A 136,504-nucleotide genomic window follows, 5' to 3' on the forward strand; every position below is an offset into this window, starting at 1 on the left:
CTCTCATCAGCTCTCCAAAGTGTTGATAGTGAGTGACGGGGCGTGCGAACCCGAGGCCGTCCCGTCCAGACGGGGGGGATTGCGATCCGCGATGAGGCGCTTTGCTCTCGAGTGCGGACGCTGTTTCCCGCTGGGGGGGGTGAGCGGGGACACGCAGGGTGCATTTCAACGACTTCAGTGTGAAACTCCTGACACTCGAACCCTTTCAACTTTATCATTTGTCACTTTCCAGAATCCAATGTGTCATTTTAAAGCGAAGCTAGGAAGCGATGGGATTTGACTTTTTCTTTAACGCGGTACAGTACGCTGCTGTCGCCGTGTGCCGCCGGTCTCCGCTGCCGTGTCTCCGTGTGGGAAGGCCCATCCCTTCTGGAAATGTGTCCCGTCACATTCTGACCTGCTCCGCGTGCGTCTGCGAGCTTGTCGCACCGGCGACGTGTGGCGCGCACCGCGTGTTTTACCGCGGTCGGATACTTCCGGGCGCAGGACCGCGGCTGTAGACGCCCGCACTCAGGAGATCTGGCGAAATAAGCCGAAGGATGGCGACGTACACGTGACCCGAGCGCTCATCCGTTCTTGACACGAGGGCCTTCCGGTAGAGAAGAGCGGCGACTCGCCATGCTGCCGTACTGCCACGCCGTCCACTGTGCTCGACGTCTGCCTGACGAAAGCAAAAATCAGAAGCCTGTATCTCGTACATTCCGTGCGCGGGGGTCCTTCGCGTGCAGTTCCGCGTCTCAAACCCGCAGCCGAGGGCCACCGACCCCAGTCTGTAGTACATTCCTCGATCTCAACGTTTGCACTAGTCCCCGGTCGCTCCTCGACCGAAACGCAAGGATGGGTCCCGTCACGTGGCACCACATGCGCGTTTTCACACCGTCGCTGCAGTCCTGGTGACGTTCGAGCCGTTAGAGTTTGAACGTGATAAAGTTGAAAGGAACCGAGTTTGTGAAAAAGGACAAAAACACAGCATGTCTCGTTTCTATTATTATTTTATTTTATTTTTAAGAGGGAGAGGAAAATGCACAGTGAAGATTCTGATTTTTTTCCCCTTTTACTGCATGTCATATACTGTATGTGGAACCAAATCACTGTAGAACTGTCACATCTATGGAGCGAAACTGTACTTTTTGGATATTAAAAGCATAATGAGTTAATAAAGTGGTTTCATACAAAGAGACTCGTCGATGTCCTTGTTGTAACGTGTTTGTAAGGACGCGCAAAATGTACGGTCGTTCTGCGTCGCTCATAAATCCCTACACTGCTACAAAATACTGGTGTAATTTCACTTGAATCTATATAGAAAGTCAAACCACAATAATCACAGAATAATTCATGTTACACTTGCAGAAATGGACAAATATAGTAAATATCCGCCCCTTCTGTTCAGTTGTGTCGTTGGGCCGCGTCCATGTGCTCCAACCTGCTGCGGTCTCAGAGCCTCCGGTCTGTTCTACGGCACACGGAAATTCATGAAAAGCTGTTTATCGAAATGTAAATGTGTTTAACTGACTTCGGTAAAACGGCGCAGAACGATTCCGAAAAACCCCTCCAGCCACGGCGCCGGTTCACGTTGTCAGATTCCACCGTCGTGTCTTTGCGGAGGGCACGAAACACTTTCACCTGCTCTGACTTTCTCTTTACACGTGAGCCGGTCCGCGTGCGGCACGGCGCGAGGGGCCCGGAGGAGACGCGGCGACGCGTTCGAAACGGTCGCCGCTTCCGTCGAACCCCTCTCTCGAACCCCCCTGCGCCGCAGGTGTCGCGGCAAACCCGGCGCCGTGTCCGTCGGCCCAGTCGGGCGCGTTCCACGGCCGCGTGCGCGAGAGCTCTCGCGAAACACACGAAGGGAGAGTTTTCTTCTTCTCCTCGCTCAAATGGGAGATACTTATCTGCCTTTGTCGGCCACAATTGGGCTAATTATTTTCCTTTCGGGGGGTCCGTGGGAACGAGGGCCGGGCCCGGCGCCGCCACCGCCGCCACCGCCGCGTTCGCTCCGGCTCTCTAACCACACGCTCCCCCACCCCCCACGGTGACTGTCTCTCTCTCTCCCGCTGGGGGTCCTGCTCCCCAGCTTCTCCTGTCCGCATGAATCCACCACCCGAAAAGTACGTGTGACGCGTCAAATCTATTACCACGTAAATGTTTCATTCACAGCCATTCCTCTCATGACGGGGTTAATTCGTCCGGCTCCGAAGCGTCGCAGCTACCAAACCCTCGTCGGGAGGGGAATGAATTATCGTTAATTCTTCAAGGAAAAAACTGTTGGTTTCGCAGACAAAGAATGTCACCGAAAATGAGTGAAAACACCAAAATACAAGGTATTTTTATGCATGACGGTGGTAACACTTTCTATAATATATTTTACCGTAATACATATTTTCATTTCAGACACACACATTTTCAGAACTGCTTGTCCCATATGGGGTCGCGGGGTGCAGTGGTGCAGTGGGTTGGCCCACAGTCCTGCTCTCCGGTGGGTCTGGGGTTCGAGTCCCGCGTGGGGTGCCTTGCGATGGACTGGCGTCCCGTCCTGGGTGTGTCCCCTCCCCCTCCGGCCTTATGCCCTGTGTTACTGGGTGGGCTCCGTGACCCCGTAATACATATTTTATTTAACAAAGTTGGAAATAAATTTAAGATTTAATCCATATTTTAAATATGTATCGTAATACATATTTTGCATGAATGAAACAGGAAAGGGGTGTTTTTCGAAGTCTGTTATTATTTCTTTTTTTTATTTTATTACAGTCATTGTCTCAGAGAGCTGGTGTTTTACCCTGTTCCTGGACACATCGTCGTCTCAACTGCATTATAAACACATTGGCGCCAAAAGGCTCCTTTTCTCTCAGGGGTGTGGAGCGCAGCATGTTTTACCTGGATTTTACAGGCTCCCCTTTACCCCTTTTAAACAGAGATTGTCAATTCAGGATCGGGGGGGCTGCTGTGACAGCGGTGGTCACAGGTTTCGGGGCTTCTTCTGTACATTGGGGGAGACGCATGCTCGGCCCCCCGAGCAGGACTCGGGCCCCACACCCACCACGCAGCAAGGTCGCGGTCAAAGCCACCGCACCGCCACACCACCATCCCCCCCAGCCGCTGAAATAACAGAGAGCAGATGCGACTGGAGCTCCGATATCAACCCTTTCTCCACGAGTTCCGCAAGAGCAATGACCTGTTAACAGGAAAAAGCAGCCTTGCGCTGAACACCTGCATAATGTTCTGTAGTATTTCCGTCAGCTCTCGTGGAGAGCTCTGTTTTTGAACCCTGTGCGTTTCGGAAACGTTCCCCGAGCATCGAGCAATTCGCTGAAATGCCGCGAACATCTGGCGGCAAAGAAGAAGCTCCCGACGTCTGTTAGGGAGAGCAGTTAATATCCAGTAATAGTGTGAAACGTAATGAATTCGGAACGTGAGGGAGGAGGCAGAACTCGTCTCGATGTCGTGCTCATGAAGGAGCGCCGTTGCGGTGCGCTCAGAAAGACGCCGCGCACACCTGGAGGCGACAGGAGCGGTGCACGCAGCTGGAGCCTTTGAGTTCATTTGCGTTCCTGCGCCGTTACCTGCCGCCGCAATCAGTCGCTTTGCGCAGCCGCGTGAGCCGGAGGCTCAGCTTCGTACCTCCGTCAGCCACCAAAGGCGGCCCGTGTGGAACGGTTAAGAAACGGCTTCCGAGCGCCTCCCGCTGTCGTCTCAGCAGCAGCGCGGCGGTAGATCCGGCCTCCTGCGGCGCTCCCGCCGCCGCCTTCCCTTCTCGGAGATAGGGACCCGCCGTCTCAGGGACCGCCGAGACTCCCTCGCACGGGATGGGGGGGAGGGGTCCCCAGAACTCCTCCTCCATCACGCGTCGGTCTTCGCGCCGGCAGCCGTCAGAGGAGACGGGCTCCGCAGGCTGACCGCTGACGGCTCCCCGGAGCTCCCGCTTCCGTCGTTTCCGTCTCATCGGACTCCCGTCATCCGCGCCGCGCTCACGAAGGCCGTGCGTGTGCCGCGCGGCGCCGCTTCTCCTCCCCAGGTCCGCGCGTTTCGGGCCTTCGCCGAGCGCGTGCTGCACGGCGCTGCCCGCGTCAGGCTTTCGCATCAGCGCGGCCACGGTTACCGCGGTGGAAAACGTCGGGGATGGTGGCAGCAGGGCCCAGGAGCCGCCCACCGAAACAACACAGATGGTCGCATTACTGAGCGGCGTTTCGGAAAAATACGTGTTTGAAAATCAGGGCAGCTTTGCCAAACATTTCCGCCGTGCCCTGGTTACTGTTATTCGTTTTTATGACCCTTTTCTCCGAAGCAACTTTCAGCGTTAATGTGTTTACGCTCATTTATCCATCTATACAGCAGGGTCATTTTTACTGCATGAGTTCATGGTAAGTACCTTGATCAGGGGTACTGCGAGTTCGAAGGTTTTGACCCTCACGACTGCATCACCCGCAACGACATCACGTGCTGCCCCTGTCTCTGAAGGGCTGCGACCAGCAATGTTCTGGTAACGTCTGAGTAACACAACAAGTACTTGTGCGGCCTGGGAAACTGGCAAAGTGTGGTTTTTGGGCAGGAGACGCCGCGTTTGCACTCCTCAGTCGGATCGCCCTCAGCACTGGCGAGAACAAGAGTGTCCGGCTGACACGTGCGCGCGCACCTGCCACCCTGCACCCTCCGTTACAGCCGTGCGCTGGATGAAAAGCTACAAATTGCTGGACAACGTACACGCCGACCGTCACTTCGGTGACTCCCCGTCGGCCAAAGGCCACTGAGGACCCGGGAGGGATGAGCAGCCACAGGCGTTCGGAGCCACAAAGAGCTATTTTCCTACAGATTTTTAGTTTGTGACCCAGGGGCATTTTGTTTTCCTCTCCTCGGTTGCCCAGTGGATCATTTCGGCGTAATTCATTCACGGGGGCTGTCGCGGTTGATTTTTTCGGCCTCTTTGCCACTTCTTGACTTTCGTGCGGTCGTTTTGCAACCCTGTAAGACCGTTTTCAATTCAATCTATTTTTACAGAGCGCTCCGGTCGCAACGGGACGCGGAGCGCTGAAACGCGGAGCGTCTTGTCCACTGTCAACCGCTCTCTGTAAAATGCCACAGAAAAAGACGTCGGCCACATAAACAATAATAAAATAATAAAATAATAATTAGAACAACAGCATGAACAAACCAGAGATGGAGAGGCATTTTGAAACCGTGTTACTAGTTGCGCGTGCGGTTTGAGCTCCAGGGATATTTGGTTCCATGTAGGTGTGGAGCAGATGGTCACGTCAAACTGCCTCCACTCTATGTAACTCTAATATCTCGGGCATCGAGGCCGCTCCCCTTCACCCCGTTCGTCTTCTCACGTTCCACCACGACGAGCTCCTGCGCTCCAGCCGGTCTCCGATGAGCTCGTGGTTTGAAGGGCTTTCAAGAAGAATGACCCCGTGAACGAGAACGGATGTAAACCGAGCCCTCGCCCCCGAGATCGAGGTCAGCGATCACTTGCGCCTTGGGCGTTCCTCGCAGCCACCCATCGGCGCGCCTGTCCCGTCGATGGCGTTTTCACGGCCCGGGCGTCGAGCAGCCGCTCACGTCACCGCGACCCATTTGTGGAGGTGAGCCGCTGGCGATGAGGAAATTGCTGAAAATTTATGTTATTACTTCATTAAACTGCAGATAGGTGCTTGAGAGTCGATGGTATTTGATGCACAGTCGTCAAAACAGAAGCGACGTCAGAGTGTCACCAGACTGCAGAGGAAATAAAACACAAGAATCATGTTATGGCTGAAAAGTGATGGGAATATAAATTTGGCTGCAGTCACTCCTGCGAATGAAAATAATTCACCTGTAATAACCATGTTGGATTAATGTACGTTTTTCAGTATATTATTTCTGTTTAGACTGAAGAAGCATTATCTATCCCGGGGGGCAGCAGGTGGCCTGGGGGTTGCGGGAAGTCATCACCCTGCAAGCAAAGGATCCGGTTCAAATCCCACTCCTGCTGTAGTACCGCTGATCGAGGTACTTACCATGAACTGATACAGTAGCACCGGGGGCGCGGGGGCGCAGTGGCGCAGTGGGTTGGCCCATGGTCCTGCTCTCCACTGGGTCTGGGGTTTGAGTCCCGCTTGGGGTGCCTTACGATGGACTGGCATCCTGTCCCGGGTGTGTCCCCTCCCCCTCTGGCCTTACGCCCTGTGTTACCGGGTAGGCTCCGGTTCCCCGTGACCCCGTATGGGACAAGCGGTTCTGAAAGTGTGTGTGTGATACAGTACCCTGCTATATAATGGGGTAAATCACCACATTTACTAACCGACCTCACATATTAAATCACCTGGAAGAGTGACGAATGAACATGAGTAGCTTGTCTTATTGCATGGGGGTCACAAATAAGAACCCGCCGGTGACACGTGGCAATACACACAGGCTAAAGCAGACAGACGCACACAGGGACACACACCGCTCTAAACACGCACGCAAGCTGTGACTCGGCACGATGGGCCTCGGTGCCGAGCGATTCGCGTTGCCAGTTCAAGGCCCGCTTCTAAGAATCTGAACGCGTTTGAAAGGGGTGCGTTCGTTGTCCTGATTTGCGGCTGCGATCGGGAATAACGGTCACGTTCATCTTCTCCCTCGTCAATTGATCTGTTCTAACGGGAGCGTCACGTTCGCTCGGGCGAACCACGGAACCGTACCGCCGCGACACAACCGCACGCGCCATTTCCAGCCGCTCGGTCCCGGTCTGTGGGCTGACTGCCGAGCGAAGGAAGACGGGTTTTACTTTATTTTTGTTTGCTCTTTCATCTCAAGTGACTCACATGCTGCAGGTTAAAATGTTCTGCCATCGCACAGCGGGATACTTTCATTTCTTTCGACGTAGTTAAACGCACCGCTCAAGGGTTCAACAGCAGGACCCCAGAGCTGGAAAGAAAACTTGGGCTGATTACTTTTCAGCACGTCAAGGAGGAATTTGCCAGATTAGCGGTGAATTTCGGCAATCAAAGAATATTGGGTAAATGGTACCCTCTTTTTCTTTTACAAGGCGAAATTCGGCATTCCTTTGGCATCCGCAATTAGCGAGAAGTTCCCGGTAAGATAGAAATAAAAACTTAATTAGACTTCTCACTGAATACATCAAATGAGGCAGAACTCAAGAGTGTACTGGAGATAATTCCTGGAGGCGTTATTCAGCCAAGAACAACAGAAAGGGGAAAGGGGACGAGGGCGGCATTTTGCTCCTACTGGGGCTGTTTACACTTTCACTCGGGGGGGGGGGGGCGGTTGCCTTGCGCTACACTTCTCTCCAGACTAACTTACAGTGTTAAGGTACCTATAATCATTTCTTACTAAAGAAATTCTGCATAAGTACCTTCTCAGGGGCACCACAGCTAGAAGGGGGATTTGAACCCATCACCCTCAGGTGCAAAGACGGCAGCGCTAACCACTACGCTATATAACAGGCTCATATAACCTCTGCAAAGCTGTGCATTGAACACCGCAAGGAGGTGGCCTGCTGTGGCAGGAAATATATGTGGTGAGGACTTGTGCTTACCGGGGGGGGGGGAAGGTTCGCATCCCATGCACAGGAGTACTGTGAAAGCCTTGAGAAAGCTACACTCTCATTCTCATCAGTAAGGTGCCCAGTTCTGCGTAGAGGCACCACCTTTTCCCATTTCCATGGCTTCCTTCATCCTTGGTGTTTCCCAGCCAGAGTGGATACCGACATGGACTTTGGATCAGTGCAACATGATCCTAGATTGCCAGCCTGTGAAAACGGAGAGGTGCCCTGCGCCACTTTGCCTCTGCCGTATCATGGATCAGGGTATGCGGTCCAGCAAGTGACGCCCACCACCGCTATTTCTATTGCCCTCGTGGAAAGGAGAACCGGCCTCAAAAGGGCAAAATTAAAGAGAGATCAGCTGCGCCTGACACATACCTGCTCACAATTTGTGGAAAGGTGGTGTGTCACAAAGCAGCACTTGTGAGGCAAGATAAATAAATGTGATCGAAGGTAAACTATGGTGAGAATAAGCTTGTTTTCCAAACCTGTCTCCCTGCAGTCTGCTGTCTCTTTTGTTTTCTCATACAAATTAAACCGCTTATTCCACATACGTACGTGTGCGGTGCCCCGAGGGTCCGTCTGGCTTCTGTTCAGCTTCCGCTCGTCTCCGATGGGACGCATGTAGGTGTTTCTGCTCGTCTGAGCTCCCCCGTCTTCTCCAGCGTCGACATCAGCTCTACTTTTGCTCCGATTCGGCAAATCACTTTAGTGCACAAAAAGTGATGAACACCAGTGTTGACGGAACAATGTCAAGGTGACTCAACATGTCGATGTAGCAGAAGAACAATTTCCAGCCACCGGTTTAGGTTCCTTCAGAAGAGCAGTTTGTGTAACGAAGAGGACGGCTAAGAAGGATGGAGAGCACATCAGAGCTCACCGCTCAAATTAACCCATCGAGAGTCACAATTCTCTCAACGAGCTCTCGTATAAATGCTGGATATTTTCCCTTGTGCAGCGGACAAGACAAGACCTCCAAGTGTCCTCCACACTAGCCTCACCGTTCCCAGGAGACAGGGAGGAGGGTCCTCCTTGGGTTGTCCCAGGATGCTTGCTGTGGTGTATTGCTCCGGTGTCACAAATGAACCCAAAGGGAAGGCATTCGAACTGAAAGTTCCCACTGTGGCGAAAAGGAGGGAATTCCCAGAAAAGTGTCCAAGGACTCGAGCCAAATGGACCAGTGCGCTCAGTGTCACCAAAATGAAACGGTCCACATCGGCTGACCGGGCAAGGGACGCTTTTTCGCTAAAGCGATTCCCCAGTCATCCATAACGCACAAATCACATGATGCTGCACTGCAGATCTCCTGCTTTCCAGTAGCAATGGAGCTGCGCGCACAGACGTGGCTTTAATTGCAGGAACCGACGGCTCCGCAGCCCACCTCCCACGCCTCCCCCAAGGTGATTCATGCTGGCGGTCCGAGGGACGTCGCTGCGGTGGGCCTTCGGGACCGCGCCTGAACTTCCCTACCATTTTCTCTCAGGCTTTAACCGATAAATTAAACCTTTCACGTGTGCGACTAGGACACAATTATAATAATCCACTCGGCACAGCGGGGTATTTCATTATTTAGCAGGAGCTTGTAATTACGGAAGCATGAAACAAAGAATGAATCGGTGCGGGACATTTCGCTTGGCCTGGAATAAAGGTGCAATAAAGTGCATATGACACAAAATACTTTGTGCTCTTTCCATGACCACAGAAGACTGTGGGCAGGAGGTCCAGGGGGACAAGGTAACTAATGGTGACCTCCCACCAACCTCTGTAACGATGACCACGCATAGAATTGGGATCGTCTACATCTGGAACAAATAAATGAATGTTTGAATTTTCAGTGAACATTTGGGTTTCCAAAGGCGCCACAAAGCAAATACATAGCATGCAGCGGTTTGGTCGGGACTCCGCCTCGCTTCTTCTGCAAAGTCCATTTGCTCCTCGCTGCTCTCATAAGTTTTTACCGTAATTTTGATGGGACGGGATGCGTTTCAGTGTCTAAGGCGCCGCATTTTACTTACATGATGTCACTGGTCGGTAAAGGCTGGAGCGCTTGACTGCCGTCTTGACAGCTTTGGGTTTTTATCAGCGCTTCTGAAATTAGGGGAGCAAAATGTTTAATTAGCGAAAAGCTCGTGCGATTAAGAGACTGCGGTGATTTGGCTCTCGGACATGAGGGGGTTGGAATGGGGGCTTTGGAGCATCTCAAGGTTCTAGCAGGAGGCATCGTCTCGGCTGCATCTGAGCTCCGGCCGAATTAATACTCACGGGAAGAGTTTCTTTCCCCACTGCGAATACTGACAGGCACATCAAGGCAGAGCCACGGTATTCAAATCGTGACAAGAGAACATAAATGCTTGCTAATTATCTCACATATCTATTTTGAAGGTTTTGAATCGTTTGTATTACACATTGTCAAAATCATTTCATTTTATGACCAAAAACTTACCCTGAACTTCTTACATTTTCATTTAAATGTATGCAGGTAGAAGACGCCTTTCCTCCAGTGCGACGTACAATTCAGAATCATCAAAACTACATCAACAACAGACAAAGAGACAAACTCAGGACTACGGACACGCATCTTGTGTGTGTGACACCACCATGTTGCCGGTTCATATCCCTCCAGCAGCTCCTATAGAAGTGACATTCCAACAGTAAATACACAGATGATCATAGCAGATGGTGTTGATGGGAGGGATTCAGCAGCTCTGAGGGGCACAGGGAGCTCATTGAACTCTACCTTTGGAACTTAGATTAAAATAGCAAATATGCAGGTAATCCTAGCAGATGGTGTTGGACTCATTTATGGAGCTGTCATGAGATCAGGAGAGAGGACCGATCAGGAATCACAGTGTCGTCTCCAAGTTTGCTCTGCTTCTCGTCTCTGTGTGACACAAAGGTAATGAGGGTCTCCAAGAGGTGAAAACAACTTAAAGCTTCACATGCCTCCACGAAACATCTGCCTCTTAAAGGACGGCCTTCTCTTCCATAATTAAAGCACCCGGAGACTGCACCGCTGTGCGGTCCACCAGAATCGGTTCCCTTGAGACGAGCGAAGGCAGGTTTCCCCAGGACCACCGAGGCCACGTTCAAAGCCCCACAAGGCACGGGAGCCTCTGTGCTCCACTTGAAAGTTTCCGACAGACAAAGACGCTGCGCAAACAGCATTTCGAGGTGGCAGCTGTCTCCAGCGGCGTTGATTAATAATTCATAACAAGCATTTTTTAAAAAAAAACTACAGCATTTAAGTGTTGCTGGAAGCACTGAATAACTGAGGTGACATCTGGAAAAGTTCAGACTAAGAAAGCTCGAAGCTTAGAAAAGACGTTTTCAAAAATCTACGGGTTCTTCATCTCCACAGTTATAGCGGAAAGAAGGAAATTTCGGTGCTGAGGACACGACAGGATTCTCTGTCTCAACTATTCCAACTGACGGTCGTCTTTAAATATTAACCGTTCACATTATGTTCACATTCCTGTGTCAAATTCATGTAATAACTGGAAATTCAGAGTACGGTACAAAGACTGTAAAAGTCGCCATGAGACGGACCGGGACGAATAGCTGGAGGCAGATATTGGTACGTGGAGGTTGGTACTAAGATCGGATTCTAAAGATGTGAAGGAAGTTGCAATACGATGAGTCCAGGGACAAGTGATGAGTGTCATTGTCACCCCTTATTAATGTCATCACGTCAACGTTGGCTTGGTGAACCCAGTCCTAAAATTTGGTACAACTGGCTGACTGGCTATGCGGCCCTTGGCGATGACGAAGACTGGATGCGTTGGACACGTTACCTGTTTTCCTGCATTTGTCCTGCAGTTTTCCACAGAACCGTTGCGTTCTGCGTATGTTTTGCGTTTCAGGCACCGCCGGATGACCGCTGGCCTCCATCGCAGAAGTTCTGCTTTAATTTGCCGGAGCTGAGCAGAACGAGCAAAGCCACCGCGAGACCGCGGCGCGTCCCACGTATCAGAGCGACCGAGCCAAGCCCGGGTACGGCGCCTTCAGGAGATCGCCGTCCACGGCACTTTATTACAAGGTGGAAAACCTCACCTCGTGGTGCCGAGCACGCGAAGGCCGGCCTTGTTGTCTCATTTCCAAACGCGCCTTTGGAGCGACAGACGCGTTCGCGTCGCGTTCCGCCGGAGGCTCGGACCGCAGCCTCGCGCATCGGCGGTGGCGCTGAGGAAAGGTGAAACCCGGCGCAGCCTAAGGAGTTTTCACCCGGCTCAGTCGAGGCACCCCGATCGGTCGAACAATCTCGGCAAACGCGGCACCGCTGTCGGAGCAGACCCAAGCGCGCCACTCCGACACGCCAGGCACGGCCGCTTCTTTCCGGGCATAATGAGTCGCCGAAAAAGGAGGGAAATGTTTAAATATTGAAATGCTCAACAGCATGGCAAAGTTGCAAGACCTGAGCGCGGAGAACAGAGCCGGTGTGGGCCGAGATCGAGGAAGTACCATTAATGTTCGCACGGGCTGAAGATGACAAAGGCACGCTCGGCCATAACAGGATAAACGTATACATGATACACCGTCACCGGGTTTAACGCGGCTCTGCGCGGCGGCCTGCTGGGACTATTGCAACTGTTTCATCAGTCTTAGCGCTCGCCTGGCCTACATTAGGAGCAAAGGCCCCATATTTAGCTGTGATTGATCTGTCACCGCTCATTGATTTATCCCGCCGGTTTCCTGCGGAAAAGCCGCTTTGGACCAGAACGTTCAGCGTAACGTTTCGAAGGAGCTAACAGGGAGCCTGGCGGATTTAAGCTTATCTGTGCAATATGGGGTGGGAATTAATCCGATCCGAGCGGTATGGGGCTAGAAAAGTTTTTTTATTCCCCGAACTGGGTGAAGGTATCAGTGACCTCAGCTAATATGTACCTGGGGATGAAGCGATGGGTCTTTTCTACGATCAGCTTCCCAGCAGCTTCCCGCCACTTCCTGTCCTACGCCCGAACTTCCTGTTGGCCCACATAATTTCATTTTTGACAGCAGTAAGTTTTGCGACATTTCGACTTTCATCTTCTTTATGATGTCTCAGCGGGACTGTGAGTTGAGGCTCACGTCATGCACCATCCCCCTTGACCATAACATCACCATGTTTTCTTAATTACATAATTGCTGCATGTGTTTACATTCATTTTTAGCTTCCCACAAAGTGACTCACATTTACATTTATCCGTTTTGCAGACACTTTGCTCAGAGTAAAGTGCATTTTTACCACTAACGTAGCTATAGGATACAGACACGCGACAGTAGAACCGCACTCAAATTGCCCAACACCACCGTTTTCACCGGTGCACAGGTACCTAAGTATAGAGCTGGTGGGACATCCGGAGTTGATCATGAGAGACAATGTGATGTAAGTTTGTGGAGCTGTTAGCAGATCAGGTGAGAAAGAGTCTGGAAGAGATGCATTCTGAAACCCATGTTGAATTTTGATAGGGATTCAGCAGCTCTGAGGGACTTACAACAATTTACCCATTTATACATCTGGGTAACTTTAACTGGAGCCATTCGGGGGAAGTTCCTTGATCAAGGGTACTACAGCATGAGGTGGACTTCATGCCTGGGTCCTTTGAGTTGAAGATGCTACCTCCTGCTGCTGCACCGCAGTTATTCATTTTCATATCTTACTGATGTGTGCGAATATCAGGGGGCAGCACCTTGCCTCCAGGGGTGCCAAAAAGACAGTTTTGGAAGGAGGAGTCCGTGGGGGGGGGAGGGGCTTGCAGCGGGACCTCGGCAAATGTGTCCGAAATCTGAAATGAACGGAAGAGGGATGTCTTTGGGGACGGAAGGTTATAATGGAACGATGCATTATTCAGGCAGAGGGGCCCTGTGACACACGACCGCGAGAGACGAATGGCTCGGATTTAATTATCTCGCCGGGCCAGAGCGTTTTACGCCCCATCCAGTGACGAATGGAAAACGGCGAGGCGTTCATAAATCTGCCCGAAGGCAGAATAAAACAACGGCGGCGGCAGCGGCAAAAAACAGCAACCAGACAGCAGAGGAATGCGTTCCCTGCGCCGTCCGGCGGGCCGTTATCCTAACCGCTTACTGCTTTGTTCCTGCGCGGCGAATCTGGGTTCGGCGCCCAGCGTCCAGAGCTGCCAAAAGCGTCCTGCCATTCAGAGTCATGGCTCTTTTGAAAGGAGACTCAGTCCCGCTCTGCAGCCCGGAACTAAAACAGTGTAATGCGGCACCCGCTGGCCGCCGAGAGCAAATACGGCTTCTTCCAAGACAGTAGCGTGAAAAAAGAAACGCGGAAAAACATTGCAGCTGGACATAGACCGGCGGCGGGTGGGTGACATCGCCAGTCCAACAGCAGTTAGGAGGAGGACGTGGCAGAGCTGCGGAAGAACTCGGGATTCCTGCAGTCACATCAAGAGCTGCGGCAAAGGGAATCGGACGCTGGATGCTGGACGCCGTCTCCTGAGGTCGCGTTCCGGAAGCTCGCCACGTGGACCAACTGCGGACAGAATGAGTCATTTCTAACAGCGTTTTCGTCAATCACGTACTTCTCAGAGTAGATGAGTGATGAAAATGCTATTAGAGATGCACTTCCCCACAGAGCTGATAGATGGCAGTAAAGAGCACTGGATAGAAGGGCGGCGCGGAAGCACCTCACCTTCGGCTTTTTTCACAGCTCCAGGGTCAGCGGCCAACGACAACGGAAGGGACGTTGTACGCATTTTTGGGAGGAATCTGACAGCAACTGGCAGCGAACAGGATTTTTTAGAGATGAACATTTTTATTTTCGGTCATTTCAAAGTACAATTAATTTTAACGTGGCTCGCAGTTAAGGAGCGTATTCATATGGAAGGTCTCACAAAGAATTAGTCACTTCTTATAATTAGGTCTGTGATTTGTACAGAACCGAAGCGGTGAATAAATCACCTTTTACGGCGGCTTCATGGTAAAAGGGGCTGGAGGTGTTCCCGGTCGCGGCGGTGCTGAAAAGGGGCGGAGCTAATGTACACCGCGTTTGTACATTTCGAAGCAAAGCATCCAGACATCTGCACGGCTCCTCCACGCTCTCCCCCCCGCAGGGCTCACACGTGTTCTCTCACATGTAGTCGGCGGAACACGTGTCACTGAGGGTGGGGCAGAGCTCATTAACGGGAACCGGCGGCGTTCCACTGGAAGGCCCACCGCTCACACCCTGGGGGGGCTTGGAATCGGGTCTCGTCCGCTCGTCCCCGAGGGACCTGAACGGGTCTTTTCAGCCTGTAGTAGCTATGAGCCGTGTCTCACAGCCCTCTTTTCGACATTATCATCATTTTCGGTGACAATATTACCACATGCAATATTGTGCTCGACCGGAGGGGGACGAGACCTGTGGCGCTCCTGTTTCCGGTTCCATACAGCTAGATGAGGCGCCGAACTCAGGCACGTTAAATATGTACGAGGAGCTGAATTTGCTTTTTCTCCTGCCGCTTATTTCGCAGTTTGCTGAATTATTCTTTTCTTCCCATGAAACTGACCTTGGCGTGACATTGGCCTGTTATAGGCGGTGCCAAATGTCACGCAGCCAGGGTGCCGCGCTCCCCCCATCGCCGAGAGCAATGCCGCAGTGCACGATTTCCTGGTCCACCGTGTGTGTGTGCAGATACATGAATGCACGTACGTGTGTGTGCGTGCGTGCGTGAGGACGGCCAGACAAAGGGGCCTGGTCCCCGAGGACGGCGGCCGGGGGTTGGCGGAATTGCAGCGCTCTGCGGAGCGGCTGCTGCCGGTCTCCCGCTGGGGAACGCGTTTTCGTCCCGAAAAAGCGCGTGAATTATTAACAGCGCCACGCTTGCACGCCACCGCTCGACAGCAATTGCATTTCTGCGAAGCACAAACATATATTTTTAATGCGGTCGCAAAGCGTATTTGTTCAGAGGCACAGAGTGGGCACCTCGACGCGCCACAAATCAAACAAGCGGTTCTCATCGGTCAGAGTCGTTCGGGACCCAATTAAATATGAGATTTCACAGTCCTGCTGCCACCCCCTAAATTCTCAGTGCCCCGATCCACCCCTCGTGGTGGGGGGAGGGGGGTGTCGCAGAGTCCCGGCTGTTCCTCCTCGAGTGCGGTTACGGTCAGCGCTGCAGCGAAAGGCGTTTCGGCACTGCCACGACCATCCGCTGCCATGACCATCCGCCCCACCTGGCCTGCTGACCCTCCCCCTGTCTGGTGCAGGTTGTGTTCCCATGAATCTCCACTCCTCGTCTCTCTCCGCTTGCGCCCTGTACTGCACCTGTCAAGTTCAACGGTCTGGCTACGGTCTGCGAGATGGTCAAAGAACCAAAAAAGAACCAAAGTAGAGTATCTACAGGCCCTGATCACCCCCTATAGCCCAGCAAGAGCACTGAGCTCCACCACCTGAGGCTGCGGGTGGTCCAGCTAACAAAGGTCCGAAATCAAAAGCCTGCTGGTTCTCAGTTTCATCCCCGATGTGGTAGAATGAGCTTCCTGTGCCCCTCAGAGCTGTTGAATCCCTCCTGCATTGAAGAAGGGTCTCAAACCCATCGCTTTGAGAGCCACGTCCCTCCTAATCTCATGACAGCTCCATCAGTGAATCCAACACCATCTGCTATGATCATCTGTGTATTTGCTGTTTGAATCTAACGTCCCTAGGTAGAGTCGAATGAACTCCCTCTGCTCCTCGGAGTTGCTGAATCCCTCCCAGCAAAACCTCTGCTATGATCATCTATGTATTTGCTGTTTGAATGTCACTTCTACAGAGCTGCTGGAGGGATGGGAGCCACCAACATGGTGGCGTCACACACACAATCTGTGTGTCTACAGTCCCATGTCTCCGTCTAAAGTTCATCGTCTGTTGATGCAGTTTTGTTTACCCTGACTTGTACTTTGTCACGTGGAAGGAAATGATGTGATTAGTAGATAAATACACATGCAAATATGTTTCACGTTCCTGTTGTTTACATTCTGTCAGATGACACCGGACTGCGAGGTGCTCTGTCCCGCCCTCTATTCCGACATGCAGGCGACAGCAGTGTGGACGATGCCGTCCTTGCGCGCACCCTCACTGGACCCCCCGTGATGCGGTTCTGTCTCCTCACGTCTCCGTCACGTGGAGAGTGCCGTGTCTCCAGTTTGCGCGAGCGGCTCCATCGCCCTTGTTCATCGCCGTCTCCGATAGCCTCGCTGGAATCCGCACCATTTATCCTACTTAGACTTCAGTGTGAGACGCGGGAGGTGGACAGACCCCCCCCGGCATGAAGCGGGACTCTTCCGCACGAGTATCCAGAGCGCAGCGACCTCTACGGTGACGTCGAAAGGGAAATTAATCTGCTCTCCGGCAGTTGAGCCTCACTAAGTCGAGGCGGCGGGGTCGTCCCGCACCGGAACCCGTGTCTCCGCCCCTTTGCTCTGTCCCAAACCCACGGCGGGACCAGAGCAGCGTTCGCGCCCCCTTGGGTGGATGTTTGGTCTAAGCTCCTGCAGGGCGGAGCGACTCGTCACAGCGACAGGCCGCATAGCAGAGCGCTGATTTATCTCGCAGCTCAACTCGGGAGCGGGGGCTTAAATTAAAAAAAAAAAGTCCCTGCGCTCAAAGCTTGTCAAAAAAGGCTTTAATAGAAGCTGCTAGAATAGAACAGAGGCGTAATTATGCTATGCTAATGTAAAGCGAGCCCCGGGGGGGGGCTTTCGTCACGGAGCTCCTTAGCTTAGCGCCGCTACGCGAGTCAATAGCCGCTAATTAAACCTGAACCTCGGCACCAAAATTCTGCTGTTTGGAGCAACCCCCCCCCCCCAACCCCCACGTACTGCTTTATTATTTCAGACGGAGGAGATGGAAGGAAACTCCCCTTTTATGCAATTAAAAGGAGACGCGCTCCGAATCTGGAAGCCACGCTAATCCTGAACAAGAGAGACGCGCAGAGATAAGTGGGTCTGCGGTGACGCTCAGCATGATGGGCACATGAAAGGGCCCCAATGATTTTCTGTCACCTAATGAAAGATTACCGCGGTAAATTTGCATACTGATTGTTCTGGGTCTAGAGTCCCCTAATACTGACAGGAAGCACTTTTTAAAGTTTCCGAGACCCGAACAGATGTTGGTGCCAAATGTGCATCAGGCCTTCCGATGAACTGCGAAAGACTAACGCGACCATTCCGGAAAATTCTGTCCATTTCCCCACAAGTGGAAAGCTATAAGGATGCAGCTCAAAGCTCGAGACAGTGACCCCAGCTGAGCGTCTCACGCACCATCGAATGGGGCGACTCTCAAACAAACAGGAAAACGGTCTTTCTGATCACGGTCTCTCTGGAATGAACTCGGTTTCTTCAAAAATAACACCGACTCCCCCAATAGAACGTGGTCTCTCTCAAGTAAGGAATGGTCTCTCCCGAAGGAACACAGTCTCTCTGAAGTAAGGAATGGTATCTTCAGAGGAACCACAGTCTCTCAGAAATAAGGAATGGAATGGTCTCTCCTGAGGGACCACAGTCTCTCAGAAGTAAGGAATGGTCTCTCCCAAGGGACCGTGGTCTCTCCAAAGTAAGAAATGGTCTCTCCCGAGGGACCACAGTCTCCTTAGAAATAAAGAATGGTCTCTCCCGAGGGACCATGGTCTCTCAGGAGTAAGGAATGGTCTCTCCCAAGGGACCACAGTCTCCTTAGAAATAAGGAACGGTCTCTCCCGAGGGACCATGGTCTCTTCCAAGGGAATATGGTCTCACCGAAGTAAGGAATGGTCTCTTCCAAGGGACCACGGTCTCTCCAAAGTAAGAAATGGTCTCTCCCGAGGGACCACAGTCTCCTTAGAAATAAAGAATGGTCTCTCCCGAGGGACCATGGTCTCTCAGGAGTAAGGAATGGTCTCTCCCAAGGGACCACAGTCTCCTTAGAAATAAGGAACGGTCTCTCCCGAGGGACCATGGTCTCTTCCAAGGGAATATGGTCTCGCCGAAGTAAGGAATGGTCTCTTCCAAGGGACCACGGTCTCTCCAAAGTAAGAAATGGTCTCTCCCGAGAGACCACAGTCTCCTTAGAAATAAGGAATGGTCTCTCCCGAGGGACCATGGTCTCTCAGGAGTGAGGAATGGTCTCTCCCGAGGGAACACGGTGTCTCCAAATTAAGGAATGGTCTCCACAGGGGACCACACCGCTACTGAAAAACACAGTATGGAAGTTAGACTTCTTTTCATCACCTGCTCTGCAAACACTTGATCGAAGACAAGCTCAGGATGGTATCACCTGAGGAAAGTGCGAGAAGGTTTCCCCACGGCACCATCCACTGTTAGTGTAGAATCTTCTTCATACTTCTGCTCTTAAGTTCGATGAACCAAAAGGCTCCTGTGAACTTAGACACACAGTGTCTTGTTTCCGTAGCAACGGAGCGTGAATCCAGGCTGAGCACGTTGGGTGGATCCAGCGTCCACTTGAGAGGAAGTTTTTGAATAACTTCAGACAACAGGCAGATGACGGCTGTGCAGGAAAGTGTGGGACCACAGTGGGGACATTTGTCCTCACGTCTCTCATTAATATCCTGCACTGCAGAGTCCAGCAGCAAGGGAACATGGGGTAAAACACCCCATGCAGCTGGTAGAGTAGTGGTTAGCACTATGGCCTTTGGAGACAAAGGTTGCTAGTTTGAATCCCCCCTGGAGCTGTAGTACCATTGTGCAAGGTTACTTACCCTGAATTGCTCCACTAAATATTATCCAACTGTATAAATAAACAAATAGTTAGAATTACCTTAACATGGTAAGTTGCCTTGGGAGAAAAGTGTCAGATAAATGTAAAGAGACTAGAGTAAAATACACAGGACTAGAGTAAAACAGACAGGGAGAGAATAAAATACACAGGATAGGAGTAAATTACTGTATTCATGTGATTCTTCAGCTATTTACTGATAGAAAAGTGAGTAAAAAGGATCTCAATTCTTGATGAGGTGAGTTTTGTCTTAACCTTGAGGAGCAGAAGATGAATAGATGTCTTTCCATGACCCATAGTCTGTGCTTCTCTTGCTCCCTCTCTCACACACACATTCACACACGCACACACTCCTGCCATCCCACACCTTTGGGCTCTGCTTTCTCCCATCATCCCTCAGCGTCTGTGTGCGGTGGGAAGTGAGAACGGAGACAATGTCCATCCATCAGATAGCAGCAGAAACAGGACGTGCAGAGAGGTGGTTCACACACACACTGATACACACACGCATGCGAGCGCACTGACCGCTCCGGAGGAGCCTGTCCTACGGCAGCGCGGCCTCTCATTTCCGCCGCTGGACCGTTACTTTGATAAGAACACGCCAGCTGGGCGGCTCCTGGTGATGAAAAGGCCGGAGCAGACAGCTCCCCTCACCCCCCCCACCCGGCCGGAGAGCGCGGAACCTCACACACACCCCTTTATCTGGCCTGTTTAGTGCACCGTGTGAGCAGCGTTTTGATTTCCTGTTCCTACCGCTATTGCACACAGGCAGTGTGTACCTTCATCTGGAGCAGCAGGGGGCGCAGTGGTTGAAGCTGCCACCATTGGACTTAGAGGTCACAGGTTCGAATCCCATGCCCTGCTGTAGCCACCTTGATGCACACACACACACACACACACACACACACACAGTGCACGGATTAGCATGTTAATTTAATTCACCGCAGTAGTGGGGGGGGGGGGGCAGCGGTCGGTCACATGTACTTATTTATAAACGTTCTGTGGGCCAATCAAAGTCAAGAGGCTCTTGATATGGAGATGTGGAGACGAGGGGTTTCTGTGATCAGCGAGTTTTTCATCCAGCCCCCCCTCCCCACACACACACACACACACACACACACACACACACACACACACACACTAGCCCAGAGGACAGTGGTGCCCCCCCAGCTGTCACCCAAACACCTCCACCCCCATCACCACCTCTATGCCAGGACTGCTGACTTCAAACAGAGCTGAACACAGCAAAGAGTGAAGAGCACCGCGGGGGCGGATTCGAGGCTGGGGGTGGCAGGGGGAGGTCCGCACACAAAGAGAGAGTGCCTGGGTTGGGTTCGGACCACAATCCTCTCTGCCGGAGGCTTGCGCTTTGATGGCCAACGTTCGCAGGAGGCAGGAACAATAGGTGGTCAATAAAGGGCTTTGTTTCGGGAAGCAGAGCAGCGAAGGGCTCCGGGGCCCACCGGGGGCCGTGGGGGACGTAGGGGGCCCTTGAAAACAGAGGCGCTTTTTTCAGCGAAATCCACAAAGGAACTGACACCTCCCACACAGAGCGTGTTCGTGTTCGCGTCCCTGAGGAAATGGGACAGCAGGTGCAGCCAGGCAAGAAAGATGCCACTGTGGAAGGCGTCGAACCAACGATCACCCAACAGGCTTCCGTGCAAAAAAGCAGACACAAGCAGGTATCCCTGTTGGTCACCTTGCTAATAAAGGATCTGGGTTCAAACCCCCCCTTTCCTGCTGTAGCCCTTACCCTGAACTGATACAGTAAAATGACCCTGCTGTATAAAGGGGTAAATTAGTGTACAAATGTCACACTGTAAGTGACCCTGGAGTAAAGTGTGAGGTAAAGAACTAAACAAATGTGAACACACTCTTCTCAAGTGTATGAGGCCCCATCCCCCAAGGGCCACATCATTTCTCGATCCCGCGCTGCCGCGCACTCCCGTCCTTCTCTCACTTTCCAAACTCATCTCTTGTGTCAGCCGCTCCGGGCTGGAAAACGGCTGATGAGGCAGACCCCCCCACACCCCCACACCCCATTGGCCGGCAGTCACGGAAACAGAGAGGGCGGGGTGGCTGAGCTCGAACCGGCAGCCTGATGGCGTTAGGGCGGACAGCAGGAGGAAGCAGCGGGACACATTGGTGCCATTCCATCACAGGTCACCAACCGCTCCGGCATGACATCACAGCCCGGGGACCGGTGGGGCGTCGGCGTCGCTCCCTGACGCTGTCCTCACCACGGCGTGTGTGAGCTGAGCTGAACAGAAATTTTGATAAATTGTTCATACTGTCAGCAGAAATAAAGTAAAAATTCTCCACTGGCTTCCTGTAGCTGTGTATGAAGTCCAGCAAAACAGTCCACAAGATCTGGAACCTGATACCTATCGGACCTGATCACCCCCAGCATCCTAGCGAGAGTGTTGAGCTCCTCCCCCTCTGGCCACTTGGTGCTCCTACTTACAGGGGTCTAAAATCAGAAGTCTGTATGTTCTCAGCTTTGATCCCAATGGGGTGGAATGAGCTCCCTGTGTCCCTCAGAGCTGCTGAATCCCTCCCACGCTGAAGAAGGGTCTGAAACCCATTTCTTTGAGAGTCACTTCTCTCCTGATTTCCTGACAGCGCCATCACTGAGTCCAACACCATCTGTTGCAATTATCTATGCATTTGCTGTTTGAACGTCATTCGTATAGGAAGTACTGGAGGGATGTGAACCAGCAACATGGTGACGTCAGACACACAAGCTGTGTGTTCATAATCCTGTGTCTGTGTCTAGAGTTCGTCGCCTGCTGTCGACGCAGTTTTGTTCACTCTGAGATGTACTTCACGTTCGAGGAAATTGCATGACTAACATGTAAAGGTAACTGAAAGCCCACGTGAAACACTAACCAGGAAAGTCACACTGACAGATACACTAACACTAAAGAAATGTTTTGTACATGAGGGAGTTCAAAGGGGGTCTGAACATACAGCAACAGCCGCATCCAGACCTGAAGAGAACAGTAAGGCGACAAGTTGGGCACACATGCAGATTTCGTCCCCCAGTCGCACCATCGGCACCTCCTGTCCAGAGGACGAGCTCCACAGGGACCAGAGAGCAGCAATGTTCTGCTGTCTAGTTAAGGAACCCGATTCCTTGTAACATCTCACTGGGCAGTAATGAGTCACAGGGGGGCCACTTTCCACCCCTCCCCTGGGCTCGGAGCCTCAGCCGCACCATGGAAACGGAGCTGACAGCAGGAGCATCATATCGCTGCTTGCGTCTCCAAAGACCCCGCACTCCGACAGCTCACACCTGGAGGAAGCTCCCTGTGCCGGGGATAGGGCTTCGAGTCAACACCCTGCCCTTCCAGTCATCTATGGCGATGGGCTCAGGGAACACAAGGGGTCCATCTTTTTGTCCCGGGTCTCCTTCCTTTCACTCCCTGGATAAGTGACCGCACCCATTTACAGAGCATGGTCATTTCTACTCTATCACTTCATGGTAGAGATTCAAACCCGGGGCCCTTGCTTTCAGCCAATGAGCTGTAACCACTACGCCACCTGCTGCCACAAACCCAAAAAAACAGTTTGCTCATGTTCCCCCCCCCAGGGAGTGTCATGGTTTTATGACGCCCATCTTCCAAAAGTGCGGTTCATTCAAAGGTAAGACGGCGTCTCGGTGTTATTCACAGAGCCCCGTGTACGGAAGAGGCGGAGCTTCTGGCCCCGGAGCCGAGGCCACCGTGTGCCGCTGCTCTTCACCTTCGGCTCTGATGACATTTAAAACAATTCGGAAAGGAGGCGAAGACGAGGAGGCGCCGACCAAGACCTTTTCAGTCTCGCAGGTGTTCTTGAGTCGCGCTCATTAGCTTCTGCCGCGGAGCCACCCGCATCCGGGGTGATTAACAGCAAACGCGGAGCCGAGTCGCACGCCCCCCTTGGTGCTGGGCCTCCGTCGGTGGGGGGGTGGGCCATCCAAGCCGCGCTCAGCTAGGCTTCGAGCAGAACCGCCACTGCTCTTAAGTGCCTGGTGCATGTGCTTTTGTTCCGACGAACGCGGTTCAAAATAGACCTTACGGCTGCACCAACGCAGGGGGTGGGCGGGGGGGGGCTCGAGCTTTCTGTTAAGGATCTTGTCTGAAACACTAAAAATCAGCAAAACACAGATTTTAGGCAAAGCGATGTAGACATGAATTGTGGAAAAATCTTTGAAGCGAAGTCCATTCGTCCATTGCAGCGCTGAGCTCTCCTGGCAGTGGACACTACGAGGACTTGTCCACTTTACCGTCACACACCAGTAACCAGGCCACTTCTTACATGTAAACTCCAAAGGTAATCATCCTTTAGTACTACTGAGTGCGCTCCTGTTGAACACATATACAGAGTCCTTCCAGAAAGTTCTGTCCCCCACTCGCGTCCTCAGTGCAGAAAGCCCTGTGTCCACTGTCACTGTGGTTGAGCCCATCCATCTGGCTGCCGCTCGTCCTCTTCCCCTCTTTCCTCCAACTTCTCTCATCATCACTATCTGCAATTACAAGAGAGGTACCTCAAGACCAGCAGGGATGGACTTCTGACTGGAGAAAGTAATTGATTGATTATCGGTTATTGATTACTAATTACAAGACAGTGGCCCCACGCATCGGAGTCAAAATGTAAATGGCTGCAATGACATTTCTTTGTTTATGACTTAATGAGCGTCAACAGTGATACGAAGCCTCCTCGTGTTGTCCAATTAAGAATTTTTAAAAATAAACATTTTGCTTTTTTTTTTTTTTAACTCTTAGTTGCATTTTCTTTGCATCTATTTTCTATTCAAAGCAGAGCAAACATGACCTGTGGGACCACCTTAATTCACCTCGCTTCCACAGGTTTACAGTTCGTGTCTAAAGTTGGTGAGCATCTGTGATAAAAGAAAAATATATAAAATAAGATCAAATAGAAATACGAGGAACACATTTTACATGTTTAAGGGATGACTGTCAACAGTCCGCTCTGAATAGGAATGCACAGAGGCGACACAGATTTAGTCATTTTAATTCTGTGGTTTTAATTTCAATGTAGATGCAAGGGAGTAAAAATAAAGTTTTACAAATGATTTTTGCTTATTACAGTTACATCCGAGATGTTTACAGAAGGTAACGGGTGAATAAAGTGAGGGACCCCAGTATTATTAACCTTTCACTCCCTGTCGCTTGGCAGTTATGAAAAAATTGAAGTAAGAACAGATTTCCAGTCCCAGTTTTGTTCATATATTGAGAATTTAGAGTGAAGTACTAGTACATAACGCACACACACAGGGCCGGAACCGTGGGACAGAGCTAGTCGGTGAAAGGCAAACCAATAACCGGCGTGTGACAGGCGTCTCCTGGAAGTGCGAGATGCCACAATCGGAGGAGCATCTCCTCAGATATATGGAAGACGGGAAGGTCACTAGACGAGACGAATAATAAATTACATGTCCAAAGCGGTTTGTGTCCAGTCGGGCCCGGCGAATGGGAGCGATACGCAAAGACAAACAGGGCTAACGGCAGACGGCAGCGTTTTGGACGGATCCCGGCGGAACGCTCCAAACCCCCGAGGACGCGGCGGCCTTAACCCTTTTGGCGAAGCCCATCGCGGACACCCTGGTGGGGGGGGGGGGCCCTCGTAATAAGATGGAAATGAAAAATCGACCATCAAAGCATCGTGCCAACCGTGCGCTGGTGTGGGGGGCGTCTTCGGCGCTCCATTACAAAACCAATTACCTTTTCATTTACCTCAATTTCGCTTTCAATCAAACACTGAGACGCTAGTAAACAGTGTATTAAGAGAAGATCCCCATCACGCCGAGGCTCCTGGGTATTTGTCTGGATGAAAAACAGCTCTTTTTCTGAGACAATCATGCAGAGATGGACAAAAATTTATTTTAGAAACAACTTTTTCAACAGCAGAGATTCCTTTCGTCGGACGTGTGGTGCGAGGGGCCTCTTGGGGTCTCTGTGAGCCTCTCTTTGTGACCAAAACAGCACTGTCCTTGAGCTAGCTTTGAGCTAACCATCAGCCTTCGAGCTAGCCTTGAGCTAACCTTCAGTTAGCTTTGAATTACCCTTCAGCTAACCTTTAGCTAGCCTTCGAGCTAGCCTTGAGTTAGCCACGCATTAGCCTTCAGTTAGCCTTGAGCTAACCTTCAGTTAGCTTTGAATTACCCTTCAGCTAACCTTTAGTTAGCCTTCGAGCTAGCCTTGAGTTAGCCACGCATTAGCCTTGAGTTAGCCACGTGTTAACCTTCAGTAAGCCTTGAGTTAGCCTTGAGCTAACCAACAGTTACCTTTTTGAGTTAGCCATGAGTCTCACACACACAGCGACGCGCATGCACTGCCCAGAGTTAGGAGGCCATCGCAGACACGAAGGTGCGACTGGGTTCCGACACCCCCGCTGCGGTCCAACGAAGGGCCCCAAAGCGCCTGGGCTCCGCCCTCGTAACGGAAGACGAGCGAAAATAGGACGGTAAATGAGGAGGAAGCGTGTCGTCCGGAACAGGGGCACCGGGGGGCACAGTGGCACCGCGAGGTGCACACACGGGTTTGAAAAACCACACGCGCACAGCCGGCACCACGTGTCGTCCATCTGGGGCCCAGTAGACTCCGCCCACTCGGGACCACCGGGGCAGAAAGGTCATCGGGCACCAGCATCGCAGGTCGGCCAACGGGAGCAGAGCGCGGGTTCGAGCTCTGAAGGGTCGGGGGTCAGGGGTAAGGGTCCGAAACCCCGAGTCCAACGTGATGCTTAGAGTCGACACCTTGCGACAGGAAGGTCCAGGGTTTGAATGCCCCTCCTGCTGAAGTAACCTTGATCACGGTACATACCCTGAACTGTACAGTAAAAATTACATGCTGTATTACTGGATAAACTGCTGTAAGCAGATTAGTGGACAAACCTGACAATAATATTTACCGTCCCCGTTCGTTTCTAGCACGAGTTCCTTGGGATGTGGAGGCAGTTGCTCAGACCCCCCAGGATGACTCTACTGCCGGCTCCCTGCCGTTGCTTTAATTCGGCTGTGCCGTCATGCGTCACATGCAGCACTTCTCATGTCAATTTGCATGGTAATGGATCCTGTTATTTTACTCTGTTTTACTCAACTTCCTGCACTTTTATCCTCTAAAAAATCTTTCGGTGTTTTGGACAAAAGTGATTGCTGGATGAATGAGTAGAGAATGGGGAGGAGCCGCGAGCTCCAGCTGTCCAAAGGAAAGTTCTAGAAAGCCATAGGAAGGATCTGCGTACCTCAACGCACACGTTACTTCTCTCGCCCGGGACCGACCGCGGTTCAGAAGGCGGCGTCCCCTCGGCCGTTATCTCAAGCACCACGTTGGCCGCCGATCGTCCCGTTGCTCATTTCCATATTCCCGAGCGAGACACACGAAAATTTGCCCGAATGCAAACGCTGCAGGTTAATGGAGGCTTTATGGGAATTATGATTTATGAACGCTTGTGTTATGAAGTCAGGAGAAAGGTGACGGGGTGGCGGACGAGCTGCGGGGATTAAGGTGGGATTTTGGATGGAGTCGTCAGTCAGATGCGTATGGGGGGGGGCAATTATCCTTATCATAATTTCCCATATAATTGACTCGCTTTTCCTGCGTCGCTTTACTGTATCTGTTAGTCCCTCTGTTGCGCAGACCTGCTATGAACGGCTCTGACTAAAAGAAAAAAGGAATATAGTTTGCTCTCATGTGTCGGGGCCCTGCGATCGAGGGATTCAAACGCCATCGTTATTCCGTCACACGGCACCGACACACCAACATCAGCCAAAGGACATCACAGGGGACAGAGATGCTGCATCGGCTTCCGTGTCCTCCCCCCGACTCGGTCGCGTCTCTCCATGAAGTTCCGCTCCTGAGCTGTGCTCTTCGAAGCTGTGCTGTAACAGTACCTCCTGCACAGGTCCCCCCCCCACACACCTCACTTTAATCCCTTCTTATTCAGCCTGTATTTCTGATGTCACCTTTGTCACCTTTTACAGAGTAAAAAAGTCAGTTATATAACTGAAGAATCGTGTCACAAAGTTCACTGACACAGGGAGCAGCACAGCGTGGATTTAAAGCCTTAGTGATGAAACAGAAGAAACTCAGAAGAGAACAGAGAACTAATTTTAAAAATAAAATTTAAAAAAAAAAAACACTTCTGTCCTTCTGGAGCTGGATTCCAGCACAGAACTCAACAGAGCCACCAACACAGGTAAAACACAGTCTATACACACTAAACACAGGTGAGAACGGTGTAAACACAGGTTGAAGTCTAAGCACGGTCTCCATCAGTCTCCAGCACAGCGGCGCCCCCCTCAGGCAGTACGCTGTCTCTGCATCACACCGACAGGCTCCATGTGCTGACCGACACAGCGTCCACTCTTGGGCCGCAGGTGTCTCTGTGTCCTTTGTTTTCATCACCTGCGCGGCTTCTCTTTATTTACAGCTGAAGGTTCCTCTTCCGCTCACCGGATTCAACACGGTGATTTTACCGTAGTATCAGTGCCAGTCCCATTACCTCTGCTCTGCTCTTTGTGCTCACAGACATGTCCCTCTTCACATGTCACATAGTCCACATTTCACACGTGTCCCCTGCTCACCGGGAAGTGCATTCAAAGAGGCGGAGCTTCTCGGCCCATTACAGTATTGATTCGGTCTCATCGGAGAGTCAGGCAATCGATCGGTTCAGCAGGGGTCGGGGGTGCAGCCGTTGACACAGGTACGAGGGTCCAGGCGCAGTCCTGTGACCTCACAGGACCCAAATGTGCTCCTATAACACGCATCGTTTTCGGATCATCCGCAAACAGCGGCTCGTCCCGGCGTGCAGCTGCAGTGGGATTACCGCGGTACATAGAGGCCTTCAATAGGGGGAAGGGGTGCAGCCAGAGAATACGGGGCTCATTCCCAGTGGTCCCCAACAGTGCAGGACGGCGGAAGGTCGACGCACCACTTGACCGAGCACGCCCCCACACGCAGTTCCTTGACCTCAGAACACGGCGATGTCCACAGGAGCGTCGAACACGCCTTCAGAGCTTCCCACCGGGGCGCAGAAGTTTGAGCTCAAGCACCCTCGATCAAGGTACTTTACCCTGAGCACGGTAAAAAGAACCCTCCCTTCGGATAGAAAACACACTTGTACTTATTGTGCTACAGTGTCCACCGAGCGTCGCGCTGCAGTCTTAATAACAGAAAACAGAGCGAAGCGCAGAACCAGGGTGAACACGTCAATCTGTACAGAAATACACCCTGTTGCATAAGTGCGTTTAATTAATATGCACTGACAACCCCCCCCACACACAGACACACGCCCCCAGGCCCATATGTTAGCCGCGGGCTGCTAGCTGCCGTCTTCGAACGGACACGTGGGCGAGACGCAAAGCAAACTTTCTAAAGAAAACCCGAGTGGGCCGTGTCGCAGCGGGGGGGTGGGCCGAGTTAGCCGGACGGGACGGTCCTCGGCACCATGGTGCGTGCGTCTCGGGGCTCCCAGAGGAGACGCTCCACAGGGAGAAGTCACAGGCAAATGTCACCCTGCCTGCACGGTGCTCCCTTCCTTCTCGGACAGAGCGCCAAACACACTACACCACTCCCACCATCAGGACGGGACACACCCCTTCTTCCGAGACTCAGCCCTGCGGCCAGCCGGTCTCTCCTGTAAAAACGGTGTAGCACTTAGTCATTTACACCATTTATTGTGCTCCTGTGACCCAAGCATGCAGTTTTGTCCACTGTAGAGGACACTTGCTGCACACGCCACACAGCACTGTGTCCCAGTGTACTTTACCGAGGACACCGTGTCCTCCTCAAGGATTCCACGTTTGGGCGAAGAGCTCGTAACATAACTCTTTGTACAAATCCTACAAATACATCCACAGTCGTTCCTGTTGGGGTGGGGTGGGGGTCCTTCAAAGCCTGTCAGGGAATCAAAAGTAAATGAGTATTTCTGTAACGTTGTCACTCTTCGATGTGCTGGGCAGGAGCCCCTCCGAAACCGCTGGGCGCTGAAGGACTTTCCTTAGTATCGAGGGGAGAAAAAGTAAATGTTACATAGAGGACTGCAGTCATACAGGCTATAGCTGAGAAGCAGAAGAGTAACTAGATGCATCTTTTGACGCGTCTCAACGGCAAATGAATGCTGCTTCTTAAGGAGCCCCCGGGTTCACGGTTCTGCGCCTTGCGAGGTGCCCGCCGCTTCGAAGCCAAGACACAGAGCTCATCGTTCGGAGAACCAGAACTCGGAACGTGGCGCGACCTCTGTGACCTCACTACGGCAGAGGCTCGATAGGCTCCCTTTCACAATGACTGAGCTCAGCCTCTACCTCATATGGTAAAGCTCAACTTCCTAAAGAAAACCTGCGTTTACCTGGCGAGCCAACAGATGGCTACTAAAGAGCACGCAAAGAGAAGAGTGGGGACCGCCGCACTTCAACTGGGTCCCCACAGTGTCTACAGCTCCCGCCTGCTGTTCCTGAGCGTCAGCATTCAGTCACAAAGTGAGGGACGCTGCAAATGCAGTTCATGGAGATTCTGTTTTGATGATAAAGATCACTTCAGAAGTTTTAAAAAAGGGGTAGGTTATCAGGATTCATCTATCCTGCGTTTTATGCACCAAGTCGAGCAATGAACTCGTGCATCAAGTGGAAAATAGGTTTACTTAAGAGTCACATCTGCAGCCATGTCTTTCTCCTAATGTAATATACACATTGTATTTTTGCTGAGAAGTATGTGGCTTTGGACAAAAGCATCTGCTAAATGAATAAATGTAAAAGTAGCTGAAACATAGACCAAAGTGAATCAAAAAAGTTTTACACGGGATTTATTACAGTTACATCTGAGACTTTTATAAAAGCAAACCCGTGAGTTAATGGAGGGACCCCTTCCTGATCGCCACTTAAACTCCAAAATCCTTTTGAACAAAACGAATTGTGAAGACACGTCCAGTCATCTTGTATCTCGAGCAGCTGGTGTGTTTTATTCAAACACACTACATTTGCCCCTATTTAAAGAATCACACACCCTGCCTTGTGTTCCTGTCACTGTGTCATTACCTCATTCTCCCACACACACACACACACACACACACACGGCTGGGGACAGGAGATCATGTGACACAACAGTCATTTCCCCCAAGGGCTTTGGACCCAGAACCTAAAAGAGGATTTACCAAATTAATTTAAACACGGCTGTGATCGGGACCCCCATGCTGGGCGGAGGAAGCCGCGCGGTGAGGTGTCCCGGGTCCCAGAGCGGCACAGCTGCCACAGGCCAGGCGGACGGCCAGAGTCTCGGGACATACTGCCGCTCCTGCTGGGAGGGTCTGGCGCTGCGGACAAAGGAGCTCGTCCTGCTTCACTTGGACACGGCTTCCGAAGCACCTCCTTCCCCCGCTCGGGACGCTTCTGGCATGACCCCGCCCAAGGTCATGGGCATGTTCAACAGGAAGGACTGGGTGAAACGGCACGTCATCTTGCAAATAGCACACCTACACAGTGGCAGGGGTGGCAGCAGTGCTGTCACTCACACACAGACAGTGGATGGAGGACACAACAAAGACCTGCAAAACGGTGCTCGTTCACCTGTCAGGAGGGTGTGTGACAGGGCTGCGGAGAGGATCCCAGCGACCTCTCTCTCATACACACAACTCCAAAGGGACACAGTGTACATAGACACACTTCTACACAGTCACTGTGTCTCAGAGCTGATTCGACACTGTTAAGGTCAAGCGAAGGTCAGAGCCCTAGGCGGGACACCCAGTGAAACCTCACACCCCCGGGGGCTGCGGTCAGGCTCTCCCGCTCATACCGATGAGGTCGCACAACAAACAGAACTCAGATTCAGTCACGCTGCTGTACTGTGAAATACGTACTGCAAACAAACAGCCGGACGAGGTGTGAGGTTCAGACCGTGGTAACACCTTTTCTGTGCAGCACATGGACTGACCCCCTCCCCCCCCCCGGCGAGGGACCTCTTCACACAGCCCTCCTTCAGAAACAGCAGGGGGAGTAGGATGTAGAGCTGTCACTTTGAAAACCTCCCCTCCTGCTGCAGTACCATAGTACACTTGATCAGGGTACTTACCGTGATTGGTCAAGTCCCCTCCACTGGCATCTGCAGGGTCCAGGCATCAGCCCCCCAGGACGATCTTCTCACTCAGACCCATCAATTTGTATATGGAGCTCCAGCTTTGAACTGTATTTCGATGTTGATTAAGGCCCAATTCATTTATGACACCGAGAAATCGATGAAGATGAGCAACATAAAACACCAGAGAAGGTGCTGGATTTGGGCTCTATATTTTGTTCCGCAGGTACTACTGGTATAACGCATTGTTGGCCTCGAGTTCGCTCTCCCTCTCGTAAACACACAGACAAATGGAAATAACGACACCTGTAGACAAGAAACCATGTGCAGAGACCTCTCCATCCCCTTTCAACCTTTTACTAGTATTACAAAATTCCGTTTCTGAATGATGTAATGAACAAAATACACATTACTGTGCACAAGGGAAACCTGGCACGCCCCCTGGTGGCATAAAGGAGAAAAGCAACCTCTGTGCACCAGTGCCCTCACACGCTGCGATGCAGTTGCCATTTCTCAGTGTCACACAACTTGCTGGGGAGGGATCAACTCTTCGCCGACCGGGAAATGCTGTGATTTTTCTATGATAAACACACTTTAATTGCAGCGGGTCGCTGAACTCAGGAGCAGCGAAAGGGAATCACTGTTCATCCATGTCCAACTACTCAGGAAAGTCGTACACCATGAGGCAGAAAAGTGGCAATAGACTGATCACAATTTCACCATCCCAAACAAAAACAACACACACCACACTGAAGAAGCCTGGTCCATGGGGAAGTGCAGTAAAACCCTGGGTAGAACGCGAGATATCAGAGTTTGGGTCCTACTGAGAGTCCAGAGCTGTCCACAGGCCGTACTCGGCCATGAAAGGAGAGCACCATGTGTCCTGAAGCCACGCCCCCTCATGAGTCATTGGGCAAGCCAAAGAGCTTCACAGTACCCGCCTCTCGGTTGCTGTCGTATTTCCCATCCTTGTCATCGCACGCGTACGCCAGCAGGGGGCGCTTGGGGTGCCATGCCACTGTAAATGTCGGCGACTCGCACTGTACCTCCCATAGTTTTTCTCCTGAAAATTCAAGCAAAACAAAAGCAGTGAAACTCCTTGTGTTCCCATGTAAACTGTCCTTCCATGTTCTAAATGCCACATACTAGTTTTTGAAGATACATTTTCCATTTTATTTCATTTCACTTTCATTGCTGATCTGTTTTCTACAATTTCACTTGTAGCAGAGCAAAACATTAATTGCTTACACCTGCCAACAGATGGAAATGAAGGGCACTTAAATGAAGGTGGTCCCACACTCCTTGTTCAACTCATTTGCACTGTTTACAACTAACTGGTGTCTCTGAGTGTCAGTGATCAATCGATGCATAAAACAAAATGATCAGAAAGTTCTACTTAACAGAATTATTTGCTGCAGATGTGTTTTAATTTTATTTAAAATTAGCTTTAAAGTAGCTCACAGTTGTTAAAGTGGTTTAAAGCATTTTTATTTACCATACCTGTATCAGATTTTTACTGGACTTCGGCAGAGAATAAATTAAGGGCGGTTTGTATTACTCAGCTTATATTACAGAGAGTTGGGGGGCACGGTGGCGCAGCAGGTTTGGCCGGGTCCTGCTCTCTGGTGGGCATGGGGTTCAAGTCCTGCTTGGGGTGCCTTGTGGCAGACTGGAGTCCCATCCCGTCCCGGGTGTGTCCCCTCCCCTTCCAGCCTTACACCCTGTGTTGCGGGTTAGGCTCCGGTTCACCACGACCCCGCTTGGGACGAGTAGTTTCAGACAGTGTGTGTGAATTACAGACAGACCTCCAGTCCCAGCTGTGTTCCTAAGTCGAGAAGCCAGTGTAATGAAGTGCTGCCTGATAAGTCGCATCATTCGAATGAATAGATGATATAAGATTCACTCTTCATACACAGTGTGTGTGACGTGTACCCTAACGAAGGACAAAAAAAAAATGAAGAAATTGGAAACTGGCAGCTCACCGGTCTCCACCTCGGCAATGTCGATGAAGTGGTCCTCAGAAGCTGAAGCCAGCATTTTGCCGTCGTGACTGAAGCTCAGGGTCCGGACCGGCCAGTCCAACCTAGCAGAGACCAAAACATATGATCCACTTGTCAGAAAAGTCTCTTGCTTCAAACTAATTAGCACCAGTGCAAATGAGAGCCAAACAGGAAACAATTCTATAAAACCTGACAAAAGAACCACACAGAAGAGATGCACTGAGAAGCAGACAAGACATAAAACAAGGTGCTTTTCATACAGGACTGCAGAAGTTCTAGAAGCGCTAGAAAGTTCCGCACCTCTACAAGTAACAGAACGTTGCCGCAAGATGCGCTGCAAGGGAAGGATACTTTCTCCTTCATTCGACGCCGCATCAACGGTGAAAACAGAGCAACGGTACGCTCACCTGGAGAAGCAGCGCACACACACCAGTTCCTCCACGTCCCACAGGCTGACGAGGGCATCGGCGCTGCCCGTGGCGAAGTATTTCCCCGTGGGGTCAAACTTGATACAAATGCAGTTGGACGGGTGGGCGTTGATGGACTGGATGGGTTTCAGCTCCGGGTAGCTGGAAAAGTCAATACCAAAGTTATTCCATCCATCCAGCCCTGAAAAAAGATGCTTTTTTTCATGCCACTCACGGTCATCACTGATGGTTACGGTAACCTTTATATACTATATAAAAATTAAACTGGTTGAAATCAAATAGAGAAACATCTGGCTCCAGCATAATATGTACAAATTATTTTCCTGAGCAGAAAATTTCACCCTAATATTGAGGTAAAAACAGGACTTACCCACAACACTACGTTTGGGAACATCAGCAGGTGCCACATGAAAGCAGTAACCATTTAGTTTTTTTAATTATTATTTTAGCAGATGCTTTTCTCCAAAGCAACTTACAACATTACAAAGTTATTGATCCATTTATACAGCAGAGTCTTTTTTCCTTTATCAGTTCAGGGTAAGGATGGGGGATCAAACCCATGCCCTTTGCATCCAAGGTAGCAGTCGCTACACTACCTGCTGCCACCAGAAAGCTTCACATTTTAAAGTAATACACCATTTATCATAATCATTGTAATATCCATAACTCTAACAGAATCAGTAACAAATTGTAGCATACCTGCACATTACAGTGGATTGTGGGAAATGAAGTTTTGTGATTAAACGTCAGTCAGCGGTGTCGAAAAGCTCCTGCTCTCACCTCAATACATTTATGCAGCCGTTGCCGTTGGTCAGGAAGAACATGTCATTGTCGTTGTTCCAGGAGATCTCGTTCACCTCGAACTTGAACTGCTCTTCGGCTCGCGAACGGTGCGTTTTGGCATCAATGAATGTCACTACGTCGTCTTTGTTCCCCACCGCAATCGTCTGTCCGTCTGGACTCCAGCATATGTTTATATTCTCCCCTGCAACCAGAGAAAATTATCAGGCATGCTGGGAAGGGAGCTTAAAAGCACCCAATTCTGCTAAGTAACTAAGAATGTTCACATTCTGTGCTCCTCCCTCCAGTGCTGGGAGGGGCAGTAAACACAGATAAAACCAACTCTGCTTACAAATACCAGATCCGGACAACCGAGAATGAGTTTATTTTTAACTGTAGAGTGACTTTTAGCATTATGCCGCAATCAGTACGTTAACCATACAGACTTATTATTCATCGGTCAAGTTCTCTAAAAATTTTGGGTATAGTGATAATAAACACATTTGCGTCCCGCCCTGGGTGTGTCCCCTCCCCCTCCGACCTTATGCCCTGTGTTGCCGGGTAGGCTCCGGTTCCCCGCGACCCTGTATGGGACAAGCGGTTCAGAAAATGTGTGTGTGTGAGAGTTTATTTTAATATTAAAGACTTTCGCCTTATTAATACAAAGTAAATTATAATGGCTAGAAAAAAAGTCTCAAATTCTTATTCTATGCCAACTTACAACAGATTCATTCCACAAACATTTAAAACGTTCCTCGTGTTATCAATTGCTGACACTCACAAATACCACACATGAGCTGTAAACACTGTGAAAATTACTTTAATTAAGGCAGTCCCACACTGCTGCCTGTTGTGTTTTCGTGCCATTTAAAACCCTGTGAACGCTGCCAGCGTTAGCTCTCCAACAATAGAATGGCCAAGAATACACGGTTGAGAACAAAACTGAATGTAAAAAAATTTGAAAACTCATAACTCAAGTGTTAACAACACATGGATTGTGTGCACACTATCGAGTGAACTAACCCCAACCATATTTACCTTTCGTGTTGACCGTGGCGATGCACTTTGTGGTTCGGACATCCCAGATGCGGATGGTCTTGTCCCCCGATGCTGTGACGAACAGGTCCGGGTTGCTGGGATGCCAGCACAGCTGGTCCACGCTGTCTCCATGGCCACGGTAGTTGTTCTCTTTCACCTGAGTTTAAGATGCATGCATTCAGTGGCCCTGGCCAGATTGGAAATTAACACAGGCTCAGCAGAGCAGCTTTAACAAACTTCTTCCTTTGTTGCTCATTGAGGTGGCAGGTTTGGAAGGTCATGGGTTCGAATCTCTAGCCCTGCTGCAGTGCTCTTGATCAACGTACCTGCCCTGCATTATTACAATAAATGTCACCCAACTCAACACTGCCAGTCATTCTGGAAAATAAAACAACAATGATGGTGATGATGAAGAAGAAACAGAATCCGAGAGCCGCTTTGTCAACACGTCTCCCGAAAAGTACATTTATTCATTTAGCTGATGCTGATGACTTAACAGATTATACAGCTATTCAGACTAACTAACTAAGTACTTTCCTCAAGAAGCCTGCTTACTACTGCTGGAGAAGGGATTCGAACCTGCAACCTTCTTTGTATATGCGAAGCGAGGACAGAGCTATAGCAGAAGAGGCCCTGAGAACACAATGCCCCCTCGGCCGGGGAATTAAGCCCGATTATATGACACACTACTTCAATAAGGACCAACAATACATAGGGCTACAAAACAATAGCCGAATCAACTGAATCTAACAGAAATATTTTTACTACGTCGTTTAACCAACAACCACAAATTGTACTTTATTGTATGTTTTGGCTGAGATGTACGTCGCTTGACAAAAGCGTCCGCTAAACCAACTCGGCGGGTGGGCCTATCTCATGTGTTCGCCCCGAATTACTCAGTAACACCAATCTATCGCGTTGTAATTCTAACTGAAATATTATGGATTTATTCTAGTTTCCATTGACTGAGAAGGAACAGAACCGGCGACGACGACGTTCAATTTCAAAAACGCCGCCGGCGCGCCGCCCGGCGTCTCTCTCCGCTCACCAGGCGGTCTTTCTCCAAGACGAACACGCTGGCTGTCTTGTCGAAGGAGCCCGACGCGAGCCTCCTGCCATCGCAGCTCCACGCCACCGAGTGCACCTTGGCGCTGTGCGCCGGGAACTCGCGGCTTTTGCTGTTGTTCCTAAAGCTCTCCTGCATGTCCAGGTAGTATTGCGACGCCATGTTGGATACTTCCGGTAGACGTACCCCGTTGACCGGAAGCGGAAACGAAGTTTCAAGTCCGTAAATCATAACGTCTGCTTCGAGCGAATATTAACAAATGTTTGTCCGTGTTACTTTACTTATTACTGTTGTTTATAAACAGCTTTGAAGGGGTTCGTTGATATAATCGTTTAAAGGAAAAAGCAAAACTTTAATGTAAATGGTTCACAGAGCCACACACACCGTCCGAAATCGCTTGTCCCATATACGGGGTCGCGAGGAGCTACAGCCTAACCCGGCAACACAGGGCGAGAGGCTGGAAGGGGAGGGGAGGGGAGGGGACACACCCAGGACGGGACCTGAGTCCATCGAAAGGCACCCCAAGCGGGACTCGAACCCCAAACCCACCGGAGAGCAGGACTTGGTCCAACCTACTGCGCCAACGCCCCCCTCGTGAAATGGTTCGGTTCACTCAAAATGAATGAAACTTTATTGACAAACGGCGATGTAACAAGCGACAGTGACGTCACGGCTCTGCGCTTCATTGTCCGTTTCATTGCTCTTCGTCTTTGCTGTGTGTTTAATGAAGTGCGAGGAGACCCATCCTACCCATTGTAATATGCTCATAACACTTTTCTTATAATAGTTTGAGCACAATTTCCAGCATTAAATTGCAAGTTTTAAATCCATCTGAATCTACATTAAAGAGACACACACCTGAAATGGATAATAAAGCACCACTGTAATAATTAAGAATAATAAGGCAAGGAACCAATAATGAAGAAAGAGTAAGTCCATTTTTCCAAATGTAAAAAGTGTCCAACCCGCAGTCCTGTGCATTTGAATATATTTACTGCCCAAGTACATTACTAGTACAGTTTATTCGGTTTATCCTCGTTCAGGCCGTGTTCTGTACTCACTTGGGTGACGCGTGCAAATTGAACTTAGATTTGATTTTTAAAAAGCAAAATAAAATTCTCTATCTCTCTCTGTATATACATATAATTATTTTTTACACTGCACTCTTAGTCTCCGATAATGAAAATGTATTTATACGAACGCCGCGAACCCGAGGCAGGTACCAGCAGAGCGCGGCGCGTTGTTGGACTGGCCAAACCTTTATTTGCACCAATGAAAAAAAACAATACCTGGTGAATATGGGAGGTGTGAAAAGCTTCATCAGCTTAAGTGAAGGACAGTCGTGTTTTTTTCCATATTATGCACACACTTTATTAAAGGAACAAGAACGCTCACACAGACAGATCCGTACAATAGTGTCAACGGCGAACAGATGGGTGGCGACGAAAAAGGTGCGTTCGGCAAAGGTCGCGCGTTTCGGTCATCGCGAGTCAAGAGTCAGGTGGCATCCTGACGCACACACGGAGCGTTTCCACGAGGGACGACGGGCCGGGAGCCGTTCCCCGCGCCTTTACCCGGAAGCGCGGCCCTCCCCCGCAGAACGACTCTGCCGGACCGAGGGTGCGGATGAGACTCGTAGCCCAAAGTCCGCCGGCTCGTGTGAGCACGAGCCACGAAGAGGCCGTGGCGTCGGACTCAGTCGCACGCTCCTCGGTTCGCTTGCATTGGGGTCAGAGGTGTATGCAGCTATAGTACATGGTGTCACGGTTAGGCAAAGACTACTCGCTTTTATTGCAAAGAGAATACGAGATCTCGCTGCACTTGTCAGTCCCCGCACTCCAAGGCAATAAGATGGACGACAATCACCCAGCAGCACCGCAGGTTCAAGTGCAGAGGCGGCGCGGTGCCGCCCCGTCAACTCCGCAGCGCGACGCAGCGTGACGCAGCATATTGCATCGGCTCCCCGGGAGACGCGGCCCTGTTTTACGCATCGCGTGGCCGGGAGCAGGAGGTCGGATAGAGCGCCTTTGTCTCCGCGGCGCAGGTGAGAATATCGCAGCGGACGCTCAGCACCTGAAATTGTCACGCGACCACCGAAGTGCAAGTCCCCGTGGAGGGAAAGGAGGAAGACGTGTTTTCTAGCTCTTGTGACCATTCCTGCGAGGTGTTTCCCTTGGACAGGTGACAGGTGACCTACAGTTCTCGATAACTACGAGGTGACAGTGTCTGTTTGGAGGTAGGCTCAATTTAATTAGCACTTTTTTCCCCGGGTGTACTGAAACAGCCACTATGGTTTTTTCCCGCATTGTTTCGCTTCGCTACATCGGTCGACACCGGATGGCGCAAACGCAGACGGGAACACGTGAGCACCGTGCGCACCGGACACAGCGCCTTCGCGTGCCCCCCCGAACCCTGTCGGCCAGTGTGCATTTACATTTGGAAACGGCCTCCCGTTGTCATTGGTGGCAGAAATGGGATTGTGGATTCCGGGAGGAAATAGTGAAAAGAAATCCTTTTACAGACGATCAGAGTGTTCAAGAAGGCATTAATACGTTGCAGTGATATAATTACAACTCAAGGCCATATGTCAATAACAGCAATAATAATAATAATAAGAATAATAATAATAATAATAATCTGATGAAAAGCCAGAATTTAGAAACCCTCAAATATAATCAGTGGATAAATTCTTAAATGTGAATGGGTCAGTGCTGAAATTTTCTATTTGTCCTAACAAGAGAGAATAGGGACAAATAAACCTATAGTGTTGCATACTAAACGAGACAATAGTGCATCATTCCTTGCTGGGACACAGAGCCACGCGAGCGCAGGGACACTAAAGCTCTTCAAACTGTGTGTCTAAAGGTACAAAACGACTCCGAATTCTGTGCAAAAAAAGTGCAGCCTTCCTTTCGCCCTGCCCACCAGCGCCCCCCCGGTGACCACCCCTCCCCCCCGGGTCTGACGCTAACACTCGGCGTCAGCGGCCCCGTTCAGCGAGCCGGGGCCGTCCGGTGAGCCTTCGCCGAGGCTGCCCTCCTTGTCCGGGCCCAGGATGGTGCGCGCCGCTCCACCGGATTCCCATTTCCTCTGCTCCTCCTCCGTGCTGCGGGAGAGACAAGCAGGAGGTGAAAAGTGGGCGTCGAACAGCAGGCGGCACAGTGGTTAAGGAACAGCAAGCGATCGATTCAGGAGGCCCCCGGCCTGAGTTCCTCTTTTTTCAAATATCGCTCCATAACTCCTGCTGGAATTGATCTCTTTCAGATGATTTCCGTTTCCATGGAGACTCGGTGATGAGGTACAAGCGAGCTTTAAGATGTTATATTTGTGCAAAGTTTCTTTCCAGATGTCACCCACGGGGCAGCTGCTCTCTTACTTCCGTCTTTCCCAGAGAGTGCAACTCATAGGCAGGCGAGGTCTTCCACACCAATGGACCAGTGCAAGTGACCAAGATACCTTGTTCTGACTTTTCTAGAACATTCTAGCATGGCACAGTTTCACAGAGAACAGCAATGCGTCCAGCAAAAGGAAAGGAAGTATGTAATAGAATGAATAGTAGAACATGCACAGTTGGGTAAAGGTGAAGAAGATGAAGAAGGTTAAGAAGGTTAAGAAGGTTAAGAAGGTGAATACACTCCATCGCCGGTAATACCAGGTGATCCGCACTACCTGTCGCAGCAGCCGTTGACGAGCACCTCAGGGGCATCTCGGTCGGACAAGGAGTTCCGAGCGCTGCTCCCCGGCCGAGACCCCCGCGCCCCCTTCCCGCAGTCGGAGCTTCGCCGGAGAACGGCGGATTCGGTCCCGGTGGAGTCGGCGCTCCGTCGCGCGTGGAGACTCTCGGAGGAGGACACCTTGCTGATTGGCTCCTCCTTCTCGTCTGCAGGAGCATCGAGGAGCAGTGGGACACACAGGCGGGCAAGCGATACGTACACCTCCTACCTATGATGCACCACTCTGAACACCCTGTTTCCTGGAAGGACTTAGTGGAATGAGCAGTGTTCCTTCTGGAACTTCTGCTCTGATTTTATCCATTGCGGTAAAACTGCATTTCCCCAACTTATCTTGTTAAAAAAATAGTTTTATAAAAATAAAATAAAATAATAGTTAAAAAAATGATTGTGTCAATCTGAGAAAGGGCGTGTGAGTGGGCGGAGCTCCAGACAGAGAGACAGACAGATGACAGAGGACAGTGCAGTAGCACCGGAGGGACTGGACTTCGTGGGAGGGGCACGTGGGGTGAGCGGCCGATACCTCCGGATGCAGGGTCACAGGCCTGCTTGCGCCTCCTCCTCAGAATCACCTCCAGCTCGCTGTCCTTCTTCCCCGGCACGGGCTCCGGGAACCCGCGGCTCGGACTCCTCTTCACCGTTTCCTGCGGGGACACACGTGGTGAACGAGACGAGGGTCGGCGGCGCTGCGGCAACGAACGAGCTTTGCGACGATGAAGAAGAATGTTCGGACGGTACCAGGATGCCCTTGAGCTCCTCCATTGCGCTCTCCTGCTGCTTGTCATCGCTGGCGGGGGGCGGCTGGAAGGGAGACAGAGACGGGACTCAGCGGGAAAGGGGCCCGGAGCATCACTCAGAAACGAGCGCAAACGCGGTAGCTACCCGGGACCCCGTGTCCCACCCCAAGACCTCGGTAAAGTGCGTTCTGATCCGTGTTCGATGGAGGGTGCTGCTGAAAAACTGAGCGAGACAACCGTGCTGTGATTGACCGCCGGTTCCGCCCTCTGTCACGTGACCCGGCCAGGTAACGCGTACCCTAAGCCTAACCCTAACCTAATGTGCGAGTATCCCTGACCCTGACTTGACCCTGACGGCAAATAACAGCAGTAAAAATGACCGACACACACCTGTGACCTCATCCCACTCCGAGTTGTACGACGCCTTGAAGAGAAGCAGCTGCTAACTGCGTAAACGTGAATGTAAATCAGACGTACGAGCCGACGAAAACGTTTTCGGTCGCAGGTAAAGCGCTTACCTTAATGCCAAACCTCTGCAGGTGGAAACGCCAAGCGGCGGGAAATCACACGGGAAGAGGGAAAACAAGTCAGAAATCCAGATAAGTTACGAGACACGTTGGCTCCTCGTGTTCTGAAAGCAGTTTATGACTTTTCAGAGACAGAAACATTCTCCGCTTTATTTTAATTTCATTTTCCTCTCTTCTACGATGTGTCTGTGGCAGAGAGAACACCTGCTGTGTTTACCCTCCAGGCCAGTAGGGGGCAGAAAAGAGCGCCTAAATGGAACCACATTCTGGGACCAGCACAATTCTACTCACTTCCACAGTGTTTACAGCTCCTGTCTGGTGGCCCTGAGTGTCGGTGATCGGATACAAAGTGAGGAACACAATAGCAGCTTGTGGAGACAATGTATTTGAACGTAATTACATTTTAATTTAAAATTTTGCGCCTTGATGTAGCTGACATTTCGTAAAAATACTTAAATAACACATGGTACATTATACAGCCTAGACTCTTAAAGCACCGAACCAGTAACCACATGGAGGAACGTTTCTACTGACCTTTCGAGTTACAAACAAAACAAGATAAGAAGAGACTGCAGGTCCTACTTATGTTCATTAGCATAAACAAACATAAATATATACACACACACACACACACACACACACACACACACACACACACACACACATTTTCAGAACCGCTTGTCCCATACAGGGTCGCGGGGAACCGGAGCCTACCCGGCAACACAGGGCGTAGGGCCGGAGGGGGAGGGGACACACCCAGGACGGGACGCCAGTCCACCGCAAGGCACCCCAGGTGGGACTCGAACCCCAGACCCACCGGAGAGTAGGACCTGGTCCAACCCACTGCGCCACCGTGCCCCCTCTCAAACATAAATAATAACAAGTAATGTATGTGTGCTCTTCAAAACGCGCTACTCTGCAGACATTTAAGCTATGAGTCCGCCAGGCCAACGAGGGGGGGGCTCACCTTGGTGTCCTGCCCCTTGACGGGCCTCAGCACGACCCCATGCTTGATCCTCTCCATCATCTCGTTGACAGCCTTCACCTTCACGTCGTCCACACCGGCGTTCACTTCGGGACGAGTAAGGGGGGGAGGGGCAGGGTGAGTGACAGGGCAGCGGTCGAGGGGCGGGGTGGGGGGGGGGATGCACGGCTGGGGTCACGGGGGGTCACGCTCACCTGGGGTCTGTTCGAGCTTCGCGGCACCCTTAGTGCTTTTGGAGGACTTTCTCATTATGGCAATCAAGGAACTGTTGACAAGGAACACACACACAGAGACACACACACAAATAGCTCTGTAACACTCAATATTAAAAATAATAATCATGTTCATAATGAGTACCAAAAGACCCCCAGCTCCCACAAAGGACAGGATCCCACGGCACGCCTCTCCGTGTCCTGCAGAGCGGTTGCTTACCTGAGGGGGTTGCAGCGCGAGGGCGGAGGGGGCGGGGGAGGAGGCGGAGGCGGAGGGGGCGGGGGAGGTGGCTGTGGCGGCGGGGCGGGGGGAGGGGCCGTGCCGGGTGCCGGGCCAAGTGCGGCACTGCTCTTCTTCTGGGCCTCCAGCAGTTCTTGCACTGTGAGAAGGAAGGACATGGACACCTGCAGTCACCTGTGTTGACACCTTAAAGTGTGATGTGGGTGTGGGACAGGTGTGGGACAGGAAATGGGGGGAGACACACACACACACGCACGCACACACCTCTGGTCTCCAAGGTGCCGTTGTGCTTCTCCACATCCTGCAGGCGACCCTCCACCTCCCGCTTCTCCTCCTCCAGCAGCTCCATCTGCTTCTGCAGTTCCTCCAGCTGCCTGTGGAGGGCGCTCTCCTGCAGGGCCGTCTCCAGGGCCTTCACCTGCGCAGGTGAGACCGCACCCCATTGGAGCAGCGTGTTCGCACGCGCAAGGAGTTGGACGCGTTGGACACTCATTCAGACACGTCAGTAGAACGGAAGAGAAGCGAAGGTGACAAAGGACCAAAGATCGATGGCTATATAGTAAATTGATTGATTGATTGATTGATTGATTGATTGACTGACTGATACTGAAGAAACATTTACAATATTTACAGATCTATCTGAGCGTATAAATGGAAGCAGGACTAAGTATACACCAGCCTGTGTAGCCTGTGACACTCGAATAAGTATTACTAAATAAATTTCATTATTTAATCCTCTGTCCCTTTAGGAATAACCATCAAACGTTACTGTCCTTCCCACAGTTCATATGGATCATAATGTATCTATAATGTGCATTTGAACTTTAATATTCATAAGAATTACAATGTGGATGTGAATTATAATATGCATATGAATTGTGTAATGCATATTAATTATAATGTTGCTATGAATTATTATATACATATTATTTTTGATATGCATAAGAACTATAATAATTGCTTTGGAGGCGAACGACTCGTCTTTCTCCACACGTCAGTGTCACGCAGCAGCTCCGAGCGTTTGTTCGTTATTCATTTCTGAAAAGAAAACGTTGTTATGAACGACTATATTTCACCATGTATTTTTTGTAAGTTAAATGTGTGTTTTGCTCCCTGACAGAGAGAGAGAAGCTCTTTTCCTGCCTACCGATCCCCTCCTGAGCTCAGAGCCGTTGCTGCAGCGACACACACGTCTGCGCAGCGAGCGCCGAGAGCCTTGCGGGAGCGTGTGGGGTCGCGGGGTCATAACCGCTGTGGAACCGGTCCATTTGCCACCCCGACCCCATCGCGCTCCCCTGCGACGGATCCGACCGAGAGGGTCGCCGACATTCGCAGCACTTCTGGACACAGAGCTCCTGAGTTGGACCTTCAGCTGAAAGGGCCAGTAGGGGGCAGTAGTGTCCGAGTGAGTGAGTGTGTGAGTGTGTGTGCGTGGACATCAGAGGGAGCCTACAGGGTTCACGGGAGCTACTCCAACACTTTGTTCTCCAATGTATGAAACGGTGCCGAGCTCCTTGCACTGATTTACTCCTCTACACAGCAGGGTAACATTTGCTGACGGCAACTAACTCTAACCGCTGCGCCCCCTGCTGGCCGTCAGCTCCGTCTCAGCGCTTACAGTGGCTCGTACGAGAAGCGGACGCAAAGGAACGGAGAAAATAAACCGAACGGATGCTTCTTTGCCCGGGGGGGGGGGGGTCCCCGTCGTACCTCCCGCTGGTGCTGCAGACGCTCCTGCTCCAGCGTCTTGGTGACGTGCGCCAGGTCCTCGAGGGCTTTCAGCAGCTGCAGGCTCGGCTCCGACTGCTGCAGCAGCACCGTGCTCTGCCGGTTCGCCTCCTTCTGCTTCACCATCATCTGCGGGTGGGGGGTGGGGGGGGGGGCGTGAGGGGAGGGGCCAGGACACCCCCGAACTGCCCTTCGGCACGCGCACACACACACACACGCACGCACGCACGCACGCACGCACGCGCGGTTTTAAAATGTTATTTATTACTGCAGCAAATCAACAGCAATCAGTTTGTTTTCCTTAAATATTCATTCATCCGTCTGTTCGTTTATTCCGTGTTTTTCATTCGCTCGTTCTTCTATCGTCGTAGAAACATTTTTTTATTTTTATGTTTGTGGCCTTTTGGTGTTTCGTTGTATACAGCAGTTTTTCGTGCACTGGAAGCCAACTGCAAAGGATTATTTTTTTAATTAAAATAAAGGCCCGTCGGAGCCGTGTCCCCAGAGCACCCCATTTACAGCAGGACATACACAGTAATAAATGGAGTAAAATGATGGTAAATAAAGAGGTGAAAAGTTTGTCTGTGGCGGAGCGAACGCCAGTGTGTTTACTCACCAAGCCAGTAGGTGGCAGTAGAGAGGGTGAGGGACCACCTTAGTTCAACTCGCTTCCACGGTGTTTACAGCTCGGCTCTGCTGCTGCCGAGTGGCAGCGATCAATAACAAGATGAGGGACGCTTATGGGACATTTATTGGACATTTATTGGACGTTCATGGGACGTTTATTCGATGTTCACGGGATGTTTATGGGACGCTTATTGGAAGTTCACGAGATGCTTATGAGACAGTAACTGGACATTTGTTGGACGTTCGTGAGATAAATCGGTCAACAAAAAGCACCGAATAACAGGATTTCCATCATTTTAAATGAGTTTAAATTATGTAGTGAAGCTGAAAGATACCTTTGTAAGTCTCGGAAAGCTTTTTTCAAAAAAACCGTTACAGCTAAGTGTGACCTGTAGATAAAAGGAGGGACGTCCCCGTTATATGGTCGCTTTGGAGTTGCGAACAAAACGAGTTGCGAACAGTCCTGGTGCCGGTTCTGTTCGTACGCCAAGGTGGAACCGCGCTCGAACCGCGCTCGAGGACGGTCACGTCACGTGGTCATTAAAGATGACGATACCGGGGCAGTTTTGAATCATGCGTATATTTTAATACTGTGCACCGCGTTCTCTTCTCTCTCTCTCACACACACACACACACACACACACACGCGCGGCGAGCCTGGGGGTCCAGCGCGCGCGGCGCCTTCTCATCTCACGCGGCGGATCGATTCTCTGTGCAGCGCTTCGTCGTTCGTCGTTTCTGTCCTGAGCGCAGCGTCTCCTGCTCACGCGCCGCTCAGCGCCTCGTGCACCAGCACCAGCAGGATGAGCAGCAGCACCGCGAAGAGCAGCGCCGGCACGAGCCGGCGGTAGTGGGCGGGGCTTCCGCGCGAGGGGGCGACGCTGTGTGCGCAGCCGCCGCAGCCGCCGCAGCCGCCGCAGCCGCCGCAGCCGCCGCAGCCGCCGCAGCCGCCGCAGCCCCGCCTCTCCCCCCGTACCTCATGGGCGAAACACTCGGCTTTCTGCCGCAGGTTCTGCTCCAGCTCCAGCTGCTCCTTGAGGCCCTCGTACTCCTGCGCGGCCATCACTGACACTGCGGGGCGGGGGCACACACACACACACACACCGCAGTTACATCGCGCAGTCACACACTTACATTAATTTACTTATCTGACACAAACAATGTAACTTACACTCATTTACCCAGTCAGCACCGCACACACACGGCGTCCTTCTGAGACCTCTGACCTCTGACTCCCACGGGGCTGAGTGTGTGTGTGTACGGTCATTACACCCCAGGTGTAATTATTTCAAGTCAGCGGAGTGTGATCATGCACAAGGCCTCTTCCTGTGTCCTAGCGGCGCCGCCTCACCTCGATTGAACTTCTTGATGGTCTGGTTCTGCTGCTCAATGGTCCTGTAGAGCTCCTTGATCTCGCTGTGGTCCTTCTCACTCTGCAACAATATTGACGTGGTCAAACAGCATACACGCACACACACACACGCACACACACACACGGGCTGCTGCCAGTGACTCACGCGTCCATTGAGCTCCTCGACCTGCCTCTGCTGCTCCTTCAGCTGACAGACCAGCTGCTTCTTCTCATCCAGCAGTGCGTTAACCGTCTCCTGGAGGTCTGTGCAGGGAGCACGGCAAACACACTGTAAGCACGTGCACCACACAAAGATACGCCGCACCTGTACACCTTCGCCAGGAGTAACTCATATAGACACAGGTCCACACACGCGCGCACACACCACCGGAACCTCCTGCAGGTGACCAACAGCACCCACTCAAACATCCCGACTCCTCGTGTTACAAACAAACGACTGACAAACTGTCGAAGATACAAACACTTCCCAGTTAAATTCATTTTCCGGTATTTCCTTCACTTATAAATATGTGTAGCGGGGAAAACTGCGGCTACGGAGCCTCCGAGCTGATAGGTGGCAGTAAAGAGCACCCAAATGGAGCGGGATTTCGCGACCGCTTTAATTCAACTCGCTTCCACGGCGTTTACAGCCGTGTCGGCGATCCGATCCCAATGCCGTTTCACAAGGCAGCGCTGCGGAGAGGTTGGCGCTTGGGACAAGACCCCGCTACCTTCCGGCAACGTCCGGCTGCCCACCTTTGACCTGCTGCTGGTACTGGGCGTACGGGTCCGGACTCGTGTCCTGGGGCTCCGCCTCCTCCTCCAGGGCGATGCAGTCGGAGATACTGGGCAGCAGCTCGTCCAGACAGGGCCGTGACGTCAAGCTCAAATATTTCAGCTTCTTGTTCTCGCAGTTCAGCTGAAGATACACACACACACACGTTCATAGTGCGAGGGAACTCCACAGACTCACACCGACCAGCAAACGGCAGTTCCAGGACCACGTCACGGCAAAGAGGTACCCCATGTTGCCGTGGCAACACGCCCGCCTCACCTTGGTGGCCAGAGCTTCCGCGTTCTCCCTGCACGACTTCTCAATCTCCAGCTGGGTCTGCAGAGCGCTGACCTCCTCGATCACCATCTGGGACACTGTCGAGTCCACAAATGAAACACAGCACAAACGCATCTGTACGAGCAGCCGTGGACGTCGCCACCGGGGGGCGCCACGCTGTCCGGCAAGTCGAAGGTCAGCAGGCTGGGAGACGGCCAAAGGCTAACTGCTCCGTCTGTGCCAAAAAGGTGCCCTTAGCCATGCTGAGCGGCCGTGCGATGAGAACGCGACATAATAACCATGAATAAAACATGGGAGCCAAGCGGAAAAAAATGAGCAACTGAACACACTGCTTACGCCGCATTGCTTTTCTCTGAGTGTGGTGAGACCGTCGGTTCCGACACACCGGTGAGGTGGTGACATTCAGTTCCGACACAGTGGCAAAGTTGTAATACGGTCAGCTCCAAAACATTAGTGAGGTGGCGTGAAGGTCATTTCCGATAAACCGGTGAAGTCATAATACGGTGAATTCCGAAACATTAAGGACGTCATAATACAGTCAGTTCTGACGCACCGGTGAGGTGGTGAGATGGGTCATTTCCAATATACCGGTGAAGTCGTGATGCGGTCAGTTCCGACACATCGGTGAAGTCATAAAATGGTCAGCTCCAAATACGGACAGTTCTGACACATCGATGAAGTTGCAATACAGTCAATTCCAACACATCTATGAAGTCATAATATGGTCAGTTCCAACAAATCGATGAAGTCGTAACATGGTCACTTCCAACAAATCGATGAAGTCGTAATATGGTCAGTTCCGACACATCAGTGAAGTCGTAAGATGGTCAGTTCTAAATACAGACAGTTCTGACACATCGATGAAGCTGCAATACAGTCAATTCCAACACATCTATAAAGTCATAATATGGTCAGTTCCGACACATCAGTGAAGTCGTAAGATGGTCAGTTCCAAATACGGTCAGTTCCGACACATCGATGAGGTGGCAAGACGGTCAGTTCCGACACATCAGTGAAGTCGTAAGATGGTCAGTTCCAAATACGGTCAGTTCCAACAAAGCGATGAAGTCGTAACGTGGTCAGTTCCGACACATCGATAAGGTGGCAAGACGGTCAGTTCCGACACATCAGTGAAGTCGTAAGATGGTCAGTTCCAAATACGGTCAGTTCCAACAAAGCGATGAAGTCGTAACGTGGTCAGTTCCGACACATCGATAAGGTGGCAAGACGGTCAGTTCCGACACATCAGTGAAGTCGTAAGATGGTCAGTTCCAAATACGGTCAGTTCCAACAAAGCGATGAAGTCGTAACGTGGTCAGTTCCGACACATCGATGAGGTGGCAAGACGGTCAGTTCCGACACATCAGTGAAGTCGTAAGATGGTCAGTTCCAAATACGGTCAGTTCCAACAAAGCGATGAAGTCGTAACGTGGTCAGTTCCGACACATCGATGAGGTGGCAAGACGGTCAGTTCCGACACATCAGTGAAGTCGTAAGATGGTCAGTTCCAAATACGGTCAGTTCCAACAAAGCGATGAAGTCGTAACGTGGTCAGTTCCGACACATCGATGAGGTGGCAAGACGGTCAGTTCCGACACATCAGTGAAGTCGTAAGATGGTCAGTTCCAAATACGGTCAGTTCCAACAAAGCGATGAAGTCGTAACGTGGTCAGTTCCGACACATCGATGAGGTGGCAAGACGGTCAGTTCCGACACATCAGTGAAGTCGTAAGATGGTCAGTTCCAAATACGGTCAGTTCCAACAAAGCGATGAAGTCGTAACGTGGTCAGTTCCGACACATCGATTAGGTGGCAAGACGGTCAGTTCCGACACACGCGTCATCAGTGCTCAGTGCCCTGTGCCTGCAGATGTAGGTCACAGAAGACCGCGTGCAGCGTCCCGGAGAAGAGCGGCGCTCCTCGTACCCAGAGCTCTTTGCGGTGCTTCCCAGAGCTCAAAGAAGAACAATATGAATTATATAAGAACTGCGCGTTGGAACTGTGAAGGATTTCTCCCTAGTGAAGCATAGCGGATAACAGTGTAAATAAGGTAAATGTAAATGCACTGTACGATAAACACTGTTTGATTAGAGCAAACCGAAGGAACTACAGTGATACAAACTGTTAAATATGTAAATATTCGGAGAAAAGAGAAACAATCATTTATTCGCCAAAGGGGAATTTCTCGTCACGAAAGAAAAAGGCCACGACTCCCGTGATCCATCCCAGAATTAGCCCCGCCCCCCTGACCTTTGACCTCAGCGTTTAAACCAAAGTGCGTGAACGTGGACCGAGAGCGGAACGGGTGAGAAAGCCCATAAGGCCGTGGGGCAGCGAGGAAAGCTCTTATGGAAACCCGACGCTATTCTTCCCGCCGCTCTTGTGGCCACAGGGTTTAGAGGCGGCCGCGTCACACTGCACGAGACACTCGGGACAAAGCGCTCGTAGTCTTTCTTCAGCATCCGGACCGCGTAATGAACCGTGTCCGGTGCGAGTGTACCGTGCGGTCACCCAGCGGCGCCCCGCACGCAGGCTCCTCTCTCTCTGCCGTTTTTCCAATTTCCTGTCGCCCACGGGAAAGATTCCGATTAATTCCCTGCTGCTGCAGGATGATCTTGGGCTTCTGGTCGGTGCGGTCACGTGTGGTCGCAATAACACCAGTTACCACTCAGGAACGTAAAGCTGCTTTAGTGACCGAGTGGCGATACGGGAGCCACGGTAATGTGACCCGTGTTCGCGACGGAGTATAATAAAGCCGTGTCGGTCATTCAGCCCTTTGGTAAAAGAGACGCTCAAGCGGTCAGGGAGACCGTCCCCACGCCGGTTCGGTCCAGGGCTCTGAGGTCACCCTTAGCTAAGGACAGCCATGGTGCAGTACCAAGAAGAGACCCCTCCGACCGAGGATTCCTACACAACCGATGTCAACGTGGTCGCACCTTCACGCCCTGTAGACCGCACACAGACACAGAGTTGTCCTCATTGGACGGGACCACCTGTGCTCCAAGGGAACAGGAGCCTCTCGTCTCAGGGACTCTGTCCTCCCCGCTGACCGCAGCAACTGTCGCCCCCAGGGATCCGCAGGCCAAGATGCACGTTAATGGAACAATGGAGCAGCGGAATTATTAACGGAGTAAAGCACCACAATGGACCACATTTGCTCACAGTCCACTCAGACAGCTATTAGGTCCTGGGTTTCAATGCGGTTAAGGTATCTGTGAGACATCTCCAGGGACACTGCTGGCCTTGTGTCAGTGCAGCAATTTTCCAGTGAGGCCCATCAGTCAGTTACTTACATTGAGGTGTGTGTACTGCTCCCCTGCTATGAACTTAAAATGTGTTAAGGTCCCTGTAATTATTTACCCATTTATACAGCTGGGTAATTTAGGGTAAGTACCTTGATCAAAGGTACTATGGCTGGAGGTGAGATTCAAACCTGTGACCTTCGGCTCCAGCGGCAACGACTCTAATGACTACGCTACCAGCTGAATAACGTAAGAAATGATCTTCTGTTTTCGAGATTCTTACAGAACCGAACCGGTACAGTAAATCACGGCACCCCTGTATTATTAAGCTCCTGCTCACTGTGACTGAGTGGAAAAGTGACTTCTGACTTACAAACAAATCGAGTTACGAACAGAGTCGTGTTCATAATCAGAGGGGTCAAATACGCAAAGAAAGGAAGTGAGCTGTCAATGTGCTGAAGGGCTCCTCCACCTGCCCATGACCACACGGAGCCTTCATAACAAAACCACACCCCCTCCGTCTGGCGTCCCGGGGGACGACTGGACACAGGCTCTGCGCTACTTATCATATATTCACATTTTCACCGCTGTTAATCTGTCACAACGAGGCCTGATTGAGCTCGCTGTGGTCACAGACTGCTTTAAACGCTGGTCTGACCTTACGACCACAGAGCTCAGAGGTTCGAGGGCCCTTCACGAACACCATCGGCGGCCGTACTGTGACCGCTCAGGGCGTCCTAAGTTCTACCCAGCGACCGCAGAAACTGGTGGGAAAACGCAACCGTTCAGAACCTACGGTCGAGTTCACCCTCCTGCTGCAGGATCTGCGCAGTCCCGGCTCAGCCGACATTAAACCACCATTCAAATTTAACTGAAGTGGGAGGGGCTACAGCTTTGGAGGCGGGGCCTCGACGTGTCTCAGGACTCTGGGTGCAGGGGGTCGGTTTCTGCATACAGGGTGGAGACACCCCTTCCCATACACACACACACACACACACAGAGTCAGCCTAGTCATTAAGCCAAAAAATTAAAGCCATGTCTCTCTGCAAAGAGAGTTCCGGAAGACAGAGAATTGAGGCGCTGCTGTCCATTCACCTCTCTGGCCCATTAATGCGGTCCCGAGTGGGGGGGGGTTCCACCGCCCCGTTAACGAGATGACTTCCTGGAACAATGTGCTCAAAGTGCTGGAGATGGAGACGGCCACCTGGGGGGGGTGGGGGGGAGGACCAGTGTGAGTGGTACTCACGGCGCCTGCCGCGGAGGACCAGCCGCACCTTTGCACAACCGCATGGGGTCCGGTCCCCAGAGCGGTGGGGGAGGGGTGCTGGACTACTGGACTGCCCCTGAGGACCAGCCCTGAGTCACGGGTGTGGGGTCAGTCACGGCGACGGTCGAACCGACCGCACAGGACACAAACACAGCAGGAGCTCAAAGCGAGAGGATGTGTTTAGCTGGACTCCAGGAGGGAAATCGCATGTACTCCTGGGAGAGAATAACACACTTGTGTGTGTGTGTGTTCGTTCCTCTTTTTGTCTGCAAAAACTCAGCCGCAGAGCAGCGCTGCCGAGCGGGACAATGACATCATTTCAACACAGACGGCCCAATTCACTCCGACACGTGTGTTGCCATGGCAACACCTCTGCGCATGGAGCCGGGGGAATCCTGGGCTGCGCAAAGGGCTGGGCGTGGCTCGCAGTGGGCGTCGGCACCCGGACCCCCCATCGCAGACGCTCGAAGGTGCGCCGACCAATCGCGGCTGAGTTTTCCGACCAATCGTTTGTCATCTTCTCGTTAGCCTGACACAGGAATCCACATCCTGGGACGATCTACTGCGGTAATTTGCCGTACTAGGCCCAGCACAAAGGAAGCTACTGTAAGAACCAGTTCCGTTTTACGCAAATCTGTGAGGTACCAGGAGAAAGGACAGCTGACGACCGGTACCACGGCGGTTCGGACTGTTAGAATCGCCACCTTCGGACCTGAAGGCCGCGGGTTCGAATCCCTCCAGGAGAGACCATTTCTGTCCGGTGTGAAACACACAACCTTCCTGAACCACAGTTGGCATGTCCTAACGGGCCAGCAGGTGGCGTAGTGCTTTGAGGTGTCCCTCGCTATTTGAAGGAACTGGGTTTGAATCCCTGCTGTGTTTATCCCTTGATCACAGTACATGCTATGAAGTGGTAAGGTAAAAAGTACACTGTGGTATACATGGGTAAATCAGTGTAAGTACATATACGGCTCTGAACGACACCTTGTCACCTGCTGGAAATAAAAAGCTGCGGCGGGCAGAGCGGTTTTGCCGCAGGCTGGATGGGACCCAGCGAGGGGACCAAGGCGAACGTCTCGCAGACGGTTTCCCCCTCGTTCTCCGCTTTGGGCGCCACGGGCCCTTCGACTAAAATGAGCTACGTCTCCCGCTAACGGGACTATAAGGGGACCATAAAAAATGGAGGAGTGTGTAACCGGCACCGGGACGCCCACAATGCAGCCCTGTAACACACGACCGGGCCTTCATTTTCGAACCATGAATAATTGATCGTTAGGCATTTTAATAATTCAATGAAATAACATCACAGGGATGAGTGTGGGTCACGCTCTTGTCTACATGCCCTCCCCGGCGGGGGGCAGCGGGACAATTGCGTGTTGAAACGACGGCCTTTGTTCCCCCCGCCGCTGCGGGAGTGTGGGGGGTGCGTACCTGGGGGGAGGCGGCTAACGCACCTCGAACGCGGCCCGACCGCGAGCGAGCGGCATTTCGGATCACGGATTCGTCACTAAGATGAGCGAGCGCCGAAGGCTACGAGTGGAACGCGCCAGCGACACACATGTGCTCATTGTTGAAGTGCTGGGTGAACCAAACAAAGATAAAAAATAGAATTTGTCATTTTTTATTAACCCGGCGCGTTATTCAAATATCTATCTCTTTACATATATAAAACAATGTATATTAACACATGTAAAATAAAATAAAATATATCAGGTGTTTCGGTGCAACAGATGGTGTAGTGGCACCAGGAGGTCCTGGGTTCGAATCCCACTCTTGCTCCAATACCCCAATACCCTCCAGCGAGAATGAGTAAATGAGTGTAAAAGGATTAGCGTACCATCTTCCACGTCACATGAGGGGAGGTACGCGCACTGCTGCTGGTGCGGGGGTCACGGCCAGAGACAGAAGTGACGTAACACAGTGCAGTAGAAACACGGTGAATTCACAGTGCTATTACATGCTAAGGTAGGACCCTCCAGGTGTCCCAGCGCCATTCGGCTGCTCAGAGCGATGTGAACATGAACATGTGACGATATCACCTCCGCGGCTCAACGGAGAAGAGGAAGATGGAGCAAAAGGAGGAATAAATGAAGACTAAAGAGGCAGACGGAGGCGAATGGACGATACGGCGCCACTTCCCGTTACGGTAAACACGCGTGTCTCTCACCGCGGGGGGCCTCCCCTCCCCTCGGCTCCGGCGCTCCGACACGCTCCTCAGCCCCTCGGCCTCGTCGGGCGTCTCTACGCGGGACTGGGCCGGGCTGTCTGAGATTGGCTTGGGGTTGTCATGGAAACGGGGACCCCTTCCTCGCTGCTGGGGCAGGGGCTCGTCGTAGGTCCCCCTGGAGCCACACGGGTGCAATCGTAGGAGACGAGGGCCACGGAGGTGCAGGGGCTTGGAGAAGCGTAGACCTCCCCGCTTCACCGCGCTTCCCAGAGCACCGTAGGTGGCTGATCCTCAGCCTCTTCCTGCTGAACGCATGCCCGTCTACATTCACGTACCTTAACCATTGCTGTGGTCACAGCAGGTCCCTACTGGTCACCAGGGGTCAGCGTCTCGCTGCTGGAGACTGCTACTCCCCACCCGTAAGACCAGAGATTTAAGCTCTCCAGGGTGTCCCAGGTGTGCCACGGGGGCTCCTCCCAGCGGGACGTACCTGGCGGACCCGCCCCCTCACACACAGGATTCGCCGAGGGGTGTTTCAAACAGGATGCCTGGACCACCTTAACTTGGTGTTGGGACTGAACGTTTGAACTGAATCCTTTATGCTGTATGTAACGTGAAACACGTGGAAGAAGCGACCGTGATTCAGCCTCCTTCAATCAGACACTCTTCGATAACGTCACGGTGCGTCTCGAGCGCTTCTCTCAAGGCGGAGGCCCCGCCCACTGCACGCACCGCAGGCCACGTGAGCAACACAGGGGCGCTGATGCATCTTCAGAAACCGCAGTGAACGAGCGCGAAGGACGCTGCGCTATTAATAGTGCCGAGCAGGTACTCACCGCGCTTGATGTGCTTCAGCTGCCTCTCGGCTTCGTCCCGCTCCTCGGTCAGCCTCTTGTACTGAGGGGAAGAAGGAGCTCATCAGAACCCGGCTCCGTGAAGGACCGATCGTCGAGGGGTGCCCTCGTTTACAGCAAACCGCCCGCTTTCCACGTCTTCTCGCTAACATCTGTCAGTTGGTGCTCTCCTTGGTTGAGAATCAGAAGCCAGCATCCAGCTCCTTATTCAACCTACTTAGCACTAAACACTTAATGTTATTCAAACTTACTCAATATTATTCATTTATTGAATATTACTCAACCCTACTCGATATTATTCACACACGCACATACACATTTTCTGAACCGCTTGTCCCATACGGGGTCGCGGGGAACCGGAGCCTAACCCGGCAACTCAGGGCGTAAGGCCAAAGGGGACACACCCAGGACAGGACACCAGTCCGTCGCAAGGCACCCCAGTGGGACTCAAACCCCAGACCCACCGGAGAGCAGGACCCGGTCCAACCCACTGCGCCACCGCACCCCCACTTCAATATTATTCACTTACCCAATATTACTCAGCCCTACTCAGTATTACTCAACCCTACTCAATATAATTCACTTACCCAATATTACTCAACCCTACTCGATATTATTCACACACACACACACATACATACACATTTTCTGAACCGCTTGTCCCATACGGGGTCGCAGGGAACCGGAGCCTAACCCGGCAACTCAGGGCGTAAGGCCAAAGGGGACACACCCAGGACAGGACACCAGTCCGTTTCAAGGCACCCCAAGTGGGACTCAAACCCCAGACCCACCGGAGAGCAGGACCCGGTCCAACCCACTGCGCCACCGTGCCCCCCCTTCAATATTATTCACTTACCCAATATTACTCACATTATTCACACACACACATACACATACACATTTTCTGAACCGCTTGTCCCATACGGGGTCGCGGGGAACCGGAGCCTAACCCGGCAACTCAGGGCGTAAGGCTGGAGGGGGAGGGGACACATCCTGGACAGGAAGCCAGTCTGTCGCAAGGCACTCCAGTGGGACTCAAACCCCAGACCCACCGGAGAGCAGGACCCGGTCCAACCCACTGCGCCACCGCACCCCCCCTTCAATATTATTCACTTACCCAATATTACTCAGCCCTACTCAGTATTACTCAACCCTACTCAATATAATTCACTTACCCAATATTACTCAGCCCTACTCAATATTATTCACCTACTCAATATTGCTCAACCCTACTAGATATTATTCACTTACCCAATATTACTCAACCCTACTCAATATTACTCAACCCTACTCGATATTATTCACCTACTCAATATTGCTCAACCCTACTAGATATTATTCACTTACCCAATATTACTCAACCCTACTCAATATTACTCAACCCTACTCGATATTATTCACCTACTCAATATTACTCAACCCTACTCAATATTATTCACTTACTCAATATAACCCTTGCTCTGCCCTAACCATGCTTTCTATACACTACTCAACCCTAATTAGCTATACTCAGCCCTTTCCAAAATATTAAGCTTGGGCTGTTTTTGCTATCAAATATTATCCACTCATCAATACTACGGTCCAATACCATAGTGTACGAGTGCTATTTTTGTCACTTGGCAATGGCTCTGTACTCCTGTGATGGGATCCCAGCCTTTATGTGAGGAAGGTGATTCCCATTCACTCCCCGGGACTGTGCACTACCAACGAGTGACTCTGCACTTTCCCCCTGTACGGTGTGTGCTGAGGAATGAGGCTGAATTCAGCAAACAGCAGCATGATTTGCGCCCGAAGTCCAGCAGGATTAACTGAAAATCCACCTGAGTTGGACTTAACCTACTTTTGCCTTATATGCACATGGAGTCTTTAATATTACAGCATTCCACGTATCTGGAAAATGTGATCACCTTTTCTTATCCTCACACACAGAGCCCTGAGCAGCAGTCAGTTTACCAGAATAATACCAGGGTAACTGCAGCTACGCTGCATGTACGCAGGGGAGCGGGTGGTGCAGTGCATGAAGGACCCAGGTGTAAATCCCACCTCTCGATACAGTTCCCCGATCAAGGAACTTACTCTGCGTGGACACAGTGGAAGATGCCCTGCTATAAACACGGGCGAGTAATTGTGAAGTTTATTATCGGACACTGCAGGTGTCCTTGGAATAAAGTATCGGCTAAATAAAGGTTTGTAATTATTACCACTTGAGTCGTTTAACACCATCATTTACTGCGGTGCTTTGAAATGCAGTGTTTAATTTGCTTCCAATCAGTTCAAATCATTAAAGTCTCCCAAAGGTGCAGCGAAAATGTCAAAATTAATGGGGTTTTTTTCTCCTTGGTTCAGCTCGCCGGGTAGTTAACAGTCACGGAGCATCTGAGAGACGACGGCTCCGAGGCGCTTCTCCACACACACATTCACACACGTTCCCAGAATCCTCGGGTCAGAGAGCGCTCGCCTCCGCTTAATTTTGTTTTTTTGCTCCGTCTTTCTTCCGTCCAATTACGTCCACCGCTCAGGCTCCTCTGATGTTATTCATGGAAAATGCTCTCTGTCCAATTATACGAGCCTGTCGCCCCTCCTCGTCTCCACATGGGCGCCATGCACCACGGTACAGGTTACTACATTTCTCTCCGGTGAGATCGCGTTTTCCGAAGAAGACGTGAATTTTGAGAAAGTCCACCGTCTCCAGCACACCAGTTGCGAGAAGCATGATGTCCAGCAGGAGAAACATGTCACAGTTCTCCAAAGGCCTCGTTAAACACACATACACACACACACACGCGCACACAGTCGAACCCTAGTAGAGGAATGGGGTGTCCACATGTGGCCCACAGTGACTGCTGGGATTCGTTACATCGAGAAATCCTGACGGATGCAAATGCGACAACGAGCGTGACACAAATGGGGGGGGGGGGGAGCTACCGAAGAGCCCGAGGACAGGAAAATTTCCGTGGCATCAAGTCGTCACAAAGTCCTTTATGCCACAGAAATAACGGCAACAAAGGTGCCACAAAAGCCTTTTGTATCACGGCTTCCTGCTCAGGCCCCAGGCGCCATGCGTATCGGCAGACAGCGCACGCGTGTCTTCTGCAGAAATTCAGAAGTGTGCGTGTGTCTGTGTGTGTGTGTGTGTGTGTGTGTGTGTGTGTGTGTGTGTGTGTGTGTGTGTGTGTGTGTGTGTGTCTCTCTTCTGCCAAATTCGCCAGATGTTTCCCTGCGTTTCGGACAGCCGGAGGTGGGTCACTCGGACGCGCTGGTGATCGCTCAGCGCGAAATGACCGCACGCCTCCTTTTCCGGAACACTCCGAGTCTTGCAGGACAAACTAGGCCAGCGTGAGGATCACAAAGGCCCAGAGAGAGAAGCTCCGGAGAGAAGCGGCGGGGGCTCATCCGCGCGCTTTTCTGCGGGCCTAAAAGGCCCGGGTGGCACCATGGAGGCACAGCGCAGCTCAGACTTCATCATTTCCATTCACTTCACTGGAGCGACCGCCGCTGCGCCATCCTATTGGTCGTTTCATTACGGTGCACGAACACTTGACCCTCGCAAACGTCCACTGACGTCGTCCATTCTAGAGGAGCGGCCAGGCGGCCCTTTGGCGGTCCTTAAGCGGTAGCTCGTGTTTATGGGCCGCGCTCCTTTGGACAGGCGCCTGCGCTGCGGTCCGCGGGAGGCCATCGTGACCCACTTTTGGACGAGTTGCGCACAGTTCGGACCGCGATGGGGACCGAACACACGCCCGGCAGCAAGATGCATGAATGAATGAGGGCCGGGTGTGTGCGGCCAGAGGATGCGGACCGCGGGAGGTGGGGAGGTGGGGGTGCGACGTGGTCCCTGGGCCACAGCAGAGGAGGATGTTTGCTCATCATCCCACATCATTTCATCCAGGTGCAAACACACGCTGGCAGAAAGACACACGTCCCCCCCCCCCCCAGGCAGGAGGGCATTGTGAGCGCGCGCTTCTCCCACGGCACCAGTGAAAATGTATGAAAATATGAAGGAGCTCTGAAAATGACAGGAGTCGGTTACTGCTGTAAAATTGTCCCTTTCTGTGGAGCACATGCTCTCTCTCTGCTTTCTCCGCGCGCAACATTTCGCTCATTTTTACAGGGCGGCGGCGACTCCACTTCAATCAATGTTGCAATTAACGCAAAACAGTAAAGCGCGCGACTGCGGGAGAAAAGGGCAGAACAAAGGTGATGCCCTCGGATACATATGATGACGATGCTGAGCTCACAATGAATGAGCAGGGGGGGGTGAAGGAGGCGGAATGAGCGCAAATCCCCCCGGCGGCACAGATATGACAGCGATCATACGGTGGGAAAATGTGAAAAGGCTGCACGCGACGAACAATGGGGCGCGCGCACATCATGTCATATTTCACGGTCACCCGGGGGAAAAGGCTCTTCCTCACCTCGGTGCTCACTCTTCGGGCTTCATCATCCTCCTCCTCCCCCCCTTGGCCGTGGGTCACCGCCGTGGGCGAAGAGGGACACGGAGACGGCAGCATCTCCCCCCCGACGTGGATGACGGATGACTGGATGATGACTGATCTGATGGCAAGTTGATGGCCGAACTGCTCCTCTTTGACCCCCCGGACGCGGTTTCTAGTGATGCACTAAATCGGGATGAGCGACCATGTTCCCCGCCGCCGCGCCGCGATAGAAAGGAGACACGGCCGCTGCTCCGCCGTCCCCGAGTCGCTCGCCGGGTGCAGAACCCACCCCGCTGCGCTGACAGCCAAACTCGGAGCTCCGCCCATTTTCGATTGGACCCGTAGACAGAGCCAATGGGCTCACAGTGATTGTCAGCGCTCCACCCACTCCGCACGGGATCCACACAAGGAATGGATGCGCCGACAGCGGTACCGGGAGCTCCGCCCCCTCAAAACGAGAACCGAACAAGGAGCCAATGAGCTCACAGAGCGGTTAAGGACTCGGCCCACAGTCAATGAGAAGCGCTAACAGTGACGCATGAATCTCCGCCCACTGCCGACGCTGATTCGCAGGCCTTCTGTACCGAGAGCCAATGAGCGTGCACGTGACTCGTGGCCACGCCCCTCAACGGTCCCGGTGCAGCCGGTGCCGTTCGCGGGGCGAAAAGCAGTTGACAGGTGTGTCTCACTCACCTCTCTTCAGGACTCTGCTAATGTCGACTTAGTTTTTGCTGATACTTCTCATCCTTTTTTCCGCTAACTATTATTATTTTTATATATTTCTGTACAATTGTCAATTATAAACCGGTCAGTGGTGTCAGTGCACAACAAATGTAAACCGGAATCTTTTGATGAACTTAGAAAAATTCCCAAATTTATTAGAAATACACTTTCCGTAAAAAAAAAAATGCATTGCAAAAGCGTACAGGGCCGTGTGCTTCAAATAGATCCGGTATCAGAACTGATCACAAGTTGATCATAACAGCTGCCCTCCGCAGCCACTCGGTTCATCCTGGAGTGTTTCAGCCTCACGGCGGGTAGAAGGAGCAGCTCCATCAGGACGTGGGGTGGGGTGGCGCGTGACACTCCGTCTCTGCCGGAAATGAGCAGGACACCAGGCGGGCCTTTGGGGAACTCCATCGCACTCGTCCTGCACTCCTACCCCCTGCAAGACACACACGCACAGGGCGGTGAACAGGAACTTGAACCTGGGAGAGGCGTGGCGCCCCCTGTTGAGGAGGAGAGGCCCTGCTCACCTGGAGAAGGCGATGAGGCCGGTGAGGCACAGCAGCAGCTCGAAGCCGTAAAAGCAGAGCAGCAGGGCGTTGACGATGACCTCGAGACGCAGCACAAAGGTCTGCAGCAGCAGGAAGTAGACGCTGAGCACGGCGCAGGGGACCAGGATGCCCACGCTGAGCACCGTGGCCAGGGTCTGCTCACACAGGTTACCCTTGGAGCCTGAGGGGTCCGACAAGCGCACGCTCAGATGTGTACGCACACCACCACAAGTGACTGCAATGTGTTTGTACACTGTAACTGACACTGAAAGGGAGAAAAACATCCATCCATCCATCCATCATTTACAACTACTTCTCCAGTGCAGGGCCACAGTGCTCCGGAGCCTATCCCACAAACACGGGGTGTGAGGCAGGGTACAGCCTGGACAGGACACCACACACACATACACACACACACGTTAAGGACAATTTAGACAGTCCTGTCTCTGGACTGTGGGAGTAAACCAGAGCCCTCAGAGGAAAACAACCCGAATCATGAGCAGACCATACAAACTCCACAAAGAATGAGCGGGATTCGAACCCACAGCCCAGGAGCTGTGAAGCTTCGGCGCCACCCGTTGTGTCCAAAGGCAAACATGGCACTGGAAATACAGAGAAAAAGGCAAAAGCTACACGCACACAGACAAAGGAAAATAAACGTGGTCAACGAACCGTAAAAAATTCGGAGGATCTCTAAGCCGAGGAAGAGGAAGAGCAGCATTAAGTCCAGGACGAGATTACCGGGTGGGTATGGCAGCAGAACCCCTGTGGAGCCAAGCATCCATGATTACCGATTCTTCACCAAATGCTGTATGTGACAACTGACCTGGGTTCAAACCACAGTATGACACGTTCCCTTCATTCAAATATGGATTAAATTAAATTTTTCAAAAAAAAAACTGTTGTTCTCCCATGATAAATGGCAGCAGCATCATATTACGTAACAATAAGAAACTGGTGGACACATCCAGTCCCATAAACATGGTAAGGAGGCTGAAGAAGCAATGCCACCTGATCCCTTCCATGAAAACAGAACAAGTCACTGCGCTCGGCCAGCAGGCAGCGCGCCGGTTAGAGCTGCTGCCTTGATCGAAAGGTCACGAATTTGAATCCTACCCCCTGCTGTGGTTCCTTTGATCCAGGTAAGGTTACTTACCCTGAACTGATACAGTAAAAATCACCCCGCCGTACAAATGGTAAATCAGTGTAAGTAGATTAACGCTGCGAGTCGCTATGGAGGAAAGCGCCACATGAATGAACAAACGCTGACCTTTGTAGACAAACATGAGGAGCTCTGCGATGAAGAAGCCACCAAAGTACCAGCCATTGAGGGTCAGGAGGACCTGCAGGGGTACAGAGGACAGCTGGCGCACAGTTGAGGAGCTGGCAGAGTAATACCGTGGTGCCCAGTACATATCAGTGACATATATATAGACACAAAAAGGATACAGTTTCATTTTTTCCTGCAAGAGAGAAAATATGTATTTATCATGTAGTAGCTGCTGCTTTTCGATCTGAAGGTTGTTGGTTCGAATCGCACCCACGCACTGTGCTGTACCCCTTGAGCCCATTTTGAACTTGAAGTGGTGAAATAGTGTGTAAGTTGCTTTGGAGAAAAGTGTCAAAGAAACGTCATCACACATCACCTCCCGAACTTGTACAAAATGAGATTCAAACACGCAAACCACGCTGAAGCTAACGGGCTAACAGAGCTAGCATGCTAGCTGCGAAAAACCTAACATTTCGTTTGCGCGCCTGTTCCCACGAAATATAAATATATATTTTAAATGTTCTCCTTTCGGTCCGTCTAGACGGATGAACCAGCACACGGCGCATTAAAACGACGTTTTTGATTTGTTTTGCTACGAGCGATTCCGCACCACTCACCGGAGGCCGCCATGTTTGTTTGCCATGGAAACGGCGTCCTCCTCCAGCCTCCCGCGAGCCGTCGGGCTCTGCGCTGCAGCGCTTCCTAGCGGCGCTATACGTGTACTGCATTCGAGCCAAGTTCTCTTTTTCTACATGTTCGTTCATTCCTTTTCTCCAGTGATTTGCAATTTCTTACCCATTCGTACAGCTTGATAATTTTACTGGAACGATTTAGGGTAAATACCTTGCTCAAGGGTACTATAGCTGGAGAGGTGATTTGACTCTGTGGGTCCAAAGTCAGGAGCTCTAACCACTACACTCCCAGTTCCTTTGGTAATTACCATAGTAAGAACGGTTTCTGCTTTTCACACACTGAATGTTTGATGCAGCAGTGCATAAAAATGTGGAGTCTGGCATCAGAACGCTCCATCATTATAAACCAACTGGTTCATATGTGAGAGGACAACTATTCATGCAAATGCTATGGTATTATTACTTTTAGATCGTTGCACTGGCCAAGTCAGACATGGACAACCAACTAATGTCTACCACCGCTTGTCCTGAGCAGGGCCGCAGCGAGCCTGAGCCTACCTGGCAACACAGGGCGCAAGGCCGAAGGGGGAAGGGACACCCCTTGGATGGGACGCCAGTCCGGTCGCAATGCAACCCAAGCAGGGATCGAACCCCAGACCCGTCACACCGGGCACTGGGCAACCTGTCATGCCCCCGCCCAGATACGGACACTGTTATAAAAATTCAGCTTTAGTTGGAGAAAAACAACACCTACGTATCTACATGAAAGTTTGGGGATTCAAGAAATACAGAGTTATACAAAACAAAGTACATCCTCAGACAGGCCACTGAAACTAAAAAAAATTACACTAGTGTTTACTTTGTCACTGCAAAGCAACATCTAACAGCAACAGAAAGGATAACAAATTACTGTGTAATGGTATTCAATACTCGCCCTCCTTCTCCTCGCTCCTGCTGGCTCCTCTGCGGTCCTTCCTCCAGCCCCTCTGCTCCGAGGAGCTTTGATCAGCTTTGAACTATTATTTGGCCGATGCTCGATAGGCATTTGTATATAATTAGGAAAATTTGGGCGGCGGAGCCCAGCCCCAGTAAAAACAGAGTACAGTATGTCTTGGATCCGCGAGCCCAGCTGCGCACTTTTGGTCGTCTGTCTCGGGAGCACCTGCAGCAGGCACAAGAAAGGCAGTCTCGTACATACAGCAAAGAAGCCCCACTGCAACAGTTCACTCCCAGGGGAAAAAAAATCCTCATTTTGCTCCCCACTTCCCAGTATAAATTACTCACTATGTGGACAGGGCCTTTTGTGGTTACACTACGAGTAGGGGATGTTGATTATGACGTTATCTGGCCTGACGGGGATAATGCCCATCGGATTTACCACCTGAATCTCTTCAAACGGTCGCAAGAGCCGGTGATGGCACCACTAGGCAACCCATGCGGGATGAGTTAGACCCAGAGGTTCCCACCATGGCTGCAACCTCTCCGGTGTCCCTGGAGTCTAGCCTCTCCAACCAACAGCAGCAGGAGGTTAGACAAAGGCAGGAGGATTTTGCGGATGTGTTCCCTCCTCTCCCGGGCCAGACGCACCTCGTACAGCATCATATCTAGCCGGTGATGGGCGAGGTAGTCCAGAGCCACCCATATCGCATTCCCGTGCACAAATGCAGGGTGATTCAGGAAGATATCGACAAAATGCTGCAAGTGGGGATCATTGAGGAATCACACAACAACTGGAGTAGCCCGGTAGTACTAGTCCAAGGAAATCTCGGCTTTCTCGACTCCTTTTGGTTTACGCCAGTTTGTTACACTCCCATTTGGTTTGCATAGGGCTCCAACTACCTTCCAGAGGCTCATGGATAAAATCCTGAAGCCCTGTACAAGGTATGCTGCGGCTTATCTGGATGATGCCATCATCTATAGTCCGGACTGGCCGTGGCACCTGGACCACCTTCGGGGCGGTCCTGCAGTCCCTGCGGGAAGCAGACTTCACAGCAAACCCAGCAATATGCACAGCTGGAAGGAACAAGGTACGGTATCCGGGGTTCCTCTTGGGAAATGGACAGATTCAGCCCCAGATGGACAAAATAGCTCCCATTAATGCCTGTTCGGTTATCAAAACAAAAAAAGCAGGTGAGGTCCTTCTTAAGGTTGGTGAATTACAACCAGCGGTTCATCCCGGGGTTTTTCCTCGCTTACGGCCCCCATCAGACTTCACCCGGCACAGGGCCCCAGAGCCAGTCCAGTGAATGGAGCAGTGCCAGGCTACTTTCCGGATTACTAAGGCAACGCTGTATGGGAGGCTTGTCTTGGCATGTCCTGACTTCTCTCTCCCTTTTCTCCTATAGACCAATGCATCTGATCAGGGTTTGAGGGCGGTCCTCTCCCAGGAGGCGTGGGGGGTAGTGTTGCTCTATCTTGTTCCTCAGCAGCAAAGTGGCTCCTCAGGAGCGCAAATATAGTACCGTCGAAAAAGAGTTTCTTACTATTAAGTGGGCGGAGGCTGAGAAGCATGATACCCTGGTAGTTGGCACACACTTGCCGGTCCACTTTCTTAAAGATAGGGACCACCACCCCAGTTTGCCAATCTAAAGGCACTGTCCCGAGGTCCATGCAACATTGCAGAGGCATGTCAGCCAAGACATCTCCACAACATCCAGGGCCCTAGGGAGTTCCGGGCAAATCTCCGGGTAGCTTTCCAACTACCTCAGTGACTTCCACCAGGGAACTGGACTCCGATACCCAGGAAGCCTCCAGCCCTAACTCCTGTAAAGGAGGCAAATCTCTCAGGCTTAGGAGTTCCTCAAAGTGCTTCTTCCACCCCTGACAATGTCCTCATTTGAGGTCAGAGTTTCTCCACCGTTGCTGAGCACAGCTTGAGCAAAGCGCCTCCGACCCCTCCTGAGCCGCCGGCTGGTTCTCCAGAACCTCTTTGGGGCCGACTAAAAGTAATTTTCCATGGCCTCCCCAAACTCCTCCCATGCTGTATTTTGGTTCTGCAATCACAGCCGCTGCCGCCTTTTTGCCTGCCAGTACATATTTGCTGAGTCAGGAATCCCCAGAGCCAACCAGGCCCTAAAGGCCTCCTTCTTCAGCTTGACAGCTTCCCTCACCAGTGGTGGACATCCCCCATCGTGACTGGAACCAACAAGCTTTGGCCACAGCTACACCTGGCTGCTTCCACAAAGTCTGTGTCCCCTACCTCCTCTGGGACATGGGAAAAGTTCTCGGAGGTGTAGAAGTTAAAATCATTCAGGACAGGGTCCTCCGACAGTCGTTCCCAGCATACCCTCACTATGCGCTTGGGTCTACCAGGTCTGTCTGTCAGTTTTCCCCACCATCTGGTCCAGCTCACCAACAGACAGTGATCAGTTAGCAGCTCAGTACCTCTCTTCACCCGAGTGTCCAGAACATGTGGCCTCAAGTCAGATGAAACTACGAAGTCAACCTTTGGCCCAAGGAGCTCTGGTACCAAGTACACATTAGCATGCTTGTGTTCGAACATGGTGTTTGTTATGGACAAACCATGGCTAGCACAGAAGTGCAACAACATTTCACCATTCAGGTTCAAATCGGGCAAGCCGTATTCCCAATCACCCCCCTCCAGATTTCGCAGTAATTGCCAACGTGAGCATTCCCCCAGGAGGACAATGGAGTCTGTAGGTGGGGCCCTGTCCAGAACCCCATCCACTCTCTCCAAGAAGGTCAAAGACTTTGAACTGCTGTTTGGTGCATAAGCACACACAACAATCACGAGTTTTCCTCTCTGCGACCTTAAGTCGCATTGAGGCAACCCTCTTGTCCACTGGGACAAGCTCCAACTGTACTGCAGCCAGCCAGGGGCTTGTGAGTACCGCCACACCCGCCCGGCACCTCTCACTGTGTGCAACTCCTGAGAAGGAGAGAGACCACCCGCTCTCGAGGAGTTTGGTTCCAGAGCTAACACTGTGGGTGGAGGTGAGCTCAACTCTTATCTAGTTGGTATCTCTCAACTTCCTGCACCAGTTCCGGCTCCTGTCACCCCAGCGAGCTTACATTCCATGTGTCAAGAGCCACTTTCTGCCACAAGAGTCCGTGACGCCATGCGCTATCCTGCCCCCTCCTGCTGCCCGAAAGGCATTGTACCTGACCCCCATGCAGGACGTTGCAGGTGGTGGGCTGAAACGGCCCCCTCACGTTGCCATTTCAGGCTGAACACAGCCGGGTAATGTGGGCTGCCGGGCCACTAGGCGCTCACCTAGGAACACTACCCCTAGGCTTGGCTCCAGGTGTAGGTCCCGGTGATCCTATTCCAGGCAGCATAAACGTTGACTTGTTTACGTTTGCTACAGGGGTTTTTCAGATCGTGTTAGTCTGGATCTTCACCACTCCAGACCTGGTCACCATGGGAGACCCTACCAGGAGCACACTGCTACCAATGATATAGCTCTGGATATCCCTAGATCATGCAAGCACTTCTGCCATGACAAGGCCCTGATCCAGGAAGGATAGGGGAAGGATCCACAATCACTGTTTGTACATCGTGTACCTAAAACACACAAGGAGATCATATGAAGGAGACGGTGTGCCAACAGACGGTTTGTGCTGCTGGGGTTGCCTGTGTTTCCAGGCAGGGAGACTCATGTCAAGAAGGACAGCAGTGAAAAAAGGCAAGAGAAGAACTTTGTAAGGTTCACTTTTAATGGAATCGACAGTCAGACAATTAGAGCCCCCCCCGCAATGTCGGAATCAGTCACCCACACAGCACATTGAGAACAGAAACAACTTCAAGAACGAAGCCATATTAAAAACAGATAGTTGCAAGACAAAATCAAATAAGTGAAGGAAAAAAAAAAAAAAGGCTTACAACAATAAAATGGTACACCTAGAGGGAGGAGAATTCAGGGATCTCTTAAGTTCTCTATCAGTGTTTGCCTGCCTGCCTCCCCCAAGAGGTTCTCCCTAAAACACATGAACAATATCTCATGTGGCATCACTACCATTCACAATCACTGCACAGGGACTGTAAAGCAACTAGAAAGTTGACAATGCAGTATGAGCACTGGTTTATACAACTTTGGGGGGGGCGTTACAGCACATGCAGTAGCATCCATTTACCGCTGTGACACTAGTCACTCGTTCACTGGCCTTTGGTCTCCTTCTCCTTCTCCAGGTGTTTCTAGCAGACAAACAAGTTCAAGTGAGATAAACCCAAAAATACCACCAGACCCTACATAAAGCTGAAATCTTACAAGAGCAAGCAAAGTGTATGTGAGGAGCACCTTCTCCCTGGATTGAACTGTTGAGAGCACTGTGTCAAAGGTGCAAGAGATGCAAACCTTCAGCTTCTCATAGTGAGACAGGCTGCTGCAGTGGACCTTCTTGGCCGTTTCTTCGTTAGAGTAGAAGAGGAAACAGACTCTGCAGTAGTAGCCCATCTTCATATACTCCACACCTGAGAATTCACACCACCCACACACACACACACACACACACACACACACACACACACACACACACACACACACACACACACACGAGTTGTGCACTGGACAAGAGCCCTGCGAAAGGCAGACTAAGAAGTAAAATAAAGGCTTCTGCTGAATAAAGAGCACTCATTACAGGAATTCGGACTTAAAAGCACACGCAATATGTTGAACATCAAATAAAAATTATCCGTCATAATGAGCTCTAAAGCAATAAAGTGCTGGAATCCATGACACTATGTATTGCTGCAAGCAAACGGAACTTCCATCTGGAATTAATAGTTTCATTCACTCCAATTACATTATCTCCGTGTTTGAAAGACAACAGAGGTACTGTATACATTTGGTGAAAAGGATGGCTGAATCAGGAATCATTCTTAATTTTTTGCCCCTTTTAAATTTACAACAGTAGTTTATTAGAATGCACCTTAAGCACATATTTTCAGCAAGGAATTATACTCGTTATGTAAGGGAAGCCTCTTTTAACCCTGTGTCCTTTTCTCTGATAGAAATGTCAGAAAGGAGTCTTACCCACAGGATTGTTGGGCTGGTACGGCCCGAGAGGAGCCGCTGAACTCTTCTCAGCCTGCGCGCCGATGCTAGAGGCGCCTTCTTTCTCGCTGCTCTTGTCGCTTAGTCCGTTAGCAGCAGCGGGTCCGGCGCCGCCGTCGCTCTTACACTCCTGGCAAAAATTATTAAAGTTAGTTCAGCTGCCTCTGCCATGAGTAGCTAAACAAGGCTTTCATTCAAAAAGGTCACACAAGAAAACCCCAGACAGCCCATGACGCATGGTGTAGATTCACTGAGTTTCCTGCTTACCGCTTCCCTGTCCTTCTGGGCACCAGGGGCATCTGAGGGCTGTTCCATCTTCTCCTCTAACTCCTCGGTATTCACCTTAACCTCCTGACTGCAGGAGATCTCAGTGCCGCCCTCCTCCTGCGGCTGCTGTTCCCCAGAGGAGCCGGGCTCCTGAGCGGTGGCGCTCTCCTCCCGGACACACAGCCTCTTGGCAAGAGGCTCCTCCTCCTTTTTCACCTTAGCTTTGTGGGAGGGCTCGTGATGAGTGGCCTCCTCCCCATCCGTATGCTCCCTCTTTATGGACCGCTGCTCCTCAGGCTCCTCAGGAGGAGGTCTATACCTATGAGGACAGACAGTCATCATTCAGCAAATCTCCCATCCACCACCAGCAGCAGCAGCAGCAACAGCAGCATCATCATCATCCACACGTTTTGCTGCAGAACAGGCGGAAGATTCCGGACACTAACCCGTGCTTAAGCTGCTTGTACTTGCGGCTGACGTACACAGTTAAGCGTTTGCCTTGGAATTTCGGTGGGTTCTCCTTGTAGGCATTGGCCATTCTTTCAGCATCTTCTCCTCGTTCCATTTCAATAAAGCACTGGAGCAGAAACGGGAGTCGTTCATTCAGAGCCGCACGGCCGCAAAGTGAACGTTCATTAAGGGCTCGTGACCAAGCAACGGACAAGTACCTCGTAGCGGTTCCGGTTGAGGAAATAACGTCTCACTTTCCCAAAAGGCTCTGCGATCTTCAGGAGAGAAGCATCTGACGTTTTGAAAGAGGGAAGCTGTCCAACGTAGATGACCCGACCGCTCTGCAGCGAAGCGTGGAGCACAGTTAAAACAAGGCAGGCATTCATCTGTTGGACATTTAATAAAAGCACGAATCAAAGAAACGTACTATGACTGACAGCTTACCTGGATTGTAGCGTAGGTCTGCGAGTGGTATATTTTCACAGCTTTTCCACAAACCATCGGCGTCACGTTGGCACTGTAGAAATCGACCATGGCTCTCGCCTCCTCTTCTGAACTCAGCTCCAGAAAGGCCTATTCATGAGGGTACAGTGATACCAGTAGATGTGGGTGACTACACATCACGCAACCAACCACCCGATTCATCACTTTACTGGGAACGCTGTGGTCCAGGCTTCACCCAGGCATGAATTCCGTAGCCCCATATTTGAAAGCAAGCAGCTCAGTACACTTTAAAACAAACAGGCTAAACGTGTGAAGCTGCTACCATTTAAGGCTGCAGTAAAAGTGTTTTAATAGCTTGACGTGTAGCCCACCAGTGGACGGATACTTCTGGAGGATACCAATGTTTTACTTCCTGTCTGAGCCACATCACACAGACCCAGGGACACACCCGGGGACGGCGTCCACCAGGACCGTGCTCTTCCTTTGGGAATTTTGTCAGGAAGGAGAAGGCAGTACAGAGAAACGCTGGGTTTTACCTCAGGCCTCACGTCGAGTACTAGATGCCGAACCACTTTCCCAAAGGGCTTGGCAAGCGTGAGAATTTCATCCAGGAAGTTGTACCCTCGTTTGAATCCCACCACATTGACAACCCTGAAGCCCTGCAGGAAGCAGTAAAGTGTTTTCTATGGGATGAACATCATCAGCAGTACTTTTAAATGCACACAGTGGGATGAGTAAGGGGGTAAAAGGACACTCACCCCACTTTTGTCCGTGTTTCCTAAAATAAAAGGAATAGAAGAATTACAAAGTGCTCGCAAACAGAAATAGGCAGTGGAGTACATTTGCATTCATTCATTTAGCAAACAGTGTTACAAACAGGCCAGGATTTGGAAGCTCTGGCAGGGTGTGTAACACAAAAAGGACACATCCATTAGGTGTGGTGGAGCACTTCCATCATTAAATTATATTTTATAGACTGTATAAACTAGCACACCAGCAGGTTCTCTGACCAGTGAAGCTCAAATTAAGACTGCACCTCCAGTCTGATCCCCTGACTTGGACTGCGTGTCGAGACGGTCCGTGTCTTCTTCCTCTGCCACCTCATCCAGGGTCACAAAATCATCCATGTTCTCTGGGAAGTCCTGATCCATGGGTGCCTCCTGATGGGGAATTGGAAAACCTTGGCACCGAGAGGAACTGACAGGGATTTCACAGTATAATTACCATGCAAGCAATCTAACTGTCATTATCATCATTATCATCATCATCATCATCGTGAATTCACGCTGTGGTCACATTTACATTATTCACTTTGCAGGCACTTTTCCTACATCTCAGAGAACAATACATTTTCCTTAATTTTGGTAGCTAGCTAATTATTTCACCAGTTTCAACTAGAGAGATCAACAACTCTAGATGTGTAGCACCATTTGGTCCAACGTGCCTGCTCCACCGAGGCTCCTTCGTTGCAGAGCTCCACGCTTTCAGAGGGCTCTGTTGCAAGCAGCTCGACGTTGTCACCAGAGATCTCCTCCCCGGAGCCAGCAGGGGCGCTGTCCTCATTTAGGTCACTTTTGCTTTTCTCCATCTGCTTGTCTGCAAGCTCCACCTTGATCTGCGACTCGAGAGAGCCTCCGGCAGACTCGGGAGCAGAGTCACAAGCTTGGCTACTGCTCAAAGAGGTCTCTGTTGGAGGCTCGCCTTTGGGGGCCTGGGAGCCCGAAACAGCGGACTCTGGCTCCTCTTTGTGTGGCTCGCTAGTCTCCGCTGCCTGGTCTCCTGCCTCATCCTCGTCGCCCTCCATCACCCCAGCCACCTCGTCCCCAGAGCCCTCCTCGAGCACAGCGGCATCTGCTGTTTGCAGCTCTTCCTCCTCAACTGCTGTCTCCTCCTCTACTTTGGACACCGTGTCGCTAGAGGCGGGAGACCTCTGTGTCCTCGAGGAGCTCCTGCTCACCACGGTGCTGCTCTTACGGGTCAAATCTGGTCTTCCAATACCGCTTCTGGACGGGTTCACGCTGAAAGGCAGCAGAAGTTCAAGAAAACAATCAGTCATGGAAAGCCTCCAAACAGTGCCACACGCAAGTGCTCAATTTTTCACCATGTTTAAATTTAGTCGCACTTTCAGTTTTTACATTAGATTTTGCTGCATTTTAATCACTGCCAACATTTACTCTCAGTAAAATCACTGGTTTTATCAATTATTTCTGCATGCACTAGGAAAAAAAAAAACAAAGAAATCAACCTCAGAATGCCTGGAGATTTTTTGTAAAGATGTAAACTTTCACTGAGACCAAGAATATCACCACAGGAACATATTCTGATTTGAAATTTAAGTCTGAGATTAGCTGAGTCCTTTAAATGTTATGGGATTAGAAAGCAGAGAAGCAGTCAAGTTACTATTTTCCATTAACGGTGACAAGCAGGGTATTTGTAGATATTCTCCATTTGCGTCACACTGGCAAAAAGGACCCTTCTGTCACACTGCCATCCATTCAAGTGTTAACAGGGACACTCACATTAAGGTCTTGTACTTAGTGCAGATGTTCAGTCGAATGCTCCTCCCATCGATGGTCAGTGGGTGAAGAGTGTAGTACTTGACCATCATCCTGGCATCTTTGGGAGTGCCAAGCTGTATGAATGCCTTGGAAGAGCACACCCAACCCCCGTGGTGAAGATCCCAACACATAACCTGACAGGCCACAGGTAGTCAAATCCAAACATCACGCACTTGCAACTCTGAAAGTTGACTTTTAGAGAGAGTAGTTACACGTCCAACCCCTTACCTCTTCATTTAAAAACAAGTGTTTTTCAACAGTGCCAAAATGGCGAGCCAGCGTCAGCAGCTCCATCTTCTTCTCCTGTTCCCTTGGCAGATTGGAGAAGAACACCACTTGGCTGTCCCTGCCTTTCACCTCTCTCGTGTCCATCTCAGTCCTGTGGCCTTTCTGGTAAAACAGATTAAACAGACCTTTTATCTGACCAACATGTTTATTATTACAATCAGCTTTTAGTTCTCATGTTTCCATGTTTCTAGGACTAGAAAGCTTGGGGGTCACTACATCTCAATCTCTCTAAGTCTGCAGTTGTGACGCAAAATCACAACGGTTACCTCGATTACGACAAGCTCCTGAGAAAGGTAGAAGGTGATCTTCTTGCCATGCATCACCGCTGGCTTGTGCAGGTAGAATGTCACCATTGCGACCGCCTCCTCATGAGTTTGCATTTCCAAGAAGGCCTACAGAAAAACAAAGACTTCACATGTAGACGACACCCCATCTATGTCCAACATAAAATAATGCTCATAACATGACAGCAGACAGTGAGCTAAGAACTTGAATCTCAAGACACTTCTGTCTTTAAACAATGTGTAGGTGCCTCACCCATAGAGAAAAAAAGCTAAGATGTGCAGTCATCTCAGGACTATGGACACACTCAGTTTATCATTTTATTTGTCATATGTTTTACATTTACATTTATTTACTTAGCAGATGCTTTTCTCCAAAGCGACTTAAAATGGATACTATGTAGTGTTACCACCCCACACACCTTATTCACCAAGGTGACTTACACTGCTAGATAAACTACTTACAATTGGTCACTCATCCATACATCAGTGAAACACTCTCTCTGCCACACACACACTATGGGTGAACCCGAACAGGATGTCTTTGGACTGTGGGAGGAAACCAGAGCACCCGGAGGAAACCCACACAGACACGGGGAGAACGTGCAAACTCCGCACAGACTGAGCGAGAATCGAACCCACGTTCTCTCGCACCACCCAGGCACTGTGAGACAGCAGCACTACTCGCTGTGCCATTGTGCCGCCACTGTTTTAAAAACAAGTCATTTGATGAAAGTCAAAACACGTACCTTCTTGTTGAGTACGATGTGTTCACATACAGTTCCAAATGGCTCAGCCAAGACCAACAAACTGTTCAGTGTCAGTGGTTTTCTCTCATACCTTGCCACTACAACTCTGCTCCTTATCTAAGGGCAGAAGGGACAGTGAGGGACATCTTGATGGAAAGATTTCTCAGATGAGTCAGACATCATAATTAGTTCAAGGAATCACTGAAAAATCTCTAGAAATATTTACCAAAATATAGTCTAATCAAATTTCCCAGTCAAACTGCTTGCTAAGAAAAATGTAAACAATGTCAAATGGATGAATAACTGACAAATTAAGGAGCTTTCAGGCAGAAAATTACCTTTGGCATCATTAAAAGTCCCTGTGAGGGGTTTGACACTCCAGGACCTGCGAGGAGGAAGGGAGCAAAACATATCAGCCACCGCATGTAATCCCTTTTCGGGAGGGGGAGAAAAAAAAAGAAATCAGTGTTACCCTTTACCTCCACATTTAATGTGTGTGTGCGCATGCCTGTGTCCACCGCAAAATAACAATGGAGCTTGTCCTCGCATAAAGAGCGGCATTTGTTCTCAAAGACCTGTTTGTAAGTCTCAATTTAAACTGGTCAAAAACTGGGTTCCTTTATCTCAACACACATGTCCAATTCTTGCCTTATCTTCTAAACACTCTGGACACCTCCAAACTGAAGCTTAAAACCCACAAGTTCAAAATCACTTATATATCACATTTCTATGTTCCCTTTCTTTTCTAGTCCCTTTCCCATCTTTGTTTTGTGTTATTCTGTTGTTGGTCCGCACAATGGCACAGGGGGTGCCTCACTGCCCCTCGCTCAATCTATGCACAATTTGCATGTGCTTGTGAGAGAAGCCTATATTATGTGGAATTAACAAATTGTGATTTGTTTTTAGTGTAATTTATATATATATATATATAAAATATTGAGATATATATATCTCAATAACTAACCCCAGTTAGAGGCCATCCCTCGCGTAGGAAGCCCTTGCATGCCAGGAGCAGGTCCCAGGAGACCAGCTGAACGGTTGGTTGTTTCCAGCAGGATCGACCCAGAGCTACAGACAGAGCAAATCCCGAGACATTCATCAAGAAACAATTTCCAGTTTCACCTTCACATGGAATATTTGAACACTTTCACATCTGCATATAAAGTCATTTAAAAGAACTCATTTAGTTCTGCAGTGCCACATCACAAATTTACAGTCTGCGTAACGTGTCCAAAAAAAGGTAACAGCAGAACACTCACACTCTGTCTGAATCTTCATGGGGCCTCCAGTCAGGATACCTGGAGCACAACCAGACAGGTTATAAAACAGCACCCATCAGACCATTCACACATCTGAACACGCACTCAAATATTTGTCCAAATATTTACACTACATTTACATTGCTGACACTTCTCTAAAGAAACTTACAGCGTTAAGCTACTTACAATTAGTTGCCCATATAAACAGCAGAGTAATTTTTTTTGTTTTTTGTTTTAAGGTAAGTACCTTACTCAAGGGCATTACAGCCAGAGGTGAGGCTTGAGTCTGCAACCTTTGGGTCCAAAGGCAGCAGCTCTAACCACTATGCTACCAGCTACCCCCAAACTTAATACACCATCTCTTGGTGTTACAACTGTTTGAGCTGCACAAACAAAAGCAAAGATACTTTCCAGCTAATGTATTTTAATTGCATTTTCTCACATCCGCCTTCTAAAACTTCTGTCTTAACAGAAGTGAACATGAACATGACCTGTGTTTACCCTCTGAGCTCATATTGTGCAATCATGAGAACCCAGACAGGAGTGCAGAACCACCTTAATTCAGATCACTTCCACAATTTTTACAGTTCCAATCTAGTGTTCCTGATCAGTAACGAGTAGAGGAATGCAGTACGTGTTTAGGGGATGAATTTGTCAACAATCAGCACTGAATAGGAGCGAAGGGCAATGCACTATGTGTTCGTTCAAAATAACAAAAATATTCATATCAGTCCAACTTCTGTGAAATTAAATGTACATCCAAAGTTTTTAAAGAGCCCGTGATGAACATTGATGCATGTGATGGAAAGGAACTAACTTAAGAATCGCACATCTGCAGCTATGCCTCTCTTTCTCCTAATGTAATGCACAAACTGTATTCTCTGAGTTGTACGTCGCTTTGGAGAAAAGCATGTGCTAAATGAATAAATGTAAACCCGTAAAGAAATTAAGACGCTTTTAATAACTCTTCAATGAATAGATGCACATACTATGTAACGAAGGGCAAGAAAAAGGAAATGTGAAGACACTTACACCTGAAGGAGGAGCCTCCGGTTCTCCAAGTGACGTAGTCCATTTGTGTGCTGAGTCCACTCCTGCAATCAAATGATACTCTGGACTTTAAAAACGTGCACCTGCCATTGTGAAAACGTCCAGTAGATTGATGACAAGCACCTCAAACAGAGAAACTGGACTCTTGAGAAGTGCAAACCCAATCTTCTTGCAGGGAGCACAAATGAAACAGTTTGCAGCAAAAGTGTATACTATTGAAGACAAAACTACTGAAACCATCACTGCTCCTAGTTTGTTCCGACAAGCTGAATATGTGAGGAAACCGTAATCTGGAAGTAGGCGATTAAACCAGACCTAGTGAGTCATTTCACCCGCTCGGTCATGCGAGAGCAAAGACTAGAAAGCATGACCACAGAAAAACCACACCAAAGTGATTCTGGAAGGGGCATGCATTTTGTCCAAGGAAAGAGAGGTTCTGTGTATGTGTATTTCACGTACTGAACGGGGTACTCACCATGGTGGAGTGCACATCAAAATCACAAAGTGAGCACACATGTGGGAAAATCTGAGGCATGACTCCCAAGAAGTCCTGCACTTTACCCTGGGAAGGGCAGCCAGTCCGTCTCGTCATAAAGACGCTGTCGGATGCCGACGAGGCGCCCATCCCAAAGCCGCCGTAGCGGTCGCGGGTGCGGGAAAGCTCAGAATATGGCCGGTCCCTGCTTCCGCTCCCGCCGCTGCTCTCACCGTACTCCAAGCGATCGTACCCCCTAGAGGGGCCGTCCTGCGCACAGGTGTAATCATAGTCATCCTGTTGGCCACGGCCCAAGGCCTGCCCACCAGATCCGCCTACACGGCCCCCACGCACATCCTCCCAGTCTCCCCGAGGGCCCCGGTACGAGCGCTCTGGAGAGAGAGAGGGCAAGTCCCGGGAGTTACCCCCGCTGCGGCGGCTCGCCTCTGCCTTGCGGCTCTTCAGCTGCATGATTAGATGCGGCAAGGTCTCCACGCTGATGTTTTCCTCCGGGACCTGGGCCAGAGCGTCCAGATCAGTGGGCGAGAGCCCCAGGCTGTTAAAGAGCTTCATGGTGTTGCTAAGGTGACTGGCGCTGTGGCGCGGGAGCTGCGAGTCACGCTCTTTGCTGTCCCCACCACCCAGCGTCGGCGCCATGCCGTAAGAGGATCGTGAAGAGGACCCATACAGGCCATCAGAACGGTGTTCGCTCATGCTGAAGTTCAACGTCTCAGCGGCAGCGAGGAGCCCCCTTCCCACGGCAAAGCCTTTCTGAGCACCATCAGACGGGATCTTCTGAGACATTGCCACGCTAAAGGCTGCGACGACTTGGGGGCCGGGTGGGAGAAGCCCAAAAGCAAAGCAGAGCTGTAGCTGTAAAGTCTCAAAGTGTCTCAAAGTCTCAAAAGTGTGCAGAGGAGACGGTTAAGACCAAAAGAAGTCAAGGCAGTGAAAGGACAGTTCCTCTTCTGTGATGGTATGTAACATGTCTGCAGAAACACAACCATTCAAGCATTTAGAGCAACACATGTCCCTGATGGTAACCCAGACTGTGCTGCTCACACACAGGGAGAGATGGTGATCTGTAGGTTTATTAGCAAAGCGTCAGTCTGTAAAGCATCTCATTTCTATCACATTCAGACATCTCAAATGCAACAGCTACTGCTTTATGGCCATATTTCAACTCATCAAAAGGAAACAGGAGGAAGCGTCTTGGAGTTTCAGCATGACAAGATGTCTTTAAGGCTTGCTTGTAAAAGACTGGTGCTGGTTTAATTCAGAAGTTAGAAAAATGTACAACGTGTTGAGTACAATATCCAGAATGAAAAGACTAGCTAATGATGTTAAGAACACAGCACTGGCAATTCTCAAGCATAACACCTAAAAAGGTCAGCAGGCAGGAAACGATTTAGCCACTGGTGACCGGAAGAACGATTTCAAACAAGAATACACTCAAAATGACAGCGTGTCTTTGGATTTGGCAGTTTTTCACTGTTCTGAATGTGCTAAGATCGCACTGAACCGTAATGAAGTCGTTTCAGGAAGGGGAAAGGTGGAATGAAGGGAAAAAGCACAGGGCTATCTACAACAAACAACATTCCCAAACAAAGCTGAAAGTAAAACCAGGACAAGAAGGCAGAACATGACTTCCATAAAGGTCCTTCTAAAAGTCAAGATCTCTAGTTAACTGGCTACAGAGCAGAGCATGAAAAACAGGGTCAGCAATTTTGTAAGAGTTTGTAATGGCTGACATTGCACTGCAAAAATATTTACAGTAAAACTAAGATGTGCCAAACTAACAAAAGCTGAACACGTTTCTGGGCCAAATAGAAAACTTAGATCAATGGCAAGCATAAGGACCATAAATGTAGAAACATATCATAAGTCTAGGTTAAAGGAGTTTTTTTTTTTTTCCCCCAATTAAAATACCACTTTTAAAGTATTGCAACTATACAGATGGCCCCTCTCTACGTCGCCAGATACGGTTCAAAAAAAGGGTCTTACAGTGAAACAAAGAAAGAGCAAGAATATTTCTTCCATAAAGAAATTATTTCAAATATTGTAAAAGTGGATCAATGTGACAAAAGTGACGTAAAGCTCCTGGTCTGCTTTTCATTTTGGATTCTGCTTCGTTGCTTTTTAAAAACTGAAGATGAACAATAAAGAGTAGCAATAAAAAAAAAGGAGTAAAACTGTATAAGTGACAGTTTTTGACACCAAGAAGGAGCTGAAAGTGGTGGACAAAACGGCACGAAACATGAGCTACATGATTCATTCATTCATTCAGTCCAGACTAATGTGTAACCAGCATTCCATCTGTACTCTTCCATACCGCACTGCCAGCTGGGTTGCGCGATGTTTACGTTTATGTTTACTGTACTCGCACCATGGTAACCCGGGGTGGTGATTCGAACGCAGTACTTCGGTCGGGGCAACAACAAAACGAGCCACTTTCCAAAACACAGAACACGGTCACTGGTCGCTCCACAACTTCTTTGAGTTTCCAGTTAAAACGCATCGCTGTGGGGCTCAGTCAGTGCGATACCTGACTTGTCACCTCACACCTCTCTCTCTGACTCTGTGCTGTGTCTGCCTAACAACAACCGGCGGCCGGGGCGTCGTACAGCGGGGACCATCTGTACTTCACAATTACTACAAGCCAACAAGGTGTTTAGCTTAATAACTAAGCAGCACGGAACACTTAACTGAATAAACGGGCCGTATTTATGCATCTTGCTGTAGAATTTCTCTCGCGGAACAACAACGGGCCTCGGAGTCACACAAATTCGCTGCTTCACGAGACCTGTCACACACCTCACCTGTGTCTGTCTGTCTGTCTGTCTGTCCGGAACCCGTCACAAGCAGACGAACAATATTTACCCGCCCTCCTTGTGTTCATGCAGTGTTGTTACCCTGTCGCTCCGAATTCGCTTACTTTTCGTTTTGTCAACAATTTTACCCCTTACCTCAGACCCGCGAATTAGAAAGAGAATGTCTCTTCAAGGAAAATGTCTCCACTTCCGGGCAAAAGCCAGACACATCCGTCGACCTCGCGCGCCTTTGAGTTTCATTTCACTTCCGGGCTAAAGGGCAGCAACTAACTAGCTAGCTAGCTAGCTGTCATTTTTCTTTAATTTGAATGTATTTATTGTAAACAAAGGCATACTGAACAAATATTGGTTTCAACAATATTTGTATTCATACCATTTGTGCTGATTTACTTTGCTTTGCTGTAAGCTGTTTGTGTTTGTGGTTTTGATAAAAGTATTTGTTAATTCCTGTCCACGCCAGCTAGTGTTTTTTGCCTCGCATGAAAAGAAGGCCAGTAAAAGACTTAAACTATACTTTTAAGATGTAACTTTACTACGGTGAGACTACTAAATCACATTGCAGTTATTCGTAAATTAAGAGTTATAGTGTGGAAAACCAGCACAATGTTACTGTCCTTCCCACAGTGCACATGGATCATATGTATATATGAAATAATGTGAATATGAATTGTAATGTGTACATATTGTAACGGCACTGAGGGGGGCTGATGTAAATTAATGTAAATAGTCGGTGTTAGTGTCTATTCCTTTCCATAGTCCTGTGTTCCGTTGATTGGCTGTTATGTTGCTTAGGCTATGCTTAGTTTGCCACAGGGGAATTCTGGGGAGTTCGAGGGGTGACCTCCTAACCATTGTGTGGAGAAGGGGGGCTTAGAGTGACCTGAGGGGACTTCTGGCATTTGGGTTTCCTTGGTATTGTCTGAAGTGTCTTTGTTAAGACTTATCGAAAAGATGTACGCGGTCAATAAAGGCATTTTGCAGAAGCCCTGGTTTCTGAGTTTCTCTCCAGTAGCTTACATTTATTCATTTAGCAGATGATTTTCTCCAAAGTGCCATACATCTCAGATAATACAATTTGTGCATTACATTAGGAGAAAAAGGGGTATAGTTGCAAATGTGATTATTAAGTAAAGTTAGTTTGTTTCTATCTGCTATCTGCACCAAAGTTCATCACATGAGTAGCTGCATGTGGGGGGTGCTACAATACATCTCCTGAACTTGTAAAAATGAGATGTAAACACACAGACCATGCTGAAGCTAACAGTCTAACACACTACACAGGAGCTAGCATGCTAGTTGTGACAAAGTTAACATTTTGTTTGCTTGCCTTTTCCCATGAATTATCAGTATATGTTTTGAATGAATGAATGAATGAATGAATGAACTTTATTGCCAAGTATGTTTACACATACAAGGAATTCATCTTGGTGACAGGAACTTCCACAGCACAGACAGAATGACAGTGACAAGACACATAATAAAAGTAGAGTGGGCTAATAAAAGATTTAAAAAATATATATAGAGTATAAAGTACACAATATACAAAATAGACACCAGACATTCTATGTTTGTACAGGTATGTTACATACAATGCAAGGGAAAGTAAATAAGAGATATGATGTGAAAAATAAATATAAATATAAATAGCGTTGTTTATTGCACCAGTTTACTCCCTAGGGGGCATTTAGCTGTTCATGAGGAAAGAAACTTTTCCTGTGCCTGGCTGTCCTGGTGCTCAGTGCCCCTAAATTTTCTCCTTTCAGTCTGTCTAGACGGACAAACCAGCACACGGCACATTAAAACAATATTTTTGCTTTGTTTTTCTACGAGGGATTCCGCCCCACTTACCGGAAGCTGCCATGTTTGTTTGCCATGGAAACGGCGTCCTCCTCCATTCACCCACCTGCCATCGGGCTCCGCATTGCGGCGCTATACGTGTACTGCAGGCCTTGACGGTTTACGTAGCTGGAGATCAGTGTAGCCAAGCAAATGCTTTGGAACGCAAGAACCCAGCTAGTCCAGACAAGGGTAGACTTGGGTGTCCAGGGTGTCTATCATAAACTCTGGGCCGACCTAATGTTTAGGATAGAGAAGGACGTCACGCAGCGGGGTTACTCGGAAGCCAAAGAGAAGTGGAAGGGCTTCTTTCGACTGTAACCCCCCAGGTTTGTGGCAGATTCTCCATCCATGGGTGACTAATACACGTTTTGGCACACACCACAACCCCTATTTTGGTGAATGTAAGTGCTGTGTTTTGCAGTGTGTCGTGTTTTATATTAGGTGTAGGGTTTTTATATGTCTTTTAACACACTTTAATTGTACTTTTTAAAAAAAAAAATCATTTACAGCACTTATTGAACTTTCAAGTAGTCACTTATAAATGACTGTGTGTGGTGTTTCTATACATTTACTGTCATTGATATTTATTTCATAGTTTAGTTTAGGTTAGTTTACTGTGTGTGTATGTATTTGTACCGTTCACCTGTTTTACTAAAATTTCAATAGGGGAGATGTGTTGTGAAAAGGGTAAGACCCAAGAACAGTAAGTAAGGTGTACGGTAACACCATGGGAACAGGCCAGGGACACACCCTTCTTGAGCAGTGGCGTTACCGGGTAAGTTCTTTTAATTATTTATGGTTTTAACTCTTGGAATATGTCTTTTAGTGTTTTCAAGGTCCTGTCATGCAGTCTTCATATTAGTTGGTTTTGTTAATTTTGTTTCACTTTAAATTATTGACATGACAGTTTTCAGAATTTATTTACGGAATAAAAATTTTAATTGCCAGAAATGGAGAAATTTCTACCTGTCATGTTAGACAGTTTGTGGAACCAACATCTTCAACAGGCTGGTAATCCATTGTGATGTGAAAAAAAAATGTATACTGCAGGCAAGCCAATGTCATTTATTATACATTTACATTTCATTCCTTTTCTCCAGTGATTTGCAATTTCTTACCCATTCGTACAGCTTGGTAATTTTACTGGAACGATTTAGGGTAAATACCTTGCTCAAGGGTACTATAGCTGGAGAGGTGATTTGACTCTTTGGGTCCAAAGTCAGGAGCTCTAACCACTACACTACCAGTTCCTTTGGTAATTACCATAGTAAGAACGGTTTCTGCTTTTCACACACTGAATGTTTGATGCAGCAGTGCATAAAAATGTGGAGTCTGGCATCAGAACGCTCCATCATTATAAACCAACTGGTTCATATGTGAGAGGACAACTATTCATGCAAATGCTATGGTATTATTACTTTTAGATCGTTGCACTGGCCAAGTCAGACGTGGACACTTACAAAAATTCTGCTTTATTCAGAGAAAAACAATGTTGACCTACATATCTACATGAAAGTTTGGGGATTCAAGAAATACAGACAGTTATACAAAACAAAGCACATGCTCAAACAGGCCACTGAAACTAAAAAAAAATAAAATAAAATTACACTAGTGTTTACTCTGCTACGGCAAAGCAATGTCTAACAGCAACAGAAAGGCGGATACAATTAAACTACGGCTGTAATGATGATTATTACACACTGCTCTGCAGTCAGCAGTGCGGCTGGGAAGAAACACATCAGGCTTTCTTTTGTTCGGAGCCATCAGAATCTCCCGGCTTCCTGTGGGCCTCGAGCCGAGCCTTGGGGTGTAGAGATGTCCGTGAGGGACGGCAGGGCAACAGTCAGTCAGCACACAGTAACTCATTGAGTGTCATGGGTAATGAGCTTCAGCTTTCACTTGTTCTGTGTGGGTGTGTTTTTAGGAATTGACAGGACGTAAATGGAGGACGATAACATGTCAACATTTACCCTCACTCTCTGCCGGTGCGACAGGCTGCTGCAGTGCTTGTTTTTGGCTTCATCTTCGCTGGCAAAGATGGCATCACACAGGCTGCACAGGTAGCCAACCACGGGCTGTACGAATTCCCGGCCTGCGGACACAGCGCCGACAAATGTTCAGAGTTCTCCTCTTTTCCTCCCTTTCTTCTTTCCACCCTTTTGGGAGACTCCGGTTACAGATGTGAAGTGGTCTTACCCACAGGGCTGTGCGGTGCATCCACCTCCATCAGGACCTGCTCCCCAGCTTTGGCACCAGAATGCGTCATAGAACCGTCGGTGCCACACTCCTGGAAAACACCCCATATATGCATGTGCGCACGTGCACACACACACACACACACACACACACACACACACGTGATGAGCTGCTGCTGACTTTTACCCTCAGCCCTTACACTTTGACCACAGGGGGCACCATATGCTCAGCAGCACACGTTCTACTCACCCCCTCAGTACCACTTTGGATGCAGGAACCCCCAGGCTCCTGGCCGCTCTTAGTCTCAGACTCATTGGCCTTCAGCGGAGCCTCCTTGGGGGCGCGAGACCCTTCGGCGCTGCCCTCCCGCTCTCTCTGACGCTCCTTCGATGGCTCTTTCTCCTGCTGCACTCGCGCCATCTTGGTGGGCGGCTCCTCCTGAGTAGACTTGGACCTGGAGCGTGAGCCACTGCCCTCTTTCTCCTCGCTCCTGCTGGATCCTCTGCGCTCCTTCCTCCTGGTCCTCTCCTCTGAGGGGTCCGGCTCAGGGCTCCACCTGCAAAAACGACAGCACCCCTTCTCAGTATGGGACGTTCAGGTCTGCGCACGCGCCACGGGCCCCTCTGCCTGAAACCCGGTTCAGTTACGGTTAGCAGACAGGACCGAACACCAGTTTGATCCAAGGAATGATGAGACAGATGGACAGCCACCCACCCACACGTCAGCCGCTGGTACTTCCGCGACAGGTGCACCATCAGGAAGGACCAGTGTATCTGCGGTGGCCTCAGCGTCAGCTCCTTCTCCGCTCTTCGGGCCTCTTCAGCTCTGTCCATCTCGATGAAGCCCTGGTGCACACAGGACATTGATCATCAGCTTATGGGGGCAGGTCGGGGGGCACGCAGTTTCCTGGAGCAACCGTCCTCTCTCTCTCTCTCTCACACACACACATACACACATACCTCTTGACGACTGCGGATCAGGAAGTAGCGCCTAACTGTCCCCAAGCCCTTAACAATCCTCACAAACTCGGCGTCTGTATAGTAGGCTTTCGGCAGGTTTCCCACGTAAAGTACTCGTCCGCTGCCGCGCTCCTGAGGGAAAGGAAACTGGAAGTGTAGCCCTTCTGTGTAGGCAGTCCCCCCCGACGTTATAAAACCGAGTAAGAACATAAAGAGCATCGCAAAGACGCTGCTTCTGCTCACTTGGTGTGTGTGACCACATGAAGTGAGTGGGAGAAATCACTCACCTCAGGATCATCTTTGAGTTTCTGACCTGCAGAACAAAGATTTGGTTAAAAAGACCGCAGGGTCACAGCACCAACCGCTTTCTGCGTACCATTTCAAGACGTAAATAGAAACAGACACAAGTAGAAAGAAAAATGTACCGTTCAACCAAGGGGCCTGAGAAAGAGACGTTTAAACTCACGCTTGTCGTCACCTTTGTCTTCATACTTGACTGCATTTCCATGTCCATCTCTGTCATCGTCTTCGTCCAGAACCTCGTCGAGGGTGATGCATTGCTCCAGGCTTTCCGGGAAGTCCGGCTCTTCCTGGATGCCGACAAGAACAGCAAGGGGATGGAAGGGTTCACATCCACAGCCCTGGGCGAGTGAAGCTCTAAACCAGGCCCTCAACCAGCAAGAGAGGTTAGCAAAACCCTAAACCAGACACTGAGTCAGCAGCAAAGAGCAACTAAACATTAAACGAGGAGCGCTGTGGAGAGGGGCTCAAACCAATAGCCTCACCTACTACACTCTCCTAGCAGTGGTGACACACAGCTGCTGGGAAACACTCGCAACAACAGATCAAACCTCTTCAGAAGCAGGCGCCTCCTTCAGCTCCTCAGAGTGGACCCCACGAGGCTCAGCTTGTCCCAGGTCTTCTGGTGTAACCTGCTCCGCCATGCCATCATTCTCTGAAGAGGATCTCCCTGCCGAAACATCCGGAAGTCCAGCCTCCGACACCTCGGCAGGCTCCTGTTTTGGGCCCAGCTTCTCTGGGCGGTCACATACATCTTGCTTCGCCAGGTCCTCATCAGGGACCCTGTCCTCCTCGTCCTCCCCAATCACCTCCATGCCTTCGATGTCGCTGTCTGAGTCCAAAGGTTTTAAGTTTCCTTCCTGCTTCCCATCTTCGTGCCCAGCTTGATCTGTGACATCCTGGCCAACAATGGCTGTCTCTTTTGATGTTCCCATTGGGCTAGGATCATGCTCCTTGGCCGGCACTTTTGAGTCTTCCTTGTTTCCACCTTCAAGCTCAGCGGTTGTCTCTTTGGAGGAATCTCCTGCAGACTCTTCCTTGGGTTCAGGCTGGGTGTTGCCTCCAGCCTGAGGAAGCTCTCCCACACTTCCTGCTTCCTTGGTTTGAGTTGTGGTGGACTCCATCTCTCTGGACTCGCTCTTCGAATTGGAAGAGCTCCTCCTTGGGCTGCTGGACCTCCTCCTGTAAGGCTGACTGCTGTAACTGCTTGTCCTCCCCTCTCCGTCAGGACTCGGCCTTCTGCAAAAGGTCAAGTTAAGTTCAGCTGGAATCAAAGAAACACTCAACAAAAACCTGTCTCCAGTGCTATTGATCAACATGAAGGAGGCACCTTGCAGCTCATGTGTCTCAACAAAGCTCTCATGCTTACTTCAGAGTGGTGTACTCCGTAGAGTAGGAAACAAGGACATTTTTGCCCTTCATCTTGAGAGGATGGCTGGTATAATAATCCACTAACTTCTGGGCATGTTCAAGCTCTGCCATCTCCACAAACACCTACAGAGAATTTAACCAGAGGCAAAAAAAAAAAAAAAAAAAAGGTGAATTCTACAGGAGTGCAGTATTTTAGACAAATTTACAACTAAAGATCTTTACCCGATTGGGCAAGAACAGTGAGCGTTTCACTTGTCCAAAGCGCTTCGCTATGGCGATCAGCTCCGTGTTCTTCTCTTTCCCGGGAGGAAGCCTGCAGAAGCAGACGACCCGCGAGGTCTGCTGCACAAATGTCAACGAAGGACACCATGAGACATGCATACAGGAAAGGAGGGTCTCTGGGCATTTGCAGTAACATTACAGCAAACGCATCTGACCACCAAGAAAGCCGGCAGAGTCAAAGCCCACAGTCCAATAACACACACAATCGTTCCAAAAGCAAGCCGCACTAACCAGGGGAAAGGCGAACGAGCTGGACAGAGAAAACAGGACTGGACTTCCTGTTGCTACAGCTGGGCTCTCTCTGTAGAACTTTACAATGTCTTCTGCTTGGTGGCAAGAACCCATCTCCAGGAAAGCCTAGAAGTACAGAAAAGCTTCAGCTGACCTCAACGCACAACAACGACCACAGGCTCCCTCCTCATAATTTGTAAACAAACTCAATTACCATTCATTGCAAGAAGAAAAATAAATAAGGCTTTTTTTGAGACATATAAGGTTCATTCATTTTCCCCCAACAAACCTTGAAGAATTCTCACCTCACCTGTGGAAAACAAAGGAAATCTAACTCAAAACCAAGTCCAGAAAATCAGAACTCCTCAGGACACCTTTAAGTCCAGACTTAAGACCCACATGTTTAAAACCACTCAGACAGCATATTTCTTTAACCTTTTCTTTGTATTATTCATCATACTACTATTCCTTGTTATTTTGCTGTTTTATTGTGTAGGCCTGGGGTATAGGTTGGAACCTGACTCTGTCTATGTGTAGTTTGCAAGTTCTCCCTGCATTGGAGTGGGTCTCCTTCCACAGTCCGTAGATGTACATACACACACTACGGCAGTTAGACATGTAGGAGGCTGTTTGTGATGGCGATGAATGGGCTCATGTCCCATCCAGGATGTACACAGTGCTTCACACCCCACACTTCTGGGATAGGCTCTGCACCACCACAACCCTCTGCTGGACCAGTGAAATACTGATCGTGAATGAATGGAAAGGTGGTAAGGCTTTGTTTTGCACTTCCAAACCTTTTCAGCACTTAACATTTTTCCTTTAGTTGTCATTCTGATGACAATGATTTCACTCGCCAGCCGACACATTGTTCAACGTCACCAAGGAATTCTGAACTGAAATTTGTTTTCATACAGTTTCTCATAAATCTGAGTTAATTGTTTCTTATGTGAATTTCAAAAGAATAAATTAATGTGCATCTAACTGCGAATCCTGGTAAAATGAGTATTTTTTTATGTGAGTGACGACTCTTGTAATAAATGTTTTCAGGCACATTTTGCCACAATATGCCCTCAAACATTTTTTTTTTTTGCAGTTTTCTTTACACATGTATGAATTTCAGCAGCATAGCAAATCTGTGCAGTATTTTTAAAACATGGTATGTGAAGTTATGAACCACAATGAGAATCACAAGACTTCCTTCACCAAATACCACAGCGTACATTACAGAGACATTTTGAGGGAGGTCTGCATTACTCACTTTCGTGGAAAACACTGCAACATTCAGTGGCATCCCAAATGGTTTCACTAAGTCCATCAAGTAGGCCTTATTCACTGTGTCGGCAGCAAATTTCACAGAGATTATTCGGCTTCTCTGCTTGAGGAAAGAGATTGAGACAAAATAAGCCATTAGTGTCATTTCAAGCAAACACAGAGAAACACACCCTCCTTCCTAGCAGCAGCCGCACAGTAATAGCAACAGTGGGGAAAGGAAAGCATACCTCCTCTTTCATGGAATGGTGTCTCTCGCCACTGCTGGGTCCAGATCCTTTATTTAAATTAAAAAAACACATAAATAAGGATAAGAGTAAAATATTCTGAAAATTCCAAAAATCTCTGTCACAGTGTCTTGTGCTTGGTGGGAAGCGACCGACTCCAGAAAAGTCTGAATATGCAGAATTCGATGAAGGTTCTGACAAACTCAGAGGCCACGGGGTCACCAAGAGTCCACAGACATGATGGCACTTAAAATGTGCAGGAATCAGTTGAACAGCAAAGCAAGAGAAATGCAACAAAGAAGAGAACATATTACCTGGGTAATGAGTGCTTGCAGGCTTCTCCTCCTGCCTTTTTTGTTCTGGTGGCCATCTGCCCCTACAGTACAGGAGGTTACATCACCCTCAATTCCACACAATAAAAACAGAAATAAAGACTAACTGTCTCCAACTAACTTTATTGCAAACATGTAACGGTTGATGTTATTCTTCTCGCTGGGTAGAATATTAGTAGCTAGGTGCACTCACCCGGTAGGGGAGTCACTGCGACAATCCCAGTCCGGGTACCTTGAAAGTAAAGGGTTTATGGAGAATTAATGTTGACACATACAGTCAGCCAAGCTGAGCATCAGTTACAACGGGAAACGAGACAAGCAGACTGGCAAATGTTCATATCCTCAAAAGTTCATAACTCAAACATCCATAAGATGGAGAGCCATTGTAAAAACCCAAAAGTGGTAGCTGAAAACATACTTACATCTGCAGTATTGCGAGTTGGCTTTCTGCATGTTGAGACCCATTTATGTGTAAAGTCCAATCCTAGAAAAAGGTAATTTTTTCAAATACTGTAAACTGTAGGCATTATTCAAGCTCTCATTTGCAATCTATAAACACACCAGTCTTTGGCAAGTAGACTTTTGCCAAGCCTGGACATTGTTAAACTCAAGAAGCTTTTTCCAAGTATGAAATCTCTCATTACACCAACTGGGTGGGGCTAAATGTACTGTATAATCCGGTTACTGAATTCACCTGCACCAGTCCTGTGAGGAAACTTACCCGAGCACTTCCACCTGAGAATGACATGGCACTGGGGAGCTAAACAGACAAGACAGAGGAACCAAGAGCAGCTGACGTGCTTCTTGTCTGCGGCTGAGAAAAGGAGGGGGACACCCTAACTTACCCTTTGTGAGAGCACGACGATATCGCAGAGAGAGCATGCGTAAGGAAACGATTGGGGCATCGCTCCGTGGAAATCGTCCGACTCCTGTTTGGAGGGATGCTTAACATGGGCAGAGGCCTTCTTCGACGTGACGGGCGGCGCATCCCGACCTCGGTCAACCCTCCGGTAATCAGAGGAGAAGTCTTGGCGGCTTCCGGCTGTTGTGCTGCTCCACCGGTCGCCGGAAGCATCTCGCCCACTTTCAGACCTCAAGCCTTTGTTGATCCCCTGGTACTCGCGCCAGGGCTCCCTGCTGCTTCCCACTCTGTCTCTGCTGTCACCCCACCAGTGCTCGTCCGATCGCTCTCTACTGTTCCCTGTTCTTGCTCTGCCATCGTTCCAGCGATACTCATCCGATCGCTCTCTACCGTTTCCCGTTCTTGGTCTGTCGTCATCCCACTGGTAATCATCGACAGGGTCACTGCTGCTTCCTACTCTTCCTCTGCTGTCCACCCGACGGTACTCAGCCGAATAATCTCTCGCCCTACTATCTACACTCGGGTAGTCATCCGTTCGCTCACGGCTGCTTCCTCCCCTCCCTCTACTGCCTTCCCAGCGGAACTCATCTGAACGCTCGCGACTACTTCCTGTTCTTTCTCTGCTGTCATCCCACCGGTACTCATCCGATCTCTCACGGCTACTTCCTACTCTTCCTCTGCTGTCGGCCCATTCGTACTCAGCCGATCGCTCGCGGCTGTTTCCTACTCTGCCTCTGGGGTCCCTGCCCTGATACTCAGCAGAGCGCTCTCTACTGTATTTCGCCCTTTCACTGCGGCCAGGACTCTGATAACTCCGGGATCCCTGTTCTCCGACTCGGCCATAGTTGTAGTCCACCACGTAGCTGGAAGTGGAGAGAGAGCGTTCCTGTGATACGGAGGAGATAGGCTGGGGGTTCCCCCAGTGGTCCTGCCAGTCCTCATTCCAGCTGTCAGGAGTCTTCTCTGAGGGTTGACATGGGAGGTGTGCTTCAGAGTGAAAATGGGTCCCATCTCGCCACGTACCTGACGGAGGCAAGTCGGCCGGGTGAGATGCGGAAGTAGCGCAGCCCGACGGGCGGTCCTTCCCCGCCTTTTTATCCTTTATCTCCATGAGGAGCCGAGGAAGCGTCTCCATGGTGATGAGGTTATCCGGCATGCCGGCAAGCTGAGACAGGTCCTCGGGATCAAGGCCGCAGCTGGCTAGAAGACTCAGCGCCTTTTCCGTGGTCGAAGACCCCTGCGAGGGGTAAGACTCCAGCAAGGTTTTCGAAGCGGCGAAAGTAGGCAGCGAGTTGGCAGACATCTCTCGGGCAGTTTTGTAAATATCACGCAGCCCCGCATGAAGATGGTCAGAAGAACGAGAAGAGGCAGGATGAGGCTTAAAGTCTTCTGGAGCGCCTCTATGCAGATAATTGTGAGACATGTTGGAGAACGAACCGTTTCTCTGTAGGAACAGTGATATCGTTACCAGTGAAGACATGAGTATCCTGACAAACAGACGTCTTTCCTCAAGTTAACATGGAAACAGGAGTGACTGACAACAGAAAACGCAACGGCATGCAGGTGTAGGTGTGCCGAGGCAGCATGCAGTGTGACCTAGATAGGGAATCTAAACAGTTTACAGGGGCTCGATCTCCACGTTCTTGGGAGGGTGTAGTGTAGCCGTAACCTAGAGCGAAAACCAGAATTACACCGAATAATCAGCTGTCTGCCGGCGGGGATCCGATCAGCGAAGCCACCACGTCACGTGTTCCAGATCACAGAAACCCTCTTAAAGTTCATTCTTGGACAGCTTTCCCCAGGTTCACGCTGAAGAACCACCTGGAAACATCTAGAAACGTCACGGGCCAAGTGGGAGAACGTTAGGAACCCATGACGTCATTGACAAGGTCGACGCAGCGCTACTTTTTGACCAGTGAGTCGCTCCTAAACCGGCGCAAGTCGTGGCTACATGTAGCAGAGATACACGACGATCCATGATCATGTTGACATGTGATGTAACACACATGATGATTCATTCATGACTCATTGACTGTGCTGTGCAGCAGGGTGCAGCCGGGTGCAGCCAAACGAGCGAGGGACTGAGGACGCCGCCGCCGCCGGTCAGGTAAACCACCACGAGCTCGAGCCTCCGACCGTCGCCACCTTCGCTTCGCTTCGGACTGATGCTGCTGCTGTGCTGTGCTGTTCCTCTCGGACGGAGCGCGCGCGTTTCAAAGCGGCTTTCTTTGCTCCTTCAAAAGTGTCCACCACTGGCACTGCGCTGCTGCGGCTTGAAAAAACGTTACTTACTCAGTCAGTTACTGTTGTTCCCAAGTCAAGTGTCACCGGCGCAGCGAAAGCCTAGGCCCGTTTTTATCGCGCGCGGAGAAACGAGGCGGTTTAGGTGACTCAACTCTCAAGGCTTCAGGACACGACTGTCTTACCCGCTCAAGAGAAAGGCGGCTCCTCCAAAACGCGAAGGGATGCGCAGAAACAGTCGGAAAACGGCTTTACTTCTCACCACCTAATCATGAGCGCCAAGCGCCGGAAAGAGGAGCTGCTGCAAATTTCCGGAAGCCGAAACGCATTTCCGGTGGGTGCGCTACTGCCCCCTGGCGGTTCGGAGGACGAATACGAACAGGACCACAAGTCCGCCGGTAACTCATTTTTTAGAACGAAAGCAGGGTTTTCAGGAAAGATTCGTGATTCGGTTTCAGGGGGTTCATAACGAGCAGAAATTACGAAAAGTGCAACGGATCAACGTGCAAACACAACTGGGACTGCAAATCTATCCATTACTCTGCTTGCTTGGAACTAAACTTGTATTCAACAGATGTCCATTTTTTACACTGGATCAGTTCTGCAAGAATCCCATAAACAAACTGTATGAGCAGTAGTACTGTCACACGTTTAAAACATCACTAAGAGCTGGTAAAATAGGTGTAGCAGGCAACATCGGGGGATAACATTGCAGGTGCACTTGCTCTGCACCATAGTTCAGGTGGACATCACTTTACTGGAGCACTTGTGCTACCTTCCTGCTACTTTAACCAAAGTATCACAGTAGATATTTGGATATTTGACATGTGTGGTTTAGGAACATGATGTACAAACAAAGAGTTCGTATGAAGGAAACGACGTGCAACCGAGGGTTTGTGCTACTGCGGCTGCCTATGTTCCCAGACAGGTAGACTCATGTCAAGAAGGACAGCAGTGAAAGAAGGCAAGAAAAGACCTTTGTAAAGTTCACTTTTAATGGAATCGACAATTAGAGCCCCCCCCGCAATGTCGGAATCAGTCACCCACACAGCACATTGAGAACAGAAACAACTTCAAGAACGAAGCCATATTAAAACAGACAGTTGCAAGACAAAATCAAATAAGTGAAGGAAAAAAAAAAAAAGGCTTACAACAATAAAATGGTACACCTAGAGGGAGGAGAATTCAGGGATCTCTTAAGTTCTCTATCAGTGTTTGCCTGCCTGCCTCCCCCAAGAGGTTCTCCCTAAAACACATGAACAATATCTCATGTGGCATCACTACCATTCACAATCACTGCACAGGGACTGTAAAGCAACTAGAAAGTTGACAGTGCAGTGTGAGCATTGGTTTACACAACTGGGGGGGGGGGGGGTCACAATGGTGAAACTCATCAGTCGCTCACTGGCCTTTGGTTGTCCTCTCCTTCTCCAGGTGTTTCTAGCAGACAAACAAATCCAAGTGAGATAAACCCAAAAATATCATCATTCTGCAAACATGAAAAACAAAGAGTTGGACACCTCCAGACCCTACATACAGCTGAAATCTAACAAGAGCAAGCAAAGTGTATGTGAGGAGCACCTTCTCCTTGGATTGAACTGTTGAGAGCACTGTGTCAAAGGTGCAAGAGATGCAAACCTTCAGCTTCTCATAGTGAGACAGGCTGCTGCAGTGGACCTTCTTGGCCGTTTCTTCGTTAGAGTAGAAGAGGAAGCAGACTTTGCAGTAGTAGCCCATCTTCATATACTCCACACCTGAGAATTCATACCACACACACACATGAGTTGTGCACTGGACAGGAGCCCAAAAAAGGATGGCTGAATCAGGAATCATTATTCATTTTCTGCCCCTTTTAAATTTACAACAGTAGTTTATTAGAATGCACCTTAAGCACATATTTTCAGCAAGGAATTATACTCGTTATGTAAGGGAAGCCTCTTTTAAGCCTGTGTCCTTTTCTCTGATAGAAATGTCAGAAAGGAGTCTTACCCACAGGATTGTTGGGCTGGTACGGCCCGAGAGGAGCCGCTGAACTCTTCTCAGCCTGCGCGCCGATGCTAGAGGCGCCTTCTTTCTCGCTGCTCTTGTCGCTTAGTCCGTTAGCAGCAGCGGGTCCGGCGCCGCCGTCGCTCTTACACTCCTGGCAAAAATTATTAAAGTTAGTTCAGCTGCCTCTGCCATGAGTAGCTAAACAAGGCTTTCATTCAAAAAGGTCACACAAGAAAACCCCAGACAGCCCATGACGCATGGTGTAGATTCACTGAGTTTCCTGCTTACCGCTTCCCTGTCCTTCTGGGCACCAGGGGCATCTGAGGGCTGTTCCATCTTCTCCTCTAACTCCTCGGTATTCACCTTAACCTCCTGACTGCAGGAGATCTCAGTGCCGCCCTCCTCCTGCGGCTGCTGTTCCCCAGAGGAGCCGGGCTCCTGAGCGGGGGCGCTCTCCTCCCGGACACACAGCCTCTTGGCAAGAGGCTCCTCCTCCTTTTTCACCTTAGCTTTGTGGGAGGGCTCGTGATGAGTGGCCTCCTCCCCATCCGTATGCTCCCTCTTTATGGACCGCTGCTCCTCAGGCTCCTCAGGAGGAGGTCTATACCTATGAGGACAGACAGTCATCATTCAGCAAATCTCCCATCCACCACCACCAGCAGCAGCAGCAGCAGCAGCATCATCATCATCATCCACACGTTTTGCTGCAGAACAGGCGGAAGATTCCGGACACTAACCCGTGCTTAAGCTGCTTGTACTTGCGGCTGACGTACACAGTTAAGCGTTTGCCTTGGAATTTCGGTGGGTTCTCCTTGTAGGCATTGGCCATTCTTTCAGCATCTTCTCCTCGTTCCATTTCAATAAAGCACTGGAGCAGAAACGGGAGTCGTTCATTCAGAGCCGCACGGCCGCAAAGTGAACGTTCATTAAGGGCTCGTGACCAAGCAACGGACAAGTACCTCGTAGCGGTTCCGGTTGAGGAAATAACGTCTCACTTTCCCAAAAGGCTCTGCGATCTTCAGGAGAGAAGCATCTGACGTTTTGAAAGAGGGAAGCTGTCCAACGTAGATGACCCGACCGCTCTGCAGCGAAGCGTGGAGCACAGTTAAAACAAGGCAGGCATTCATCTGTTGGACATTTAATAAAAGCACGAATCAAAGAAACGTACTATGACTGACAGCTTACCTGGATTGTAGCGTAGGTCTGCGAGTGGTATATTTTCACAGCTTTTCCACAAACCATCGGCGTCACGTTGGCACTGTAGAAATCGACCATGGCTCTCGCCTCCTCTTCTGAACTCAGCTCCAGAAAGGCCTATTCATGAGGGTACAGTGATACCAGTAGATGTGGGTGACTACACATCACGCAACCAACCACCCGATTCATCACTTTACTGGGAACGCTGTGGTCCAGGCTTCACCCAGGCATGAATTCCGTAGCCCCATATTTGAAAGCAAGCAGCTCAGTACACTTTAAAACAAACAGGCTAAATGTGTGAAGCTGCTACCATTTGAGGCTGCAGTAAAAGTGTTTTAATAGCTTGACGTGTAGCCCACCAGTGGACGGATACTTCTGGAGGATACCAATGTTTTACTTCCTGTCTGAGCCACATCACACAGACCCAGGGACACACCCGGGGACGGTGTCCACCAGGACCGTGCTCTTCCTTTGGGAATTTTGTCAGGAAGGAGAAGGCAGTACAGAGAAACGCTGGGTTTTACCTCAGGCCTCACGTCGAGTACTAGATGCCGAACCACTTTCCCAAAGGGCTTGGCAAGCGTGAGGATTTCATCCAGGAAGTTGTACCCTCGTTTGAATCCCACCACATTGACAACCCTGAAGCCCTGCAGGAAGCAGTAAAGTGTTTTCTATGGGATGAACATCATCAGCAGTACTTTTAAATGTACACAGTGGGATGAGTAAGGGGGTAAAAGGACACTCACCCCACTTTTGTCCGTGTTTCCTAAAATAAAAGGAATAGAAGAGTTACAAAGTGCTCGCAAACAGAAATAGGCAGTGGAGTACATTTGCATTCATTCATTTAGCAAACAGTGTTACAAACAGGCCAGGATTTGGAAGCTCTGGCAGGGTGTGTAACACAAAAAGGACACATCCATTAGGTGTGGTGGAGCACTTCCATCATTAAATTATATTTTATAGACTGTATAAACCAGCACACCAGCAGGTTCTCTGACCAGTGAAGCTCAAATTAAGACTGCACCTCCAGTCTGATCCCCTGACTTGGACTGCGTGTCGAGACGGTCCGTGTCTTCTTCCTCTGCCACCTCATCCAGGGTCACAAAATCATCCATGTTCTCTGGGAAGTCCTGATCCATGGGTGCCTCCTGATGGGGAATTGGAAAACCTTGGCACCGAGAGGAACTGACAGGGATTTCACAGTATAATTACCATGCAAGCAATCTAACTGTCATTATCATCATTATCATCATCATCATCATCGTGAATTCACGCTGTGGTCACATTTACATTATTCACTTTGCAGGCACTTTTCCTACATCTCAGAGAACAATACATTTTCCTTAATTTTGGTAGCTAGCTAATTATTTCACCAGTTTCAACTAGAGAGATCAACAACTCTAGATGTGTAGCACCATTTGGTCCAACGTGCCTGCTCCGCCGAGGCTCCTTCGTTGCAGAGCTCCACGCTTTCAGAGGGCTCTGTTGCAAGCAGCTCGACGTTGTCACCAGAGATCTCCTCCCCGGAGCCAGCAGGGGCGCTGTCCTCATTTAGGTCACTTTTGCTTTTCTCCATCTGCTTGTCTGCAAGCTCCACCTTGATCTGCGACTCGAGAGAGCCTCCAGCAGACTCGGGAGCAGAGTCACAAGCTTGGCTACTGCTCAAAGAGGTCTCTGTTGGAGGCTCGCCTTTGGGGGCCTGGGAGCCCGAAACAGCGGACTCTGGCTCCTCTTTGTGTGGCTCGCTAGTCTCCGCTGCCTGGTCTCCTGCCTCATCCTCGTCGCCCTCCATCACCCCAGCCACCTCGTCCCCAGAGCCCTCCTCGAGCACAGCGGCATCTGCTGTTTGCAGCTCTTCCTCCTCAACTGCTGTCTCCTCCTCTACTTTGGACACCGTGTCGCTAGAGGCGGGAGACCTCTGTGTCCTCGAGGAGCTCCTGCTCACCACGGTGCTGCTCTTGCGGGTCAAATCTGGTCTTCCAATACCGCTCCTGGGCCGATTCACTCTGAAAGGCAGCAGAAGTTCAAGAAAACAATTAGTCTTGGAAAGCCTCCTAACAGTGCCACATGTTAAGTGCTCAATTTTTCACCATGTTTAACACTTAGTTTTTCATTAGATTTTCCAGCTTTTTAATCACTCTGTCAGCATTTGTTCTCATCAATAAAATCACTGGTTTTATCACTTATTTCTCACCTCAGAAAGCCTGGATACTTTTTGTAAAGATGTAAACTTTCACTGAGAACAAGAATATCACCACAGGAACATATTTTGATTTGAAATTTAAGTCTGAGATTAGCTGAGTCCTTTAAATGTTATGGGATTAGAAAGCAGAGAAGCAGTCAAGTTACTATTTTCCATTAATGGTGACAAGCAGAGTATTTGTAGATATTCTCCATTTGCGTCACACTGGCAAAAAGGACCCTTCTGTCACACTGCCATCCATTCAAGTGTTAATAGGGACACTCACATTAAGGTCTTGTACTTAGCGCAGATGTTCAGTTGAATGCTCCTCCCATCGATGGTCAGTGGGTGAAGAGTGTAGTACTTGACCATCATCCTGGCATCTTTGGGAGTGCCAAGCTGTATGAATGCCTTGGAAGAGCACACCCAACCCCCATGGTGAACATCCCAACACATAACCTAACAGGCCACAGGTAGTCAAATCCAAACATCACGCACTTGCAACTCTGAAAGTTGACTTTTAGAGAGAGTAGTTACACGTCCAAACCCTTACCTCTTCGTTTAAAAACAAGTGTTTTTCAACAGTGCCAAAATGGCGAGCCAGGGTCAGCAGCTCCATCTTCTTCTCCCGTTCCCTTGGCAGATTGGAGAAGAACACCACTTGGCTGTCCCTGCCTTCTCCAGTGTCTTTCTCAGTCCTGTGGCCTTTCTGGTAAAAACAAACAGATTAAACAGATCTTTTATCTGACCAATATGTTTATTATTACAATTAGCTTTTAGTTCTCATGCTTCCAGGTCTGCAGCTGTGGTGCAAAATCACAACGGTTACCTCGATTACGAAAAGCTCCTGAGAAAGATAGAAGGTGATCTTCTTGCCGTGCAGCACTGCTGGCTTACGCTGGTAGAATGTCACCATTGCGACCGCCTCCTCATGAGTTTGCATTTCCAAGAAGGCCTACAGAAAAACAAAGACTTCACATGTAGACAACATCCCATCTATGTCCAACACAAAATAATGCTCATAACATGACAGCAGACAGTGAACTAAGAACTTGAATCTCAAGACACTTCTGTCTTTAAACAATGTGTAGGTGCCTCACCCATAGAGAAAAAAAGCTAAGATGTGCAGTCATCTCAGGACTATGGACACACTCAGTTTATCATTTTATTTGTCATATGTTTTACATTTACATTTATTTACTTAGCAGATGCTTTTCTCCAAAGCGACTTAAAATGGATACTATGTAGTGTTACCACCCCACACACCAAGGTGACTTACACTGCTAGATAAACTACTTACAATTGGTCACTCATCCATACATCAGTGAAACACTCTCTCTGCCACACACACACTATGGGTGAACCTGAACAGGATGTCTTTGGACTGTGGGAGGAAACCAGAGCACCCGGAGGAAACCCACACAGACACGGGGAGAACGTGCAAACTCCACACAGACTGAGCGAGAATCGAACCCACGTTCTCTCGCACCACCCAGGCACTGTGAGACAGCAGCACTACTCGCTGTGCCATTGTGCCGCCACTGTTTTAAAAACAAGTCATTTGATGAAAGTCAAAACACGTACCTTGTTGTTGAGTACGATGTGTTCACATACAATTCCGAATGGCTGAGCCAAGACCAACAAACTGTTGAGCGTCAGCGGTTTTCTCTCATACCTTGCCACTACAACTCTGCTCCTTATCTAAGGGCAGAAGGGACAGTGAGGGACATCTTGATGGAAAGATTTCTCAGATGAGTCAGACATCATAATTAGTTCAAGGAATCACTGAAAAATCTCTAGAAATATTTACCAAAATATAGTCTAATCAAATTTCCCAGTCAAACTGCTTGCTAAGAAAAATGTAAACAATGTCAAATGGATGAATAACTGACAAATTAAGGAGCTTTCAGGCAGAAAATTACCTTTGGCATCATTAAAAGTCCCTGTGAGGGGTTTGACACTCCAGGACCTGCGAGGAGGAAGGGAGCAAAACATATCAGCCACCGCATGTAATCCCTTTTCGGGAGGGGGGGGGGGGGGGGGGGGAATCAAAGTGTTACCCTTTACCTCCACATTTAACGTGTGTGTGCGCATGCCTGTGTCCACCGCAAAATAACAATGGAGCTTGTCCTCGCATAAAGAGCAGCATTTGTTCCCCAAGACCTGTTTTTAAGTTTCAATATAAACTGGTCAAAAACCGGGTTAACTCCACCAAGGGATTCCTTCGGGGTCCCCTGCCAGTCCCAAGCCTGGATAAAGGAGGAGGGTTGGGCTTGGGGCTAACGACCCCATCCCGTAAAAAACCCACACCGCTACAGAAATTGCAACAAGCACTCAAGACATCTCAAAGATGCCTGGAGAGCCCTTGTTGGCGGCCTATGCCCCAGGAGGGGTAGTAGGTATACGTAAGTAAGTAAAAACTGGGTTCCTTTATCTCAACATACACATCCAGTTCTTGCCTTATCTTCTCAACACTCTGGACACCTCCAAATTGAAATTTAAAACTCACAAGTTCAAAATCACTTACGCATAACATTTGCATGTTGCCTTTCTTTTCTAGCCCCTTTCCCATATTTTATTTGTGTTGTGTTCCCTTGCATTGTATATAACATACCTGCACAAATATATAATGTCTGGTATCCATTTTGTATATTGTGTACTTTATGTATTTTTTTTTTTTAATCTTTTATTAGCCCACTCTACTTTTATTATCTTTGTCTTGTCACTGTCATTCTGTCTGTGCTGTGGAAGTTTGTCACCAAAACAAATTCCTTGTATGTGTAAACATACTTGGCAATAAAGCTCATTCACTCATTCATTCTTCTGTTGTTCTTGGTCCGAACAATGGCACAGGGGGGTGCCTCACTGCTCCTCGCTCAATCTATGCACAATTTGCATGTGCTTGTGAGAGAAGCCTATATTATGTGGAATTAACAAATTGTGATTTGTTTTTAGTGTAATAGTGTAATTTATATATATATAAAATATTGAGATATATATATATATATCAATAACTAACCCCAGTTAGAGGCCATCCCTCGCGTAGGAAGCCCTTGCATGCCAGGAGCAGGTCCCAGGAGACCAGCTGAACGGTTGGTTGTTTCCAGCAGGATCGACCCAGAGCTACAGACAGAGCAAATCCCGAGACATTCATCAAGAAACAATTTCCAGTTTTACCTTCACATGGAATATTTGAACACTTTCACATCTGCATATAAAGCCATTTAAAAGAACTCATTTAGTTCTGCAGTGCCACATCACAAATTTACAGTCTGCGTAACGTGTCCAAAAAAGGTAACAGCAGAACACTCACACTCTGTCTGAATCTTCATGGGGCCTCCAGTCAGGATACCTGGAGCACAACCAGACAGGTTATAAAACAGCACCCATCAGACCATTCACACATCTGAACACGCACTCAAATATTTGTCCAAATATTTACACTACATTTACATTGCTGACACTTCTCTAAAGAAACTTACAGCGTTAAGCTACTTACAATTAGTTGCCCATATAAACAGCAGAGTAATTTTTTTTTTTTGTTTTAAGGTAAGTACCTTACTCAAGGGCATTACAGCCGGAGGTGAGGCTTGAGTCTGCAACCTTTGGGTCCAAAGGCAGCAGCTCTAACCACTATGCTACCAGCTACCCCCAAACTTAATACACCATCTCTTGGTGTTGCAACTGTTTGAGCTGCACAAACAAAAGCAAAGATACTTTCCAGCTAATGTATTTTAATTGCATTTTCTCACATCCGCCTTCTAAAACTTCTGTCTCAACAGAAGTGAACATGACCTGTGTTTACCCTGAGCTCATATTGTGCAATCATGAGAACCCAGACAGGAGTGCAGAACCACCTTAATTCAGCTCACTTCCACAACTGTTACAGTTCCAATCTAGTGTTCCTGATCAGTAACGAGTAGAGGAATGATGTACGTGTTTAGGGGATGAATTTGTCAACAATCATCACTGAATAGGAGCGAAGGGCAATGCATTATGTGTTCGTTCAAAATAACAAAAATATTCATATCAGTCCAACTTCTCTGAAATTAAATGTACATCCAAAGTTTTTACAGAATCCATAAACAAATTAAGAGACTTTTGATAACTCTTCAATGAATAGATGCACATACTATATAACGAAGGGCAAGAAAAAGGAAATGTGAAGACACTTACACCTGAAGGAGCCGCCTCCGGTTCTCCGAATGACGTAACCCATTTGTGTGCTGAGTCCACTCCTGCAATCAAATGATACTCTGGACTTTAAAAACGTGCACCTGCCATTGTGAAAACGTCCAGTAGATTGATGACAAGCACCTCAAACAGAGAAATTGACTCTTGAGAAGTGCAAACCCAATCTTCTTGCAGGGAGCACAAATGAAACAGTTTGCAGCAAAAGTGTATACTACTGAAGACAAAACTACTGAAACCATCACTGCTCCTAGTTTGTTCCGACAAGCTGAATATGTGAGGAAACCGTAATCTGGAAGTAGGCGATTAAACCAGACCTAGTGAGTCATTTCACCCGCTCGGTCATGCGAGAGCAAAGACTAGAAAGCATGACCACAGAAAAACCACACCAAAGTGATTCTGGAAGGGGCATGCATTTTGTCCAAGGAAAGAGAGGTTCTGTGTATGTGTATTTCACGTACTGAACGGGGTACTCACCATGGTGGAGTGCACATCAAAATCACAAAGTGAGCACACATGTGGGAAAATCTGAGGCATGACTCCCAAGAAGTCCTGCACTTTACCCTGGGAAGGGCAGCCAGTCCGTCTCGTCATAAAGACGCTGTCGGATGCCGACGAGGCGCCCATCCCAAAGCCGCCGTAGCGGTCGCGGGTGCGGGAAAGCTCAGAATATGGCCGGTCCCTGCTTCCGCTCCCGCCGCTGCTCTCACCGTACTCCAAGCGATCGTACCCCCTAGAGGGGCCGTCCTGCGCACAGGTGTAATCATAGTCATCCTGTTGGCCACGGCCCAAGGCCTGCCCACCAGATCCGCCTACACGGCCCCCACGCACATCCTCCCAGTCTCCCCGAGGGCCCCGGTACGAGCGCTCTGGAGAGAGAGAGGGCAAGTCCCGGGAGTTACCCCCGCTGCGGCGGCTCGCCTCTGCCTTGCGGCTCTTCAGCTGCATGATTAGATGCGGCAAGGTCTCCACGCTGATGTTTTCCTCCGGGACCTGGGCCAGAGCGTCCAGATCAGTGGGCGAGAGCCCCAGGCTGTTAAAGAGCTTCATGGTGTTGCTAAGGTGACTGGCGCTGTGGCGCGGGAGCTGCGAGTCACGCTCTTTGCTGTCCCCACCACCCAGCGTCGGCGCCATGCCGTAAGAGGATCGTGAAGAGGACCCATACAGGCCATCAGAACGGTGTTCGCTCATGCTGAAGTTCAACGTCTCAGCGGCAGCGAGGAGCCCCCTTCCCACGGCAAAGCCTTTCTGAGCACCATCAGACGGGATCTTCTGAGACATTGCCACGCTAAAGGCTGCGACGACTTGGGGGCCGGGTGGGAGAAGCCCAAAAGCAAAGCAGAGCTGTAGCTGTAAAGTCTCAAAGTGTCTCAAAGTCTCAAAAGTGTGCAGAGGAGACGGTTAAGACCAAAAGAAGTCAAGGCAGTGAAAGGACAGTTCCTCTTCTGTGATGGTATGTAACATGTCTGCAGAAACACAACCATTCAAGCATTTAGAGCAACACATGTCCCTGATGGTAACCCAGACTGTGCTGCTCACACACAGGGAGAGATGGTGATCTGTAGGTTTATTAGCAAAGCGTCAGTCTGTAAAGCATCTCATTTCTATCACATTCAGACATCTCAAATGCAACAGCTACTGCTTTATGGCCATATTTCAACTCATCAAAAGGAAACAGGAGGAAGCGTCTTGGAGTTTCAGCATGACAAGATGTCTTTAAGGCTTGCTTGTAAAAGACTGGTGCTGGTTTAATTCAGAAGTTAGAAAAATGTACAACGTGTTGAGTACAATATCCAGAATGAAAAGACTAGCTAATGATGTTAAGAACACAGCACTGGCAATTCTCAAGCATAACACCTAAAAAGGTCAGCAGGCAGGAAACGATTTAGCCACTGGTGACCGGAAGAACGATTTCAAACAAGAATACACTCAAAATGACAGCGTGTCTTTGGATTTGGCAGTTTTTTCACTGTTCTGAATGTGCTAAGATCGCACTGAACCGTAATGAAGTCGTTTCAGGAAGGGGAAAGGTGGAATGAAGGGAAAAAGCACAGGGCTATCTACAACAAACAACATTCCCAAACAAAGCTGAAAGTAAAACCAGGACAAGAAGGCAGAACATGACTTCCATAAAGGTCCTTCTAAAAGTCAAGATCTCTAGTTAACTGGCTACAGAGCAGAGCATGAAAAACAGGGTCAGCAATTTTGTAAGAGTTTGTAATGGCTGACATTGCACTGCAAAAATATTTACAGTAAAACTAAGATGTGCCAAACTAACAAAAGCTGAACACGTTTCTGGGCCAAATAGAAAACTTAGATCAATGGCAAGCATAAGGACCATAAATGTAGAAACATATCATAAGTCTAGGTTAAAGGAGTTTTTTTTTTTTTTCCCCCAATTAAAATACCACTTTTAAAGTATTGCAACTATACAGATGGCCCCTCTCTACGTCGCCAGATACGGTTCAAAAAAAGGGTCTTACAGTGAAACAAAGAAAGAGCAAGAATATTTCTTCCATAAAGAAATTATTTCAAATATTGTAAAAGTGGATCAATGTGACAAAAGTGACGTAAAGCTCCTGGTCTGCTTTTCATTTTGGATTCTGCTTCGTTGCTTTTTAAAAACTGAAGATGAACAATAAAGAGTAGCAATAAAAAAAAAGGAGTAAAACTGTATAAGTGACAGTTTTTGACACCAAGAAGGAGCTGAAAGTGGTGGACAAAACGGCACGAAACATGAGCTACATGATTCATTCATTCATTCAGTCCAGACTAATGTGTAACCAGCATTCCATCTGTACTCTTCCATACCGCACTGCCAGCTGGGTTGCGCGATGTTTACGTTTATGTTTACTGTACTCGCACCATGGTAACCCGGGGTGGTGATTCGAACGCAGTACTTCGGTCGGGGCAACAACAAAACGAGCCACTTTCCAAAACACAGAACACGGTCACTGGTCGCTCCACAACTTCTTTGAGTTTCCAGTTAAAACGCATCGCTGTGGGGCTCAGTCAGTGCGATACCTGACTTGTCACCTCACACCTCTCTCTCTCTGACTCTGTGCTGTGTCTGCCTAACAACAACCGGCGGCCGGGGCGTCGTACAGCGGGGACCATCTGTACTTCACAATTACTACAAGCCAACAAGGTGTTTAGCTTAATAACTAAGCAGCACGGAACACTTAACTGAATAAACGGGCCGTATTTATGCATCTTGCTGTAGAATTTCTCTCGCGGAACAACAACGGGCCTCGGAGTCACACAAATTCGCTGCTTCACGAGACCTGTCACACACCTCACCTGTCTGTCTGTCTGTCTGTCCGGAACCCGTCACAAGCAGACGAACAATATTTACCCGCCCTCCTTGTGTTCATGCAGTGTTGTTACCCTGTCGCTCCGAATTCGCTTACTTTTCGTTTTGTCAACAATTTTACCCCTTACCTCAGACCCGCGAATTAGAAAGAGAATGTCTCTTCAAGGAAAATGTCTCCACTTCCGGGCAAAAGCCAGACACATCCGTCGACCTCGCGCGCCTTTGAGTTTCATTTCACTTCCGGGCTAAAGGGCAGCAACTAACTAGCTAGCTAGCTAGCTGTCATTTTTCTTTAATTTGAATGTATTTATTGTAAACAAAGGCATACTGAACACGTTTAGATGCAGAAAAGTATGTGTGTAACAGGCAGGTAAATAACTGTGTACTGAATGTTCAGCTCTACTGTTTGCCTAACAACTCTTTAACAAGCAAACTCATGTTACTCTTCTTCCTTGGAACTAAGTACACGAGAAGTTATTAGTTATTCCCAATTATTCACAAGAAGTTATTCCAATGAGCAAAACAGTGTGTGACACTAAGATCAGATATGTGTAATGCAGGTGCACATATAAATTCCCATTGCTCAGAAGCATTAATTTGAAGACCCTTGGAAGCGGGGCCTCCTGTTGTCAACAATATTTACATTTATTTATTTATCAGACACTTTTCTCCAAAGCGACTTCAATGGACACTATGTAGTGTTATCTGCCCACACACCTTATTCACCGCGATGACTTACACTGCTAGATACACTACTTACACTGTGTCACTCATCCATTCATGCGTGGAACACACACACTCTCTCTCTCTGTCTGTCACTCACACACTACGGGGAAACGTGAACAGCATGTCTTTGGAGTGTGGGAGGAAACCAGAGCACCTGGATAAACCGACACAGACACAGGGAGAACATGCAAACTCCACACAGACTGAGCGGGGATCGAACCTACATCCTCTCACACCACCCAGGTACTGCCATAGAGCAGTTCTACTCGCTTTGCCACTGAAAGTATATACACTATGTATATATATGTATAAACATCGATATCTATATTGTATATGTGTGTGTATATATACTTGTGCTGATTTACTTTGCTGTTGTTTTAATAAAAGTATCTGTTAATTCCCGTCCACACCAGCCAGTGTTTTTTGCTTAGCATGAAAAGAAGGTCGGTAAACGACTTAAACTATACCTTTAAGATGTAACTTTTACACTGCGGGTTAGTCTACTAAATCGCATTGCACTTAATTTGGTAATTAAGAGTTCTAGTGAGGAAAAGGAACGTGCCAGACTGACAGTGTTGAAGCAATCAAACTGAAAACTGTACCCAGTAACATATTTCAGTTTATTTTATTTTGATTTATAGTAGAACAGGATGAAGCCTGGAGGATATTTAATTGCACACACTTAAGTTTCTTTCGTTTTCACAATTTGCTAGTATCTGCCTCAATTGACTGTGCTAGTACTGACCAGCAGTAGCGACCATTATCACTTTTAATGTGTACTTTTGTTTATATACTTCCTTTTTTACTGTACGGCGCTTTGAGAAGCTGCATTATAAATAAAGAAAAAGTTTTTTTTTTTTTGTTCTAATTATTCATGTCGGAGCACCAGCTCCCGCGCGAGCGCTGCAGAGGTGGCGCGGCTGCGTTGCTTTTGATGTGGGCCTGTGACGCAAGACGTCGCGTGTTACGTAAGACGGAGCAGCGCGTCGTGCAGGATCACAACAAGTAGTCTCGGCCGCCATTACAGCTGAGGGAACAAAACAGATCTCGGATTGCAATTGTTTTCTGTGTCTTTCGGCTTCGTGGACCAGCACAGCGCTTACGAGCATCGGTAGGAAACTTTGTCCCTCATTCGCCACCAGTGTGTTTGAACAGTGTTCAGGGGGAAGAAGAGCGGCGGCGTTGTTGTACCGTCCGTACTGTCCCACTGACTGTGACAGTGGAAGCGCTCCAAAATGGCAGTCGGGCTGTGCGGCGACGACGTGACCGCAAATTGTTGCCGCACTCGCGCTTTTTTTTTTTTTTTTTTCCGGGGTTGGAGCATCAGTTCGGTGGTCGTCCTCCGAGCTGAGGGGCGGCGGCGGCGGGGGGCGCGTGCGTGAGCGGCTCGTGCTGTGTGTGTGTGTGTGTGGAGAAAAGTTGCGGAAGCGCGCGGGTCCTCCGCCCTTCCACTAACTAAGACTGAGTGAGTACAAACAAAACTAGTATCCGTGGACGTCGAGCCCAACCTTTGGTTCGGCTCTCTCGTTGCATTTATTCCAGAAGGTTCTCCGCTCGGAGCCTGGCAGTGGCAGAGAGAGTGAGGTAGAACGAGCTTCCTGCTTCAAGCTTGTCACTCAGTGAGTGAGTAAGAGAGAAGCCAGGGACAGGGAGCTCATCATGTCGTGAGTGACTCAGGGCGGCTGAATGAATCCCTCATTCCAGCAGAGAGAAGGGTCTCAACCCGCTTCTTCTTTCACTATACATTTTTCTTCAAAGTGACGATGCTGATTTACCCATCTATACAGCTGGACAATTTCACTGGAGCAGTTAGGGTCTGTTCCTTCTCCGAGGGTCCTATAGCAGGAACCTGAGCCTCTGCCAGGTTTGGGGTGGATTGAGGGCACCGCTGAATGTTTAGGGCGCTCTTCTGGTTCTGGAAGGAAGGTTTTCCTCTGTGTAACTTTCGTGAACCCTCCATAGGATCGTTCATTTGGACCCTTTTTTTTTTTTTTTCCCTCTCTCCAAGGGGAAATGAAGGACCCCAGTCGCAGCAGCAACATCTCCGGCATGATGAGCGATGACATAATCCTGGGCGGCCAGTTCCACATCGAGGAGAACCCCTTCGCCGAGTACATGTGGATGGAGAACGAGGAGGAGTTCAACAGACAGGTGGCCCCTTGTCCCTCCCCAAGTTTTGGAAAATTTACATGTATGCAAAAAAGGGCTAGTGTCTCTAAGTCCAGTGGCTTGGGCGGTTAAAGGTTAAGTAAACTTTATAATCTTTCATATAGAGGTTTATGAAACCTTAAATTAAAATCTTCTGTTCAGACGAAACTTTCCATAAACAAGTAATTCCACTCATAAATAGATTCTTGGTGGCATTGTTTCTTTCCTAAGTAGACGACAACTGACTGAAATATTCTTTTGAACAGGCAACTAACATTTGGAAAAAATTGCACATTAATTTTATGCGCACAATTGTTTGGATCAGAAGCCTCTCAGTGGTGTGTGCAGGTTTGTCCAAACCCTTTGCGCCCTTAGCTGTTTGAACACCTTTCACACAGTTAATGTAGCATGTAGCCAAAGTTGTCAGCATGTAGTCACTGGAACAAATAAACCAATGTTTTAAAAAAATAAATAAATAAAGTCTGAGAGCCTGGGTGCAAGTCATGGTAGTGTTCCCTGACCATTTGTGGTGCCAGTAACTTCCACATTGATCAATCTGCCACTGGGGTGGGAAGTTGGGGTCCCCCCCCCCCAATCTAAATGTACAAAGTTAAGCAATTTTTTGTTTTAAAAATCAGTGCCCACAAGGACCAGTGTAAACAATGTTGGGACTGTTACCATTCAGTTTAATTCTGCATGTAGCCCTGCAGTGGTACTGAGTGCTGCTGTGGGCAGTCAAGGTGTCTGTTGTCTTCCAGTCCTCTTTTCTCCTTTCTCCCTCTCAGTTTCTTTTGCTGTTAAACACTTGGCACAGCTGCTCTCCTCTCTCCCCCGCTCCAGAATTGCGGCGTTCAGCTATGTCTGAGCCGAGTCGCCGAGCCTCTGTGAACTTTTTTTTTTTTTTTTTTTTTGTGTGTCTTTATTGAAGATCGAAGAGGAGCTCTGGGAGGAGGAGTTCATCGAGCGCTGTTTTCAGGAGATGTTGGAGGAGGAGGAGGAGTACGAGTGGTTTATCCCAGCAAGGGACCTCCCTGAGACCATCAACCATCTGCAGGACCAGCTCAACAGCCTGGTCATTTGTGATGGAAACATCTTAGAGGACCTTGTGGTTGGTATTCACTCGTGTATGAAGTTCACCAAACCCTCAGCCCAAGAAGTGCTGGTCCAAGTTCAAGATTTGGCAGTGTGTGCTGCACACTTTTTCTTTTGGGGGTGGCAAACTTACCTTGCAGAGCTATTCAGTGTATTTTGTTAACTTGGCAGAGTCTTTCTCATCACCTTGCCTGTGTGCGCATGCTTTAAAGTATAAACCATGACTTGGTACCGTACATCCTGTCTCTCCTCTGTTTATTCAAAGAAAAAAACATTTTTTTTAAAGTCTGTATTAAGGTACATGTTTGTTTTTTCTTTCCCCCCCCCTCCCCATTTCTCCAGGTGAACAGCAATCTAAACCCCAATGCCAAGGAGTTTGTGCCTGGTGTCAAATACTAAGCAAATGTCTCTTGGGGGATGTAGCACTTCTCCACACTGTGAAGCCAGTATTAGAAGACTTGTTGTGGAACCTTATTTTTTTTCCCTGTTTTTCCTTTGCTCACTGTGTTGGATTTAATGCAATGCCAAGGTTTCAGTTAGTCTTGCATGCTTCAGTTGCTGAGAATGTTCCACATATGTGATTATATATAAAAAATATGAGGCAAGAAAGATCTATATCAATAGAAACACTTGTTTGCTAAACCTGGGGGTAGAAAGGCACAGGAGTCTCCAGTCAAGATGGATGGCGCCAGCTCACAACTTGAGGAGCTTCATGCCAAAACGGAACAGTTTGCTGTACTTTATAGAATTGTCCTGGAGAGTTTGCTTTTCAGTTTTAATTTTTCTGTTCTTGTTTTAAGCACTTACCTGAGTATCTGCAGTTTTTTTTTTTTTTTTTTAATTAAGCTGGAATGGAATGATTCATATTTCTGGTGCAACATACTTCTGTTTGGGATGTGTAGACAAAGGGAAACGAGTTTCTTTAGTTACAAATGCTTATTTAGAATTAGTTTTTTTTTTTTTATAAACATTTCTTGTACTTACCATAGTATAAATTTGAGATTTATAACAGGCCCTAGAAAAAGATGACTAGTACTTCTGTTTATTTTCACTTAGGCATGGATATTGTAGGAGTTTCCCCTTTGACACTTTAAATTGAATAGTGCCTCTCAGTTCTTTTAAAGAGCTGCTCAGAACAGAGGGTCAGAGCCATTTACGTTCCAGGCTAATGTCTCTGTTGTGGACCTTGAACCCCTGCAGCACTTTGGCCAATTTCTACCATTGCAGGTTTTTTTTTTTTTTTTTTTTTTTTTTCCCCTCTCCCTCGAACCCATTGTTTCACACTGCCACGTATGTTGAATGTGAATAGTGCTTAAAGGTATAGGCACGTTAAAAAAAAATTGTAAAAAAAAAAATATATATTTTTTCAAAAATATTTAAATAAATATTGGTGGAGTATTTTTGTCTGTAAAGCTATTTTTTTAACCCCCTCTGTCTTGTCTGTGCCGGAGTACAGTATGGAGCCTCTCTAATATTTGTATGGTATTCTCAGGTTGGTGGGGTGAGCAGGTGTGAGTAAAAGTATCAGCCAGTTCACCACAATTGCCGAAGTGAAAACAGGGTTATAGACATTTTTGCAATTTTACTTTACTTGATGTAAAATTTGAGTTTTCTATTCAGACCTTTTGCTATGACACTTGCAATTTAGCTCGGGTGCATCTAATTTCTATTGATGATCTGAGATGTTTCTACATCTTGTGTGGAGTCAGCCTGTGGTAAATTCAATTGATTGGACAGAGAGAGGTGCACACACCTGCCTATATAAGGTCCCACAGTTGACAATGTGTATCAGAGCTGAAGTCAAGCTACATGGTCAAAGGAATTGTCTGCTGAGTTTAGAGACAGGATTGTGTTGAGAGGCAGGGCTGGGGAAGGCTACAAAAATTTCTGCAGCATTGAAGGTTCCCAAGAGCACAGTGGCTTCTTTAACAATTAAATGCTAGAAGTTTGGAATAACCATAATTCTTCCTAAAACTGGCTGCTCAGCTAAACTGAGCAATCTGGAAAGAAGGGCCTTGGTAAGGCAGGTGACCAGAAACCCTGTGAGGAGAAGAGAGAAATTTCCAGAAGGAAAATATCATTGCAACACTCCACCAATCTGTGCTTTACAGCAGAGTGGCCAGATGGAACCCTCAGTATGGTGCATGAAAGCTCATTTGGAGTTTCAAAAAAGGCCCTGTAAAGGATTCTGAGACCGAGAAAAAAGATTCTCTGGTCTGGAGGAAACCAGAAACAACTCATCACCTGTGCAGTACCATCCCACTGGTGAAACATGGTGGGGGTGGCAGCATCATCTCGTGGGGCTATTTTTCAGCAGGAGGGACTGGGTGACAAGTCTGGGTTGGGGAAAACCTGCTCGAGAGGGCTCTGGACCACAGACTAGGCTGAAGGTTCAACTTCCAACAGCACGCTGATTCTTAGCACAAAGCAATTGCTTAGGGACAACTCAATGTTCTTGAGTGGCCCAGCCAGAACCCAATCAAACATCTCTCAAGAGACCAGAAAATGGATGGGGAACATCGGCAGAACCAGCGTGGCAGAGCTGGAGAGCATCTGCGAAGAATGTCAGAAAATCCCTAAATGCAGGTGTACAAAGCTTGTCCTGTCATACCCCCGAATACTGGAGGGTGTGAATGCTGCTAAACGTGCTTTACTAAGCAAAGGGTCTGAATATCTGTCAACGTGTGTGTTTTCTTATTTTTTTAAATAAATTTGCAAAAATTTCTAAAACTCTCTTTTCACTCTGTCATTGGGAAGTAGTGAGTGTAGATTTATGAGGGGAAAATAAATTTAAACCATTTTAACATAAAACTGGAACATTTATTTAAAGGGAAGTAGTCAGAATATGGTCTGAACACACTGTATAACACTGACCAGCAGCTGTTGGTCCAGCTGCAGTTTGTTTGCATCAGTCCTGGTTTTACTCTTCAGCAGTTCAGTTTTCATAACCAGAAACTGATCACTTAATTCATGCCTCTATGTCGATGAAAACCAGTTCCAGTTTTTGAACTAATGCTGGTATGCTGTGACAAAAGTCTAATAGTAGCATTGCTGTCTACAGCGCCCGAGTGGTGCGAGAGGACGTGGGTTCGATCCCTGCTCGGTCTGTGTGGAGTTTGCAGGTTCTCCCCGTGTTCTTCCAAGTGCTCTGGTTTCCTCCCACACTCCAAAGACATGCTGCTCAGGTTCCCTCACAGTGTGAGAGGGTGTGTTCCGTTGATGTATGGATGAGTGACCCAGTGTAAGTAGCGTATCTAGCAGTGTAAGTCACCGTGGTGAATAAGGTGTGTGGGCTGATAGCATTACATAGAGTTCATTGGAAGTCGCTTTGGAGAAAAGTGTCTGCTAAGTGAATAAATGTAAAATGTAAGGCAAATCTTAATTATTCCACAAAAAACTAATTTCCTGACAGATTGTGTAATTTCCACTAGGGGGCGCTATGGTCTGCAATAGACAGTTGAACTCAGACAGCACAGTATCTTCCAAAGCTTGTTGTGGTACTACAGCTGACCCTCCCTCTCTGCCTATAGTGTGAAGCAGAAAGGAAATATGATGTGAGTGTGTGTGTGTGTGTGTGTGGCCTGAATAAGTGCCCCTTTCGCCCACGTTACACCACGCCGCATGCTGCAGGAGCGGCGCCGTCTTCGTTATGGTGCCAAGCGCCTCATTATAGGGACGGGTGGTGTACAAAGTGTAACCGCTCACGGTGCGTCACTCGCTGCCGACGGCGTGTTTGCTCAACAAACAGCCGACCTTCTGTGCGGAGCCGCTTTCCAGCGACGAGCACAAAATGAAGACCTCGCTCATTATGTTAGGGCGCGATTTTTCTTGCCGGGACTCTAAAGGAAGGAGCGCGGCCCGGTGATAAGTTACCGTCCCGCTCGGGCTTATCCATCTTGGTGCTATTCAGCCGGGACTCTTTGAGCCGCCGGACGAGGCCTCACAAAGGCGCTCGGCTCACGAAATTAGCAGGCGCACAATCCCCGCGGCATCCGTCTCACCGCGGCCACCTCGGGCCCCCGCCCCGCGGGGCCCGTCGCACTAAATCCATGTCTCCCGGATAAAGGGGAGGACAATGGCACGGTCGCCTGGGGACACGGCGCTGCCGCGGAGCTGCCTGGGGAAGGACGGGCGCAGGGGCCGCAGCGCCGCCGCGTTTCCAGCAGCACTTTGAAGGCCGCTCCCAGAGGCTGCTCCATTGACGGCGGTATAAAGGGCGAGGCCGTGGCACGCCGTACATCAGCCCGGCTCCCCATTGTTGGGGGGCAGGTCAGCCCCCCCCCCCGAGGCTGAGGCCGTGCATGCTGATGGGGCCGGGCAGATGTCCACCAAAGTGGGAGCTACTGAAGGAATGCTCGACAGACACAGTCCTCGGGGAACATCCCTCCTCCATTCAGCGCGTGACATTGTGATGGGGGACCAGGCGCCCGTGTCACCGGCCTTCGGGAGCGAGAGAATGCGCGCAGATGCCGCGGCCGCGTCCGTCGCGGGGGTCGCGACCCGCTTTGTGCCGCATACAGTACGTGCGCGCAACGCCTTTCGAGAGGGAATCGCGAGCGCCGCTGTGGCAGCATACACACGAGGTCTAAAGAACGCTGTACCATCATTTCGCCGTCGTCCCAGAACGCGTACGCTGATTTATCCATTTACAGAGCCGAGTGACTTCGCCAGGGCGATTTGGGGAAAGTACCCTACTTCAAGGTATTACAGCTGAAGGTGGCTTTCGAACCTGTGATCTCTGGGTCCGAAGGCAGCAGCTCTGACCGCCGCCCGTGCAGCGACGGCTCTCGTTGCCTATAAAGCAGCACTTTGCCCCAAACGCAAATCCGAGGACGTATCCCGGAAACGACCGCCCGAGTGCGGTCGTGAGAAACGAAAGGGATTCCGCTTTCGCCATCCCTTTCTGCACGTGCGCGCGCGCGCACACACACACACACACACACACACACACACACACACACACACACACACACACACTCACGCTGACGGGGGCAGTGCGAGAGGCTGTGAGCGCGACGCCCCGTGTCAAAGGGGGCCACTCGACGGGCTGAGAGCGACCAGACTGCGACTCGGCTCGATCAAAACACAAAAAGCGCGGACAAAACCCTAAATCCTGTTGCCCTAATTCCCAGAAAACTCGAAAACAGCAAGTCTCCATTTCACCTTCCCAGCAGCCCCAGATCGGGGTCCCGTGAGCAGGGCGCTAATCTCCTCTCGAGAGCGACGACGTGCCTCAATGAAGGGCGAGCCGCGGGCCGGGCCCCATCTTTCACACCTGCTTAGAGGCGAGCAGATTATAGCGGCGGCGGTAGTGGCGGCGGCGGCGGTGGCGGTGACGGTAGCAGCGGCGGCAGCGCGGGGGAAGCAGCCCCTTTGTGGCCCTCTAATTGCAGTCGCACAGCCCCTCGGCGCCCTTTCATCGCCTGGTGGTCCGGGCCCTTTGGTGGCAACACCTAGTGTAAGTGCGCTGCCATTGTCCCCGCGGCCCTTTGTCCCGCCGCATTCTTTCGAGTGGCTCTCCTCTCCACCGGGGATTGTTTCGACCTGCCACGGGGGTCCCGTTTTCACAAAAAGAAGAATCGACGCCCCGGCGCCTCCTCGGCCCGGACGCGGCGCCCATAATGCCGCTCGAGTGTATTTCTCTAACCTGTTCATTTCGCCTGGTTGTTGGAAAACACTGAAAAAGCGGAATTAGAGCGCAGCCGGCAGGTGGATTTGCACCCCCCCACACACACACACACACGCACACACACACACACACACGTGCGCACGCATGCACACGCGCGCTCTGCTGCTGCTCCGAGTCCTCGAGATGTTGCAGAGGAGGGTCTCTGTCGGCACGAGGGCAGCTGCGGTGCTTTACCGCAGTAAAGGACGTGTTCCTTCACGCGGAGCGACGACACACACTCTCCACAACTGTGCCTGCAGATTGGTTCTCCCACAACCGAAATTACGATAAGAGAAATCGTAACGTTTTTTGAAGACCCCCGTGGTTTGTCACTTTCAGGTTTGTCTGCAGCACGAAGTGGATTTTTTCAGCTCATGCCGATCATGTTAAATCTGGCTAAATTTTCATATCTGTGTGTGTGTGTGTGTGTGTGTGTCCGTCCAAAGCCTGTGCACAGACCATGTGTGATGCGATGTGTTCTGCGCTCACACTCTGACGTGAATCCTGGGGCCGACACTGCGAGCTCCTCAACTTGGTGTGGAAAAGTGTCTCCTGTGGCAGTGGGCTGGGGGGGCACGCCCCCCCCCCTCCCCCACCCCTAAGCCCGAGCTCCAGCACCCCCCCCCCAACTCGAAGAGCACAGCTTTCACATGCTAAGTAAGCAGACATATGGAGAGGAGGGATTCAACTGCCCTCCTAAAGATTCAGATTGTTTGACAAATCACGTCCCAGCCCCCCACGCGCACACACACACACACACACACACACACACACACACACACACACACACACACACACGCACGCAGACACACACGCACCTCCAGACAACAGCTTTATTAGACTAAAAGAGGGAGTTTTTGCAGCTTTGTCAAGTTATACACGGAGCCCCTTCCCCTTCTCAATTACTCCATTGTTGGCCCCAGATTCGAGTTATCGCACTCCAAACCATATGGGCTGCTGGGGTCTGCGAGCGACGCCGTGCCCCTTAGCGCCCCCCGTCTCACCGCGATGCCACACACAAAGTGCCAGAGAGGCCGGTTCAAGGGACATGGTGAGCGACAAAACAGGAGCAAACACAAACGTGACTTCAGCCAGAGGACCAGAAGTGAAACCATTTAGAAAACCTGCTGTCCTTTTGGTCATTGTTACAATCTGTTATTACATTTATTTACCTATCAAATACTTTTCTCCAAACTGACTTCCAATGAACTCTGTGTAGTGTTACCAGCCCTCACACCTTATTCACCGCAGTGACTTACACTGCTAGATACACTACTTACACTGGGTCACTCATCCATACATCAATGGAACACACCCTCTCTGTCACTCACACTGTGAGAGAACCTGAGCAGCATGTCTTTGGAGTGTGGGAGGAAACCAGAGCACCCGGAGGAAACCCACACAGACACGGGGAGAACGTGCTATCTGCACACATACTGAGTGGGAATCGAACCCAGACAGCAGTGCTACTCGCTGTGCCACCGTGCCACCCACATTAAGAGATACATTTCTCCACATTTGTACACCAGGTGACAGACAGGGAGTGGACCTCGATGAAGGGATCTACAGCAGGTGTAGAACTCAAACCCGGGACATTCAGGTGGAAGAGAGTAGATCCAACCGCTGCACCACCTGCTGGTCCTTTAGGCTTAGAGTGGCTGTGTGGCTAAATTGCTTATTGTTCTTACTGTTATTAACTCCTTTATCTGACCAGTTCCTCCAAAGTAACTTACACTCTGAGGTCTGTACACTAAGCTACTTAGACTGATTTACTTCTTTATACCGCTGGGCAATTCCTCCCTCAACAGGTTGTCGATTTGGAGATAAGCATCTGCTACATGAAAATGTAAATATAAAGGTAATTTATACTGTATCAGTACAGGGAAAGTACCTCGATGAAGGAGGGGGACTCAAAGCCGGGACCTCAGAGCGCACGAAGGCGGCTGTAACCACGACAACACCCAGCTACACATTTCCATCGTTGTGTCGTTGTGTGTGTTATTATGAGTTTAAAAAAAACACCGTAGTGATCGTCGTCCATTCTGGTGACGGCAGGAACACGGGGCCATATGGAGGAAGCGGCTCCCCAACGCCGGCGGACCAGCGCGCCATCAGGTCAGGTGTGCTTTGGAATCATTTTGTCGTGGTGGGACAGTCGGAGCATCAATTTCCATTTGTGTGCCCTGAGCGGGACATACACGGCAAACAGCTACTGCTTATTTTCCGTCAATAGTTGCCATGGTTACTCTGTATTATAAGGTCTTCAGAAAAGGTTTTTTATTGTGGGGGCTAATATAGGGTAAACTGGAGGTAAATTATACACTTGTACAAATACGTGTGGACAAGTGAATGGCTGCTCCTCGCTCGTGCATTTAGGCCCGGGCGTGTGATTGATAGCGCCAGGTCCACGGAGCCCCGCAGCGCCGCGGCCGGCACACAAAAAAGGCTCGACATTAGCATGCGCACGGCCCGTAATGAGATTCCGTTACTTCAATGGTGGCACCCGTTCGTGGAGGAAGGCAAAAACGCAGCAGAGCCGATGGTTCAGGTAGCAGAAGCACGAGCGCGAATCACTCAGATGAGTACAGAACATACACTGGGTTGTGTGTGTGTGTGTGTGTGTGTGTGTGTCTACACGAAGGCTCCATTCATGCATATCCAGTATATGCCTTACTATTACTATGTGTGACACAGGGTTTGTGATGCTACAAAGTGAATTAGAAATCATTTCTCATTGAAATTTGTTCATATTGATATTTCCAGAGGCTTCGCAGCCTGGCTCACTTTACCGCAGTACAGGGATCCTCAGTGAAGGTGGACTGTACCCAAGAGGAACACGCAGAACTTCGCTCACATTTTCCCCCAAGAGCTCAGTCTTTCGCTTTTCCTGGATCTCCTGACACATTTCTAACTGGTGCCCCCCCAGGAGATCACCCCATTTTTACCTGTTGAGTCACTCTGCTCACCAAAACCAAAAATGATCAGTTTTTAAATTATTTTTCGTCTTGTTTTAAATTACTTTTACGTGTTATACATACATAGTGCACACATAATAAATATATATGTTATGTACGTTTCTATTTATCCGTGTGTGTGGAGACTCTTGCTCTCGAACCCGAATTGCTCAGTCGGTCTCCAGGAAATGTCTCCATGTTCACTAAGATACGAGAACTTCTCTCAGTGCCCAAGTGTGACCACACACATCTGTCCACGGCCACACACTCTGTGGACACGCGCACATCTACATACATATCGTATCTGTACGGAAACGGGTGCGCGCGCACACACACTGCTTTGGTTTATTATGATAAACGGAAGTGCGGCATGTCAGTTTTGTTATTAAAATTTGTGCATTTCGTTGCTTTTGAGCAACTTGCGATACAAGTAAACTTAGGCGACCCCCCCCCCCCCCCCCCCCCCCCCTTCCTCCGTTGCCCCCCTGCGAAAAAAACCAGAAGGGCACGAGACGCTATTGCTGCGGCACGCGAGCGCACGCGACGGCAAAATGACGCGTAACATGCGTGTGTAAATGTGCTGAAGAATTACGAACTGGGTCTTCCGGCGCTCTGTGTGTCTTCCTGCTCCAGAAAGTTCCATGCGCTGTGTTTCGATGGCGCGCGTGCACCTGCGTCTCGGGGGGGGGACCACCAACGTCTATAGCAGCGTAATGTAGCGTTGCTGTGCGACACAATATTTAGTGCTGGAAATTAAACTTCAAGTATAATCAATAATGAGAACATTATTGTGCGCGTGTTATAATGTGCAGGATGGGCTCCACGTGCACTTATCGTGGACAAGTGCAGTTAAGCACACACACACACACACACACACACACACTCACTCACGCGCACACACGCGCACAGGCTGCTGGTGTAAGGTGCGGCTCCTTCTTCTTTCCCTTCTTTCCGTGTCCTTATGTCCCCCACAAGACGAGTAAAGAACTCATCACCATTCGGAGGTGTCGCTCCTCCGCTCCATGATCCGCCTTTTTTCTTAGTTTTTTTTTCCTCTCTCTCTTTTCTTTTCTTTTCTTTTTCGGGCTCTGCTGCTGCCACAACGCCCAGGGAAAGGATTATTCCGCAGATTACCATGAGAAAACTGCCACCAGACTTTGTGACTCAGAGATCCTGCGCGGACAGTAATCCCATTAATACCGGCGGATTAATGCCCCGCAAAATTGAATTTTAATTCGAATTAAATAAATAGATATGAAATAAATTGAAGAATCCGTCGCCAAAGAAGGGGGCAGCCTATCCCCTTAGGTCTCTTTGCAGGGTTTTAATGAGCATCTCCGCCCTCGGGGAGGGGGGCCTGTGTGTGTGTGTGTGTGTGTGTGTGTGTGTGTGTGTGTGTGTGTGTGTGTGTGTGTGTGTGGGGGGGGGTTGTGTAGTTACACACCTGCCCCGCAAACCCAACACCTCTGTACGACACCCCGCCTGCTCCGTGTTTGGCCTTTATCCTTATTTTTCACACAATGAAACGGAATCCTCTTTCTTTACGTATAACTTTACATCAAGACAGTTTGATACATAAAATAAAAATCTTTCATTCAATTACTTCAATCAATCGGTCAATTCAGTTAATACGAGTAAATAAAAGTTTAATTCTGTTTAACATTTTAAAAATATCACTTGTATAGTTTTTCTTCATCAATAATAATAAGTAATTGATCCTGAAGAAATTTTAAATGCATGTTATACAAAACCTCAATCGATGCTATTTGTTGTATGGAATAAATATGTTTGAAGTCAGTATAGTTAATTTCCGAAATTTTACGGCAAGTTGAAACGAGAAAACTAGTGTGTGTGTGTGTGTGTGTGTGTGCGTGTGTGTGTGTGTGTAAGTGATAGGGCTGTGTTCTTGGAGGAGCCCATTGATGGAAACGCGGCTCCGCGCGGATTGTCCGACACGGATTAGTGTCTCCTCCAGCAGCCGATTGTTTCTTCTTCGCGTTTGTTTCTTACATTCAAATGCAATCACATCTCGTGCACTTGTGTCTAATCCTATCAGGGGGTCTCCCAGGCAACCCCTCTCGAGTGTGGACAACCCTCCCGCCCCCCCAGGCAGGGTTCGAGCCCCGCGGTCCTCAGGAAGGCTGCTCTCCACTCATCTCCGCTCGCCTCCGCTGATGTCCAGAAAACCCACCTGTGATGCGGGGTAAACGAGCTGTGACGTCACTGCGAACAGGTCGCCGCTGCGGTCAGACGCACGCCGCGCGCTCTCCTGCAGTACAGTACCGCGCGCTCACCAGGAAGCGCACGGAGCGCGCGGTGAAGGGGCTCTAACGCGCGCTCACACAATCTCGCACTCACATGCTGGCTCGTTCCTGAGGAGACCCCCCCCCCCCACACACACACACACACACACACACCGCCGGGCATTTTCTTTTCTCTATTGCAGTTTGCTCGTGGGTTCTTACAAACCCAGCCCTGAATTTCTGAATATTTCTCAAGAATAAAGTGACATGACTGAAAATTGAAATGAAAGACACACAGTCATTGGCAAAAGTAGGGAATAAGGGCCTATTAACTGCGGGCCGTATTTATTTGATATTTCTGTTGTGAAAACAGTGTGGAAACACACGTCTGTTGTCGAATAACGGTAATACAGTAAATCACCAGTAAAAACAAGCCTCGTGATATTTCATCGCACTATTCTTTGCAAGTATAAGGTTATAATTCAGTTATAAACTTTATAAAGTTTAATGCTGTAAGTTCTGTTGTCTAATGGATAATATTAGTACACGTAATGAACAAGGCAATTGCAGTTAATTGCAGTATATGTGACATATATATATATAGAGTTCTCTGATAACAAACAAAACTTTTCCAAACAAAAAAAAACCTGTGTTTAGTGAGCGAAAAATCTCTTAACTGTATTATTATCATTATTATTATTAGTAGTGTCACTAACTGTGGTGTTTGCGGTTCTCAGGCGGCGGACACTGGAAACGTCCTACGGCGGCTGCGCGTTTTCTTCACACCGGGGTCATTTGAATATTTGAATAACAATAATAGAATAATACAATAATTCCATTGGAGAGCTGCGGGCACGAGAGACGGCGACAAAAGCAGAGGAGCGCAGTTTGGACGAGGAACGAGGCGCGCGGGGACGGGGGACGGGGGGGGCACCTCCACAATGGGACAATTCACCTTATAATCGCTTTGATATATTATACATGGCTGAAGAGTCCAAACATTGTGTAATTATTTATACATGAGTGTCCCCCAGCCTGTCCCACCCCCTGTCCCCCGGTCTGTCTCCCCCTGTCCCACCCCCCTGTCCCTCCCCCGCTCCCACAAAGGCGCTCAGAGAAAGGCTCCGCAGGTCTCTCCGCAGGTCTCTCCCCTAACTGTCCCCTAATGGCGCCCCCGCGCAGCCCTTTCAAAGGGGGGGCGACGCGCTGCAAGAGCAATAAATGGAATAATTAATGGACAATTGTACGGCTGTCTCATAAAAATGTCTTTAAATTAACTACATGATCATTTTCGCTGCGCGCTCTGCATGTTTAGAATTTCAATTAACTTATTCACCACTGCGACTTCTGCAAAAAAAAAAAAAAAAAAAAATTCTAATGAGTAAAAAGTAAGACATTGTGACGGGGGAGTACCACGGTAAACCTGTTGGTGCTGTAGCGAAGGAACAGTCCCGCGACAAAGGGCCAAGGGCCCCTCGTGCATTTTACACCGTCCAAGTCTGTCGTGTCCGGATTCGCGCAGATGAGCAGGACGACGGGTCTGATCGCTCGAAACGCACGAGCGAAATATGAGGAGCGCCGCGCGAGGCAGCGCCACCACGAGCAGAGCATCTCTTTCGTGTTGCTGTTATTGTCCAAGTAAAGGTGCTTCTTTTCTCCGCTCTTGGATGTCTTGAAAGTAGTGTGTGAGTGACAGAGAGAGAGAGAGAGAGAGAGAGTGTGTGTGTGTGTGTGTGTGTGTGTGTGTGCGTGTGTGTGTTCCACTGATGTATGGATGAGTGACCCAGTAAGTAGCGTATCTAGCAGTGTAAGTCACCGCGGTGAATAAGGTGTGTGGGCTCATAACACTACACAGAGTTCATTAGAAGTTGCTTTGGACAAAAGTGTCTGATAAATTAATAAATGTAAATCTAGTGGAGGAACTTTTCAAAGTGAAAAAAATGGACGTGCCTTCAGTGTAAAAGTGGAGAAAACGCTCAGCATTATCATTTTTATTATTATTATTATTATTATGCTCTCTTGGACACTTTTGGCTCTCAATCAGACCTGTTCAGTGGAGTGTGCACTTGCCTGGGGGGGGGGCTCAGTGTTTGGATCACGTGGTTCCATCTTTTCATTCTTCTGTTGAAGTCCCAGTTAAGGCGAAAGGAGTGGGGGGTGCGGTGAGGGGGAGGGGGGGGGGGGGGTTGGTTCTCCTCCGCCGCGATGGCAACAGGGCGGCGCGCGTGGCCGTGCCGCCGCGCCGCGCTCCCATTGGTCGGCCCTGATTACAGGCACGCTCCTGGCTCCTGACAAACCGCGCGCATACATTATGCTAATGAGGCGGTCGCGCGGCACGGGGCAGACCTGATGCGCCCCATTCACTCACTCATCCTTCACAGAAAATAATAATAAAAAGAAAAAGAAAAAAAAAAAGACACGGCGGAGGCGAGGGGGGAGATGACCATTGTCTCCAGCAGGTATATAAGGGGTGTGAGGCCGGTCGTGTGCCAGGCTCACGGGCTCGCACGAGCTGACTGGCGGCGACTTCAGGACGGGCGCGTGCCAGCCTTGCCTTGCCTTCCGCTCCGCATCGCGTGACCACTGACCACCGCGCAGCGCTCAGCTCAGCGATCCGCTACGAGGTGAGTGTCCCTGCCCTCGTCGCGATCCATCCTCGGACCCGGCCCGGGTGGGTGCCCGCGCGCTCCGCCGCAGAGCAGAGCCCTAACGGATCCTCTGTCCCGCGCGCAGCTCCGACACAGCATGTGCACCGCGGTGGACACCCTCTTCGTGGAGCTGGACTCCTCGAGCTGCGACCTGTCCTACGTGCACACGGACGACGAGGACTCGCGCGGCAGTGCGCTCGCAAGCTCCCCGCCCCCCGTGTTCGGGCGCCCCGGCTCGCCCACCTGCGCCGGCAGCACGTGCGGCGGCCAAGACCCCCCCTCGCCCGAGCAGGAGCAGCAGCAGCAGCAGCAGCAGCAGCAGCAGAAGAGGAGGCGTCGGGGCCGCGCGAGGAGCGAGGCCGCCGTGCACGTGGTGAAGAAGAACAGGCGCATGAAGGCGAACGACCGCGAGCGCAACCGGATGCACAACCTGAATGACGCGCTGGACACGCTGCGGAGCGTCCTGCCCGCCTTCCCCGACGACACGAAGCTCACCAAGATCGAAACCCTGCGCTTCGCCCACAACTACATCTGGGCTCTGTCCGAGACCATCCGCCTCGCGGACCAGCGCCAGAGCGCCCCGCTCGCGCTGCCGGGGCTCGCGCGCCTCGCGGACGCGCCGAGTCCCGGCAGCGACGCGTGCTCGTGGATGTCCGGCGCGTCCTCGTCGTCCCCGTCGTCCGCGTCCCCGTCGCCCTCGTACTGCTGCTCGAACCCGAGCAGCCCGGCGAGCTCGGAGGACTACGGGCTCGTGCACAGTGACAGCTTGTACTCTTTTCACACTTTCGGCATCTTCTAGAAACTGTCACGTGGCCTTTGCCCTGCCGATGATGATAATGATGATGATGATGATGAAGACGATGATGGTCCTGTAGGTGGGAGAGACTGTAGATTGTTGTAGAAGATCACTGTCTGCCTTAAACTACCCCCCCCCCCCCCCCACGGGCTCTTCTCACTCCACACCTTTTCATTTCTTTGTTTTTATTATTTTTTTTTTAGAAATATATCATATATATATATATAATTACCGATTGAGTTTTCAGTGATTTTCCTGCTAATGTGAGACCATTTCCGAGCTGTGAATTTTTTTGCTCTCCTTATGCGCTTCAGTTTTCCTCAAAACTTTTTGCACTTTTTCAGCTCATTCAAGTACAAAAACGTTGAAGAGAAACGTTGACCCCCCCCCCCCACCCCCGCCCCGCCCCACGTCTATTAAAAGAAAATTAAAATTGAGACGAAGAAAGGAGAGATTTGCTTTCAGCGTCCCGGGTGAAAAGTCAATTTTACAATTTGTCGGGTGATAATGGTGAGAAAGGAGCGTGGAAATGGGCTGTGGGGGCCGTGACAGCGCGTGAAAGGGCCTCGCGCGTGACGGATGGGCGGCCCCCCGGGGACCCCCTCGCGCGAGCGCTCTCCAGCACCCACGCCTGCCCCTGCTTTTTAATTTATTCAGCGTACTGCTTTCATATGAAAATGTATTTTGTACTGTATATAAAGAGATTTATTCTATTATGTATTTACCTCACAGTTTGTCTGGTGCAAACACTCGATGTACAAATAAAATTATAACTTTTTCAAAAAAACAAACACGGCGCTCTCCCTCTTCTTGCATGTCCACGCATCAGCGTGACATGATGTGTACATACCCTTCACGCGCTGTGTAAAGTGCGCTATGTTTTTTTTCTTTTTTTTGTCAAGTGTGTGAGGTGTGTGCGCGTGAAGTGTGTTTGCCGAGCGCGTTCAGCGCGCGCACAATAATGAGCCCGCTCTGTCTCCGGGAATCTGCTCCACACAATGAAGATGAGCATCGCTCGTTGACGTGACCGTTATTGAGTCATCAGCAGTCATCACTACAGGGACAGGTGCAGAAGAACTGTCTCTTTTTAATATTGACCGCAAACAAGGTTATGTTACTCATCATGTCCCGTTACCACAGTGAACCACAGTGAACCACGGTGAACCACATCTCGTGTAATTTCTTTAACTGCTTTCATTATTACTTACGTTGCATTTCCAGCATTTTATATTTACATTTATAACAGTTCTGAAGCCCAGGCCGAAAAACATAGAAAAACCCGTCCTTGGGAAGTGAAATTTCACTCACAACATGTTACTTTCACAGAGAGTAACACGCGTGACGTGTATTTACACACCACACTGGTAAAGACCCTCCCTCGTGCGCGGTAAGTGCCAGGCTCACGTAACAACAAAGACAACAGCAATAACATTTTGAAAGCCCTCGTTAATAAAATCGCTGATGAGTGTCACGCAGGTTTCGTGTTTTTATTCATTTATTTTTATTCTTTAAATTAATGACATTCGTTTCTACTTTCTTCTTGCACGAGGAAGAGAGTCGCGCGGATTTTTTTCTCTCTCTGTTTCTGGCTGTAAATCGGTTTTGATTCGCAGTTCTTTCTTTGTCATTCTGGGTTCAGGTTAAATCCTCCGGCGTGAGGTCCGAGCGGCTCTCTTATGTCCGCACGTGTCGGGGACGCGCGGGGATAAAGGGAGTGAGCGCGTGAGCCCCCCGGGTGCAGGAAAGCGCGTGCGGCACTGGACAGCAACCAAAAAAAGTACAGAAAGACAGACAGACAGAAGGAAAGAAAGAAAGGAAGAAAGAGAGAAAAAGAAGAACCTATAGCTGAAATTTTTATCTTAAAAACCTGTTGCGCTGTGGTGATTTTGATGCTTTGGATGAACTGAACTGCGCACAAAATAAACACCGCCCCCCACACCTACACACACACACAGATGTCGGATGAATGACAACATAGTGATACTCTTGCACAAAGTGTGAAGTCACATTTGCAGAAAATGACCAAAGTGAGCAGGCACGAGCAGGACCACGAGAAAATCACGACGAATTCGAGACACAATAATAAGTTAAGTCCTGTAATATTTCCGCGGCGGGGAGACACTGACTGTCCGCGGCGCGCCACCTGTTTCTCAACGCGCGCGCATGTGTGCATGTGCATGCGCGCGCTTTATGAATCTGCCCCTTTGTTCGTCTGCACGCGACCAGAAGCGGCGAAGCGACGCCGGAGTCACAAGCGGCTTCGCACCTGCGAACCAATTAACGGCGGCGCGCGACCCAATCGGGCGTCCTTAATGCGGCTTTGTCATAATCCAGTGAACAAAAACAAAACGTTGAAAAAAACGGAAGAAACAGCTGAAAACTTATTATAGTTATCGCTTTTCAAATCTATTTCTATAATAGACATTTTAAACAATGTTTAATTAGTCTGTTGGGGCGCGGGTAACGCACAGGATGACGGACGTGTTCCGTTCGGGATGTGACCTGACAACACGCTCACAGTGATTTTGCACAATTTATAGCATACATCTTTCACAGCGCAGTCCTTATTAACCTTCATACATCTTCCACAGTAAAGTACGATATTACACGTTACGGATCACTCCTCAAACCCGCATTCGCGAAAATTCCAAAACATATAACAGTTTCAAGGATCATATATCTTTTTTGCGTCTCAGCAAGTTTCCCTAAATGTTAAATGAGTCAGAAAATATGTTTTATATTTTTAACGCACAAATCCGACGCCCCATTTTCTCCTTTTCTTTCTTTTATCTTTAGAACCCGTCCCATAAATCTGAGCCGCGCGAGCGCTCTGAAATCCTATTCCTGCCCAAATGCGCAGATTAATTTTGTGTGTTTACCCCCCACACTGAGGCCCTGGGGCTGTAAGGCGGCACTGGTGGGGGGGGTGCGGGGTCACGGGGCACCGCTGGGGTGGGAGACCCCTGACCCCCCAGAGAGAGGCAGCCTCTGGAGTCAAACAGCAACAAAAACATCAAACCGGCCCGAGCGCATGGAGCTGCGCGGAGCACCACGGAGGACGAGTCGCGAGCGCGGGGCCCTGACCCCCGAGCCCTGACCTCCACATGGGTCCCCACAGACAGCGGGTCACGTTCGGTACATAAATGGACATTCTGGCTGACTTCAAGGTGGGGGCGCGGTCTCGAGCTTCCTGCTCCGCCCCCTGCAAGCGCACACACTTCTGCACACATCGGGAGTCCCTAACAGCTGGACGGGAAACTGCCGGGCGCAGAAACAACCGCCCGTCCATCCGTCCGTCCATCCGTCCATCACGGCGCGTCCAGCGTTTATCGCAGGAACATAGGACGAGCGGCAGGGGACACCCTGGACTCAGCGGACAGGAAGAGAAAGAGCCGGAAGGGACTGTATGACCCAGGGGGGACGCAGCAGTTCTCAGGTCCAGTCCACTCCTATCCTGGGGACGGAGCCCTAAGTCGTGACCCTCTGTCCCCTTCCGCTGGGACACGTGAAATATTGACTGTGGACAGAATGGAGGGTGCAGGGGGCGGTCATTGCTGTCCCCCCCGGGGTTTCTTGGATTTCCCCCACTGCTACCGTGGTAAAGGACAGTCCCCCCGCCCCTCGGAGGGTCAGAAAAGCAACGGGAGCAGCACAGCAGGGGGTGTGCAGTAAAGAGACGGTATAAAAACAGCGTCTGCTGAGCAAAGTGGCAGAAAGGGAACAGCAGGTGGCGCAGTGGTTAGAGCTCTTCACCGCACTCCCACTGCAGGGCCCTTCACGAAGGTACTGACACCGTAAAAGTTACCCTGTACCCTGCTCTATAAATGGGGGAATCACCGTGAACGGAATAAACACACCCACCGAACACATCCCAGAATGCTCCACGGCGGACACTTCACACAGACCACTGCGTTGTCTTCATGTGGTATTTCACCTGTGTGCCCTGTCTGTGTGTTTGTGGTAATTTACCTGTGTCTTCTGACTGCGTAAACTTGCTAACTGGGTGTGTGTGGCACCTCTCTGGTCTCAGCAAAGTGCCGGGGTGGTGGTCCGCTGTGCTGAGGGGCTGTCTGGGGTTTGACCCCTTGGCCCTTGGGCCCTTGGGCCCCTCCTTGGACTGACAGCACCGGTGCCCATTAGGACAGTTAATGATCTGTTGTGCAAATAGAGGATTAATTAATGCCTGATTGGGGTTATTAGTGGGGGGGCACAAATAAATAAATAAATAAATAAACAAACTGGTGCATAAAGAAGAGCGTTTGATGGGCTCCGAAGTGTTTCTACCGAAGGACCACGGTCGTTTCTTATGGTCAACACAGTGAAAAGAGCATAACCTGTAGGTCTGATGCCAGTGACCGCACATGTGCATCAAAGGATCACTGACATCCTCTTCTTTATGTGGAAACCTCACCGGTTCCGCTTCGCACTGAGCCGGGAGACGGACCGCGACCTCTTTGCCCGAGCGAAAAGGCCGAGAGCTGCATGTCCGTTTTCAGAGCGCAGGGACCGCGGTCGTCCGCACCTCGGCCCCTCCTTCCCGCCACTGAAGATGGTTCCCCATCCCTCCCACCTGCGGTCACTGTGTGTTCGAGGGTCACTGAAGTGGCTGTTTTTCTGGAGCAGTAAGTGAGACAATGAGCAGAGAGTAGAGAGCATTTAGCAGCACTGAAGAGGCTCCTCAGTGAGCTGAGCTGCGCTGCGCTGCGCTGCACACACACACACGCACACACGCACACACACGCGCGCACACACACACACACACACACACACACACACACACACACACACACACACACACACACACACACACGCGCACACACGCACAGAGAGCCGCGGAAGGACTGACACTGACAGCGCAGCCTAGCTGCTGGACCAGCGGAACCCAGAGCTTCGCCAAGAGTGGCGACCCAAAAGGAGTCGACCGCGGTGCGTCTGTGCAACTCAAGAGGAGAGAGCAGCCCAGCCGTGTGGAACGTGACCGTAACGTTTTAGCAGCAGCACCTGTACCGGAACAATGGCCAAGCCTCCGGTGCCGGGCGCCTCGAACCTGCACTCAGGAGGGCAGCAGACAAAGGGGTCCTATTGCCCGGGGCCCATCCGTTTTGGCCGGCTGACTCCACTGTGTGAGCGCACCTAGTCTTCATTTGTAAAGGATAGCTGCTGTAACACACACACACACGCACACACACACGCACACACACACGCACACACACACGCACACGGCCCGATGCGAAGAAGGTCACAGGAGACCTGGAGGAAGTAGAGCAGTGAAGACGAAGCCCAGAGAAGCAGCATATGAGAAGAAGACGCAGAGGTGAGATGAGGCCGTGATAATGACACGAGAGCGAGCCCCCCGTTTACCGTGTTTCACAAGTGGGAAACGGGGGGCTTTCTGAAGAGCCCCCCCCCAGGCTGACGGGAAGTGGCTGCCCGCATGTCAGGAGTGCTGTTGACCCTGGTAAGTGCTGCCTAATTATCCTGGAGTGGCTGTGGGGCGGGGTTGGGGTTGGGGGGGGGGGATCAGGGGCTGGGCAGCTCTCGTACCTGCACCGATTCGCACCGTCACCTGTGGCTCACCTCCCCCGGCCCCCTGGCCCTCCCCCTCCCCGGCGTCGCCTTTCTCCAGTGCCGGGGGCAAAGCCAGATGCTCCGACACCCAGAGAGGCAGAACGGAGGCACAGGAAAGTGTCAATCATGGGTGCAGCCATGCGGGCGTCTCGGCCCCGCGCCGCAAACTCCCCCCGCCACACCCCCTCCCCCTGGGGGGGTAGTCCTCAGAGAGAGCAGATAAAAATCTGGGAAATCCAATCTCACTCGGGTTCGGGGTAAACAGATGTGATTTTCCTCCTCTCAGTGCCGCTCAAGATAACCTCTGGGGCATCCCTCCCACCTGCATGGCAACGCAGGGCCTCGAACCCGCAGCCGCACTTCAGGTGATCTTGGGGTGTGGGGGGGCAAGTCAGCAGAAGGACATTGCAGTCCCTGGGACGGTGGGATCGACAGCTGGTGGGAAACTACAGAAACATTAAATGCAGAAAGATTAGCCACAGATGAACATCAGCAGCCCGGCACAGCAGGTAGCACTGGTGCCTCACAGCTTCTTGGCTATGGGTTCAAATCCCAGTCAGCCTGTGTGCAGTTGGTGCATTCTCCCTATGTTCATATGGGCTTTGTCCCGGTGCTCTGGTTTCCTCCCACAGGTCAGAGACAGGTTTCGGGTTGACTGGGGGATCTGTATTTCCCATAGTGTGTGTGTGTGTGTGTGTGTGTGTGTGTGTGTGTGTGTGTGTGTGTGTGTGTGTGTGTGTGTGTGTGTGCTTGCATGCACTGTGATGGACTGGCATTCCATGTGGGCTGTACTCTGCATCACACCCTATGCTTCTGGGACAGACTCTGGACCACCATAACTGTGCACTGATAATGTGTGGATGAACAGTAGCTAACAAACAATAATAATAATAATAATATGGAGGCGTTGGGGTCCATCCATCTCGGTGGCTCTCTGGGTCCTTCTTTCGAAACAGAACCAAAAGCTCACAGCGGATCAGTAGAGAAACACGCCCACGCGGTCAGACCGCTGCTCACCTCGGTCGTTCTACACCTGGTCCTCGGCCACGCACACACAACACACTCCGGCGCGTGTGACTGAGCGAGCAAGCGACTGCTGGCACTCAGGGGCACAAGTGGAGAGGGTCCCCAATAAAGGAGCTGTGACAGTTGAGCTGGTTGAGCAGGAGAAGTCAGAGACACAAAGAGGTTCGAGCTCAAAGGAGGGCCAATAAAATGGGGGCGGAGCCAGTTTGCGGCTCGCAGCCCCTTTGTCCCCCTCAGGGCCCTCAATTACGTTAAGTGGGAGCACAAAGCTGGGAGCTCATACCCAACAGACCCATCTGCAGCACATAAATAACAGCAGTCACACTCCGGGCGCACAGTGACGGGACCCTCGCTTGTCCCGGTAGCCCACGGTGCGAAGAGCCCCTCCTGAGCGCGAGGCACCGGGAGCGCCGTGTTTTTCGTTGGGGAGCAGAAACAAAGGATGCATCTTCTCCGCCCGTTTCGACAGCTGCCGTATATCACGTTAGGCAGCGTGCAAGGGTTCGAGGCCCATTGTGTGTGGAGAAAGAGGAGAGGGAGTCTCTGTCGGCTCTCCAAGTAGCTCTTGAAGAAAGAGACCGTTACGGCGCTGCAGGAGGAACTGGAGAGACGTGCCCTAGAAAGCAGGATCGTGGTGGGCGGAGCAAAGAGCAGTGGGGGGTGAATCTTTGGCTCAGAGATGTTGCCTGCGCTCCTGTCTCTCTGGGCGCATTTCACCTGCATCAGAAATATATATACAGCTTTTCTATTTTGGGCACACGAACACAATGTGTGACTTGTGCAGCCCGGTGCATTCTGGGAAGGGTCTAACGCAACTGTCTTTTTCTTTTCCATGTTTGGTGGTACTTTAATATCATATTTTATGTTGCCTGTTTTGTGCGGTGCTGTAAAGAAATGTCACATGTCCTTCTACACTAGCGTTTTCTCTCATTCTTCTTCTTCTTCTTCTTCTTCTTAATAATAATAATAATAATAATAATAATAATAATAATAATTTTTCGAGAAATAAGGTGACTTACAGTTTATTCACCCTTTTATTCACCTGGGTAATTTTTACCTACTGCTTCCGGGTAAGTAGTGCAACAGGAGGCGGAACTTGACTGCGAAAGGGAGCAGCTCCAACCACTACGCCACCTGGTGCCCACCTGTGCTACTGCAGCGGCCCCAGTGTCGTACTCACGTGAGAAACGGGTGTGGCTCGCAGCCCATGTATGTCGACGTGACCTCTGACCCCGCCCTCGGGCTCGCGGCGGTCCGCGGCGGTGGGGCCGCCCGCACAAAGGGGACCCCGCGGGGGTGATATTTCATTTCTCGGCCCTTTTACAGTCGGGGGCCGTCACCGGGACGTGGCCATGAGCTTTTGATGAGAACTTAATCAGGGACGCGGAGGTCGAGCCCTCCTGCGCGCCTCCAACAATTACCGTGAAATTGCGAGTGTCCACGGGGCCGAGGGCGGCGCAGACGCGGACGTGTCATCCAGAGGACGAGTGCGCGGGGGGGGGCGCCGGAGGAGTGGGGGTCCGCGCAGGACCGAGCTGAACCCCTGACCTCGCGACGCGCAGGAGAGGGGGGCAATTTCCAGGGCCGTTAGCGAGAGCCGTGGCAACAGCCCCCCGGGAGCGCGCTGCTGGGACGTGGCACACGCACGCGCGCGCACACTGAGCTGCTGTGGGGGACACACCGCCTTCGCCAGCTTAATGTTCTGGACCTTTCTTTCAGTTTGATCCCAAGTTACAGGAAATCCAGAAGAGATGATCGATGGAAATGTAACTGATCTGAGAAAAGTGTCCACGTTTGGAAGGGTGTCCCGTTGCCGTGTCCCCTTGGTGTGTCCCTTCGGCGTGTCCCTTTGCCTTGTCCCCTTGGTAGTCACCTGCCCGTGTCCCCCCTGCCCGTGTCCCCTTGGCGCGTCTCCGTCCAGCTGCAAGCCAAAGCAAATTTTCCCTTCTTTTCGTTTTAAAAATCGACGCTGCTCTTGGGGACGAATTCCGCTTCCTGTGTCAGACCCTTTACGCCGAACCGACCCCCCCCCCCCCACCAAGCCCCCGCCCCGCGTTTCTGTGCACGCCGCGAAGAAAAGCATAAATCAGACATTTAAGTTGGTGTCGCGCTCGGCTGGCGCACAAAGCGCGCCGAGCGCCGTTACCCGGAGAAGAAGAGGGTAACGCCATAATGTAAAATAGTTAAAAGCTTATTAGAGGCATTGAGAGGCAGCGTGATTCCCACTTTGTTCCGGAACACCCCGAGCTCAGCCTTTCAAGTGATTGTGAAGGGGGCAATTCAACTCTCTTTTGCCCCGTGTGAATGACGGCCTCTTAAAGCTCCTTTATGCGCCGGCCGATTCCCCGCAGGCACATGGCCTTTAGCTCTATTACTGATTTACCCCCAGCATTCATGGGGCCTTCTGCTGCTCCGTGCCCATTGTTGGGGGCGCCGAGCCCAGCACCTGACGGCTCCGGAGAGGGGTCCCCGCATCGCAGCGCACCGCGCCCGGCTGCGTATCCTCGGCCCTCCCCGCCAGCGCGCCCGGCTCCGTTTTTACCGCGGTAAAGGGACGGAACGGGCGGTGAAGAGCGAGGCGACATTGACTGATACAGCTCGCTCGCGGGGTGCGGCCGTGCGCGATGTTAACACGCACGGCTCAATGAGGACAGCCCTCTCTGGGGTGGGGGTGGGGGCGAGGGGGAGGGGGAGGGGGGGCTCCTTTTCTTTCTCTCTGCCCACATAAAGGGGCCAAGAAATTCCAAGTGGGCCCATTGCCTCTGTGCTTAGATTAATTAGGGCTCCTTTTGGGGGCCATTCAGCCCCCCCCCCCCACACACACACACACACACACACACACAGTGGACTTGTCTCAGGGCTCTTTGCATTTGTTTGAGATGCTGAAGTCGGCGCTGAGGAGCACTTGGAGAGGAGCGGCCCAGGAAATAAAGACAAAGGGAATCAAATATAGTTTTAGTGGATTTCAGCAACATTTCAGGGGCTTTTTTGGGGGGTTAAAATAAAGGCACCAAAAAGTGGGATCACCGATGGGGGGGAGGGGGGCTCTTCTCCAATGTGCGTCTGCGAGTGCGTTTCAGAATGTGGCCTTGAATTTTGTACTTATATAAAATATACTATTTTATGTGTACGGCTGAGAGCTGCAGCAGGGGGGGCGCTGCTGGATCTGAAGGGCACTGGTTCAAATCCCACCTCCGGCTGTAGTACCCTTGAGCAAGGTACTTACCCTGAATTGCTCCAGTAAAGTTACCCAGCTCTGTAAATGGCAGCGGGCAGTAGGTACAGTAACAGTGTAAGTCGCTTTGAAGAAAGGTGTGAGATACATGCAAAACACGCTTTAAATCACTTCCAGCCGATAACTTTTATTCCCATAATGATCACTTTTATTGTAACATCAAAAAGCAAAACCCGAGACAAGTTACATGTTAAGCACTGTACGTTTGTAAAATAAAAAAGTGGAAAAACAGGAAGAAATCGAACCCGCAGCGCCACGCATTTCTGGGAACTGGTCACACGTGAAACACGGGGTAAAGGGGGCGGAGCTAGTCATCGTCGCAAGACATCAGAGCTCCTCGGGGGACACAGCGGACAAAGTGTCTCCACCAGCACCGAGGGGGACATTTCGGGGGACATTTCGGTCACACGCGGCGAGGACGCGCTTGTCTTTGGGATGGGGGGGATACACCTACTGGAGACGCAGTGAAGGAAACTGATAGAACAGAACACGCTGAGGCACTTTGTCCAACAATAATAAATGTACTATTTATCATATATCATATATAATGTACCATGAAGAGGGGGGTGCGGTGGCGCAGTGGGTTGGACCACAGTCTTGCTCTCCGGCGGGTCTGGGGTTCGAGTCCCGCTTGGGGTGCCTTGCGGTGGACTGGCGTCCCGTCCTGGGTGTGTCCCGTCCTGGGTGTGTCCCCTCCCCCTCCGGCCTTACGCTGTGTTGCCGGGTTGGGCTCCGGTTCCCCGTGACCCCGTATGGGACAAGCGGTTCTGAAAATGTGTGTGTGTGTGTGTACCATGAAGTCACTAGGAATTTTTCTAATTTGTTTCAGAAACTTCTGATTTTTTAAAATTTCCATGGAAATGAAATTTCTCATCATCACATTAAGTAGCAGCACCCATGTTTACTGTGTGCGCACCCCCTTACTGTACCGTGTTTACCGGATCTTGGAGGTCCTCACACTGTACCACGTCCCGTGGCTCCCGGGAGCCCGACGGAGCAGAGCGGACCCTCGCGACCCTCGGGGCCCTGTGTCCGTGCGTGCCGGGACATGGGGGGCACGTGAGGGGACAAGGGATCAGCGGGACAGAGTGCAGAGACACAGACCCCCCCCCGCCAACCCCCCAAACCCCACCCCCTCGGCCCCGACGTGACAAAGCGGAGAGGCGCGATGCTGGGCTGCGCCCCGGCCGGCCTAATGCCGCGGGACGATTAGAGACACAAAGGGGTTCGAGGCGACCGTGTGAATGGCGGCCGTGTGTCCCGATCGCATTAGGGCCCCCGACCCGGATTAAGGCCCAGTGAAAGCGTGTGGGAAGAGCGCAGCCCTTCCTTACCGCGTTTCTTTAGTGTCACCAGGGAGGGTCCTGTAGCAGCTTGGAGTTTGAGGGGTTAACTGGAGCTGTGTGTGTGTGTGTGTGTGTGTGTGCGAGAGAGAGACAGAAAGAGAAGGAGCTTCGACCCTCTTTCAGGACAAAACGCCCCAATCCTAGATGACCGCGGTCTGACCCGAGCATGACCACTCATTTCATTAGCACTTTCTCAGCGCGAATGCGGTCAGCAAGTGTAATTGAAACATGGTTGTTTACCCCGGTACACAATTAAATGACACACGGCACCTGCCTCTGCAGCGATCGCCCTCACACACGCATTATGGAGCGACACGCAATCGGTTTTGGCGGCGACAATAAGACGGCGAGCGTCTCTCCACGGGAGGGAGGACACGCCTCAGCGGGCGGCGGGGGGGCAAAAGGAGCCGTTTACCGCGGTGCAGCAGGAGCGGCTCCGTACTGTTTCCATAGTGAGGTGCGGCTGCTGGGGGGGCACCGAAGCACAAAGGGGAAGAAAGGACACTGTGTACTACAGGCTCCCTCAACAAGAAGGTCACCTGTGGACACTGATCTGCCCCCCCGCGGCGTGGTGGACGCGTCCTCCGCGGCTTCACCTTTGCCGGGTCCTCACCTCTGCCGGGCCCCCGGGGACCGCGTTTGAACCCTCCTTCCCCTGGACCACAAAGGGCCGCCCCCCCCGCTTCCTTGGTCGCGGCCGCTGGAGCGCTAACCCTGACCGTAAGGGGTCACGCCGGGGCGCCCCGTGGAGGACAAGGCCCCGGAATGGCAGGACCCTCGAGGAAACGCGGCACTGACCCTGGCGTCGCCGCCCCCGGGGGGCACATCCAGGCACACGAGGAATAAGGGGCCTTTGGCTCGGCCCCCCCCGACGCACCTCACAGGACACGCCTCCTCTTGCGCTTGAAGTGTCTTGCGGCGGTTATTGGTTTGCGACCCCCTGCTCTCCGGGTCGAGACCCTTTGATGCCTTTCCTGAGCTCGAGGCCATCGAACCCGGAACTTCGTGTGTGTTTAGAAGGCGCACCATGCAACGCCGCATTTACACTGCTGACACTTTTCTCCAGAAAGACCTCCAGTGTGAGGCTCGTGCACTGAGATATTTACACTGATTTACCACGGTTTGTGTCTAAAGCATGCAGTCATGAAAAAGCACAAAGACAATTTTGAACGGATGTTTAAGAGAACCGAACCTGAAAAGGTTGCGTGGGGCACAGCGGGTAGCAACGTGGGGTCCGATCGGTCTGCTTGCGGTTCGCACCTTCGCCCCATGTTCACGTGAGTTTTGTCCCACACAGTGTGTGTGTGTCTGTGTGAACCCAGCACCACCTGTTGCCATGTTTCACTCACTGGACCATCCTCACATGTACAAGCGCCCCCCATCGAGGTGGGGGGGGGTCGGTCCCACCCGTCGCCGCGGCACCGAAAGCACCTGTATCCCTGAGACCCCGCCCCCCCCAGAGCCGCCCCCATGGGGGCGGGGCAAAGACGAGGCAGAAGTGTGCCGGCCGACTGGAAAAAGGGCGCTTTGAAAGGCCGAGCGGGAGATCAATGGGGGCCCTGGAAAATCCCATTAGGTCCCAAAGGGCCCGAGTGCGGCTGCGTGGCCCCTGGCCCCAGGAAACAGCGCTGCCTTTGTGTACCACGCCCTGCACTCACATTTTACCACATTAGTTCCAGGGGAAGCAGGAAGTCGGCAATAATTACGACTCCTGTGTTAAGGGCTGGGGGGGGTCCAATGAGGGACGTGGACACGTCAAGGACACACGCGAAGGACGCGTTCGCTCGGGTTTAGAGGGGCCGACGCAGTGGGTGGGTCTCGAACCCGACGCTGAGGAGCGAAACACACAGCGAGCTCCTCCTGTCCAGTCCCTGTTACTATATGTTTCAGAGGAGGGTGGTGGCGGGTGGGGGGCAGTGCTTACAGCTGCTGCTTTGCACTTGAAGGACTTGGGTTCGAACCCCACCTCCTGCTTAGTGCCCTTGATCAACGTACTTACCCTGCAGTGATGCAGTAAAAATGACCCTGCGGTACAAATGGGTAAATCAATGTAATCAGTGAACAAAAAAGCAGCGCAGGTGATAAAAGTGTGTGTTTGATTTGCACGCGAGGCCACAGAGTGTGTTTCCCCCTCCCTTCAGGGCTCCGCCCCCTAACCCCCCCCCCCCCCCGTTCCATCTGTCCCTTCTGGTCCCATCGATCAGATTCCCAGCAATGGGCTCAGCCTCCGCAGGGTGGCGTTCAGCGCGGGACCCCCAGCGGTGGGGTTGGGGCATGGGGGGGTCCCGCAGGGCTCTTCGATCACCCCCCCCCCCATCGAGCGCAGGACAGAGACAAACGTCCTGAGTGACGAGCCAATGATTAACAGCGAGCCTCGCATCTCATTATCCAGGACTGGTGAATTACTGCATTCACTGGTAAATTACCACAAAGATACCAGGGCCAACAGTATTTCACACCACCGTTTCTTGT

General features: G+C 50.1%; 8 protein-coding genes across 17 annotated transcripts; 2 read left to right on the forward strand and 6 right to left on the reverse strand.

Moving 5' to 3' along the window:
• Positions 1–31,513: 31,513 nt before the first annotated feature.
• Positions 31,514–36,760, reverse strand: thoc3 (THO complex 3). The gene is made up of 6 exons (XM_018733468.2): positions 36,559–36,760; positions 35,511–35,667; positions 34,473–34,677; positions 33,672–33,833; positions 33,247–33,347; positions 31,514–32,327 (listed from the first exon to the last, which is right to left on the reverse strand). Exons 1-6 carry the CDS (start codon positions 36,736–36,738, stop codon positions 32,164–32,166), a joined length of 969 nt encoding a protein of 322 aa, XP_018588984.1. The 5' UTR covers positions 36,739–36,760; the 3' UTR covers positions 31,514–32,163.
• A 1,018-nt stretch (positions 36,761–37,778) lies between these two features.
• On the reverse strand, positions 37,779–60,030 carry shtn3 (shootin 3). Of its 2 annotated transcripts, XM_029257677.1 has the most exons (17): positions 59,733–59,926; positions 55,300–55,360; positions 47,770–47,864; positions 47,472–47,634; positions 46,882–46,979; positions 46,716–46,797; positions 46,341–46,435; positions 44,720–44,866; positions 43,274–43,427; positions 42,989–43,148; positions 42,751–42,821; positions 42,539–42,642; positions 41,563–41,577; positions 41,046–41,108; positions 40,831–40,951; positions 40,246–40,456; positions 37,779–39,682 (listed from the first exon to the last, which is right to left on the reverse strand). In XM_029257677.1, the coding sequence occupies exons 1-17, from the start codon at positions 59,826–59,828 to the stop codon at positions 39,544–39,546; spliced, it is 1,875 nt and encodes a 624-aa protein (XP_029113510.1). In that variant the 5' UTR covers positions 59,829–59,926; the 3' UTR covers positions 37,779–39,543. The 2 variants fall into 2 exon arrangements, with proteins under 2 accessions (XP_029113510.1, XP_029113509.1); XM_029257676.1 differs by lacking the exon at positions 41,563–41,577 and having other exon boundaries at positions 59,733–60,030.
• A 655-nt stretch (positions 60,031–60,685) lies between these two features.
• Positions 60,686–63,502, reverse strand: tmem216 (transmembrane protein 216). 4 transcript variants are annotated; one of them, XM_018733684.2, is made up of 6 exons: positions 62,918–63,020; positions 62,480–62,493; positions 62,301–62,394; positions 61,703–61,795; positions 61,010–61,211; positions 60,686–60,918 (listed from the first exon to the last, which is right to left on the reverse strand). In XM_018733684.2, the coding sequence occupies exons 1-6, from the start codon at positions 62,928–62,930 to the stop codon at positions 60,912–60,914; spliced, it is 423 nt and encodes a 140-aa protein (XP_018589200.1). In that variant the 5' UTR covers positions 62,931–63,020; the 3' UTR covers positions 60,686–60,911. The 4 variants fall into 4 exon arrangements, with proteins under 4 accessions (XP_018589200.1, XP_018589199.2, XP_018589198.2 ...); XM_018733683.2 differs by having other exon boundaries at positions 62,301–62,493; positions 62,918–63,502; XM_018733682.2 differs by having other exon boundaries at positions 62,301–62,636.
• Positions 63,503–67,591: 4,089 nt separating this feature from the next.
• Positions 67,592–79,802, reverse strand: LOC114912106 (matrin-3-like). 3 transcript variants are annotated; one of them, XM_029257337.1, is made up of 21 exons: positions 79,734–79,802; positions 76,768–77,756; positions 76,275–76,336; positions 75,243–75,281; positions 74,948–75,051; positions 74,322–74,368; positions 73,984–74,100; positions 73,220–73,345; positions 72,894–73,055; positions 72,627–72,799; positions 71,552–72,125; positions 71,144–71,267; positions 70,866–70,885; positions 70,644–70,766; positions 70,108–70,236; positions 69,882–70,004; positions 69,660–69,790; positions 69,214–69,532; positions 68,926–69,076; positions 68,248–68,363; positions 67,592–68,087 (listed from the first exon to the last, which is right to left on the reverse strand). In XM_029257337.1, the coding sequence occupies exons 2-21, from the start codon at positions 77,569–77,571 to the stop codon at positions 68,049–68,051; spliced, it is 3,483 nt and encodes a 1,160-aa protein (XP_029113170.1). In that variant the 5' UTR covers positions 77,572–77,756; positions 79,734–79,802; the 3' UTR covers positions 67,592–68,048. The 3 variants fall into 3 exon arrangements, with proteins under 3 accessions (XP_029113170.1, XP_029113171.1, XP_029113172.1); XM_029257338.1 differs by lacking the exon at positions 79,734–79,802 and adding an exon at positions 79,587–79,727; XM_029257339.1 differs by having other exon boundaries at positions 67,593–68,087; positions 72,627–72,751.
• A 2,835-nt stretch (positions 79,803–82,637) lies between these two features.
• LOC108923186 (RNA-binding protein 20-like) lies at positions 82,638–92,043 on the reverse strand. 4 transcript variants are annotated; one of them, XM_018733798.2, is made up of 19 exons: positions 91,896–92,043; positions 89,453–90,913; positions 89,030–89,091; positions 88,801–88,839; positions 88,590–88,651; positions 88,279–88,325; positions 88,038–88,154; positions 86,777–86,902; positions 86,486–86,605; positions 86,262–86,386; positions 85,444–86,131; positions 85,059–85,182; positions 84,880–84,905; positions 84,593–84,724; positions 84,348–84,478; positions 83,883–84,189; positions 83,634–83,724; positions 83,408–83,529; positions 82,638–83,238 (listed from the first exon to the last, which is right to left on the reverse strand). In XM_018733798.2, exons 2-19 carry the CDS (start codon positions 90,890–90,892, stop codon positions 83,176–83,178), a joined length of 3,822 nt encoding a protein of 1,273 aa, XP_018589314.2. In that variant the 5' UTR covers positions 90,893–90,913; positions 91,896–92,043; the 3' UTR covers positions 82,638–83,175. The 4 variants fall into 4 exon arrangements, with proteins under 4 accessions (XP_018589314.2, XP_018589312.2, XP_018589313.2 ...); XM_018733796.2 differs by having other exon boundaries at positions 88,038–88,151; positions 89,453–92,043; XM_018733797.2 differs by having other exon boundaries at positions 85,071–85,182; positions 89,453–92,043.
• Positions 92,044–92,687: 644 nt separating this feature from the next.
• Positions 92,688–104,779, reverse strand: LOC108922910 (matrin-3-like). The gene is made up of 21 exons (XM_029257509.1): positions 104,711–104,779; positions 101,747–102,735; positions 101,255–101,316; positions 100,392–100,430; positions 100,098–100,201; positions 99,001–99,047; positions 98,663–98,779; positions 97,908–98,033; positions 97,632–97,787; positions 97,365–97,489; positions 96,329–96,902; positions 95,921–96,044; positions 95,643–95,662; positions 95,421–95,543; positions 94,885–95,013; positions 94,659–94,781; positions 94,437–94,567; positions 93,988–94,306; positions 93,700–93,850; positions 93,349–93,464; positions 92,688–93,150 (listed from the first exon to the last, which is right to left on the reverse strand). Exons 2-21 carry the CDS (start codon positions 102,548–102,550, stop codon positions 93,112–93,114), a joined length of 3,429 nt encoding a protein of 1,142 aa, XP_029113342.1. The 5' UTR covers positions 102,551–102,735; positions 104,711–104,779; the 3' UTR covers positions 92,688–93,111.
• A 1,484-nt stretch (positions 104,780–106,263) lies between these two features.
• On the forward strand, positions 106,264–109,754 carry LOC108922993 (polyadenylate-binding protein-interacting protein 2). Its single transcript, XM_018733430.2, has 4 exons — positions 106,264–106,419; positions 107,317–107,459; positions 108,385–108,564; positions 108,891–109,754. The coding sequence occupies exons 2-4, from the start codon at positions 107,322–107,324 to the stop codon at positions 108,945–108,947; spliced, it is 375 nt and encodes a 124-aa protein (XP_018588946.1). The 5' UTR covers positions 106,264–106,419; positions 107,317–107,321; the 3' UTR covers positions 108,948–109,754.
• A 12,404-nt stretch (positions 109,755–122,158) lies between these two features.
• On the forward strand, positions 122,159–122,935 carry neurog1 (neurogenin 1). The gene has a single exon (XM_029257682.1). It carries the CDS (start codon positions 122,159–122,161, stop codon positions 122,858–122,860), a length of 702 nt encoding a protein of 233 aa, XP_029113515.1. The 3' UTR covers positions 122,861–122,935.
• The last annotated feature ends 13,569 nt before the right edge of the window (positions 122,936–136,504 follow it).

This window comes from Scleropages formosus, chromosome 13 (genome assembly GCF_900964775.1).
Source record: "Scleropages formosus chromosome 13, fSclFor1.1, whole genome shotgun sequence".
NCBI lineage: Eukaryota > Metazoa > Chordata > Actinopteri > Osteoglossiformes > Osteoglossidae > Scleropages > Scleropages formosus.

What these genes read in the sequence shown, in the direction of transcription:
- thoc3 (XM_018733468.2), bottom strand. Translation starts at nt 36,738, where the DNA reads ATGGCGTCGCAATACTACCTGGACATGCAGGAGAGCTTTAGGAACAAC. An exon ending in TCTTGGAGAAAGACCGCCTG is followed by an intron (nt 35,668 to 36,558) that starts GTGAGCGGAGAG and finishes TCTTAAACTCAG; the next exon opens with GTGAAAGAGAACAACTACCG. An exon ending in TGTGTGCGCTGCTTCTCCAG is followed by an intron (nt 33,348 to 33,671) that starts GTGAGCGTACCG and finishes GGTCTCTGCTAG; the next exon opens with GTTGGACTGGCCGGTCCGGA.
- LOC108922910 (XM_029257509.1), bottom strand. Translation starts at nt 102,550, where the DNA reads ATGTCTCAGAAGATCCCGTCTGATGGTGCTCAGAAAGGCTTTGCCGTG. An exon ending in ACTTGTTTTTAAACGAAGAG is followed by an intron (nt 97,490 to 97,631) that starts GTAAGGGTTTGG and finishes TGCTCTTCCAAG; the next exon opens with GCATTCATACAGCTTGGCAC. An exon ending in TACTCGACGTGAGGCCTGAG is followed by an intron (nt 95,014 to 95,420) that starts GTAAAACCCAGC and finishes CCTCATGAATAG; the next exon opens with GCCTTTCTGGAGCTGAGTTC.
- neurog1 (XM_029257682.1), top strand. Translation starts at nt 122,159, where the DNA reads ATGTGCACCGCGGTGGACACCCTCTTCGTGGAGCTGGACTCCTCGAGC.
- tmem216 (XM_018733681.2), bottom strand. Translation starts at nt 62,673, where the DNA reads ATGTGTGATGACGTTTCTTTGACACTTTTCTCCAAAGCAACTTACACA. An exon ending in CCTCATGTTTGTCTACAAAG is followed by an intron (nt 61,796 to 62,300) that starts GTCAGCGTTTGT and finishes TTGGCTCCACAG; the next exon opens with GGGTTCTGCTGCCATACCCA. An exon ending in GATCCTCCGAATTTTTTACG is followed by an intron (nt 61,212 to 61,702) that starts GTTCGTTGACCA and finishes CGGACCCCTCAG; the next exon opens with GCTCCAAGGGTAACCTGTGT.
- LOC108923186 (XM_018733795.2), bottom strand. Translation starts at nt 90,949, where the DNA reads ATGTCTTCACTGGTAACGATATCACTGTTCCTACAGAGAAACGGTTCG. An exon ending in ACGGAGTACACCACTCTGAA is followed by an intron (nt 86,132 to 86,261) that starts GTAAGCATGAGA and finishes GACCTTTTGCAG; the next exon opens with AAGGCCGAGTCCTGACGGAG. An exon ending in AGACAAAGGTGACGACAAGC is followed by an intron (nt 84,906 to 85,058) that starts GTGAGTTTAAAC and finishes TTTGTTCTGCAG; the next exon opens with GTCAGAAACTCAAAGATGAT.
- shtn3 (XM_029257677.1), bottom strand. Translation starts at nt 59,828, where the DNA reads ATGCTGCCGTCTCCGTGTCCCTCTTCGCCCACGGCGGTGACCCACGGC. An exon ending in CTGTGACCCTGCATCCGGAG is followed by an intron (nt 40,457 to 40,830) that starts GTATCGGCCGCT and finishes ATGCTCCTGCAG; the next exon opens with ACGAGAAGGAGGAGCCAATC. An exon ending in GTCAACGGCTGCTGCGACAG is followed by an intron (nt 39,683 to 40,245) that starts GTAGTGCGGATC and finishes TCTCTCCCGCAG; the next exon opens with CACGGAGGAGGAGCAGAGGA.
- LOC108922993 (XM_018733430.2), top strand. Translation starts at nt 107,322, where the DNA reads ATGAAGGACCCCAGTCGCAGCAGCAACATCTCCGGCATGATGAGCGAT. An exon ending in AGGAGGAGTTCAACAGACAG is followed by an intron (nt 107,460 to 108,384) that starts GTGGCCCCTTGT and finishes TCTTTATTGAAG; the next exon opens with ATCGAAGAGGAGCTCTGGGA. An exon ending in ACATCTTAGAGGACCTTGTG is followed by an intron (nt 108,565 to 108,890) that starts GTTGGTATTCAC and finishes CCATTTCTCCAG; the next exon opens with GTGAACAGCAATCTAAACCC.
- LOC114912106 (XM_029257337.1), bottom strand. Translation starts at nt 77,571, where the DNA reads ATGTCTCAGAAGATCCCGTCTGATGGTGCTCAGAAAGGCTTTGCCGTG. An exon ending in ACATCGTACTCAACAAGAAG is followed by an intron (nt 73,346 to 73,983) that starts GTACGTGTTTTG and finishes GTTTTTCTGTAG; the next exon opens with GCCTTCTTGGAAATGCAAAC. An exon ending in CTCACTATGAGAAGCTGAAG is followed by an intron (nt 68,088 to 68,247) that starts GTTTGCATCTCT and finishes TTTGTCTGCTAG; the next exon opens with AAACACCTGGAGAAGGAGAA.